Source organism: Phyllostomus discolor, chromosome 2, assembly GCF_004126475.2.
Source record: "Phyllostomus discolor isolate MPI-MPIP mPhyDis1 chromosome 2, mPhyDis1.pri.v3, whole genome shotgun sequence".
Taxonomy (NCBI): domain Eukaryota; kingdom Metazoa; phylum Chordata; class Mammalia; order Chiroptera; family Phyllostomidae; genus Phyllostomus; species Phyllostomus discolor.
Window position 1 is genome coordinate 111,121,404 of NC_040904.2, and position 144,179 is coordinate 111,265,582.

Here is a 144,179-nt window from a genome sequence, read left to right on the forward strand (position 1 = left end):
CCTAAGAAAACTGAAATAGGGACTCAGATACTTGTACAGCAACGTGCATAACAGCATTACAATAGCCAAAAGATGGCTACAACCCAAATGTCCATGAAAAGATGGATAAACAAAATGTGGCATATACATACAATGGAATATTATTGTCTTAAAAAGGAAATTCTGACACATGCTACAACACAAATACACCTTGAAAACATGCTCAGTAAAATAAGCCAGACGCAAAAGGACAAATATTGTATGATTCCATTTATATGCGGTACCTAGAGCAGTCAAGTTCATAAAGATAGAAAGTAGGAAAGAGGTAAGTGGAAGTTGGGGAGGTGGTGTGAAGAGTTACTATTTAATGGGTTCAGTTTCTGTTTGGGAAGACCAAAATTCTGGAAATGGATAGTGGTGATATTTGCACATTGTGAATGTACTTAGTGTCAATTATACACTTAAAATGGTTAGAATGGTAAATTTTATGCTATGTGCTTTTTCCTCAATAAATAAAGTCTTTTGATAATGACAGCTGTGGTTAGGACCTTGGCAATGAGGTCACACCTATATGAAACCTGACCTACTTTCCAGTTGAGTGACTTTGGAGAAATTGCCTGTAACCTCTGAAGAGCTTTAGTTTCCCCTTTTGTAAAATGAGGATATCACTACCTCAGAGAGATTGTTGTCAAGATTAACATTAAAAAAGAGTAAAATGCCACAGATGAGGCCTATCACAGTATTAACTCCACAGTGGCGAGTTGTTACTTTAGCAACTCTAGAGATTAAAATTAATGTAGTAGGCCCTGGCAGGTGTGGCTCGGTGGATTGAGTGCTGGCCTGTGAACCAAAGGGTCACCAGTTCGATTCCTAGTCAGGGCACATGCCTGGGTTGTGGGTTGGGTCCCCAGTAGGGGGCATGCAAGAGGCAACCAACGGATGTTTCTCTCACACACGGATATTTCTTTCCCTTTTTCTCCCTCCTTCCCCTATCTCTAAAAATAAATAAAGTTTAAAAAAATAAGTAAAAATAAGGTAGTAGGCTATCATAAAAAACATAAATGAAGAGGTGGAAAGGCTTTAAAATACATGCATGGGCACTGGCAACAAGGGGATTTGTAAACAGGGAGAGGCGATCTTGGCTTTTCAACAGTTCGTGAAAATTCTCTTGAATATAGGTGATTTCGTTTACTCAAAGTTCAGTCTGAAGTGTGTGACACAGATGCTTAGAGAACAGAAAACGCAATCTAAGGTCCCCACTGGTGGTCTAGGTTCACCGAGTACTGTGTTCATTCTGAGGATATTTTTTCAGACCCACAGACACACAGACAAGAGTGCTTCCAGAAGAGGATTCCCAAGAACTGTGAAGGGCGGATCATGTATAATGGTGGCATAAACAACTATCCAAGTGTCTCAGCAGTGGAGCGGGCTCCAAGAGCTGAAGCACGGATCTTATAGGAGCAACTACCACACTGGAAGGGAAGAGGGGTGCGAGGGAAAGTGACTTCAAAGGTGTCTCCCCTCTAAGGTTCCATGATACTAGATTTAAATGTTTAAACTTGGGCTTTAGGGAAATACAATGCTATTCCAAAAAGAAAAATACAGTATGGAATGCTGTTCTGGAAAAATCTCTTTGAATAACAACAGTAGTAACTTTTGAGCAACAGCAGTAAGACAATTTCCGAAGTGTGTACTTTTAATCTGCAAATGCACTTCAGGCAAAAAGGAAAAAACACACTTAAAACCCACAAGCACAAATAAACCAACTTTAATAGATATTATTTTATATTTATATAGCGCCTTCTTCAAGAACTTTAGATGCTTTACAGACATTACATCTAATTAATCCCCACAACAACCCTGTGAGGTAGGTATTACTCCCACTTTACAAGATAGGGAGACTGAAGCACAGAGAGGTTAAGTGACTTGCCGAAGGTCACACAGTCAAATTCACTGAAGAGCCAGGACCTGAGCGCCTTAGCCTCCCAGCTCCCAGTTAAATACCTCATGAAAGAATCTTTAATGAAAAGTATCTTTAAAGAAGTATCAGGAGTAGTATGTTATGAAAATGAGGTCTTTCTACTGCCATCAAGGAGAGAAAAAACCCTATACTGATGGTTAGAGGCAACAAGACTCTATGTGACACTTTCCTTCCTGAAGTCACAAGGCTTCTGTCTTAAGTAATCTTCTAAAGGTGAAGCTGCCAAGACAGAAGCCATATGACTTTGAAGTGAGACTTAATTTAGAGTATTTATTTTTAGTTATGGTCATTTATAGAAATTTTTATTCCAATATACAAAATATGGGATGGGCATCCCAATAATCATGTACACAGACAGCAAGCGGCCATCCTTTGCAACTGAAGCCTGCCCCTCATTTCAGCCACGGTCAGCTGAGAGACCATCTCACCACGCTGTCTACATGGGCCCTTTTTCTCACTCTATCTTCATTCCCCCCAGTCTTAACCGTATATGTTTTTAAAGTATATTGAAGTTCTGATAAGCTTCCAAACATTTTACCTAGATGCAGCTGCACTAAGAATAAAAAGTAAATTGAGAGCCATCACCCCACAGGCCCTCCCCTGACAAATCATACTATTACATACGGTGTGGACGTGAACAGTGTGCGACTACCATGGAACTCAGTAAGAATGCTATCACTTGCTTTAATACGAAATTTAACCTTGGCTTTTACTGTGTTTTTACATGTACACTGTGAAAAACAAAACATAGTATCCCAACGCTGTACCTTTATGCAAATGACTTCATCTATCTTTCTTATACATGCTGTGGCCTGACTCCTGTGAAAACCAACTCAGCTTCACCTTCCTCTCCTTTTCTGTGCTGAAAGCTGCAGAAACAGAGCTTTACACTCCAAGACAGTTTGGTTAAGCCCTCAAAATAAGAAATGTACCCAGCTCCACCGCTATGACCTTCCCCACATCCTTGGTTGTGATTCTCTGTGCAATGTTGGTAAATCAGCCAGGCTATGTGATTTGTACAAAACAATTCCAGCCAGGATAAGGCTTCGGAAACTGTACCTTAAAAAGCAATCTGTCAAAATACATCATAATTTTCTTCTAGCACATCTGTTAAACAGCCCAATTAGCTAAGTGACCCTGTTAGAGATATGTTCATGGAACGAATAGGTGAAGTCATTTCCTGAGCTAAAAGATACAGGTAATAAATGTTAATAATAGCAGCAGACAAAAAGATTCTTTTTTTGTTGGTTTTTTTTTGTATTCAACAGTATTAGTAAAGTAAGTTTAGAAAATTACAGCAATTTAAAAAAATTACTGCCAAAAAAGACTTGGATAAAGACTATCCAAGGCCTGATTGCTATTATTTTGAATATATATTCAATTATTTTCTGCAAGTGACATTTGGCCACTGTCAGAGAACCTACTGTTACAAGGAAAATGTCAACTGAAATAATTTACACACATTTTAATTACATACATTACTTCTTAAAACTCCCAAAAGAAGGAAGTCTTAACAAAGTTAATTTCTAAACATTCTTCCAGGAAGATCTGTAAAGGTAGAGAAGGAAAAGGATTTGTTTGTGTATTCCTGGTCTACTTCATTAAAAATTAATTTTCAAAAGGTTTGTTAGTGAACTACCCAGGCTGCTGGGGTTATGATGAATGATCCCTCCTTTCCAAGTTAAGAATGACACTGGAAAATAACCTAACTGCTGACACAAATCCTCCAGACATGACCTCAACTTGAAACATTAGAGTATTTAAGAATTCTAAAGACTGGTATACAACCACTGCACCAGAATGTTTCTTATCATTCCAACAACTACAGGAAATTTTTGATAGTTTCTTATTTTATTGAAATTAAAGCTGAATAAAATAACTGACTTATAAACTATAACAAAAGATAAATATTTTTAGCCAGAGATATCAGTTCCTCCTAAAAAAGAATATTTACCTCTTCTCATTGCAATTTTTCTTAAGGTATCTTACTAATTTAAAATAGAGTTTAAAATTCACTTTAAAATAGAAACAAACAAAAGGACTAGTTAAACTGACAAAAGCTAGTAAAAATATGCTAAAATTTACTGACAGAATCACGGGCACTTCATACAATACTTAGACTCTACCAGTTTTTAAGTAAAATAAATAAGGAAAAAATTATAATTACAAAGCCAGTCTTTCCCCTTGGGGAAACAAAGAGCCACTTTTGACCAATTGTTCCCTACATATACATATACTGTATATTATTAAAAGCTTCTTCAGAGAAGCAAAACATATTTGTCTTCCTGACACTGGATTCTAATATCTGTTTAGTTTTTTTACATCAGGAAGGCAACTGCAAGTGTTGGGCCCAAAAGTATTTCTGGTTCACGCTTGAAAAGACCACCGAGTATTCTTTCTACATATACTCAACACAGGTACATTATGCAGTGTGTTCTCTATCATCTTAAATTATCAATACAACCTAGCTCAGATTCCTATTCTTTCTACTGCACCCCAAGGAGTTCAAATCATTACTGGTACAATTAATAAAGAGAACATGCGTGTCAATTACCGGAAGGCTGTTTTACAGGAGGAGCTGCTATCTCTGACGTCACTTCCTCGTTGAATGGAACTGCACAGATAGCATGATACCTGAGCAAATAAATCAACTACCATGATCGGAAGAGCTTGTTAATCCACAGTCTTTGCTTTATTGTGTGCAAAGTGTGCTACCGCCCCCTGAGCTTCCTGCATTTCTCTTTTCTCAAAAAATCAGTGCTTGATCCTTTCCGCAATAACCAGAGAAGAAACGAGGCAGAAATCTCTTCATCACGGTTCCCACTCAGTCCCGAGACTGATAGAAAAGGATGTAACCAGACTCAGAGTTCTTTGAGATATCTGATGTCAACCCGTAGAATTCTTCAATAGCTTGTGCATCTATTTTCTGTGAGGCAAAATGTAAACATTAGTACATAAACAAGCTCCATGAACTGCTTAAATCCAGTAAAACCTTCAACATTTCTTAGAAAACATGCCTTTCATTTTCTCATTTATAAAACACTGCACAAGCAGAATGGCTTAAATTAGTAAAACTGATAATACCAAGTGTTGGTGAGAATATGCAGCAACTATAACTCTCATACATAGCTGGGAGGAATGTATAATCATACAGATACACTGGGAAAATGTTTAGCATTCTCTTCTAAAGCTGAACATACAACTATCTTTGATCTAGCAATTCTATTCCTAGGTATCAGGTGAAATACATGAAACCACTAATAGTCGACAATTTGGGACCCAAGAAATGGCAACTTCATGTAGTCATACTTAATATATACACCTAAGAAAATAAGTGCGTATGTCCAGGAAATGACCTGTACAAGGATAATCAAGGTAGTTTTATTCATAATAGTCAATAAAGGACAAAAAGCCAAGTTTCTAACTTGGTATATTCATACAATGGAAAATTATGTAGCAATTAAGAACTACTATAACAAGCCACCAGAAGAAATCTCACATGTATAATGATGAGTGAAAAAAGCCAAACACAAAGGGAGTCGTATCTGACGAGTGCATTTACAGTCAAGGATAGGCAATATTAATGATAATGATAAAAGTAAGAATAATGGGTTTCAAGGAAAGTGTGTAGAGGGAAAAGAACTGTGGGCATTAATCAACAGGAGGAAAAAGAAAGCTTGCTGGGGCACTGAAAACATATCACACTTTGATCTGGATGTGTGTGTGGACATGCATGTATGCATGCCCAAGGGTGTGTGTGCATGCCCATTATGTGTGTGTGCACACCCATGCAAAAATCCATGAAGCTGCTGCTTCAGATTTGTGCACTTTCCTATAGCCATGTTATAGCTCAATACATTTCTTCCTTAATAATGAACGTTTTTAAAAAACTAACTCTGTTTTTAGAACCTACCCCCTGTTTTGTTCTGAACACTGTAAATAAAGGTCAGCTGACAATTCAAGCACTGGAACTGGATGTGGGGAGTACAAAGCAGAAATGAGATTACAATCTGAAGACCCAGACATCTGTCTAATGCTCATCGCCTGTCATGTATGAATGAGAAGTTGGGAGAAAAATGTGAAGAGTAAAACACACACACACAACTTCGAAAAAAAATAAGAAATGAAGAAACTACTTACTTCTACAATATCGTCATCAAACAACAACCAAAAGTCATGACTTTTAACTATTGCAATGTAATGGCCTCGATTAGGACCACTGAAACAAAGAGAAAAAGAAGTTAATTTAATAAAATGTTTGTTAGTATTACCTGTCTATGCCTAAATTTCATGTCCTATAAAGCAGAAAAACCAAAAGGGATAAAATACTCCTTACTTATTCATTCTTCCCCAAATCAAGCTACACTGATTTGAACTCACGTTCAATTTTAAAATCAAATAATTAGTACTCTGAGAAATATAACAAGTATCCTATTACTATAAAACTATGCTATTAAAATTCTTTATTGTCTTTGAAATAATGTTCACATTTATTTGATGAAAGATTTAAATAATATTTTCTAGTATTTTTGGTGGGAAAGAAGGGGTCACAGCCAGGACATGCTGAGGTAAACCACGACACAGTGCTGCAGAGTCATCTGTAAGTCTCACCCCTGCGGCAGCAGCTTTTCTCTCATGGAAAGACCCCATGTGATGCTTGAAAAGGCAGAAAAGAGGGTATCAAATTCATGGTTCTAAACTCAAATTCAAACTTCATAAACTTCTTTAAAGACAAATGACTTTTGCCCAATGACTAGTATTATTAGTGCTATCTTTAAGTTGTAATTATTATAATTGTCTCAGTAGCTCATTTTAAATAAATCTGGAATACAGAAATCTAGATATATGTAAAAATAAAGATTTCTTTTAAAACAACTTTCTTTGCTTTATGCAAGGCCATGCTAAAGATTTTAACTTCTCACAATTTAAGTATGAGTCACTATAAAAGTGTATGTATGCACGGGAAGGAGGTGGGTTTGGCTGGGGTGGGAGGAGTGGTGGGGGGGAAATGCAGAAAATTGTAATTGAATAACAATAAAATACTTTTTTTAAAAAGCTAAAATGTCAAAAAAAAAAGGTCCAAATATTGTCAGTTGTGCCACAGGGGGCAAAACTGTATCTCCTTGAGTAACATATGAATTAACAGAGATCTTTTGGGGGCCGCATAAGATTGTCTACAGATTTAAATATATACACATATGTACATACACTCACTCATGTGGACATCTTTATAATATAATTTTTATCATGATAAAAATGTATGTACAATTTTTTATTCAAGTGTGATTCTATAATTGATCTTATAAAATTTGAAGTAATTTTCAAGACAAATTATTCTTTATGGTGAATACTGTTTTGAAAGAAGCAACCTCAGATATTAGAATAAGCGACCTGCTATGTTCCTGCGTGTCAGATCCCTGGGTTTGTAGGTGAGACGGGATCTTAGCTGACAAAATGGCACAAAACAAGAAGACTTTTCACTGCAGAGGAAAACACCTCAAAACATTCTTTTTAAAAAAAGATTTTAATGCTATAATAGTCTAACTTGTCCATTTCTGTAGGATTCATCTTTAAAATCATGTATTTTATAGTAAGAGGTAAGAAATGAAAACAAATTTTTAATGGGGCTGCTGAAAAGGAAGAAAAATCACAGAAAGGGTGAACGACAGAGCCTGAGAGGAAGCTGGCTAAGAGTTAGTTTGAAGAAAAGTAGAAAAAGTTAATTACAGAAACTAATAATAAGATGAAGGACTGAGAGTAATAAATCTATACCCAAGGAAGCTGTTTGTTAGGGATTTGCATTCTAGACATAAAACATGTTAGCTCAACATGCACGGATGCCTGATGAGTACAAATGACTGTGCCCTTGCTGTAGGGTCAGAGAGACACCGACAGTGTCCTGCACGAACACACTGCCAGGTCAGTGGGTAAGCTTTCCCAAGAGTGTATACAGAAGAGGAGATAAAAGCGGAGTCACAGGGACTGTGAAACAAGACCTCATCCAGTGAGAGAGGAGGGAACAGGGCTGAGGAATCAAGAAAGGTTAGTCACACAAAGGAGTTGGGGTTTGAGATGGACTTAAAGCATAATATTTAATAATTCAGCAAACATTTGTTAGAAACCTACTATAGGACAGGCACTGGGAGTAGAGGCACTGGGAGTAGAGGGAGAGCAAACTGGACCAGCACAAACATGGTGGAAATGAGATCTCCCAGTAGTCAAAGGGTGCAGACAAGGTGAGCCCTGTATACTGATATGAAATGTGTCTACAGATAAATCTTATAAATAAAAATTAAAAAATTAAAATATTATTAGTGTTTTGTTTAATGGACAAATCATTTCCAGTTTTAAAAAGTGCCCATTCTCCTAAGGAAAAGAGACATATAAATGGATAAACATAATACACTACAGAGTAGCACCCAAGGGAAAATGAGGCTGTAGAGAAGAGCACCAAAGAAGACACGCAGTGGTTTAACAGGCAGAGCAGGGGTCAGGAAGAAGGCATGAGGGGTGCAGAGTGAGAGAAAAGGAGTAAGAGACTGGGGTGCGAGGGTGACAGGAACTAAGGCAGGAGAGAGCCCCAGTGCAGTCAGCCGGCCTGTGAGGAGTCAGTGAGCACCCACCCCTCAACTCCCACAGCACTCTGACAGCTAAGGTTGGAGACACGGGCAAGCAGCAAGAGATCAAGAGATAGTCACAATGCTTGTGACAGCTGACTGGTTGTGAGGCTGGGAGGAGAAGCACATGAGATCAAGGAAAGAGCTAAAAAGAAAGGTCAAGAGTTAAGAAGCTGTAAGGGAAAAAGGATGGATTAAATTTTAAAAGAAGACAGAGAGGGGAGGCGGCCCAGGGTTATGATCAGGATCTCCAAGTTCAAGATCTTGTGAGTAGAGCAATTCCAAAAGATGGAACAGAATTTAAATTGGGTAAAACTGTCACTGAATATGAAAGGGCTACAAAATGGTAAAGTTAGGGTTTGAAAAGCTAACATTATGATTATATTTTTATTAAAACAGTAGCAGGAGCTAAGTAATTTACATTTTCCTTAATCCTAACAATGAAGTAAGGTAGTTATTATTTTTTACCTTTTATAGCAGAGAACACTGACATTCAGGGAGCTCTGTATGAAGTCACACTGACCAGAAATGATGAAGTGAGAACTGAAACCCAGATTTCTCTACCTCTACAGCCTCTGGTCTGAATAACTACAGGTTCTTTGAGTTATCTCTTACCATCTTCGTGCATTCACATGTCATCACTCTTACTTTAAAAATCGAATGTTCCAAAAATGGAAAAGATGACAGCAAAGTATAAAACGCATGAAGAGAAGCTAATGCAGGCCATGCAGGTTCAAAACTGTTATGACAGAGGGTTGACTTCCAGGTGTCATATTATGAGCAGAGAGTAGGGAGGGACAGCTATAGCTGGGAGGCCAGGATTTTTTTAGGTGAATAAAACATCCTTTTAGTATGTTTTCCCAAATCTCGGGGGAAAGGATGAGTGCCTATTTTACAACTATTACAGAATTTCTCAACAGTCAACCAAGACTTATGTTTCAAATATAAATTCTGATTATTTGATGGTCTTGCAGTTTAAGAATTTTTGAGCTATTTTATAAATTGAGATACAAAGAGTAGAACATCACACTAAATTGGCTAACAGGAAATAAACACACTAAGGAAAAAAAACAACTTATGTTGGCAGATTATTTCCACAGCCACTTAAAATGGTTTCACAACCATTAACACAAGAACATATCCAACAAATCTCAGAAATAATTTATTTTGCAAAGCTATTTAGGCACCATCATTTTTACCGAAACCAAACAAAAACAATATTTAAAAAAACAGAAAAAGAAAATAGGCCTTAAAGTTCTTAAGAATAATATTTAAACAGTAAGAACAAAATTTAAATCCAGAGGAAAGGGGCATGGGGGAGCATAAGAGGGTAGAGGGGGTCACATTTATGGAGACAGACGGAGACAAGACTTTGGGTGGTGAGCATACAATGGAGCATACAGATAATTTACTCCAGAATTGTACACTTGAAACTTGTATGTTACTAATCATCGTGTTTCCCCAATAAACTTAAATAAAAATCAAATCCAGACAATAATATATTTTAGCAGATATGTAAGTTTTTTGTTTTTTTTTTTTAAAGATTTTTATTTATTTATTTTTAGAGAGGGAAAGGAGGGAGAAAGAGGGAGAGAGAGAAGCACCAATGTGCGGTTACTGGGGGCTGTGGCCTGCAACCCAGGCATGTGCCCTGACTGGGAATCGAACCTGCGATGCTTTGGTTCGCAGCCCATGCTCAATCCACTGAGCTACAGCAGCCAGGGCAGCAGATATGTAAGTTTTAAGGAGGAAATGATAAAATGGATCTGGATGAGAACCTCTGAAAGGTCTGCCCGGGAATCCCTCAGGAACACCCTGAGTATCACTGTTCCCCAACCCTCACTCTCGCTGCCAGGCCCCAAAGCTGCGATTACCTTCCACAGTGAACCACTACAGCAACAAGGTCGTACATTCTGTCAGGATTGGTTGCATCGCCTGAAGTGTTAAAGAGACGAAGTTCTAAAGGAAAAACTACCCGGTAAGAAAGTTTTGTGTATCGATGAAGTTGATCCATATATTTAAATCTCTTCAGGTGTAGAGCTAGAATCATGGGCAGTTTTTTAACTTTCATCCTATTAAAATAAACATAAAATAAAATTTCATAAAAGATGCCTCAAAGAATTATCAAATTTTATGATTCAATTAACAAATGGTTAATGGTCAGTCTTAATAGCCCAGTACTGCCCACTTTGCATATTTCTACCAATTATTTTTATATTAAGAAAGCAGTATTTTGAACATCTTAATACAACCCCCCCCCCGGCACCCATCATCACCAAACCACATGAAGTGAGCACTCACCAGAGCTAGGCAGCGTACCTTGAGTGCCCAGCTCAGGAGAGCGGGGAGGCTGTGCCACTGGACCCTAAGACACCTACCACTACACTGGGACACGCTACCAAGCCTAGAGTCATGGCAGCTCTACCTAGTATGTAGAAACAAAACACAGGGAGGCTGTCAAAATGAAGAGACAAAAAAACATGGCCTAAATGAAAGAGCAAAACAGAACTCCAGAAAATGAACTAAACAAAATGGAGACAAGCAATCTACTAGATCCAGAGTTGAAAATACTGGTTATAAGGATGTTCAGTGAACTTGGAGGAAGGATAGATGAACTCAGTGAAAACCTCAACAGCATTAAAAAAACATGAAAATCATAAAAAAGAGTCAGAAATTAAGAAAATCAGTAATACTTTATAGGGAATCAACACTATAGTAAATGATAATGAGAATCAAATCAGTGATTTGAAATATAAGGAGGCAAAAAACACCCAACCAGAATAGCAAAAAGAAAGAATCCAAAAAATGAGGGGAACTTAAGGAGTCAAGACAACTTCAAATGTACCAATATTCTCATCATAGGGTTACCTGAAGAAGAAACAGCAAGAAACTGAAAACCTATTTGACAAATAATGACAGAAAACTTCCCTAAGTCCATGAAGGAAACAGACAACATACCAGGAAATGCAGAGTCCAAGATGAATCCAAAGAGGTCCACACCAAGACACAACATAATTAAAGTGCAAAAGGTTAAAGACAAAGAATCTTAAAAGCAGCAAGAGAAGAGTAGTTAGTTACCTACAAGGGACCTGCCATGAGACTGTTAGCTAATTTCTTAACAGAAAATTTGCAGCCAGAAAGGGCAAGAAATATTCAAAGTGATGAAGAGCCAGGACCTATAACCAAGATTATTCTACCCAGCAAAGCTATCATTTAGAATGGAAGAACATATAAAGAGCTTCCCAGACACAAAAGAGTTAAAGGAGTTCATTACCGCCAAACCAGGATTATAGTTAAAGGGTCTCCTTAAAGGAAAAAAAAATAAAAAGATAAAATGATGAACAATAAAATGGCAATAAATGCGTATCTATCAACAACTGAATCTAAAAATAAATGAACAAACAGAAACAGCCTCATAGATAGAACATTTTGACAGTTGCCAGACCAGGGCAGGGGGCAGGGGGGTGGTGTGGGGGCTGGGTGAAAAGGTGAAGGGATTAAGAAGTAAACATTGGTCGATGCAGTATAGTCATGGGGATGTAAAGTACAGCATAGGGAATACAGTCAATAGTATTCTAATTAACTATGTATGTTACCAGATGGTAAGAGATTTATTGGGATGGTCACTTAGTAAGTTATGAAATGTGTAATCACTGGGTTGTACACCTAAAACTAAAATAATATTGTATGTCAATTGTAATTTAAAAATAAAAAAATGACTTTAAAAAAGGTAACAAAGTGAGGAGACAATGAGAAGGATTAAAGACCATTCCACTAAAGGTGTTTGCCAGAAAGTAATCACTGCATATTAACAATACAACTGCATGTATCCTAGAAAGAGAGTAAAATAATCAGGAAATTTTAGGAGTTAAGTTTTTAATTACCCTTCACATTCCAAATAATTGTTACAATGTGTTGCGTTACCTTTGAGCTCCTACTACTTCACCCGCAACAGTCCACTCTTTCAAAGGCCCAGCTCAAACGTTACACCCTCTGGCAAAAATGAGTGCTCTCTTCGATCTTCCCTCAGCACTTCAGAGTCACTTTATATATGTTTAGTTTGTGAGTTTATCATAGTTATCGAGTTTATCACTCTAAGTATTTACATGATTATGAGTCTTTCTCTTCTTCTAGGTCTGACTTGTTGGCAGGCCAAAACCATTCCTTTCACTTTATTTCTCCTCTATCTAGCAACGTGCCTGGTATGGGACAGACACTTGACAGATGCTGCAGAACTGAATTCTCTGTGTGTGCAGTGAGGCAGAACACTTCTCATCATTAAAAAAGGAAATTTACTAAGCCATTGTCTCTAATGAAGTGAAAATAATCATTTTATAGCATTATACTAAACCTGCATTCTACAGATCTTAAATGTGGTGGGCAGTTTATTATTCCAGAAATATTTACTATTCTGCTAACCTGGCCTTTGAAAAAATATTAGCAAAAACAAATGTAAACTCTTAATCATTCCCGGAAAACAATCTAACAATATGAATTAAGAGCTTTTTATGGTGTTTGTTTAATTTCTAGAAATTAAATTAAATATATCTCAAATAGAGGACTTCTGAGAAAAACTCTCCTAGAGTTATTTTAGTATCATCGAAAATTGGGGAAATCTTCATTATTCAACAACAGGAAATGCTGAAAATATATTACAATATAAACATAACAGAATATATCTTCAAACAAAAGTGATGGTGAAACTTTCTAAATGGCATGGGAAAATGTTTATGGAAAATATAAAAAAATCACGATATAAAATTATGTAACTGATAATCCAACTCATATACATCAGATCCATGTAGAGCTGCTAAAACAAATTCTTTCAAAACAACAAAAAACAGTATCCTTTAAAAATTTCCAGTAGAGTGTAGATCCAGAATTGTCTCAGCATGAAATGAACAACTTAGATGAAATGGACAAACACCTTAAAAAACACGGACACACAATTTACCAAAACTGAAACCAAGAAACAATAGGAAATCTAAACATTCCCATATCTACCTGTAATCAAAACCTCCCCGCTTCTCAAAAGAAACAACAGGACCAAACAGCACCTCAATGCACAGGGGAATTCTATCAAACACTTAAGAAAGAAACAAAACCTATCTTATATAAACTATTCAACAAAAGAGGAAAAGGGAATAATCCCCAACTCATTTTTGCAGCCAGCATAAACCCAATACCAAAATTTGACAAAGGTATTACAAGAAGATAAAATTATATATATTTATAGACCAGTATCTCCCATGAGACTCCATAACGTGAAAATCGTTAACAAAACATTAGTAAATTGGATCCAGCAACATACAAACCCCACTTGGTGATGATGCAATAGTTACACTAAATGAATGGATGTTTTGTGCCTCAGGTTCTTTCTAGAAATCAGTAACTATAAAAATAAAATGGAAAGATTCCTTTATATTCCTAAATTAACAAAGTAATATCAAAATGGAAGGGGCATTTAAAAATCTGTACAGAATATTTCTTCTTCTAAAAGGAAACACCCGCACTCCACCTTAAATTTTCCAGAAACTTAATGCTGATCAATAATGCGAATTTTCAAAACAAGCGTGTCACCTTCCAACCCAAAGTATTTTCCCATGAGACTGGGAATAAGTAGACCACAGGTCTTACTTTCTTTGTAAGAATTTACCGCCCACATTATACACGAGGTTACAAACTCAAATGACCGCAGCAGCCCCTATCATAGAAGGTGCTGAGACTGTGTGGTAAGGAGGAGCACAACCTCCCTATTTTGGGTCCTATTGGGAGATTTGTGCAGGCCATGCTACAGGGCAGACTGAGGGAAGCAGAGAAGGGGTCCACAGCATGCAAAACCCCACAGAGGGCAGCTCCCCAAGTCTTACAGGGAAATTCTGGACTGTGAATTTCTCTCAACCACAGCAAGGATTGATGGGCTTTCATTTTCTCTTTTCCTGTCAGTCAAAGGTGAAAAATTCCCCAAAATCTCCTTTGCAGCAGTGGAAGGGGAGTCCTCCAAAGAGCCAGAAGTGAAAGCAATCCACAGGAGGGGGGAGGGGCTGGAGACCTGACACGTTCTGCACCCAGTGCTAACTACAGGCTAGAATACCAACTACTGAGCTGCAGGCGATCAAGGGCACCAGGGAATGCAGGCCCAGCGCTGTCAGCTGTTTTGATTTTTTCTCCCCAAGAATAGCCAGCAACCATTTTTTTAAAGTAAAATATCCTACTTGTATAAACTGTGAGCCAAGCAAAGTCCATAGACAAAATTTGGTCCAAAGGGCACTCGTTTGCAAACTCTGACACAGAGATATTTAATATTCCAGTACAGGCACATAAAAATTCACTAAATACTGTTAGTAGAGAACCCCTGACCACAAAGAAAAGCTTAGTAATTGTACAGGCATAAAGTTCCACACTCTTATAAACTGTAGCACCAACAAGGACTAACTAGAGCCAATCAGGCTAAGGAATGAGAAGGAAGTACGATGCTGGGACTGCATGTGAGGAGCACACTAGCAGACTGAGACGTGAGCACTGAGAGGAGGCAGACAAGATAGAACCTGCCCTCCAGCCTGTGCTATAAACGAAGGACAGGCAGGTAGACGGGTGAGACCCACAGAGTGCCCTGGCCACAGAGTACTGAGCACTCTCTACAGATGCTGCCAGGCATGCAGGATCAACCTTTGACAGAAGGACCCAGAAAACCAGAAACACAGATTCAGATTCAGGAGGCTTATTCAAGGGGTGGGAGAAGTATGGTCTGAATGTCTGTGTCCCCCCCCAAATTCCCTATGTTGAAACCCAAATGCCCAATGTTTTAGTAAATAGGGCCTTTAGGAGGCGCTTAGTCATGAGGGTGTAGCCCTCATGAATGGGATCCGTGTGTAGTATGTGAGGCAAGAGGGCTTGCTGGCATCCTCCCCACCACGTGAGGACAAAGTGACAAAACACTAGCTATGAACCAGGAAGAGGGTCCTCACCAGAATATGACTATGCTGGTGCCTTGTCCTTGGACTTCCCAGCCTCCAGAATTGAGAAAGAAATTTCTGTTGTTCGTAAGCCACCCAGTCCATGGTATTTTGTTACAGCATCCTGAACAGATTAAGATGGGGCATGTGCAAGGGTAACTGGGGATGTCGACTCCACGGAGGCAAACTCCTACTGCTGAAAAGGTCCAGATGTGACACCTACTATATAGGACCTGGACACATGGAGTAAGATATGGATCCAGTTATGAAAATAGAGCAGAAGGGAAGGACTTGATAACAGGAATAAAAAGAATCTCAATTATGAGATCTAGGGCAGATAGAGACAGACATGTGGACATGACAACTTGACGCTGAGTCACCTGGACATTGAAGGAGTCTTCTTTGATGCCTCACGACAGGTTTGGTCCTAGAAGTGGGCTAAGCCAAGTATGGGATAAAGGGAGAACACAGCAAATAAAAAGAAAGGAAGCTTGTGTAGGCAGGGAGCCAGTCAGACTGGCTCAGCTCCCAGTCTATGGTCACTCATCATCAAAGTGAGAGAGAAGCAACAGAAATATTGCTCTTTAAAAATTGCAGCACCATTCCCTCCCCAAGGCCCAGTGGAGAGGGAAATACCACCTGAAACAAAGCCATCAAATCCTTTTTCATTCCAGTTCCCCAGGGACATCCTTCCATTTTCCTGTGTGCTCTATGGTCCTGCTGGATGAAAGTCTATGACTGTTACATCCCATTTACCAAGCTAATATTTTCCCTGGACTGTGCTATACACAGTTCAGTAAGTATGCTGCATAAAAGGAGTCTATGTGCAAATAAATTCTGTAAAAAGCTAGATAACAGTACATTTCTTCTATTCTGTGGGTCTTCTCAGGGTCTACAATATGAAGCGTAAACTACCAGGAAATGTTATTATGTAGCAAATTCATTGGATCACAGAATATTTACTGTGTTTTTCAACTATAAAACACACTTTTTCTTCCCCAAATTTGGGAGGAAAGGGGGGGGGGGGTTGCATCTTATAGTCCGAATGTAGCTTACCTGGGTAATAAATGTAGTTTAAATTGATTGGTGAAATATTATGTTATTTATGTTATTAAATACTTTACCACATTTTTTGCTTCAAATTTTTTTCCTATTTTCCTCCTCTAAAACCTAGGTGCATCTTATGGTCCTAAAAATATGGTACTTTATGGCATATTAGTAAGATTTCAGAAATCATTCTCTAGTGTTTCCAAATTGAAACTTTTTAAAGACAATGTCTTTATATTAATTCAAATATATATCATGAATGAAACTTCATGTGCAGTGTTTATTGAGGGTAAAAAACACATAACATAAACTTTACCATCTTAATCCTTTTTAAGGCTCAGTACAGTAATTTTAGATGCATGGACGTTGTTGTGCAATAGATCAAGATCTTCATCTCACTGACTGTGCCCACTATACAACCCCATTCCTTTTTCCCGACCCTAGCAACCACCATTTTACTTTCTAGAACCTGATTCCTTTAGAGTCTTCATAAAACTGGAACTATACAGAATTTGTCTTTTGTGGCTGGCCTATTTCACTTATGCACTCAAGCTTCATCTATGTTGTAGCATGTGAGACGATTTCCTTCTTTTTAAGGCTGAATAATATTCCACTGTATTCACATTTGCTGGAAAGGGAAGGAGAAGGAGAGGGATACACAGATATATCGATGTGCGAGAGACACATGGATTGGTTGCCTCTTGCGTGACCCCACCCAGGGACTTGGCTTGCAACCCAAGCATGTGCCCTGACTGGGAATCAAACCAGCAACCTTTTGGTTCGCAGGCCAGCACTCAATCCACTGAACCACACCAGCTAGGATTGTCAAAGGCTTTTTCTGCATCTGCTAAAATGATGATGTGGTTTTTGTCTATCCAGATTGAAACCTTTTTAAATCAAATTGATTTTCGTTTCTTTAATAAAAACTATGATCTGTACATACAACACAATCTTATTTTGAGACTAGAAACTACAGACTTTTAGAGATGATAGGGATCTTAGAAATCAGCTAATCCAAGTGAGATCCAAAAAGACTTGTCCAATATCACACTGCAAGTTATTAGAAGGGTTGATACTCCATCCTAGTGGAAAGTACATAATTTCTGTACTGGTGTCTTTCCATGGACTTCTACATAATTTGTCCTGTAGAAATACTCTAAAATCTGTCTAAACATATGTGGGTTGAGGTGTATGTATACATAAAAAAAGTATGTTCATCAAAGCACCAAACAGTGAAAAAATGGGAACAATCTAAATGGTTAGATTCAGAGGACTGGTAGATTTACACTGCTATGTTCATAAAAAAAATACACATGGCACTTCTTAAGACTGACATAAAATTTATTTTCACTGACATGGTTGTAATTTAGTAAGTGAAAAAAGTTACAAAACTCTAAAGTTTGATACCATTTCAAGAATTATATGAGTACATACATGTGCACTTAAAACATCTAGGATTCATATAAAAATGTTAAGTGTTTTCAGGAATAACTCAAGTAATTTATACTTTGCTATATTTTCTAATACCTGTACAAAGAACCTATATTCCTCATGTGATTTAATAAAAGGTTAATATAAATAATATATAAAATCTCATGTATATCTTCAAAACAAGCAGCTTGACTGTAGACAATCTTTAATCACTCATGTACAGTTAGTTACTTATGCTGTATGAAGACTGGCTGACCTATGCTCACAGGTGGGCCTTTCCCCATCTAGCCAATAAAATTTGAGTTACATTCCTTTGAGCTACCTTTAGTTCTTGACTCTGTCTTCCTTAACCAACAGTCTCAGGCACTTTTACAACATTTTCAGCATTAATCTAATATATCTGAAGGGAACACTGAATAATCTGTTTTGATTACCTACGTCCATTACCAAAACACTTCCCTTCCCAATAAAGTCTGTGTCCCAAACAAAAACAAAAACAGAATCATTTAAAAATGTAAATTCTGTCCTGGCTGGTGTAGCTCAGTGGATTGAGCATGGCCTATGAACCAAGGGTCACCACTTCAATTCCCAGTCAGGCCACATGCCTGGGTTGAGGGTCAGGTCCCCAGCAGGGGGTGCACAAGAAGCAACCACACATAGCTATTTCTCTCCCTCTGTCCTTCCCTTCCCCTCTCTCTAAAAACAAATGAGTAGAATCTTAAAAAAAAAGTCAGTTCTTTCCCTTCCCTTCATGAACACTTCAGTTCAAACATTAGTGGGGACATGGAAGACAGACATCTGTGTGGGTAGGGGAGAGTGACAGCCCAAGCAGAGTAAGCAACATATGTACATGAATATGAGAGGACGGTGCATCTATGTACATGAAGGGGATAAGATTGGTCACCTACAGGGGCAATGACTAAATAGCAAATAAGTAAATATATTAGGATTTTTCCTGTCAGAGAAAAGAATCATAAATATTAAACGGGGAAAAAACTAGAATGAACCCTCTGCTGTTGGCTGAAATTGGAAATAATCACCGTGAAATCATACTGTTTCAAAAGGACCTCTCAACAGATAAGTAAGAACAGGTATTTACATGTATGACTAGACATGCATGCATGTGTGTACACATCCACACATGTTCTCCACCTCTGTCCACTAAGGGGCTCAGGAGCTGGGACATCCCAATGGCCATAAGCCTGTACCCAAGGAACACCTGACCAAGGTCCTGGTTCCTAAACATCATTCTCTCCATAAAAGGAAACAGGGCTCCTTGGAGAAGTGGGGAGTGTCAAGGTGGGGGCGAGGAAAGTACAAGACGTGTCTGGAAAATCTTGTGCTAAAAAGGAAGGAAGTGCTCAAGAACTATGGGTCATGTCAAAAAGATGCAGGAGCCAACTTGAAGAAGCTCCTAACTAGCCAAATCAGAGATAATTTCAGCAAGAAAATACATTAAAAAATGGTAATGGATCATAACCCACTGAGTAAAATAGGAATCTCTGAGTTCACAAGATTTCAAAAAATGAAAAAAATTACAAGTTTGAAGCACAGATTATAGTGGAGAATTCTGAAAGACATCACCGTAATCAAGTATTCAGAGACAACAGCATCAGTAATGGAGTGTTAAGAGAACAGGTAACAGAGCAGCCCTCACACAGTCCTTGGATAGAAAGGTCTGCTTGCAAGGATGGTCTACCATTAACTGCCGGGAACTTGGATTCAGAGAGTGGTCCCACCAGGGTGGGGCTCAATGTGCCAAAACTGCTCAGACAAATGATATACTTCATGCAGAACATGGAGGAGTTAAATGCATCTTGTGTTACTCCACTGGGACAAAACTCTTGGGAGCCTGCCTGGTTTTCCTTGCTGACTGTACTCTGTCACCTCTCCCTGTATTAAATTTTAGCTGTGAACGTGACTGCACATGCTGAGTCCTTTCAGTCCTTCTAGTGACTACCAAATCCAGGAGTGTCACAGGAGAACCCCAACACGACACAAAGTAGAATCATGCACCACTCAACAGGATGCAGTGAGAACGGCATCAGTTCTGTAAACTTCCCATAACCCAAACCTAATTTGAGAAAACACAAGATGAACCTGAAGTGGGACATTCTACAAGACTACTAATCTGTAATTTTGAAAAGTGTCAAGATTATTAAAGTCAAGAAAAGACTAAGGAACAGTCCCAAATGTAAACAACTAAACAGACATAAATAGTAAATGCAATGTGTGGTTTTGGACTGGATCCTCTTTCCAATAAAGGCCATTATTGGGACATTAGTGACACGCAAGTCAGGTCTACTAAACAGTAACATGTCAGTGTTCCTTTCCTGACTTGGATGGACATGGTACATGGGAAAACTTCTCTACTGGTAGGAAATCGCTACTAAAGTGTCCAAAATCATGGGACATCACACCAGGACCTTACTTTCAAATGGTTTAGGGTAAAAAAAGCATTCTCGGCATTGGTCCTGCAACTTTCCTCTGAGTCGGAGATTGTTTCCAGGCACAAAGTAAAATAACAAGGGTGATGATGATGGCTTCCTTCCTTGGTACTGAATTCCCGTCTCTATAATGATATACTAAGAGAAGGTATAAAATCCAGTGTAAGAATTGCAGAGACTAGGATGGGGCTAAGAAAAGTCCCTTGCCCCTCACCAAGAAAAAAGTTTACATAATCAAGAAAGTTTTCAAATCAAATACTTTAACTGTAGTGGTTCATGATTATTAAACAATTGTTAAGTACAGAAAAATCACTAAGGTTACGGAGTTGAATATCAGTTATCTAGTAATTACTTAGTGAGTCCTGACTGTTGGTGAAAAAAAAAATATTTATTCAGAGTAAATTTTCATAGATCACTTTCAGCTAGAAAAGCCCATCTACAACACCCACTGTCAAAGAATCACTGAAAAATTCCAAAAATACTACATTACCGTTTGTGTGCTTCCTGTTTGCTGCGACATTCTTCACAGTAGTATTTGTACTCACTGCACAGAGTTTCTGTGTTGCTAAAACCCCTGTGTACAATTCAAAATAAATTTATTTCGTCTACAACAGAAGAATCATGTATTCATTTAGAAATACTCTAAACTGAAGATATTCATTAAATTTCACAATGAATAAATCTACACTTACCTTAAACAGTGAGTAATTGATGTATTTTGTTCCACGTCAACAGAAAGGTCTAAAAAATCTTCATCTTTGCTGCTTATCTGTGAAAATAGGGAATTACCTTTGATTTTTTTCAAGTATCAGTAAACTACTGTTTCAAACTGATAGAACAAATGACTTCTAATATTGGTAGTAAGTGTATGAAGAATTCTTTTTGCCCCAAGTTCAAAGGAAAACGACTTGATTTGGATTATTCAAAAGAACACTGAATAAATAACTTTCATTATCTGTACAGGTAAAACACCAAGGTACAACTGTGACTGATTCTCTTACTGGCAAAAGCTAGCATAATGTGAAACTTTCCAAAAATCTTGGTGTTATCATAAAGCATGAAACAAACTATTCCATATGCACCAATTCTTAAAAACATACCAAGAGTGAATGAGAATGCTTGGCAAAGGATGTGACACCTGTATTGTTTTATCATTTAAAAAATAACTTAGCCCAAAATGCCAAATGCCAATCTTTATTTATGACCTTTTATTTCTTTTTAAAAATCAAATACAAAATTCTGTTTGACTTACAGGCAAATCACCTTATAAAAATGGTTACTACTTATTCCTTTGGATTGGACCAGACCACAGCTTTAGACATCCATTTCCTTGCTACTTCCTCCTTCAGGGACTCTGCCCAAGGTGACCGACCATGCAATAGGGGAAAATTCTCAGTTCCCTGTGCCTCTAACCCACAGTGACTATACACCCAACTGAGTTAATGCCTTCCTGCTTCAATACTGCATTGCTGTTATAAACTTAGTATCATTAGTTTGTGACAGATTATGGGGCTACATAGGTATTAGATACCTGTGCAAATAGGAATAAACAGGAGTATGTATATATACTGCAAGATAACTTACCTGGGTCTCAAAAGATTCAGTAAGAAAGGAGGGGAAAAGACAAGTAAAAGTGAAAGGAAACATGATGTGTTTAAGGAAAAATAATTAGCTCAGTATTGAAGGAAAGTGGGTAAGGAGACAAGAGATAGTGTGGTTGAGGTAGGCTAAAGCCAGATCACTCAGGGCTTTGCATTGGATCAGCTTCATATCAGATAAGGCAGGGCTAAAGGGAAATAAAGGTGAAAAAGTCTGGTGGTTCTCAGGGAGGTTTATGGTTCTCAGACACTGCCTCGGGGGTCTTCATCTTAAATTTTCATTATTGTGGTAACATAAAAAATTTAACATTAAGGATCATCTGGATGTATCTGAGTTACTATGTTTGTATTCACAGCTGTGTTGGTGCCAGGAGATCACCAAATGGGGCAGCATTTCACTCTTACGTGTCTGTAAACATGTCTGGTTATTGCTGGGCTGCTATGTCCCAATGTGGGGTCACACCCAGTATCTGGGAGATATAGGTCTAACACTCAGTAAGCAAATCTGGCCAGGGAATCATCAGCACAGTGGTAATGAAAATGGAACATGACTCTCCCAATATAGAGTGAGGGCTGCCCAAAATGAAACTCTGGAGGAGATCTGCCTTTAAAGGATAAACAAAATAAAAGCCAGGCAATGAGATCAAAAAGGAACCAGTGGAAGGGGGTGTTGATACAGAAACCAGCTTCCCACAAACTGGAGAGTAACAAACATGTTATTAAAATCTGTCATGCAAGCTCTGTCTTCTCCTGGAAGCTCATCCTGAGCCTTCACAAATGCCTCTCCCTCCTACCTGGATTAGGTCTACTCTTTTCTGGCTCCACAGCAACTTGCGCTTCCCTAAACCATAATACACTGTCTTGGAATTGCCTGACTAGCTGCTGATTGGACATCACTACTCTATCAGCAAACTTGAGACCAGAAATTTTGTCTTACTCATCTTCCCCAACCTCTACCCATCTTCCACCTGGCACCACTGGTACTTCAGTATTTGTGCAAAACGAAATGAAGAAATGGTATCATTATTTTGGCACAAATGAGCATCTCCTGAATATGTAAAATGACAGCTTAGATTATAAAAAAGTATTCTCAATTCAAACCCTTCATTCTTGGGAGACTACCTGCAAATATATACTATAGGCCATAGGAGGACCTACTAGAAAAATGGGTGCACTATCTACCCATTACAAATCAAATTAATAAATATTTGAGAGCACTAGCAACAATGGCTAATACAACTTTTCCCCCATCCCACAAAATAAACTTCCAAGTCTTTAGCATAGTGCCCCAAAGACCTCCATACAAGGTCCCAAATCCACTTTGCCAGCTTTACCTACTGCTGCATTTCTCAACATGCTAATAAGCAAATTCAATTATTTTCTATTTCACTGAAGAAGGTTGAATTATACATAACTTCTAAAACAGACCAAATACCATTATATCATTAAGGACCTGGCCTGGTAGCTCAGTTGGTTAGAGCACTGCCCTGATATACCAAGGTTGCAGGTTCGATCCCTGATCAGGGCACTCACAAGCAGCAATCAATGAATGTGTAGATAAGTGGAACACTGAATTGATGTTTCTCTCTCTCCCCACCCCCCTTCCCCTCTTTCTCTCTTAAAAAAAAAAAAATCAAGCAATGGTCAAATTCTCTGATTTACACCTACTATTCCAACTGAAATACTGCTCCAATTAATTCAGCAATATGTTTCCTAAAGCTTAGAATTCAGCTATGTCAAAATTTTTCTTTGTAACATACATAAAAAAACCCAAGCTAGTGTTAAAGTAACTTGAGAGGGAACAGGTGGGGGAGGTAGAAAAGGGTAAAGGTGGATCAATGGTGATAGAGGGAGACTTGACTCAGGGTGGTGAACACGCAATGTAATACACGGACGATGTGTTACAGAATTGTACACCTGAAGCCTATATAATTTTATTAACCAATGTCGCTCCAATAAATTTAATTAAAAAATAAATGCAGTCGATAGGATTGAATAAAGATGAGTATTGAGCCCAATCCCCAACATCAAACACTGACCAGTCAAAGCCGCCACCTCAAGCAACTGACGGCTGCGGCCATGGACAAAGCCCACGCGTAAGACAACCCCTCTCTAAACCCCAAAACACCTTCGCAGGTTGTTGATGTATTTAAGCTCTGTCATACTCTTTCACTTGACCTGAAAGAGGCTCACCAATAAAAATCTATTTAGAAAAGGGAATTTTGTTTTACTGCTGTGTCCTTCATTAATTAAAATTGTAGTTTTGACAATGATTATTCTGCAAATGCCAAGTCATAGTTAAAAATATCAATCCATAAACACCCAACAGATCACTCATTGGTTTAAGTTATGATTTTTTCCAAACACGTTGTGTTGAAACAACACATGCAAAAAAAAAAAAAACCCTTAGACACTGACCTTACTTCTCTCACAAAAATTAACTCAAAATGAATTATAAAATGCAAATTATAAAACTCCTAAAAGATTAACATAGGAGAAAAATGTAGATGACCTTGGGTTTGGTGAAAATTTTTTAGATACAACACCAAAAGCACTTTGAGAACACCAACATCATTTCCATGAAGCAAAACATTAGACTTTACTAAAATTAAAATCTTAAAATTCAAACATTAAAGACTTCTGACCTGCCAAAAATACTGTTTAGAGAATGAGAAGACAGACAGAAGACTGGTAGAAAATATTTGCAAAAGACATCTAATAAGAGAGTGGTATCCAAAATATATAAAGAACTCTTAAAGCAACCCAATTTTAAAAATGGGAAAAAGACCCAGACAGACACCTCACCAAAGAAGATATATGGATGGCAAATAAGCCTATGAAAAGAGGTTCAACATCACCCACTGGGGGTCTTGGAATGTACTTCTGCAGATTAGGGAGGACATTGTACCTGGCAAGTGGGTATCTTACCCTCTTTGAATATACACAGTATGCTTTAGTTTTTATTACAACCATAAACAATAAACATAATTGTAGAAGATGAAAAACAAAATAATATACCTCCTGGGCCTATAAGTTTCTACAAGCTTAACTAAAACAATTTCCAGACAAGGTGCTATGGCCTCCTAAACAGAAACAAAATCAAACAGCTCAAACGGCAATCAGTATTTTTCTGTCACGGCAAGTGTTCACATAAGCAGCATCATGGAAATGTATAGAGATTTTTTTCAACTGACAAGTTCATCTTTACATTTACCACACATCTAAGAGGGACAACTTGACAACTTCCAAGTTCATCTCTTATACTTATCCTCAAAGAACTTTCACAATAGATAACGAAATACATTATTTTCTATAGAAAATGTTACAATATACTTACAGTTTCACAAGTAAGACATCTGGTTTCATTAGTTAATGTTCCCTGAAAAATCTCATGAACCCAAGTTGGGTCTGGTGTGCTGTTGTTGTTCTCACTGTCCACGCTGCCATTGGGCAGACGGCCATTCTGTTTTTCCTGCTTTCTCTCCTCTTGTAAAATATCGGCAATTGTATTTAGTAGGTAATTTAAGAACTCATGGGCATCCTGCTGCATGTAGTTGTCAAAAAGCTCTAAAAATAAAAATATATTAGAGAATTACTTCAGAATTAATAACTTTAATAAAAAGCCAAATTAAAAAAAGAATATCTAGTATTCCATCAGAACTAAGTAAAAATGTATGGTAGTGTTAGTAATTTATGGAATAAATATCTTTCACATCTAAGAATTATGACTGAATTTGGGGAAATAAAGTTAAGAGGAATGAGAATATTTTTAAAAAAGATAATGCTGATCCATGAGGAAAGGGCAAAACCTATATTCACACATTTACATAATGTACTAGGATGACTAGAAGCAATGGCCTTTTATTAGCTCATCTAGTTTATTATCCCACGAAGATTACAGTATTACAAGATGTTTACATCCTCTGCATATAAAGAGCCTATACAAAAGAAAATGCAAAGTGGGCAAAGGACGTGAAATCAACAGTTCATAGAAACAAAATTCAAAAGGGTAAGAAACATGAGAAAATATTCAACCCCCACAATAATCAAAAGTCTTGATTTTCCTATCTGTAAAATGGAATACCATCTTCCTTTGAAAGGTGACTATAAAAATAAAATGGGAACAAGCGAAAATACTTCTCAGGAGGTGTATGAATATAAAGCATGAGTTTAATCTTGGTGTCACAAAGACCAAGTAGCACATTTAAATAGCATCACATTTAAGGTGCAAGACTGTTTGGATCTACATTATGGGCCCATCTCTAATCATCACATGTCACAGGCAATTTACTTAACCCCTGTTGGACTGCAACTCAAATACAATAATAGTAAGAATGAAATTGGAGCCACGCTTAATTTCTCTGTTATATATTTGTCCTGAGGGATTTGATTAGCTTTAAACGAACTCCCTATGTTATTTTTAAATTAAATTTACTGGGGTGACATTGGTTAAATAGAATCATACAAGTTTCAAGTGTACACTCCTATAATACATGATCTATAATGTGTGCCTACCACCCAAAGTCAAATCATCAGTAAGGCGGTTCCTCAAACAACTAAAAATAGAGTTACCATATGACCCAGCAACCCCTCTTCCGGGTATCTACCTGGGAAACTCAAGAACATTTATTCACAAAGTCATATGCACCCATATGTTCATTGCAGCATCATGCGCAGTGGCCAAGAGATGGAGACAACCAAAGTAACCTCTGACAAAGGACTGGGTAAAGAAGATGTGGTGCACATATACAATGGAGTACTGCTCGACCATAAGAAAAGAGGAAATACTGCCATTTGCCACAACATGGATAGGCCTTGAGGATATTATGCTAAGTGAAATAAGTCTGTCAGAAAAAGCTAAGAACCACATGATTTCACTCCTATGTTATTTTTAAGAAAAATACAAGCCCTGAGCCCTAAAAGTTACTGCTTTAGCCTATGAAGAGTTAACAGCTAAGTGATCTTTAACTTGGTATGTCATGTGTCCACTGGTTTTTTCCCACTGCACAAGTCACTGCACTACCCCTGACACAGAGACAGCCTGCCCCTCTGTAAAACCTTCTGGTCACCCACACCATTTCTCTGAGACCAAGCCGAGTCATGCTTGGATCCCTCAGGTGTATCCACCACTGGATTAGTCTTCTATACCAAAGTTCAAATAACAGAAGTCAACTAGCTTTAACCTTGCCTCTCAATGCAATAATTCTTCATCCCTGAAATACTATGCCACCCCTCAACCCCAGTCTCCTACTACTCTCATTTGCTCTGTACCTTCTTTCTTTTCTCAGCCTAGAGGCTGTCTTCTTTCCTAGCCCTTTATGTTGCTCCTACTAGGAACTGATTTCTGTTAGAAACTCCTTATCTCTTCAACCTTTAGCACCTTCTAGCTCCCTGCTGCCACTTCTAAACTACCACACTCTCACCTGCAAATAAAAACTTGCCCTCAATCAAAAAAGTTAAAATTTGGCCATACTACCCTTCACCCTCCTATCCCTGCAGTCCCCTGCCAATCTCTCCTCACTCAGCCAATGATAGCCTGACTCAACAGTTTCTCCATCCAACCCTACTTCTACACCAGCTTTGCCGCTTTCAGTGTATAGGCAACTTCCTTATGTGCATGTGGACCCATTAAAAATCAAAAGCTTTCCTCTCTCTCACTCCCTACCCTAGGTCAGATCTAGAAGTACGCACCTCAGGAAGTCCATTAAGATAAAAACTGGAAGGAAATTGTGCTGGAGTTGATTAGGGGGCTTAAGGAAAAGTGGAAACAAATTGAGGAGCCAGGGAGAAATCTAAAAAAGATTATGAAGGAGGACCAGTAAGAAGATTTTATAAACACTGCCTCATTAAGACAAGAATGGAATAATGTGCTACATGGATTATCTGTCTATCTACAGATGGCTTAACGTCACAACCTAAAGTAGTTTCATTTTTCACTGTTAAAGTATTTTAGCATATATGTATGCTTTTCAAAATAATTATTTCTGTAAAGCAAAACTGTGCAAAAGCTTTTGTTTTTTAAAACCTGAAACATCTTTTTTTGGATAGTCTCTTAACAGAGAATGACTTCATATTTATACAGAAATACCTCAACTGGCTTGAAAACACCAGAAGTGAGATGCAAAGTAAACCAGAAAATACTCTTTAAGTGTTTTGTTGAAATATTTAAAATAATGTATAGTGTACTTTCTAAATATATACTAATATGCCAGAATCTTGCACTGTCTCAGAACAGCCACTATAGTTTTAAAAACCTCAACCAGGACTGCATAAACATCAAAACAACATCAACTAAATGACCTCAGGATAATCCCTGTAAACTAAGTCTTCATTTTCTTCTAGTGTGCTTTCTCCTCTGCTAAGTAATATGATGGGAAAAGTGGACTTCAAATTTGCTTTGGAAAATTAAACAATTCCTTCCTTCCTTCCTTCCTTCCTTCCTTCCTTCCTTCACTTCCTTCACTTCCTTCACTTCCTTCCCTTCCTTCCTTCCAGAAATATTTAGTAAGCACTTACTATGTGCCAGGACTGGATTATGTGCTGGGAATACAATGGTGAACAAAAACAAATGGGTTCCTTGCATCATAGAACTAACAATCTAGTAGGAGAGATAGATAATTTCATATTATACAAGTGTATAAACTATTATAGTCCTAATATAGCTGCAACATTAATTGGAAAATACAGAACAAAATCACTGCTTAAAAATAAGTTATTTTTTCTTTATAACTCAGAAACAGCAATAGCTTTCATTACACAAAATATCTTTCATGCTCTTGAACAAAGACTGAAATGAACGTGGGAAATAATTTTTTTGAATATATTTAATAAGTGTTATTTGTGAACAACTAAAATTTCCTCATTTGAGGAAGACCAACACCTGGAAAAAAATATATAAACACACATATGTATTTGTTTGTATCTCCCCACAGTACCTGAAACACTGCTATGTATACACAAGTTTCTTAAGATCAGGACCCTTCCTATTTCATTCACAGCTGTATCCCCAGCACTTAGGCCAATGCCTGCCACATAGTAGATGGACCTGACATTTTTTTTAATAAATAAACAAATTAATGAGGAACAACAGGGGTTCATACAGTTAAAAACAACATGGGAAAAGTAAACATGGCCCAAAACAACAATGTGAACTACGTACATTGCCAAGATTCAGTAAGTCGGGGCACAGCTGTAGACACCTCTGATTTGGTGCTCAGGGCCACCATAAATGATCCCACACTCTACAGCAGAGTCAGCTCTAGCTAACATAATTAGATCACCAACCTGTTTTAATGCTTCCAAAATAAGAGAAAGCCTAGAAGAAGTTACTGATTTTAAACAGATAGCTCCATTTCTTTCCTGGATCACTCAACAGTCTCCTGTCTAGTCTCCCTGCTGCTTCTCATCCTGCCCATCCCACCCCATTCCCACAGAGCAGACAGCCAGCAGCCAGAAAGCTTTCAACACTCCATGGTTTCCCATAGCTTTCTCTAACTTTATCTTCATCTTACTCCACTCTATTTCTCTTGAAGTATTTTATGCACTTCGGGCAACTGCGATCTCTGTTCTATCTGGTTAGAAAAATTTTGCCTCAGGTCTCCAAATGGCTTCTCATTTCAAATCTCTGGTCCAACACCAATAATCAACTTCCTCATTCTCCATCCCCTTTCCCTGGTTTGTTTTTCCTCAGTCACAACGTACTGCACTACATAAATGTTTACTGTTTGTCCTCCTCACTAGAATGTCAGCTCCCTGAAGGCAGAGGCTTTGTCTTATTTCTGTATCCCTAGTTCTGCACAGTGCCTGGCACACAGTAGGAACCAATATACAACAATGAACAATTCCAGCATTCAGCTAGTATTGCCTCATCAAAGAAGATGTATGGAGCACAGGAGATTACACTGTACTTCAAAGCACTGTACACAGTCCTATTACGCCAAGACTGGGTGATACAAACTAAAATTTTAAAAACAAAAATTCATTACTGAAATTAAAATAGATTCTTTCTGAAGAATATAAAAATTATTTTTTTTATTTAAGGCAATAGTAGTTTAAAAACATGGAGCTAATATCTATTGAGAATATAAAACATGAAGTTTTTACAGTAACATGGAAGGGAATTGATTTAAGAGCAGTGAAGTTAGTGGAAATATTAAAATGGGCAACATATTTCTTACAGAGGTGTAAAACAAACCGGCAAACAAAATCTCAGAAGGAAATTTACACAATGGATAACCTATGAAATCCCCTTTGATTTGTATGCTCTTCTCTATACAATTATCAAGGAAAAATTCAAAAGCAAACATATATTTCAAAACATACTTACAAATACCAGCAGCATCAAAATAATAAAAATGCCTTTGTATTAAATGTTGTTTTTGAAGTACAGAAACATGAAACAAAACATGTGCCTGGAATATTCCTTCTATAATCAGTCTCATTCGACAAAGTACTTAAGAATCACTGTGCATCAATTTACTTTGCTTAAACACAAAATTCAGAAACTATCAAACAATTAAAAAATAATAAACACTTTAAGAAGCAAACAAATAAAGCCATGGGTCTTTAACCACACAAAACTTTTAAAACACAGTAATCTGAACTCTGTGTTCAATGTGACAGTCAATCTAAAATTAAAAAAAAAATCATTATACACTTACAGATGTCATGGACTGCATGCATGTGTCCCTCCCCTAAATTCCTACACTGAAACCCTAATCCCCAATGTGATACTATTTGGAAATAGGGCCTTTGGGAGGTCATTTAGGTCTTGAGAGCTAAGATTAGTGCCCTTATAAGGAGACACATGAGAAAGCTTGCCCCCTCACCCTCCCACCACCACCCACCCTACAGCGTGACAACACAGCAAGAAAGTTGCCAACCGTCTGCAAACCAGAAAGAGGGTGCTCATCAGACACTTAATCTGCCAGCACCCTAATCTTGGACTCCCCAGCCTCTAGAAAGATGAGAAATAAATGTTTTATTGTTTAAGCCACCTAGTCTAGAGTATTTTTATTACAGCCTCCCAAACTAAGACAGTTCACATACAGTATATTAAACACTGAGGTCGAGAATAATGTAACACTAAATGAAAAGGAAAATAATGTGTGTTCTGTGTGATTTTCATGTTTCTGATGTTGTGTTTCTGAAATACTAACAAAAATCACAACGGCATGCTCAATTTTCATGTACATGAATTTTCCACCACAACAATTTTTTAAAATTTTTAAGCATATTTTATTGATTATGCCATTACAGTTGTCCCCTTTCTCCCCCTAAGCCCTGCACCACCCCTCCCTCCAGCATTCCTCCCCTCAGTTCATGTCCATGGGTTGTACATATAACTTCTTCATATTCTACATTTCCCATACTATTCTTAACCTCCTCTATTTTGTGCCTACCATTTATACTTCTTATTCCTTGTACCTTCTCCCTCATTCTCCCCCCTCTCCCTCCCCACTGATAACCCTCCATGTGATCTCCATTTCTGTGATTCTGTCACTGTTCTAGTTGTTTGCTTAGTTTGTTTTTGGTTTTGGTTTTTTCTTTTAGGTTCAGTTATTCATAGTTGTGAGTTTGTTATCCAAAACAAAATTCTTAAAGTGTTACAGCAATAGACTTGAATCACTAGTCCACATTCTAACAGTTAGATTTGGCTTTCTTAAAACTATAAGAATATGCTACAGACCTATAATCTAAGAAAGTAAACACTGTTTAGCTTTCATCAGAGAAACACACAAAAAAGATGAATTTTTGTGAGCAATTAATCAACTACTCTATTTTTAGGGGGGCATACAAAGAAAATGAACAAAATCTTTAACATATGTATCAGATGCAAGAATAATAGCCTACAGCCATATTATTCCAGCATTATCTTGTGTTTCAGAAAGTAAGATATGACCCAGGTACATCTTAATTTAAGTGATAATGAACAATGTCAACTGAGTTAAGGACAGGATTACCCATTGGTGTATTTAATAACTAACCTTAAAGACTTCTCAAATCATATTTCTGTGGAGTATCTCTCTCTTTGATAACAAAATTAAACTAAAAATATCATTCAATTTTATATCTACAAGATTGAAATACCCACCTTAAACAAAACCCAAATTCTACATGTCATTTAAATCTCATCAGAGTTGTTTGAGGTAGCATACCATATTAAATGAAACACTGGGCTTACATGTCAGGGAGAAGTTGTGGGACCAGTTACCTTAACTTCTCTGAGCCCCAATTATCTCATATAAAGTATAAAACAATGTCTAACTTGTGGGCTTGCTGTAAAAATTAAACTAAAAATATTCTGAGAAAAAGGAAGTGGGGTTTAATCAGTAACTATTTTTAAAGGGAAGGGGGAATGACTAAAGCTATCTATCTTAAGTCAGAAAGTGGATTCGTTCTGGTTCTTTCCTTCCCTAGAGTGTAGCTTTCAGCTTCTTTTTTCATGGTTAAAATGGGCAAAAACATGCTCTGTATATTGGACTACTCTAATGATCAAATAAGTTAAATACACAAAGCATTACAAAACAACAAATGAACAATAATGTGAAAAAATCTTCCTTCTTGACAGAAAAGACAAGCGAAAAAAAAAAAAGAAATTATTCTATGATTTCTCATTTCCTGGCATACAGAATCTGATCGTGATGTAACACACGTCAAACGTTAATCACAGCTTATTAATTACTGTTTGACTATCTCCTCACTAAACTAACCTTCCTTAATGATGGGAACATCACCTTAGAGTCTTCAGTGTCTAAACACATCACCTGGCACAAAGATGCTCAGGCAATGCTTGCTGAATTGCAGTATGCTATAGTTTACCTTCTTGTTAGGTAAGCAATACATTCAGAAGTAAAGGGATTACCATTTTCTTTCCGTAATCTTGTTATGAACTTCTTGGGAGGTATTACTCCAACCTTTTTCTTCTGGGTGGCTATGCTATGGAACAGATCTGCTAAGCACGTAAGAAGGTTCTCCTTCTTCCTAGGTTGACTCTTGTATGCTAGAACTTTTTCCCGAAATGGACGACAAAAATAAAGTGCTTGAAGAACTGAATTGCAGTAGCAGGTATTCCCAAACTAGAATAGAAAAAAAATTTTTTGGTTAAGTTAAGGACAACACATTTTCAAGAGAAAGAATTTCCATGTGTATAGATGAGAAAAGAGAAAAATAGGGAATTTATGATCCTCATAAATTAAACAGTATCTGAGAACAGAAATAATGATTGACTGCAAATTAGCCATTTTAACATTAAAAGATGCTCTAGGCATCCATTTCAGGTTAAAATTGAAGGAAAATATACACAATAAATCTGGTCTTTCTGAAAACTGATTTAAAGAACTATATTATTTGAATAGTAAGATTAAGGTTTCAGATTCCAGATAATTTTATTCTTTTTAAATTCCCATTGTATTAATAATATTGGTTGCATACTAAGCATTTTATATGTACATTTAAAAATATAACTCACAGATTCTTTAAAAGAACACAAAGTGAGGTATTTTTTAAAAAATTAGGTTCTTAAGGGCCATCCAAAAATAAACAAACAAAAAAAGATCCTCTGACATATTAGATTAAAAATAATCAATAGAACAACCCAACAACCACAGATATGCTGGGTCAGTTATTTTTGCTCTAACAGAAAGAAATGAATTTTAGCCCCACAGTTATAATCTGAACTAGCTAGCAAGCAATCTCTTATTGATCATGTGATCTAGAGTACGTCACTACACCTTATTGAGCTTCGATTTCTTCCTCTTTAAGGAAAATAATCCTACCTTACAGAAAAAATGATGCACAGTTTGATAAACATTTATTGCCTTCCTTTTCTCTTCCTACCAACAGACACTGGCTCCCAATATCAGCTGATAAAACACCCAAAAGTCACTGAATGAGGGTTCGGGGGGTACTCTGAATACTATAAAAAAGGAACAACGACAATTCTCAGAGCACGGCCATGGGGTGACATCACATATATACTAACTCTAAAAGGCTAGATAGAAAAGAGTGTTTAACAACTGACCATGTCAAATGTAGGCCCATAAACACGTACATGTTGGCTTATATTTAAAAATGAAGAGAAGATAAATTACTGTAAAAGCTAATGAAAATATTTATAAAGATGGACAAGAATATAGAAAAATGCAAGCGAGATTCCTGTGAATATACATTGTTATAAAAAGCTTACTTTTATCCATTTTTTAAAAACTCAGTGAAAAAAAGAGAAATTCCTGTAAACAAATAGAAATAAATAAAACATAATGTGTATCAAGTTGGTGGTAGAACTACAAACACAAAAGAATTACTTCAAACAACTTCAAAACAGAACTTTTACTACACATACCAGTGAATTACAGTGTAGGAATAAAAAAAAAAAAACAATAAAAAAATCTTAAATGGCACCCAGTAGTTATACTGTTAGAATTAATGTATCAGTATTATTATTTTAAAACTAGTATAGATATATTGTAGGACAAAGTAACCAAGGAGTTATGTTAATATCCTTAGGCACAAATTTTTTTATATAGAAAACAAAAAATATAGTAAGTGCCCTATAAACGTAAACTGGAATTAGAAATATAAGTATAAACTCTTGCCGATTGTGGGTGTATGTTAAAGGTCTGTCTTCTGAAAAGGCCTAGCAGCAATAAGCTTCCCCTGCACCCATATTGTAGCCTCCAAAAATCTTTTTCTCATGAAAAGGAACCAGGACACCTTGTAGAGAAGGTTATACAAGGTCTGGGACAGGAAATGAACAATGTACAAGATTAGCCTAGAAAATCTTTTAGTGGGAATACAAAAGCCAACTTGCATCAAGAAGATTTACCACAATGAATAAAAAGCACATCAACTACATAAACACCTATGAATTAATAATAACATGAAAGAAAACAACCTCCATTAGTCTCCAATGAAGGTTGTAACGTTAACATATAAAAGGAAAGCCAGTTTTATCTTGCCTTTCTTATAAGAACTTTATTTCAGGAGGCACCAAACAGTTGATAAAGGAAGTTCTTGTTTATAAAATAATTCTAGTTCATAAATTCAGAAGAAATGCTTCTAAATAATGGATCAGGCAGAAATCATCAGTAGATACTAAAAACATTAGGTTAAAGGTTGAAAGGGAACTTTAAAATGCAAGGCTGCTCCAGACCAGAACCCCCAATGCATTCCCGCATCATTAATAATGAACAACCAAACTTTTATGTCTTGTGATGTGAAACACCAAGAAATATACAGCACCTACTATGAAGTAGTATTGACTTACAAAACAAAACCACTAAACTTTTGTCAAGTGTCTGGATCTAATTGCCAATTTATAAGACATTCAGGATTAGAGGAACAAGTTAAACAATATCACAATACCAGGAATAGGGACAGGAGCCCTGTGAAGATATATGACTTCTCCAGTCAGAGTGCTAATAAGAGCCAACAAGAACTGGTTTCATAAAGGCAGATGCTCTGAAGGCTTTCTTTTAATGCTAAAAGAAGTGGATGATGATGGTGCATTAATATTACTGATTATAAATATAACTATGGATATACTTCAATAAAGTTTATCTAGAGGCTAAGGACACCTGTAGTAGAATAATTATAAAAATTAACTTACCAATTACTCAATATTGGTCTGAAAAACACTAGTATCTGTACCACAGCTTAATGACTCCGGTGACCAATAAGCTATGGCTGCTTGAAGAGAACATACACTCTCCATAGTTTGACATTTTAATTAAAGAATAAGCAACAGGCGACGCTAAAGACTTCCACAGAGGAGGCAGATAAAAACAAAAGACAGCATCTCACAGTATATTGGAAAATTTCACGATGAAACTTGATCTATATATTTTTGGGGCTATCCCAAAGCCCACCCCTCCCACCAATCTGGGAGGAATAATGGTTGTTAATGCTGCTGTTGAGTTCTGTTTACATTTACATTGATGAAATATGTTATTTATGTTATTAAATATTTTACCACATGTCTTGCTTCAAATTTTCCCCCGATTTTCCTGCTTTAAAACTGAGGCACATCTTACGGCCCAAAACATGGTGCTTATAAAAAGGCAAACAAGAAGCAAACAGGGTGGGCCGAGAAACTGGACTAGGGGGTCTGTATTTGTACACTGTGCTGGAGGTCAGCCCTTACTCACCTTCTGAATATCAAGAAGTTGTTAACATTATATTCAATTCTTTGAGATTATCTAATATGGTCTTCTTTTACTTTACCTTCATCAGTCCCACTAAAGAAACATTAAAGGCTGAAATATTTCTCTATAATGTTTCTCATATATTTCTCTATATGTTTTTTATCTTATTCATAACTTGAAACTTCTTCAATTTCCTTGATTTTTAGTAGTACCTTTCATTTAGTTCCTAAAATCTAAAATTGTATCTCTCAAGTAAATACTCAGGCAAAAGGGTGCCTGGGATGATTACCTCTATACTCTTGGTTTTTGAATGCTCAATTTCTGCAAAAGACATTCTTCAGGGTTGAAATCTACCCTGCGCTTTCATAGCTGGTTCTGACAATCAAAAATATGACTAGACTTAAAATCAGGAGAGACAACTGTTAAAGGCCATCACGTTCCGCCAGCCTGATCATTGATTTTTTTCAACTGCATACTGAACATGATGACCTACCCTTGCTTTCTCTAAAGTCTTTTTCTCTACATCTTAAAATAGGTCCCCCACAAATATTTATTATATCCCTATCAATAGGATCATTTAAGCACACATCCCTAATACATGAATTATGTATGTACTACATTGTGAACACTGAAAATATAACAAATGTGAATAAGATGAAGTGAACACTTTAAACTTAGGTTACAGTATTTTTTTTATTTCACTAAAGTTGAAATGAGTATACTTTTTATGGTAAGCTGTGGGTTATAGATTTTAATGCAGTGAGTTGACAGTCTGAGTTATTTGGATACGTGGTTTGAATGGCTATCAAAGTTGAAAAAGGTACCTTCACAAAGATACATACATAGATCCAAGTAGAAAAGAGTCTCCTTGGTGGCATTTACTTCCTAAATTATAGTACTAAACTGGCAATCCTTATGCACCAAATCTGTTGTGACTTAGTCAGTAACCATCTGCCTCATGAGCAGCACAGCACGGCAGCTAGGCACATCTGACGCACGAAGCCGAACTGTTCAGGTGCGAGTTCTGTTCTGCAGCCTGACCATGGGAAATGATTAAGCCACTCTGCGCTTCAGCTCTCCACCTGTACAATGGGGTTTATGACAGCACTTATCTCTTAGAATCTTCTAGAGAATTACCATATTTTTTGGACCATAAGACACACCCAGGTTTTAGAGGAGGAAAATAGAAAAAAAATTTTGAAGCAAAAATGTAGTAAAATATCTAATAACATAAATAACGTAATATTTCACCAATATAAATGTAAACAGAACTCAACAGCAGCATTAACAACCACTATTCCTCCCAAACAAGGGGGGGGGGGGGGGGGGGGTCTTAAAGTGTCTTACAGTCCAAAAAATACGGTAAATGAATAATCTGCACATAGCACTTAGAATAGTTTCTACCACTTCATCATTAGTTACTTTTGAAACAACCTTTTAAAGCCATCTGCCCATTTTGAAGAATTAGATTAACTGAAATTAGATCATATAATCTCTAAACTATATTTAAATTATAATACATTGCAATTCCCTAAATGAGTAAGAGAGGGTGAGATTGTTTCTTATCTCTTTGGCACTACTGACCTTGAAATAATATAAGACCATTTCACACAGGGATAGAGTGTGGATGCCAGTATCATTCATTTATTAAGAATTAATAAAACTTAGACTTCCAGCCAAGATGTAGGCATAGGTAGACACACTGTGCTTCCTCGTACAATCAAAATAAGGACAACAATTTAGAAACAAAATAACAACCAGAACTGACAGAAAATTGAACTGTATGGAAATCCAACAACGAAGGAGTTCAAATAGACACATTCATCCAGATCAGTAGGTGGGGCAGAGTCAGGCAGATGGGTGGAGCAAGTTCACGGCAAAAAGAAAAGCAGTGGCACTGGGCATGCAAGAAGGCAGTGGGCGAGCCCTGGGCAAACAGGCAGCCGCTGCAGACCCCGGGTGTGGGGTGGCAATGGGCAGACCCAGTGAGGCGGTGATGGTGAAGCAAGGCACTGCACACCAGGTGGCTGGCTGACCAGGTGGTCCCACGTCTGCAAGCTGATAAACCAGGCAAAACTGGGGAGTGACACAGAATGTGCAGCCCAGGGTTCCAGCGCCAGGAAATAAGGCCTTGAAACACCAATTGAAAACACCTGTGGGGGTTGAGGCACAGGGAGAAACTCCCAGACTCACAGGAGAGTTCGTTGGAGAGACCCACAGGGTCCTGGAACGTACACAGGCCCACCCACATGGGAATCAGTGCCAGAAGGGTCCAGTTTGCTGGGGGAAGTGGCAGAAGGGACTGAAATCCAACAGAGAGCAGAGCAAGAGCCATTGTTCCCTCTCGGACCCCGCTCCCACACACAGCATCACAACCCAGCCACTGGGTTGTCCCACCCTGCTGAACCCCTAAGGCTCCACCCCTCATACGTAACACACATGACCAGAAAAAAAAATGGCCCAAATGGAAGAACAGATCAAAGCTCCACAGAAAATTCAACTAAGCGACCAAGAGACAGCCAACCTATCAGATGCACAGTTCAAAGCACTGGTGATCAGGATGCTCACAGAATTGATTGAATTTGGTCACAAATTAGATGAAGAAATGAAGGCTATGCTAAGTGAAATGAAGGAAATGCACAGGGAACCAATAGTGATGGAAAGAAAACTGGGACTCAAATCAATGGAGTGGATCAGAAGAAAGAAAGAAACAACCAAACAGAAAAGAATGAAGAAACAAGAATTCAAAAGAATGAGGAGAGGCTTAGGAACCTCTGGGACATCTTTAAACATTCCAACATCCGAATTATAGGGTTACCAGAAGGGGAACAGAAGAGCAACAAGTGGAAAAGTTATTTGAACAAATAATAAAGGAGAACTTCCCCAATCTGGTAAAGGAAATAGACTTCCAGGAAGTCCAGGAAGCTTAGAGAGTCCCAAAGAAGTTAGACCCAAGGAGGAACACACCAAGGCACATCATAATTACATTAGCCAAAGTAAAAATGAAAGCGAGAATCCTAGAAGCAGCAAGAGATAGGGAGATAGTAACCTACAAAGGAGTTCCCATCAGACTGTTAGCTGATTTCTCAAAAGAGACCTTGTAGGCAAGAAGGGGCTGGAAAGAAGTATTCCAAGTCATGAAAGGCAAGGACCTACATCCAAGATTGCTCTATCCAGCAAAGCTCTCATTTAGAATGGAAGGGCAGATAAAGTGCTTCTCAGATAAGGTCAAGTTAAAGGAGTTCATCATTACCAACCCCTTATTTTATGAAATGTTAAAGGGACTTATCTAAGAAAAAGAAGATAAAAAACATGTATAATAAAAGGATAGCAAACTGACAATTATTAACAACCACACCCAAAACAAAAGTAAAAACAAACGAAGCAAACAACTAGAACAGGAGCAGAACCACAGAAATGGAGATCACATGGAGGGTTAGCAACAGGGGAGTGGGAGGAGGAGAGAGGGGGGAAAGGTACAGAGAATACGCAGCATAGATGGTAGGTAGAAAATAGACAGGGAGAGGGCAAGAATAGTACGGGAAATGTTGAAGCTAAAAAACTTATGACACATGGACATGAACTAGGGGGAATGTGGGTGGGAGAGGGTGTGCAGGGTAGAGGGGAATGAAGGGGGAGAAATGAGACAACTGTAATAGCATAGTCAATAAAATATATTTTAAAAAAAGAATTAATAAAACTTAATCTACCTTTCATTTTTAGATAAAATAAACATTAGGCCCTGGCCAGGTAGCTCAGTTGGTTAGAGCATCGTCCCGATACACCAAGGTTATGGATTGGAAACTTTGTCAGGATACACACAAGAATCAACCAATGAAGGCATAAATAAATAAGTGGAACAACAAATTGATGTTTCTTTCTCTCTTGCAAATCAATTTTTTAAATAAAAAAAAAAAACATTAGAAATTCCAGTATTTTCTTCCCATATCCCTAAGATCATCTTAGATATTACCTTTAGAGACTACTGCTTTTAATATTATGTCAACATATTGCTTTTAAACATGTTTTAAAATGTTTAAATGCTCCACTGTCCCCCCACATTGGAGACTGGTGTTGGTGCCTGTCCTGTGAACATCTCCCTCTCAATGTCCCCCTCCAAGAAAAGGCGTCTTCTCCAAGACCACCCATGTGGTCTGTTTAGGTGGCCCTGTCTGTAACACTATACCTCAAACTGCCCAACCCAAAACCCTCACTACAGCCAAGTGGACCTAATCCAAAAGTATCCTTCCACATGTTAGTGGACATCTATTGGCTAACTCCTGCACACTTACTCCACTCCCCAATGCTTCCTTCTAGGGACTGACTTGTCTAGGCAAATTCTGTAGCACTGTCAATCACAACTCCTTTTATTGGTTGGGCACTTGATCCAATGTAGCCATAGAACCTGGACTAGAATTATTTGTCATCTTTGAGATGTTTTTTGAGATCGCTGATAATGTAAACCTCAAGTAGCCTACTGCCATCAATTCATGCAAAAGAAAACACAACTAAGAGACATTTGCTTAAATCAACTTCATAACCCACAAATGGAAAGAAAAGTTTCACTTTTATTTCTCTCTCTCCTCCATAATGGCCCCTGTTCCCTGGATCCAGAATTCCAAGTAATGACTAATGACGACTACCTAAATTCAGGCTAAATTAACCTTTTATAAGATGGTCTAAGATCACAATCACAATTTCATAATAAAGATTTGGCAGAAGAGTTCAATGGTAGCCTCACAAAGAGATTCGCTGAGCTCAATCTCCTTATATGTTAGGGCTTATTGTATTAGAAAGTTAATAAAGAACCATACAATAGAACAATGGAAACAGGCTCTTAAAAATGTATTGAATGCACAAAAAGTACAAAATACTACTAGTGTGAATCACTCTACTATCAATTGTACTAAAGGAAGTACTCCTGAGCTACGTAGGGAAAAAGGCAGTTTGGTATATCAGAGTAAAGCAATGTATTTTCCAAGCATTCGGCTGACTGTATAAACAACTGGCATGCAAGGAGGATGTTTTACAGCAAGAGAGCTTCCAAGGGTTCTTCTTTCTTCTCAGGATTGTTTCTGACCCCTACACTACACTAGCATTTCCTCTGACTTACAATAACATCAAGGATATTAAAACATCCAAACAAGACAAAGCAATAACCCTACTCTATGTATCATGTAGGTAATAGGGACAGACATCAGGATTATCATTCTTCAAGTGTAAGCTGCCATAAAAGCTATCATTGATAAAAGTATTCCTCCAAAATAAAAATATCTTTAACTAAAAATAGTGGCAAATAGGTTGCCATGAACATTGTTACAATAACTACACTGTTAAATTTTCTGCTAGGTTAATTAAACTGTGGCTATTTTTCTTCTTTCCATTAAAAAAAAGAGTCTACTTTTCTAACTGCCCAAACATATGCACTATTTTCCAAAGGCAAGTGCTAGTGAGTGCTTCTGCCACTCACTGGGTGCAAAAAAAGGCTCCAATCAGGCATATCTAATAGGAATTCTTTTCAGCATATGCTTTTTGTAAAAGCAGTTAAAATTAACCTGAAAATACAAACTTAGCTGAGAAAAGACTGATGAAAAGAAAATATATGTGTGCTTCATTTTAATTTTTAAGTATATTTTATTGATTATACTATTACAGTTATCCCATTCTTTTTTCTCCTCTTTATACCCCTCTGCTGATATCCCCTTCCCTCCAGCATTCCCCTACTTAGTTCATGCCCATGGGTCACACATGTGAGTTCTTTGGCTTCTCCATTTCCTGTACTATTCTTAACCTCCCCCTAACTATTTTGTACCTACCAATAATGCTTCATTTTAACAAAATCCAATAGTTAGAAAAGAGTAACTGCAAAGTTTCTTAAAGCAGCAACATTCCAATGGAGTCCCCAACACTGACTACCCGGCAGACAGGAACAGGGAATAAAAGAAGCTTACATGCCGATCTCTGATTTAGCTAAGCCACACTCCCCTGTCCCCCAAAGCCCCCACCTTAATTTTTAAGAAACTCCCACAGTGTGATAACTCTACAATTAAAAGGAGGAAGGGGAACCAGAAACAGAAATGATAATTTAGAGCTGAAAAATAGGACTTAACAGAAAAAGATTAAAGGTACACAACTGCCACATAGCCTGAAGTATAAATCACAGAAAAGTTAATCACTATAATAGTTCTGTTGCATCCACTCTGACTACCAACTTATTTCTGAGTATAATTCAAGGTATTCATCAATCTTTCACAGCTAGAGCCCTGGTTACTTTAAGAGATCTCAATCCTTCATCATCATAAATAGGAAAAGAGTTCAGAAACTAACTTCTACTTATCAAGTGAATAAACGCTGAGCATCCTCGGGTGGTCTCTTACCACCTTCACTCCTTTCCGTTTCTCTTGATTTCACTGAATTTCAGTTTCTCAGCTTGAGGAAAAAGCACAAAAACTACCTTTTGAACTCAGATTGATCCATAAGGAGTAATAAAAGTGATACTTTCTTAGAAACTCTTTTTTTTTTTTCACACGATCAACACCGGAATTTTGATAGTTATCACCTTAAATTAAAGACATCAGAAAAAACAGAACTTTAGTACTCATTTATATAATTTTATCTAAGTTGTTGTTTTGCTTGTTCTGAGGCTATATGCAAAAAAGTTGGAACAAAGTGGAGGGGTTGAAATACAGGATTGGGCAAAAGCAGGTTTACAGTCGTGAGTACACAAAATACAGTTTATCCTCCTATTACTTAGTAACTATTGTATTATTTTCCATACAAACAACTGTAAACCTACTTTTGCCCTACCCTTTATTTGTACCAGTAAAGGTTAAAAGCAAACAACTTTCGATATATAAAATACTGTTGTTCTTTTAAAAGTGGGTTCTTCTTGGACACTATCAATGGGCACAACTTGACTACAATCCAGTACACATATTAGTGTTGGATCTGAATCAAATAAAGGTAAAGACAGCCACAGTAAAGTAGAAAGGAGAGTGAAGAAACCAGGGTTCTGCCATCCCTAGAATTTAAATGAAGCTTTTGATCACTAGACAACTCTGTATGTAAACATAAACATATCCAATACTAGAAGCAGAGATCAAATGTCTCAATAAATAAGGTAAATTAAATACACTCATTTAAACTCTACTCCACATGAAACCCTAATAAAATAACAGTAAAAGAACAGATCAGGGAAAACCTCAGAAGTTCCAAGACAATCACGGACTAGATATGTTAACAAACTTACTCACACCTGAAAACCTGGGGATTTGGAGTGTGTGTGTGTGGGGGGGGGGTGCCCTGCATCTAACATTGGAAGTCTGGTCGTAAGTGTCATTTCAACCCCCTGACACTTATAAACCTTTCTTTTTTTTTTTTAAGATTCCATTTATTTATTTTTAGAGAGGGAAGGGAAGGAGATAGAGAGAGAGAGAGAAACATCAATGTGCGGTTGCTGGGGCATAGTTATGGCCTGCAACCCAGGCATGTACCCTGGCTGGGAATCAAACCTGCGACATTTTGGTTTGCAGCCCGCTCTCAATCCACTGAGCTACGCCAGCCAGGGCTAAACCTTTCTTTCAATGGTAGAGTCAGCTCCACAGAAGTTGACCAGGAGGCTCTGGTCAAGAACGCTGAAGGACAGCAGTGAGGCAATTAACAGGAAACAGAGGGTTAAATAAAGGCCACACTAAGCCACCCCTCAACAGAGACTGGAGGAGTGCTCCCAGGAGGTAATGAACAGCCCCAGAGAACATGATGTAGCTCCTGAAGTTGGGTGTGTGCTGGGGGGAGATGGACAGGGAGCTATTTTCTTAAAACTCTGTTTGCCAGGGCCTCACTCTGCAGTGACACCCATGCTACACAAGTTCTGCCTACAGTAACCCAATCAGCCTTTTAGAATTTCACTTATATATGTGAACTGAATTTGAGGTATGTTTCTAATAGGAAAAAAAAACCCATAGTTTAAACCAGGGGCAAGGGGTGGTGGGGGCAGAATGAGCTTAGAGGTCTCAGAAACAGTCTGGTAAGTTATGAAAACCTCAGCAACAATAAAACTGTAAATACTAACCTGAGAAAAACAACAGAAATATTGCCTTAATGAAGCAAAATTAAAAAGGAAATGTAACAATCTAAGAAATAAAAAGTGTAATGAGCTAGACAAAAAAAAAAAAAAAAAAAAAGCCAAAGAAATAGCCTAAAATGCAAACTTAAAAAGGTGGATGAACAAATATGGGAGAAAAAACTAAGAAATACAGAGAATCGGTCTAAGTATTTCCATATTTAACTAACAGTATCAAAAAATACAGAATGAAGAAATCAGATAGAAAAGACATTATTCAAATAACAGTATCAGAAGTGTTCTAGAACTGAGGAAAATGAATTGCCAGTCCGGACAGGCACATAAACAATGCAGTAATGTGGGGGCGCGGGGGGACCAAGACACACGAAACCTCAGAACACTGTGTGCAGTAGATACAGAACATCCTAAAAGTACCCCCCAACTTTTTTTTAAATTTCCCCAAATTTTATGAGGGAAAAGCCATATACAGAAGAGATTAAGAATCAGTATGATATCAGCCCTCTCAGCAGCATCAACAGAAGCCAGAAAACAAGAGAGTATAGCCTTAAAATGTTAAATAAAAAAAGAATTCCTACAGAAGGTTATACACTAGGATCTATATGCAGCTATTACAATAACCAAAACAGTTTTAAACAAATACACAAGACTTCAAAGTCTATCTCCCACACGCACTTCGTAAAGAAGCTACTATCGAATGTGTTCCACAAAGCCACGGAGAAAACCAGGAAAGAAAACAGGATCTAGAGAAGGTGAGACGTGAAGGGCATGTCTTCGGGTATAGAAAGCAATGGCGGTTGAAGGCTGCACAGCAGGACAAAGGGCTCCAGAGGATGTTACCAGGAAAAGGAGAGTGTGCCTGATGGTCATGACTCAGTGGATACTGAGAAATTCTTTTTGTTATTTTTTTGTTCGTTTGTTCGTCTTGATAAAGACTTTGGGAACAATACATGGAAATTAAGGAAATGAAAAAATAAAGCAATGGTTAATTCCATGTTGAAACAGTGGGGAAAAGTAAAGTTGCCAGGGGATGGTGGTAGACGTAAGGAGCTAAATTTCTCATCTACCGTAACAGGAAGTCAATGGATTTTTTTTTTTTAAGCAGCAGGATTTTAAAAATAGAAATATAAGCACTTTATTTAGAATCTAAGGATAAATTCTAGAAAAATAATAGTTGCTGAGAAGCAGGAGGGGAAAGGCTGCTGATTCCTCACTGTAAGCTTTACACCTACACAGATGAACCCCAAAGCAGGGGGACACACACGTGGCTCTTTAAGTGCTTTCCCCAAATTGCACAAGAAATCTATCTCATACATCATAACTACACACTAGTATTCAGTGACACATCAATGTTGTTGAACTTAGCTTACTTTATTACCTGTATTAGCATACATGTATATATTTTTTCTTTAAACATTCACCATGGATCCACCTAACAGCATAGTGCAAGAGTATAAATTACTACAATTATATAACACAGATTTGTGGTGTTTTCTAGTGTTACAGAAGAGTTAAAAATTCTAAAGAAGTTCTTCCAAAGTTTTAATAATATATAATTACTAGAATTATCTCCACAATGATTGGGATGTATTTTTCCCCTATATTTTGTATTTTTCTATCTAGACTAGTAGAAAAACACCAGAAGTAATTTGACAAAGATACTACTGACACACAGAGGCATTTACAAAACTATTGGACCACTTACATGTAGACATTTAAATAATTCTCAAAGGATCAAGAGATCATCTGGACTAAGCCATATGAAATTTTGGTTATGAGAAATCTGACACAAATAGGGAAAATCAGGTTTACAAGTATTAACTCAAGTCATCGGACAATCTTGTTCCCACCCATTAAATATAACTTCAAAATTCCCAATCAAGTATCTTGGCATTATGTCTACTGATACAAATAAACAAGTTTCCTTTAATAAATTGTGAAATACATTCACCATTTAAAAAAATACTTCCAACCATAACTTTGAAGACTAAGTAAGCATCAATGAATACTTACATTGACTAATCCAAAATAGTGTTCATTGACTGGAAACTGTTCTGGACCAATCTCTTTCTCTAATGCCGAGGCATTGGCGCCCTACAAGACAACAAACAAAAAGCGTAGTATTTAGAGTATCTTCATAACATTATCACAATTACTTAGGCATTATGGAGGCATCGTTGAAAAAACTATGTTCTCTATAACTGCCCAACATTATTCGAAGAAAATTAAAAAGGACAGTGAATAAAACCTTTTAATATTACTGAAAACTAGTTTGCAAAAACTTTCTCAGTAACCACAGAAGGACCAAGGAATTATATTCCTAACTTGTTTCTTTTATCTAAGTAATAAATTAAAGACCCTGCTGTATCATGTACTCTAACAGAAGTCTGTAAGCTGATAGCAGCTATCTCAGAGATTTGAAACTTTGTGCAATTAAAATGCATATATTCAGTGGCCTAACAATTCTTCGCAGGTATGTATACCTGAGAAGTTCTCACACAGAACCAAAGGTGACAAGAATGTTTACTGAAGTAGCACTGGTGATTCCACAGCTGACGGTAAAATCTAGATGGTCATTAAAACATGAAACTATTATATAGCAGAGTCTGAACAAACTAGAGTTACATAAAAAATGGATACTTCTCAAAAACAATGTTAAATAAAAAAAGGAAAGCAGATCAACACAAACCACATCATATTTACAACAGAACCTACACACTCTACCTCCTTAAGGACATGGCATATGGTTTACACCACCTTCAGTGGGCAGAAGCCCATCCCTGCCATCTACTGAGTCTGAGAAGCCAAGACCTTTGTTAGACAACACATCCTCAACTTCTGGATGGCTCAGGCCTGAAAATAAGTACATACCAATTAAAGGGACCCCTTGGGTTGGTGGCCAAGTTCTGTCAAAACAAGGTGTTCCCTCTAGTATCTTCTAGCCATCTAGCACTCTGTATGTGTGTGCTATTTTTATATAACATCCTGACACAATCACTATTTACAAATACCATTTATTTCTAAATCAGGTTACCAATAACTGTTTTATAACAACATCAGATTCAATTATTACAGCAACGTCAAGATCCACTGACCAAAACGGTCGTCATGGGATGCACAAGCCCCACTCTCCATTCCTGCCAGCGCAAGTATCTTGTCACAACACTTCCTCATCTATGTTCAAAACTATCATTAGCCCAGATGTTTACTACCTACTGAAATTGGTTTCTATTTTCAAATTAGTATAAAGTCTTTCCTACCAGAGAAAAAACTAAAAAAGGAGAAAGGAAAGGTTAGATATTATCCAAAATACAACCTCATATATATCTATCTCTGTGGAATGATGTCAGTTATACACAGTTTAGAAAAACATTTCCGGCCTTAGGATGGACTAAGGACAGAACATGTGGATACTACCAGTGTAATTCCGATCTCATGCCACACACTGTGTAGATCCAACCACCCACGATGTTCCACTTGTCCACATATGTACCACATACTTTCATGCACTGCCTAGAAAGCCCTTCCCATTCTCTTGTCCTCAAGTTTTGACTATGAGCCAAGTTATTAGCCTCTCTGTGCCTCAGTTTCCTAACTGTAAAATGAAAATATAACCAATTACTTTACAGGGTAGGTATGAGGCAGGACAGTAAGAAGCTAGGAAAATTTCTTGGCAAGTGGAACAGGGAAACTGAGAGAGCTGACTAGCTGGCCACCTCTTTTCTGGTACAACCACTCCCTTAGGCATTAAACCCTCAGGCCAATGTGGTTCTTATCAGAATAAAATACTCTTAGGAACAAGGACTCAGGGTCTATTGACCACAGAGACTGAGCTTTGGTCAAACTAGACATAACATTCCAGGCATCAGGTGTGTTTCAGCACCAGGCCCAGAAAAGCAGCAAAAACCAGATGCAGCTATACCATGGCAATGACTGATGAACCCCTACCCTAGCGCCAACCAATCAGTAGAGACCACAACCCTGACCCTATATGCTTATTTTGATGAGCCAGCATATTAAAGGACATACCTGGAAAGCTGATGAATGTTCTATTCAGATCCTCCCCTGAGAACTCCCCTAAAATTCCTACCTTTAGAAAACAGATGAAAAACCCTTAAGGCAGCCTGGGCTGGTGTGGCTCAGTGGATTGAGTGTGGGCCTGCGAACCAAAGGGTCTCCAGTTCAATTCCCAGTCAGGGCACATGCCTGGGCTGCAGGTCAGGTTCCCAGTAGGGGAAGCATGAGAGGTAACCACACACTGATGTTTCTCTCCTTCTCTTTCTTCCTCCCTCACCTTCTCAATAAAAGTAAATAAATAAAATCTTAAAAATAAAAACCCCTTAAGGCAAAGGACCCAGTGCATGCTCTCTCTCCAGAATATGTCCATGCCCTCCTCTGTCAGGAATGAATCTTTGCTTTCTTTCTCCTCAATTCTACGGGCCCTTTTTTTGCCATTGTAACTTGATCCTGAGTCCAGAGGGCCCGGGCAGCCCACTTCTGCCTCTCACTATCTCCCAAAAGGCCAAGGAAGCTCTTCAAGCAGCCCACTCAAATCTTCTCTGTGAGTGTACTTTCCTTTTGCATGCTAAACAAACTTCACTCTGGAGTTTATTCACTCTGGAGTTCTAGCACTGGAGTTCCTCACTCTGAATTCTTTCTTTGTCAAACTCAAAAACAAAGGTCCATCCATCAACAATAACAGCCAGAAACTATCAAAATTTAAACTTACGAAAAAACATGGCAGTGCAAATGCCCCCTAAAGGTTGGTTTTCTTCCCCCCTCCCTCCAATCCCGAGGGGAAAAAAAGCTACTCTTGTGAGTTAGTAATATTAACAAATATCATCTGCCTCATGCAAAACCTAAGAAGTATGTGACACTGTCCTCGACTTCCAAGGGCAAACTCTCAAATGTTCAAGGAAGTAGAGACCTCTGGCTAAGATGGAAGCATAAGCAAACTTGCCTTGCCTCCTCTCACAGCCACAAGGACAACAACCAATCTAAAAACAAAAACCAACCAAACTGCCAGAAAATCGAACTGTATCGAAGTCCAACGACCAAGGATTTAAAGAAGAAACATTTGCCCAGACAAGTAGCAGGGGTGGAGAGGACATGATGTGGCACAGCGAGGTAGCAGCGAGGCCGAAGCCGTGGCAACCGGCAGAGCGGGTGGTCCCACATTAACATGCAGTGGAAAAAAACCAGGAGGGACAACTAGGGTGCCAGCGATCCCAGCACCAGGCCAGACCACACAGCTCAGGGTTCCAACACTAGGAAAAAAGCTTCATCACCTTTGACTGTAAAAACCAGTAGGGGTTGGGGTGGAGGAAGAAATCATTGGTCTCTCAGGACCATTCATTTAAGGGGTCCACAGGGTCGTAGAATGTAGGCAAACCCACCCATTCCTGGTGCCCTGGAATCAGCACCAGGGCAGCAGCTAGAAAGAAGGGTGACAGATGCTTACAGGAAGTGTGGAAGTAACTGGAAATGGGGCAAGAGTAGAACAAGCAGCACTGTTCTCTCTCTGACCTCTCCTCCACATGTAGTGTCACAAAGCAGCAAAGTGGGTTGTAGCACACTGGCAAACACCTAAGGCTCCACCCCTTACAATGTAACAGGTGCACAGACAGGGGGAGTCAAAGCAACTCTACCTAATACACAGAAACACAGGAAGGCTGCCAAATTTAGGAGACAAAGAAGTATGGACCAAACAAAAGAACAGACCAAAATGGCAGAAAAAGAACTTAAGTGACATGGAGATAGCCAGCCTATTGGATGCAGTGTCCAAAACACTGGTGACCAGGTTGCTCAGAGAAATGATTGAGTACAGCCACAAAACAAAGAAGTGAAGGCTATATACAAAGTGAAATAATGAAAAATATAATACAGGGAACCAACAGTAAAGCTGGGGTTAAAAATCAATGATTTGGAACAAAAGGAAGAAGTGATCAACTGGAATGGAAAGAAGAAACAAGAACTAAAAAACAACCAACCAAAAAAATGAGGAGAAACTTAGGAACCTCTGGGACAACTTTAAATTTACCAAAATCCAAATCATAGGGGTACCAGGAGGAGAAGAGGAAGAGCAAGAAATTGAAAATTTATTTGAAAAACTAATGAAAGAAAACACCCCCAATTTGGCAAAGGAAATAGACATACAAGTCCAGGAAGCTCAGAGTTCCAAACAAGTTGGACCCAAAGAGGGCCACACCAAGACACATCATAATTACAATGCCAAAGGTTAAAGATGAAGAGAGAATCTTAAAAGCAACAAGAGAAAAGGAGACAGTTACCCACAAAGGGATTCCCATAAGACTATCAGCTGATTTCTTAAAAGAAACCTTGCAGGCAAGAACTGGCAAGAACTACTCAAAGAGATGAAAAGAAAGGACCTACATCCAAGATTGCTCTATCCAGCAAAGCTATCATTTAGAATGGAAGGGCAGATAAAGCGCTTCCACGACAAGGCAAAATCAAAGAAGTTTATCATCACCAAGCTCTTATTACAGTATTTTGCCATGCATAATGCACACTTTCTTGCCCAAATTTTTGAGGGAAAAATAAGGATGTGTATTATACATGGGTAGTACTATTTCCATATCTATATAAATGTTTCAAATTCTTTTATTTATCCTTATGTGTTAAAGGTGCAATTCTAGAAAGCAGTAACGGTATCTGTATGCAAAATAATACCCTGGAATATGATAATCCACTGAGCTACGCCAGCCAGGGCAGTTCCACCCTTTTGATTCCACCAGAAAGCCCTCTAAGAAAGTTAGGTCAGTGGCTAGACAAAGACTGACAGCAGGCAGAGGCAGGTGGAAGTGGATCCTGCAGTGCCTTTGGTCATTTGCTGACCCACCTCTGGGCCTTGTGCTGATAAATGCCAGCCTGGCAGCACAGCGATGCCTATCCCAAGCACAGTCAAGCCTGGAGGAGATAGCTACAAACTATGGACTGCTTGCAGCTTCGAACAGGCTGCAGAGGGTTAGACATGGACAGTATCTGACAATGGCTTACACCACCTTTGAACAACATCAGAGTCCTATTCAAAGGGAGAACCCAGCAGGAAAGCACTAAACTCTACTGAGACAAATTCCACTTTTCTTTTCCATTATTTTCTCTTTTGTACAGCCTTTTTATTATAATTTCTTTCATTTTCTTCAAATTCTTCCCACTAATTTTTCTTTTATATTTATTTTACTACTCCTCCTTCTTACTCCATTTTTCCTTTACTTTTTTAAATTTCTTTTTTTAGGGTTTTTTTTTTAAAGATTTCCTCTTTCCATTTCTTTCTCTTATTGTTTCTCTTCTTCCCACCTCCTATAATCATTTTTCTTTCCTTTGGTCTTCTCATATTCCTTTTTTTCTTTTACTATTCTGTTTCTCATTCTGCTTTATTCTTTTCCCTTTTGTCATTCATTTTGCTAATGTTGTTGAGGACTTTTTTTTTCTTGTTTTGGTTGTTTTTTGTGTGTGTTGTTTTGCCCTGTCCATGCCTGTGTAACACCATACAAGATGCGGTGGGGGTTGAGCCTTGCAGTCAGCTAGCCAGAGGGGAGATCTGACCAACGAATGGGCCAACAACAATCAAGACCCAAATACAACAGAAGAGTCCATATTACCCATACAAAGGGCATTCCTAGAACATCCAGCTCAGGAGATCAAGGAGACTGCACACCACTGAGTCCCACAGGACTCCTACCACATAAGGTCACCCAAAGCAGACAGGGAGTCAAAACAGATCATAATACATAAACGCAAACAGAAAGAGTGAGTGAAAATGGGAAGACAAAGAAACAACCCCAAATGAAATGGAGGAATCCCCAGAAAAAGAGCTAAATGAAACTGAGGCAAGCAATTTATCAGACACAGGGTTCAAAGTAACAGTTATAAGGATGCTCAAGGAACTTAGTGAGAATTACCAAAAACTTAGTGGAAATTACACCAGCATGAAAAAGGTCATAGAAACTATAAATAAGAACTAGTTGGAAATGAAGAATACAATATCTGAAATAAAGAATACACTAGAAGGTATTAAAAGCAGGCTAGAAGAAGCAGAGGATCGAATCAGCAATTTGGAAGACAAGGTACAAAAAAAACACCACCACCACCCAATCAGAGCAACAAAAAGAAAAAAAAGACTTAAAAGAAAACAAGGATAGTTTAAAGGAACTTTAGGACAACATGAAACGTAATAATATCCTCATCATAGGGATACTGGGAGAAGAAAGTGAACAAGGGACAGAAAACCTGTTTGAGGAAATAATTGCAGAAAACTTTCCTAACCTGGTGAAGGAAAAAGTCACACAAGTTCAGGAAACACAGAGAATCCCAATGAGGATGAACTCGAAAACAGTGACACCAAGATACATCATAATCAAAATGGCAAAGTTTAAAGACAAAGAGAGACTCTTAAAGGCAGCAAGGGAGAAATGGTCAGTTACCTACAAGGGCATTCCAATAACACTGTCAGCTGATTTCTCAACAGAAACACTTCAGGTTAGAGGGATTGGCATGAAGTATTCAAAGTGATGAAAACTAAGAATCTATAACTAAGACTACTCTATTTAGCAAGGTTATCATTTAAAATTGAAGGTGAAATAAAGAGCTTCCTAGACACCCCCTCCCCAAAAAAAGGCTAAAGGAGTTCATTAACACCAAACCAGCACTGCAAGCGATGTTAAAGAGGCTGCTTTAAGAAAATGAAATGGGGAGAAGGGGACAACACAGGTACAAAGGAATAAAGCGACAATGAGTAAGTACCTATCAATAATCACCTTAAATGTAAAATGATTAAATGATCCAATCAAATAACATAGCTGAACGGATAAGGAAACATGACCCATATACTATATTTTGTCACGTACAATGTACACTTTTTTGCCCAAATATTTGAGGGAAAAGTAAGGATGCATACTATGCATGGGTAGTATCTGAAATATAGTGTATCTGTTCTTGTGTTTTGTAATTATTTGTTACATAAAATTTCTTGTATCATAATGTGTTCAAAAATAAATACTAAAATTCCTTTATAATATAAAAAACAAGTATCTAAATATAAATAAGTAATTGAATTAAAAATTAAATGAAAAGATTTTTTTCCTGAAAATTTGGGCCAAAAATGTGGGTGTGCATTAATTATATACAGCAAAATACAGTATGTGCTGTCTACAAGAGACCCAACTCCAAACAAAAGATTTACACAGCCTGAAAGTGAAGAAATGGGAAAAAAATATTTCATGCAAGCAGAGACCAGAAAAAAGCTGGAATAGCAATACTTATATCTGACAAAATAGACTTCAAAACAAAGGCCATAACAAAAGACAAAAAAGGTCACATATAATACTAAAAGGAACAATACAATAAGAGGATACAAATTTTGTGAACATATATGCACCCAATATAGGAGCACCTAAATATATAAAGAAAAGCATGGTGGACTTTAAGGAAGAGATTGACAGCAATACAGTCATTGAAGGGAATTTTAACATCCTACTGTTAACAATGGATAAATCATCCAGACCAAAAAAAAAAAAAAATCAACAAGGAAACACTGTCCTTAAATAACACAGGAGATCAAATGGATTTACGTAATTGATATTTACAGACCAGCAAAATACACATTATTCTCAAGTGCACATGGATCAGTCTCAAAGATACATCACATGTTAGGGCACAAAATAACTTTGAACAAACTCAGGAAAATTAAAATCATAACAAGCATTTTCCCAGATCACAATGGCATGAAACTACAAAGTAACCTCAATTAAAAAAAAAACCTCAAAAGCATTCAAATATATGGAGGCTAAACAGCATGTTATTAAATAATGAATGGGTCATCAATAGGATCAAGGAAGAAATCAAAAAGTACCTGAAAACAACACACACAAGAACCAAAAATCTGTGGGACACAATGAAAGCAGTCCTGAGAGGGAAGTTCATAGCATTACAGGACTACCTCAAGAAGATAGAAAAATCTCAAATGAACGATCTAACCCTACAACTAAAGGAACTACAAAAACAACAACAAAGCTCAGAGTGAACAGAAGGAAGGGACTAATCAAGATCAGAGAGGAAATATATGATATAAAGACTAAAAAACCCACCCAAAAGATCTATAAATACGGGAGCTGGTTCTTTGAAAACATAAACAAAATTGATGAACTTTTAACCAGACTCATCAAAAAAAAAAAAAAAAACCAGAAGAGGATCCAAATTAATAAAATCAGAAATGAAAGAGGAGAAATAATAACTGATACCACAGAAATACAAAGGACTTTAAGAAAATACTATGAACAACTATATGCCAAGAAATTTGATAACCTGGGTAAAACAGATAAATTTCTAGAAACATACAATCTTTCAAAACTGAATCAGAAAGAAGCAGAAAATCTGAATAGACAGAATACAATTAATGAAATTGTAGCAGTAATTAAAAAACTCCCAACAAACAAAAGTCCAGAACCAAATAGCTTCATAGGCGAATTTTAACAATCATTCAAAGAAGAATTAACCCTTATTCTTCTCAAACTATTTCAAAAAAATCAAGAAGAGGGAAGACTTCCAAGCTTTTTTACGAGGCCAGTAGTATCCTAATTCCAAAACAAGGGAAAGGCACAACAAAGACAGAAAGCTACAGGACAATATCCATGATGAACATAGATGCGAAGATCCTCAACAAAATATTAGCAAACCAGATCCCACAATACATTAAAGAGATCAAAAGATCATACACCACTATCAAGTGGGATTTATTCTTGCAATAGGTTGGTACAATATCCGCAAATCAATTAATGTGATATGTCACATATACAAAATGAAAGATAAAAATCACAGAATCATATCAATAGATGCAAAAAAAGAGTTTGATAAAATCCAGCACCCATTTATGATAAAAACTGTCAGCAAAGTGGGAATAGAGGGATCATATCTCAACATAATAAAGCCCATATAGGAAAAACTTCCACCCAACATCATACTCAATGGGTAAAAACTAAAAGTATTTTCCTTAAGATCAGGAACAAAACAGGAATGTCCACTTTCACGAGTCTTATTCAACACAGTACTAGAAGTACTGGGCACAGCGATCAGATAATAAGAAATAAGTGGCATTCGAATTGGGAAGGAGGAAGTAAAACTCATTATTTACAGATGACATCATACTGTATAGGTAGAAAACTCTACAGGCTCCACCAAAAAAATACTAGAATAAATGAATTCAGCAAAGCAGTGGAATACAAAATCAATACTCAGAAATCAATGGCATTTTTACAGACCAATAATGAACTATGAGAAAGGGAAACAAAGAAAAATCCCATTTAAAAATAGTAAACTATTGCAACAACAAGAAAAAAGGTACTTAGGGGTAAATTTAACCAAAGAGGTAAAAGACTTGTACTCAGAAAACTACAGGACACTGAAGAAAGAAATTGAGGAAGATACAAATAAGTAGAAGCCTATACTGTATTAACATTATTAAAATGTCCTTACTACTCAAAACTGCCTATAGATTCAATGCAATTCCTATTACAATACCAATGGCATGTCACAAATCTATAACAAATATCCCACTAGTTTATATAAAACCAAAAAAGTCCCCCAATCTTGAGAAAGGAATCTTGAGAAAGAAGAACTAAGTTGGTGGGATCACAATACCTGATATCAAACTAAGGCTGCTATAACCAAAACCGTCTGGTACTGGCATAAGAACAGACACACAAATCAATGGAACAGAATAGGGAGCTCAGAAATAAACCCACACCTTTATGGTAAATTAATATTTGGCAAAGAAGGCAAGAATATACAATGCAGTAAAGACAGTCTATTCAATAAATGGTGTTGGGAAAACTAGACTAGTACTTACAAAAAAAAAGAAACTGAACTACCAACTTATACCATACACCAGAATAAACTCAAAATGGATGAATGACTCAAGTATGTCACCATACCATAAAAATCCCAAAGGAAAACATATGTAGTCAAAGTTCAGATTATCACACATAGCAATATTTTTGCCGATATATCAATTCCTAGAGCAAGGGATACAAAGGAAAAAAATAAACAAATGGGACTACATCAAATTAAAAGGCTTCTGTACAGCTAAAGATACCATCAACAAAATTAAAAGGGAACCCACTGTATGAGAGAACATATTTGCCAATAATATATTAGACAAGGATTTAATCTCCAAAATATATAAAGAACTCATATGACTCAACACCAGGAAGACAAATAATTCAATTAAAAAGTGGGCAAAGGACCTGAACAGACTCTTCTCCAAGGAGCACATATAGATGGCATGTAGACACATGAAAAAATGTTCAACATCATAAGCCATCAGAGACATGCAAATTAAAACCACAATGAGGTATAACCTCACACCTTAGAAAACTGCTATCATTAATAAATCCATAAAACAAGTGCTGGCAAGGGTATGGAGAAAAAGGAACCTTAGTACACTGTTGGTGGGGATGCAGACAGGCACAACCACTGTGGAGAACAATATGGAATTTCCTCAAAAAATGAAAAACAGAACTGCCTTTTGGCCCATCAATTCCACCATTGAGATTATACCCTAAGAATCCTTAAACACCAATTTAAAAGAATCTATGCACCCCAATGTTCATAGCAGTGTTGTTTACAATAGCCAAGTGTTGGAAGTAACCTAAGCCCATCAGTAAATGAGTGGATCAAAAAACTGTGGTACATTTACACAATGGAATACTATATAGCAGAAAAAGGAAGGAAGGAAGGAAGGAAGGGAGGGAGGGAAGGAAGGAGGGGAAAGAAAGGAAGGAAGAAAGGGAGGGAGGGAGGGAGGGAAGGAAAGGAAGGAAAGGAAGGAAAGGAAGGAAAGGAAGGAAAGAAAGAAAAGAAAGAACTCCTATCCTTCGCAACAGCATGGATGGAACCAGAGCATATTATGCTAAGTGAAATAAGCCAGGATGTGATAGAAAAATACCATATAATCTCACCTATAAGTGGAACCTAATCAACAAAACAAGCAAGCAAGTAAAACAGAACCAGAGACATGGAAATACAGAACTGATAGTGATCAGAATGGGGGGAGGGGGATAACAGGGGATAGAAGTAGAAAGGTCAAGCTAAGGAACGTGTATGAAGGACCCATGGACAAAGACAACAGGGTGGGGGGGACTGAATGCAGGAGGGGAGTGAGTAGGGCAGGGGAGAATAATGGGGGGGAAATGGGGACACCCATAATTGAACAATTAAAAAAAATTTTTAAAGGTAAAAAACCCCTGAATACTTCTTTTATACTAGTTAAGGCAAACTGTTAGTTCCCAGACAACTTTCTTTTTGTTTAATACAACATAAGAAAACACAACACATTTTTCCCACTTTTGTGTTTCAAATCCTATCTTAGAATCCAATATGTATCACTCTAAGATTAATACTGAAAAGGGTCATGTCAGGTCAGTACCTAAAGGAGATCTACCAAAACAGGCAGAAAACGCTTCCCAAAGATGAGAGAAGCAAGTGACCTATCTTAGTATACTAAGGAAGGTTCTGGAGGCACAGAGATAGCTGATGTGAGAAACAAGTTTATATCTTTTATGCAAGAAAACAAAGAAACTTCAGGCTAAAAACCCATACTTGATCTTCTGGAAGACACCGTGTGCCTAAAACTATATTAAACACAACAAAAATTTTTATGAAAAAACAAAACAAAAACAAAAAAACCCCAGACCATTTCCATATCCTAAGTTTCAGACATCATAAAAAGTCTTAAAGCAGTTGTCCTTCAAGTAAAGGTGAATTCCAAACAGAATCAGAATATCTAGCCCTATACAAGAAGTTATAGAACGTGATTTCCGAACTGCAGCACCCGACTATCATTTTCTTTTTCAGTAAAACAGAATACATCACAGCACATCTCCCTCCTGAGAGTAAATTCTTGAAACTTTTGTTCCAATGTGTAGGTATGCACAATTATGTCTAACTGTAAAGAAATAAGTCTATTTCTCACTGTGGGTTGAAATCAATCAAGTTGTGATATGCAAGCTGCAAAGGATAAAGATGCTAAGAAAACAAATTGCAAAGTCATAATCTAACTAGGGAGTACACAGCGGATAAAAATTAGCTTTTCGTGACAAAACACAGGTAAAAAGTATTAAGTGAATACAGAGTTATAGAGGAGGGAGCGGGTGCCTCCCTCCTCTGCTCCAACACAGCATGTACTACAGCACGTCAGGCGGGAATGACACGGAGAGCCTGAGGATCTCGGAAAAGCTTCATACACAGATGGAACTGCAAGAGCCACGCCTTGAATTTTTCTTCAGAGGCACAGTCTTTCTTCTCAGTACAGGCTTTCATGTTGGAAACTGAGAGCCTGAAGAACACGAATGGGGACTTGAACACTGCAGCTGCAGGCTGGGCAGCAGGCTGAGCAAAGGCCTGAAGGGCAGGAGGCCCGCACTACACCCTGCTGAACACAAGGTCACCTTCCACAAAACACCTTGCTTTTCTTACCAGCAAGATGCCCGGTTTATGGTATCTATTGTAAATCAAAAATAATACAATTCTAAAATAGCAGTAATGAAGAATCACAATCACAGTGTGATTTTTAGGACAAGAATTTTACCCCTTTGAGCTCCAATTTCCTAATGTGCAAAACAGGGTAAACAACACCTTCATCATGACCTGTTTCTGAAAACCATGTAGAAGATGTTTAGAAACATGCACGGACCAGTAAGCATTAAACAAACAAACGAGTTCATTTGCCTCTTCTTACTCCCACCTTCAGATGAACCTCTCAAAAGGCTGGGGGTTCCACCCGGACGTGCAGTCATTCTAAGAATCTTGACCTAGGCCCTCCACAGTTGCCTCCTCTGGTCCTAGCTCTACCACGAAAATTAAAATGTGCTCCACAGACAGTACAAAGGATTCTTAGACTGACACAGACTTATCACTGGCACTGTACCATCACAGCCTATCTCAGAGGGCTGCAAACACCATCTGAGAATCAGAGTTCAGCACAAAGCAAAGCCAGCCCTGATAAGATACAAACAGAACTGGGAGGTACGGTATCCAACACTAATGGATAAGTCCAAATGTTTTGCTCTCACATTCCTGTAAAGAAAATCACTACACAGATACAAGCAGTGTTAAGTTAAAGTGAAATCAAAACCATGTGAGTTACTGACTGACTTAAGGTAATTAATTACTCTCTAACTACTATAAACAGAATTCAAACTCCAGATTCCAGAGGCTAACTGTACTCCAGCTCACCCTAATAAAAGGTAAAACTACCATCAAGCTTAAATAGTTCTGTCAAATACAGAAAGGAACTGGCTGCAGCTGGCACCATGAGCAGTTGTGTCCAAACACAAATGAAATGATGTCGCAGCAAATGGCAGAGCGGGAAGCTCCAGGAGCCAGTCCCTCCACCCAAACCTTTAAGCTGAAAAGTCCAGCAGAATCAACCATCTCAGAACACTTACAAGGAAGTGGCTAGAGAAAGGCTGCTGAATCTGGGTGACAGAGCAGGGTGTGCCAACCAGCTACCATTCCTTGTCACTCAGCCCCACAGCAGGGGTGGGCAATGGAAACCTTGCCCTCCACACTCTGGAGAACAGGCTGCTTTGGTTTTGACCCTTAGACTATAGCAACGTCCCTTTTTCATTGGGTGGGGGAGGGGGGTTCTAGACATTTAAGTAAACTTCTCAAGTCACAAACTGAACAGATAACAGAAACTTTAGTGGCCACACCCAACAAAGAATACAGACTTTGCAAAATCAGTTTGGAAAACTCACTATACAGATGACTGCAACACTCAAAAGGAGGGAAGAGAGTGATTCCCCGAGTTTCATAATATTCAAACAGTTCAGCTCTCAAAAGCAACAACAAAAAATTCCAAAGAAGCAGGAAAATAAAGCACTTTTGTAGGAAAAGAACAACTTGACAACAGAACTGTCCCTGAGGAATTGCAGACACTGAAATCAATAGACAGTTTTAAATCAATTGCCTTATATATGCTCAAAGAACTGAGAAAAACAACAAAGAACTAAAGAAAATCAGGAGAATGCTGTATGAATAAATATGGAATGTCGATAGAGATTATAATAATTCTAGATTTTCGATTTACTTTTTTTTGAAGTACAACAGCTGAAATAAGAAATTCACTAGAGGAGTTCAATGTAGATTTGAGCAGGCAGAAGAAAGAATCTTAAGAGTAAGTGACCTTGAGAGTAAGGCAGTTGAAATTATCCAGTCTGAAGAAGACATAGAAGAAATAATTTACCCTGTATTTTTCAGACTATAAGACATACCTTCCAAATTTGGGAGGAAATGGGGGTGCGTCTTATAGTCCGAATGTAGCTTTACATTTATATTGGTGAAATATTATGTTATGTTGTTAAATATTTTACTTTTTTTCTGCTTCAATTTTTTCCCCCTATTTTCCTCTAAAACCTAGGTGCATCTTATGGTCTGAAAATCCGGTAGATAAATGAATAGGCACTGAGGGACCATCAAACATGCCAACGTATGTGCCATGGGAATCCCAGAGAAGGGAAGGAGCAAGCAGGAAAAGAAATAATGGCCCAAACTCCCCAAATTTGATGAAAGACCTGAATTTACACATCCAAGAAATTCAACAAATTTGAAACAGGAACACCTCAACAAGATACACACATTATAGTAAAATTGTCAAAGACAAAGAGACTGTCCAAGCCTTTAAAGAGGCAACTCTTGCAAATACAAGGGGCTCTGCAGAAGGATTAAGAGCTGATTTTTCATCAGAAACCACAGATGCCAGAAGGCAGAGGATGACATTCAAAGTGTTGGGAGAAAAATTGTCAACCAATTCTATAAATGGCAAAACTATCCTTCAGGAGTAAAAGAGGAAATAAGATATTCCAAGATAAACCTAAGGGGATCATTATTAGTAGACCTGCCCCTACAAGAAATTCTAAAGAGAGTCCTTCCAGCTAAAATGAAAAGACACTGGGTAATAATGCAAAGCTACGTGAAGAAATAAAGAAATGGGTAACGATAACAACCAGTATTATTATACTTTTGGGGGATTTCCAGTTTTATTGAGCACAATTGACATACATCACTGTGTAAGTATGCAGCATGATGGACTGATTTACATATAATGTGAAATGATTTCCACAGTTGGTTCAGCTAACATCCATCTTCTCATACAGATACAGGAAAAAGGAAAAATTTTTCCTTGTGGTAAGAACTATTCGGATTTACTCTCACAACTTTCTTATATATCACGCAGCAGTGTCAGCTATCATCATCATGTTGTATATTACAGCCCTAGTGCTTATTTATCTTGTAATTGTATTATTGTTTTTTAACTACCCTTTTTCATTTATGACAAAAAAGGAAAACACATTAAACAATTATAAACCTGTGGTAATGGGTGCGCAATGTACACATGTAATCTGTGACAATATAAAAAAGATGGAAAGACAGATGTGTATAGGAGCAAAGTATTTGTATACTATCAGAACTGAGTTGGTATTATTAAAAATAGATTGTTAGAAATTTAAGATGTAACTGTAATACCCAAGAAAACCATTAAGAAAACAACTAAAAAATATACAAGGAAAGAAGGAAATCAAAATGGCACACTACAAAAAAATCAAGTAAATATTAAAAGGCACTAAGAGAAGAATTAAAAAACATAAGACACAGAAAACAAATAGGTAGATGCAGAAGTAAGTCCTTCCTTAGTAATTACTTTAAACATAAATAGATTCAGCTCTTCAATTAAAAGGTAGAGACTGGCAGAACAGATTTAAAAAAAACTAACCACATAATATCTACAATAGACTCATTTTTGATAGAGACATGAAAAGAGGTTGAAAGTAAAAGAATGTAAAAAGATAGTTCAAGAAAATAGTCTCAACAGACTCAGAGAGCTGGAGGGAAAAGAGTTATATTATTGTCAGACAAGATGCATTTTTAGTAAAAAGAAATTTATGACAATACTGTATTACATACTTGAAAGTTGTTAAAAGAGAAGACCTTAAATGTTACTACCAAACACAAACACACACACACGCACAATGTAATTATGTGAGGGATGGAGATGTTAACTCACCCTACTGTAGTAAACAGTGTGCAATAGATACATGTATCAAATAATCACCCTGTGCACCCTGTAAGTTAACCTTTAACTTACATATGTTCTTTGTCAACAATATTTCATTAAAGCTTGGGGAGAGAAGTTATGAGTCAAGAAAAACACCACATATTAATGAAAGGTTTAATCTATCAAAATGACATAACATTATAAACATACATGCACCAACAGAACCTCAAAATATATGAATCAAAAACTGACAAAATTGAAGGGAGAAAGGGACAGTTCTACAAAAGTTAGATGCTGTAATACACACTTCCAATAATGGATCAAACAACCAGACAAAAGCTCAATAAGGAAATAGAGGGTGTGAACAACACACATAAGAGACATAAACAGAACAAGAACACTCTTCCCAACAACAGAATAAATTCCTCTCGGGTGCATGTGGAACATTCTTCAGGACAGATCACATGTGGTGTCACATCAATATATGTCAAAGACTAAAGCCATATAAAGCATCTTTTCTGACCACACTGATATGAAACCATAAACTGATTTAAGAAACACTGGAGAATTTACGTAAATGTGGAAATTAAACACCAAATATTTAAAGAAGAATTAACACAGATCTTTCTCAAACTCTTCCAAAAATGGAGGAAACATTTCCCATCCCATTTTATGAGGCCAGCGTTACCCTGACACTGAATCCAGACTATGACATCTCTGTAAGAAAACTTTAGGCCAATGTTCTGTATGAAGATCATGGAAAAATTCTCAACAAAATACTAGCAAACCAAATTCAAAAATATATTAAGAGGATTATTGACAAACTGGGATTAATATCCACAATGCACAAAAAACTCCTACAACTCAAGGACAAAAAGACAATCCAACTAAAAAATGGGAAAATGACTTAATTGACATTACTCCAAAGAAGGTATATAAATAGCAAATGATTACATAAAAAGAGACTCAATATCCTACTCATCAGGGAAAAAAGCAGATCAAAACTGTGAGGTACACTTCACACCCACTGGGATGATGAGGATCAAAAAGGGGTGGAGGGCAATAACACATGTTGGGGCAAGGATGTGCAGACATTTGGTAGTCCCTCAAAAAACTAAATATGGAGTTACCATACAGCTCAACAATTTCACTCCTATGAATGTATCGAAAAGATCTGATGATGGGAAGTCAGACACCTCATGTGCCAATGTTCATAGCAGCATTATTTATAACAAAAAGTGGAAACAAGTCAATTCCTATCAAGAGATGAGTCAATAAACAAAATGTGGAGTAATATAAAATACCATTCAGACACAAAAAAATGAAGTACTTTTTCATGGAAGAAACTTGAAAACATTATGAAAGTAAAATACGCCAGACACAAAACAACAAATATTGTACAATTCACTTATATATTTATAATAGGCAAACTCCTATTAGAAAGTAGATCAGAGGCAGCAAGGTATGTACAGAGGGAGGAATGGAGAGTTTCTACTAAATAGCTTTTATCTGGGATGATGAAAAAGTTCTGAATCACATTCCGTAACAGTGATAGCTGCACAATGTGGTGAATGTAATTAATGACACTGAAATGTACTCTTAAAATTAGTTAAAATGGCAAATTTTACATTATATATATTTTACCACAATTAAAAAAAACATGTGATCAAGGGCCAAAGGTTCTTATATTGGGCTCCCAAGACAAGAGCTAATACACTTACTGCTTACTTCCCCAGGGCTGTTTTCTTGGAGAGCAAGCAATTCACTTTCTGAAATTCAAAATTCCCTAGGTGAAAAACATTACCTGCAGAGTTCAGATAAGGCTAGGTGTTGCATATGCAGTATTGCAACCCAAAAGTTAATTCTTGAAGTAAATATTTAAATCCTACAGCTTTGAATCATCAAGTCACAAAAGGACAAAACAAGGAGATCAGAAAAAACTTTGGAAGGCATCTGGGAAAGAATCAGTCCCTCGGGGTGAGGAGTAAGTGTTGTCTAGCTGCAGAAATCACAAGAGGCATAATGATACCCAATGTTTCTATTTGGCACGTCTTAAAAATTGCAGTGAAATTTATCTTTTAAAATAAACCACAGATTTTCATATTTAAAACACAATTAGAATACAAGTGTCAGAACACTGTAAGAAATCATGGTCGGAACTTATGTTTAGGTTATATAATAAAGTAGGTAGATGTGAACTGATTAAGAGGGAGACATTTCAAATGTCACAGGACAAGAGAAGGCTGAGCAGGACTATTACAGAAGTAGTGGGATGAGCAGTGAGCTGAAATCAGAGGAACAAAGTCTGAGACCTAGCTGTCACCACTTTATAAGCCATATGACATTGGGCAAGTCACTCTGTCAGTCTTAGTTGTTTTCCTCACCTTATATGATACAGGAAACCCTATATTCTGCCCACTTCACAGGGTTATTGTAAAAATCAAATAATACGAAACTTCTCTAGAGCAGTAAGGCACTGTGTAAAGGTATTATTAGTCATTTAAATTTTTCTAAGTAATCATTTTACCAAATGGAGTAACACATGGAAAATTCCAGTAGAAGATAGTATTTTCTTTAAGTGCACTTTGTTCTGACAGCTACTGTGTAGGTAGAAGGAACATACACCAATCTTTAATCTATTCAAAAGTCTGAAATTACCTCCTGGTGGACAGTTGTTCTGAATACAAGAACAAGCATCAAATCCCTTTTGTACACCTCTGTATAAAACTTTATCTAATAAATATCACATGCTCACAATCTAAAAATAATGCAAACAGTAAAGAGGGTATAAAATAAAAACATAAAGTATTATTTACCATTCCCTCCCTTCAGGTGCCTTTCTTCAGAAACACTGTCAACAGTTTGGTTTTGTGGTGATTATTATCACAACTTTAAATAATATATGCCTCAGTCAACAGCTTTTAATGTGGGCTATGCAGGATGAAAAACTGGCACACAGAATTACCTCCCAACCCTCTTTCCCCAGGTCACGTCCTCATCAGTATTATGTATTATTGGATATAATACTGTTTTAGGGCTTCTAGTCAATCTATATTCAAGTCTCTATCTAGATTTACCAATTTCATACAGTATTTCAGAAATGTCTGCTATGAAACACAAGGAAATTAGCATTTTCCTCTCCTTTGACCTCTCATTTCCTCTACCTCCCAAATTCTTCACTTTATATTCAGATACTATAATACTTACTTTTGCTTCTACAATTATAACAAATCTGCTTCATTCAAACAACAGGAACTGGAAAGAGGCTGCTCACCAGTAGCTAGCATCTGCAGAGAGGCTGGGCTTACCCAATAGAAGGGAGGACAGAGATGTGGTAGCTTCAGAAGGAAGAAAACGTTAGTTATGTATGCCAGAAAGTTTCTAGGTAACTAGTAAAAAAAAAAAAAAATCTAAAACCACTCCAACAAAAAGCAGTACAGGAAAGCAAAAAAGAAAAGAGAAAAAAGTGAAGGGAAATGTGGGCCTTAGTCATTAAACTACTACTACTCAAAGGAGAAACTTCCAAGTTTCTGGTCTCATTTAAGTAAGCTCTTGGTGTTCCTCACATCACTGCAAATCCCAGGTTAGGTGTTCAGATTTGTGAATTAAAGGTCATCCCATGGGCTTCCTCCTCTCCACCTGTCCTGAAAACACAGGTTCCATGTTCCACAGAATGCACATGGTGTGAGAAACAGGCAAGTCAAGAAAGGGAGCGGTACTCTTTGATTGTGGAACTTCAACCTGTCCCCAAGTCCGTAGCAAAACCAAACCACCACAACCTCTGCTCTCTCCACTCTGAAGCCCTACCAGGGGTGTCCAACTTTTTGGTGTCTCTGGGTCACAACGGAAAAAGGGTTGTCCTGGGCATTAAATACATTGTAACACATAATCACAAAAAAAAATCTCATAATGTTTTAAGTAAATTCATGATTTTGTGTTGGACAGAATTCATACCCATCCTGGGCTTGCATGTGGCCAGAAATCCCTGAAAGCTCCCCAGTGTTAGCAAAGACTAGGTCCCTGGCTTCATCCTAAAGGTAAAACCAGGCAGGCCCATTATTCTGTTAAAACAGGAAAACAGAGAAGACTCCCCTTCTCTGATTACCATAGTGACCGCGTCACAGCCACACTCCAACAACCAACAGCAGAATGCAAACTCAGGCTTCCATGCCAGGTTGTTCTGTTAAGTGGTTGTTCTACTTCCTGCTGTAGCTTTTCCTACTCACTGCTGCCTCTTTAATCCTAATTTCTACTTTTCTAGGAATTCCTCAAAACCATCTGATCTGTTGGTAAGCATCAGTTATTCTCTAGTTCTATTATAGTTTTCTTTCTAATGTTTATTTATTTTTAGAGAGAGGGGAAAGGAGAAAGAGGAGAGAAACATCAATGTGCGAGAGAAACATTTAGTTCGTTGCTTCTTCTACTTGACCGAGCCGCAACCCAAGCATGTGCCCTGACCAGGAATCAAGCCAGTGACCTTTCGCTTTGTGTGACAACACCCAACCAACAGCACCACCCCAGTCAGGGCTCTATTACAGTTTAATCAATCGGACATTTACCACTCCCAGAGACACATTTTTGTTATTTCCACAGAAACTTTAGAAGTGGATATGCATGTGTTCAGACTGGTCTGAGGTTCCTTACAAAATATTTCTTACAAAGTAAGACTTTTTATTTTAACAAATATATTCAAAGTAGTCTACTCAATCCAGAGTGTAAGTACTGTCTAAATCATATAGAAAGTTTTGCTAATAAACATCTACAATATTGGAAGGACTATCTCTGATACTACATCAATCTCATCATAAACTCAGCCCAAACCAAAGCCAGCATCATTCAGACCACTATTCTAAGTAATAACCTCCAGTAATGTTCTCTTAAGTATTACATGTAGAAATGGGAACAAAATTTACAAATCAATGATCTATTTTAGAAAATTTTAAAGTTGTATTGTAATTTCCAAAAAATAACTACTAATCATGTATTAACACTGAAATGTGTCACCACACTAAAAATGAAAAAGACTGAAAAAGCTCTCTTCACAGGGTTACAAAAGACCCACAGGATAGAACTTGGGGAGACACAACATACAGAAGTGTTCTGATCAAAAGCAGTATGATTTCTAAAATTTATCACCTTTGGCTTACCATCTATGCTCATCCTCTATTACATTCTGAAGGCTAACTCAGAAAAAGGGAAAGAATAGGCCCTCTTTATTCAATCAGACAGTGGGAAAAGAGTTCAATGAGTTCAAGGTCAGAATATGTATATCTACATTCACAAACAGGGTGAACTTTCATCCAAATTTCTCAGAAAAGAAGTTACTTTCCATTCAAGTCCCCTAAAGTTTCTCAGGTTACAAAAAATAATCTCACAATTACCTCATTTTGAACAACAAAGGGTTATCAGAGAAGTCCATGCACCTGAAATATCTCATTATTGTCCATGATGGATGTGATAATAAATGAAACCTTTAAAATCACTTTTATAAGCTCTGGCCAGGCAGCTCAGTTGGTTAGAGCACTATCCGAATAGGCCAAGGTTGCATGTTTGATTCCCAGTCAGGGCACATACAAGAAATCAACCAATGAATGCATAAATAAGTGGAAGAACAAATCAATGTTTCTCCACCCCCCCTCTAAAATCCATAAATTTTAAAAATCACTTTTATAAAGGAAAGAATAGGTCAGCAATTGGTGGTATATTATGTTGGGATATCAGCAAGTAAGTGAGCAAAAACTGTCAGTAGTGTAGAAACAGAACTGCTCCCCCAAGCCACAGCATCCCTGCTGCATCAAGAATGCATGTTCGGAGGGGAGGGTTGGGTGGGTGGGTTGGGATGGGAGTAAAAGACAGAAAATCGTACTGCAACAATTAAAATGAAAAATACTTTAAAAAATGCACGTTCAAGGGCTGCACACAGGGAGACACTGAAATGAAATACTGATGACATGCTCTGACAAACTGTACTGATGTCACAAAATAACTAGAGAGGAAAAACACTGATATGAAAGATATCTATGAACAATTAGATTAATAAAATAGCATTATAAATGAAAACATTTATGATTTTTAATCTCAAATCTCTATGTGTAACAAAATTTACAAATTAAATACAAATAACCCTTTACTACAGCATGTGAATCTCCAAACATTCATAATTCAAACACTTAAATATTAAGGTCTATGAAATATATAAATCACTAGATATCTGTTATTTACACACACACACACACACACACACACACAGAGGAAAACATGCTTTTCTTCACTTCCAAGTTGGGTAAGACTATATCTCATCCCAAAACATAGGAACTCTGCTTTCATAGGGCTCGTGCTGCCTTAGAACCGAGGCAGCAACAAGTCCCTTTCACCCCCAACTCTCCTGGCTGGAGGCCTGAGTTATTACTGAATTGTTGTCTAAGGACCTTTTCCCCAACACAGGCCAACTGTGAGAAAGCAATCAGAAGAGTGGTCAAGTTCTCCACCGCTGGAGGATGCTGAAATGATTCCTGCTGAAAGAACACTGTTTTATGCAGAGCCCTAATTTTCTGCCCCCACTGCTGAGGGTGTGAGAGTTAGGGGGACTGTAATAAAGCAAATTGTTTTCCATGTTCTACTTGTCCTATTGCCTTCATTTCAAAAGACTATGACTTGTTTCAGAAGCACAAAAACATGTAAGGCTCCTGAGCCCAAGTCATATGCAAAACTAAAACAAAACAGACCTTAAAAAAGACCCTTTGGGTAGTTTAATAAGGTAAAATTTTTCTTCAATGGAGAGAATAAAGTAGATAAATAGCTTATCCTAAGGTTAGTTTATAGTGTCAATTCAAACTAGAGAACATAGAACTAATTTCTATGTGTATACATACGGGTAGTTTTCCAAATACGTACTGACTACCCACTAAGCACCACGAGAACAAAATATATGTACTACACAATATAAAAGATGTGGACCTAGATCAAACACATATAGTCAAATAACACAATACTTATATAATAAAATAGTGCCTAGAATTTTCCTCAAAATAATACAGAAAGGTTTAAAGTAGGTAAGAGTGAAAAAGACACAAGATTTGGTCCACAGATGCTTTTTTGCTGTAGCTAGTACATAAAATACTATGCTTTCCATTTCAATACATTTACATTTTTCTATAATAAAAAAGATCAGGCTTGGTTAAAAAAATAAAATATGTGATTAACTGCCAAATAAGTGATCTGGATAATAATTGCATTAGTTCCAAAAGAGATGTCCCGTCAAATAAAATAATTACAAGTAAGATACTACACAAGACAAACACTAAACCTCAGTCTCACTAAGAAGTCACCATAAATGCATCACTGTGGTGGACAGAAATTACAAGTGTTCTCCTTGCATGTGGGCAGGACCCATGACCTGCTTCTAACCAACAGACTATGATAAAGATGATGGGATGTCACTTCTGTGATTGTGGTATATTACAGAAGACTCTATATTACTCTGTCTGACTCTGGCTTTGAAGAAGCAAGATGCCATACTGTGTGAGGACCACATGGCCAATCCCTTGGAGCTGAGGGCAGGCAGCTTTTACCCCTCACTCAGTCTTACAACAAATTCTGCAACAGCCTTAGTGAGCCTGGCAAAAGATCCATTGCCAACTAAGACTCCACATGAGAACCGAGCTCTGACCAACACATGGGCTGCAGCCTTGCAGAGCACATGACTTACCCACAGAAGCTATTATGTCATAAATGTGTCAACTTATGTTGTGACATCTGTGACAATTTGTTTCTTAGCCTAGGAAATTAATACAACTTTCCCTCATATCTTCAATTAGAAAGCTCCTGATTTACCATGTTGTGTGTACTATTTATTGCTGTAGTTGTGCACTTGTATGTTATTACTTCTTTTGAGCTTAAAGAAATACTAATTCTAGAACTCCAGAATATGGCAGAGAATCCATATTCACCTGTCAGGAGATCAAATGATCCAGTCTGTCTAGAGTGTGGCCAGTTATCATGACACTTTTCACTCCCAAAGGGTTCCAGTTCAGACAATGGAGACAATGGAGGATCATTTCACCCTACATTCACCTTCTATATTTCAATCATTATCTTTCCAGGCAAGATTATCTTAATTCTTTTCAGTCTGCTCCGACTGCATATACTTCCTATGTCACTCTAATCATTACAGTTAACATTCTGCTCAACTCTTCCCAAATTGATTATTTCTGTGACAAAGAAGTTCAGTATACAGATTGAATACAATATTGAAGCTGCAAACACTTAACAGAGCTTGCTTACCCTCCCCATCTGAATGGCAGGTTATTACTTCCTATAATGTTGACATACCCTACATTCCTGCAACTATGAGAAGTTTCCTACAGCTTATGCTACACACTTGTACAAAAACTGTTTTGAAAATAGTCACTCATATAAACTGGTAACACTTGAAGTTTCTTTAGAAAGACAGAACTCTCCTATAGCAACTTCATACATGCAAGTACCACCTTAAATTATTCTACAGGTAGGATACAAACAAATGCAGGTGAAGTCATATATGGAAGTACTTCCTTATATTGATTCACGCATTTACAGGGTGGGGTAAAAGTAGGTTTATGATTGTTCGTATGGAAAATAATACAGCAATTAATAAATAATAATACAAGAACAAACCATTTCATGTACTCACAACTGTAAACCTACTTTCCCCCACCTGGTATTTTTTTTTTTAAGATTCTATTTATTTATATTTTGAGAGAGAGAAGGGAAGGAGAGAGGGAGAGAAACATCAATGTGTGGTTGCCTCTCATGCGTCCCCCATTGGGGACCTGGCCTGCAACCCAGGCATGTGCCCTGACTGGGAATCGAACCAGCGATCCTTTGGTTCGCAGCCTGCGCTCAATCTACTGGGCTACACCAGCCAGGCCGCACCCTGTATTTTAAAAACATTTTCTTCTGTGGTTTATGTGTACTAGGTGCTCTGCTAAGGATATGGAATACAAACTCAGCTCATCCCTACGGAAAAGGAAATCGAGATTCTGCCTTTGTTGTTCTCACACTACTTACTGATTACCCTGTGATAATGTCAAATACAAATTACTTCCTATTTGCAAATATATTGTTAGTGTACATGCATTAAAAATCACAATATGCAATGAAAAAAGCTATTTACAAAGCCCATTTAAAGTTTCTCAACTAATACAATTCTAATCTCAAAAACAGAGTAGTTCTTTTATGTTTTGCATGGGGCAGAGAAGTAGAAAAATTCACATACTGTCCCTTAAAAGTGAAGACAGTGGGCAGTGACTGGAAGGGAACATGAGGGAGGCTTCAGAAGTGCTGATGATATTGTTTCTTAATTTGAAGCTGGTTACATAGGTGTAGTCAGCCTGAAAATTCATTTAAGTTTTCACTTATATGTTAAGTAAGTCAATATAATTATGAAAGCACAGGAAGTCAAGTTTAGAATATGAAAGCCTAGATCTACATCAACAAGCACTATTAACCAAATAATTTTTAATGCTTATTACGTCTGTATAGACAAAATAGAGCACAATAACAATATAATAAGTACCATTTATTACATATCTATGAAGGGCCAAAGACTATACCAGGTACTTTACATAATGATCTATTTTAATTTCAAAACAACCCTTTCAGATTGTATCTTAATTTTACAGACAACAAAATTAGCACTTTGAATCCTTAAAAGACTGGAAATTTGATTAATGCTAATCTTCATATACAAATAAATTAATATCTAGATATAAAAAGTCATTTTAAAAGATTTTAATTTGAAATGTAAAAATTTTTAATTGCAAATTGTTCATTTGCTCTCACAAGAAATCAACAGATTTCACAATTATTTTCAAGTCAGATAACAATGACTTTGCAACCAAAACAACCTCCTAATACTAGATTACTACTGAACTTCAAAAAATACCACAAAAGAATTTCTCTAAGGCCTTCTGTAGCTATTTGAATTAAAATGGAAGACGTTCAGGTTCAAAGAAGAAAATAAAAATTCTAATATTAAATGTGATTGGAAATTATCAATGTGAATTATTTTTTAAACAATTTCCTTGCTATGTCCACTAAAAGAACCTCAAACCATGACACCCCAGTAGCACTGAGCATACCTAGAGTTTATACCTTGGTTTCTAAATACCATTCTCCACTAAAAGGAACCATGACACTTTAGAGAAATGGCTGGCTGCAGGGTTGTGTAGAAGAAAATACAAGATGAATCTAGAATACCTTATTTTAGAACGTAATGGTGAAGACGTGACAAAGGGAAAGAGGAGCAAGCCTGAAGTCTACTGGCCAAGGCAAGGACTTGAGCATGAAAATTAATAGTGATAACAATGGAGCATTATCTATTGAACAAAATAAAGGTCTGCACTGCTATAAATAAATACATGGACAAATAAAGGAGGGAAACTTCTTTGTTGCAGTAGAATGCCAACAAATACAAATAGAAGGAATGACAGTCCTAAAACTAGTGCAATTTGGTGACGAGCAGTGTATTTACTTAGTATCAAAAATACTACTCCCCAAATTAATTACAAAGTAAAGCACAGTAACTTGACAGTGCAGAAACTTGGTGAAAAGCCATTACCAAATGATAAAAGTTAACACCACCAATAGTAGAACAACAAGTAAGGACCATCACATTCCTCCTGAATAGAGCACATCACTGCTGTGGTACTCCTGCTAAAAAGAATGCATAACCTAAGTCTAATCTTAAAGAAGTATCAGCCAAACACAAATTGAGACACAGTATACAAAATAATTGGCTAGTACCACATCAATAAAGACAAGGAAATGCTGAAGTACTATTATTAAAAGCACACTAAAAAATGACAACTACATCGCATAATAACTTTTCATTTTATTTTGGACATTATAGGGATAACTGACTAAATCTTAAACATGGAAAATGGTCTAGGTAACAGTATTAATTTTTTTCTTTTTACTACATTTATAAAAGAGAATATCCTTGTTCTTGGGAAATGTACATTGAAGAATTTAAGAGTAAAGTGACCCAATTCTCCAACTTATCCTCAAATGGCTCAAATAAAATCACTGAACATTTGCCAAGCAATTTCAGCAACATGTAAACAACTGATGAATTTGAGTAAAGAATATTTAGAAGTTACCTGTACCATCCTTATAACTTCTCTGAAAATTTAAAATTATTAAAAAAGTCACAGCAACCAGTAAGGGGCTCTCAGTGGCAAAAATCTAGGATAATTTGAACACTGAAAAGAATGACTGTAATTATCAAACCAACTGTAACTGATTATAAAACAATAAATAAAAATATTGTGATGCTCAAAAGAGGAAAAGAGAGTAAAGGCTCATTCACAGCATTGTGTCAAGTGTCAGACTGAATCCTGTTTCTGAAAACTGATCATTAAAGACTCATTTACTCTGCCTCTTTAGAAGGAACTGTATTTCAACTCTAGCTAAGAAGAGAATTTCTTTATGGAGGAATGCCTACTAGTAAACATGGAAGGAATAACAGAATTCAAAAAATATTGTCTTTTTTTGAAAAACCCAAAGAAATCATTCCAAATTGCCCTCATCATCAATGGTGATACAGAACACGGGGAACAGGAGGACATGGGCAAAGCTCCAAACTCCTCAGATATCTTGGTAACTAGAAAGTAAAACATTTCACTTAAAATGAAGAGATCTGGTGGTTTCCACTTTAACTGAGCTACAACTCAGCATCACTAGCAGTGACACACCGGTCACCATGTTCCACATGACATGCTACAACATGAAGTCTGCAGCATCACTTATGAGGACTCTTGTCAGAAAGTGTTGAACCTCTCAAATCAAACTTTAAGGCTTAATTTCTACTCTATAGTAAACACAAGGTATAGAGGAGCAATTAAGAGATACCACAAAGAAATGGCCAGACAAATCCAGAAAGATTCATTATATTGAGAAACCTGTCTTGTCTGTTCAAAATGTCAATGTTGGGGGTGAGGGTGGAGCAGGGAGGGAGGAAACCTGAAAGATTTAAAAAGACTACACAGATATAACACCAATTAACTATACAGCATGAACTTTGGACTGTTGTTCAAAAAAAAAAAACAAACAAAAAAACCAGCCCTGACTGGTGTGGCTCAGTGGCTGAGTGCCTGCCTGTGAGTCAAAAGGTTGCCAGTTCGATTCCCAGTCAGGGTACATGCCTGGGTTGTGAGCCAGGTCCCCTGTGGGAGGTGGTGTGAAAGAGGCAACCACACATTGATATTACTGCCTCTTTCTCCCTCCTTTCCCCTCTCTAAAAAATAAATAAAATCTCTAAAAAAAAACTAAAGACTATAAAAGACCCTTTTAATTGGGAACCTGGAATACTGCCTAAATATCCGATGATACTTAAAAATTACCAATATTTTTCTTGGGTGAGAAGAGGGAGTTCTTAGGTAGAAGTATGTCCTTATTTTCAGATGATCCATCAGGGTCTGCCTACTCACTCATTCCTTAAAATTCAATTCCTTCATCAAATGTCTACCACTTTTAACCTAAAGGTTAAATTTGTTCATTGGAAGCTAAATGAAGAGATAAGTGTAAGTCAAGACAACAAAGAGAAGGCTCTTAATCCCCAGAGAGGAGATGTGCACATGTCAGGGGTTTCCGGTCCCTGACACTCCATCTTTGAATGGAACCATCTAGTGCTGGTCAGACGGTTCCCAGTGTGCTTCACTCCCCTTTCCATTCACACTAAAACTGTCTTAAATTTTGACTGGGGATTTTCACGCGCAGTAAGAAGAGAATATGCAGACAAATCAAGAGAGGTACTATGTTACTGAAACTTATTTCACTGATTTAAGGAATTCATACTGTGATTAGCAGACACTTAAAGAGTTGAAGAAGGGACTTAACATTTACTGAACTGGACACCTGACATGCACTCTCTTATTTACTCCTCCTAGCAACCCATTAACGCAGTATTTTTAGACAAGCAGCTGAGTATGAAAGTTATAAACCAACACACTGGATCCAAATTTCAGGGACCTGAATCCCCATTCTGCCAGCTTCATTACTATATGATGTGGGGAAAATTCCTTCAGTTATTTGTGCCTCTGTTTTCTTATCCATAAAAGATAACAACAGTTCCAACTTCCCAGAGTTGTTGTGGAAACTAAGTGAGTTAGTATGTGTAAGAGATCAGAATAATGCCAGGCATATAGTGCCAGCTCATTGTCACAAATACCATTTTTGGCCCATATTATAGACAGAATGAACTCAAGGGCTGAAGGCAATTTGCCCACAACTGTAACTAATAAATGGCAGTGAGGAAACCTCAACACAGATCTCTGTCAAGTGCAGAGCTCCCACTCTTCACTACACCCCTCTCTATTCCTCCCCAAATACTGGGGTCTCCTCAAATAGCTATAAAAGCATAAGATATTTCCCAGTGAGTTTCCTTCTTGAAAAATAATAGGTGTCAAAAAACCATAAAACTCTGAGCCACATTTTTCTCCATACAGTGACAGTAGTCCCTATGGATGAACTATTTAACATAATGGTACTGAACTACTATAACCACCAGTGTTGAAATATATCTTGTCCTTTTGGCTAAGGAACTGAATTTATGGGAAAATGAATGAGCTCCAAACAACTAACCTACACAGGTTCCCCATAACTTCAATCTAATTACTATGTTGAAGCAATTCACTTAGAATCTGTTTTTCACTGTGAAATATCATGATGTCATTAAGTTCACCCACAGTACTTATCACTATAAAGGGCCCGTTGTCCTAAGATCCCTTTTAAATCCAAAACTCTATAAACAATCTATGACACCAAACTTTTGCTGTCAATAGAGAAAATGAGAAACAATGAAAATAAGTTGGTCTCTAAGAGGTTACAAAATTGAAGGAGATAGGAGAGAAAAAATCTTATTTGAAAGTACCAGCATTAACAATTCAATTACCTATAGAACAGTTCAAAGGATATTTAATAATCCACATTTTGTTTTAAAAATCATGTTTGCTATGTATTCTAAAGACCAAGATAACAATACACAAATATGTTAGTCATTACTAGTAATTAACACATTACAGTTGACTTCTAGTATTTTTTTACACGTTTCTGTCCATCACAAACATGTATTCCTTTTATAATCAGTAAATAAATAAAATTTCTTATTATGTATTCATGTAAGTAAAAAAAATTTACATAGTTGTAAAAGGCTGGGGGGTGGAAGGTAAAAGGACTAAGCAGTTACAAAGGGCAGGGGAAGCAGTGGAGGGATCAAGCATTTAGTTGTAAACTACATCCAATTCCAGAAAACATCAGCCATTAATAATTAATACAAAATTAAGTGTTAAGTTCCATCACTGTGGAGCTCCAATACTGACTTACAGTGAGGTTAGAGGTTATTTGATCTAGTTAAAAAGATACTTAAACTAACCAATTGCTATCCCCCTTAAAAAAGTACAGTACCTTAAGTCCCTACCTTGTTTCTGAAAGGACTTAAGATGGCAATATTCCTTTAACCCAACTGGTATGGGTTAAGCTGTGTCCCCTTCTGCCCCCAAAAAGGTTTACTGAAGTCTTAACTCAGTAGCTCAGAATGGGACCTTATTTAGAAATAGGGTCTTCACAGAAGTAATCGAGTTAAAATGTGGACATTAAGATGAACCTAATGCAATGAATGGTGTCCTTATAAAAGGAATAATTTAGACACAGAGGAAATACATTATAAAAAGAGACAAGGAAAGACAGCCATCTACAAGCCAATGCACACCTGAGGCTATCAGAAGCTGGGAGAGGCCTAGAACAGATCTTTCTCTAGAACAGACCTTCTGAGAGAGCATAACCCTGCCAACACCTTGAATTTGGGCTTCTGAACTCCAGGACTGTACGACAATAAACTTCCCTTGTTCTGAGCCACCTAGTTTGTAGTACTTGTTCCAGAAGCCTTAAGAAACTAGTACACCATCCTAAAATCTCCACGCAGCTGAACAACCTCATAGCGACTACCTTTTTAAAGAGCTAGCAGTGAACAATTTTGTTTGTAGAAAAAATATACGGTTGACCCTTGAACAATGTGGGGATTTAGAAGTGCTGAATCCCCCTCACACAGATAAAACCCATATGCAACTTTTGACTCCCAAAACCGTGAGTGCAGTCATCCCTCAGTATCCACAGGAAATTGGTTTCAGGACCCAGGCTGGATACCAAAATCCATGCATGCTCTCGCCACCTACATGAAGTGGCACAGAACAATGCACAGTCGGCTCTCCACCCCACAGATTCCCAACCACAGACTGAAAATACTGTTTTTAATCCACAACTGGTAGAACTCTCAGATGCAAAAGCTGGGAATAGGGAGAAATGCCTGTGTTTTTATTGAAAAAAAATTGTGTATAAGTGGAACAGCACAATTCAAACCTGTGTTGTCCAAGGTAGAACTGTACAGTGAAACTAATCTATAGGCACAACAATATACAACTCATGAAAGGAACTTATACTATTTAGTTTGAATTCCTTTTAGTTTGCTTCCAATTTTTGTATGACTGTCTTCTATGAAAATGTTTGTAATATATTCTCAGTTGAGACATAACAAATCTGCATATAATCATTCCAACTTACAAAATTAATATAGTACACTATAACTAAAATGTCAAAACAAAAATACTTCCAACTGAAAGGTATAGGTATTTAACATAAGTCAGAATTTAATACATGTGATAAGAACAAAAAGACCCACAGACACATGATAATAAAAATGCTGAACATCAGAAACAAACAGTAAGCCTTTAAAACAAGAGAAAAAGGGTGATTCATTTATAGGAGACCACAAATAAGACGACTGACTTCCTAGCAGAAACAATGGCAGCAAAAAGTGGGGTAAAATATTCAAAGTACTCAGAGAAAAAAACTGTCAACCAAGAATACTAAACCTACCAAAGCTTTCAAGTTAAATGGGAAATAAAGACATCCCAAGACTGAAAGAAAAAAAAACCAAGCACCTGACAATTTTTTGCTAGCAGGTACATCTTACAAGAAATTCTAAAGGAGGTTGTGCAGGCTGAAATCAAGTGACCTCAGGCAGTAATTCAAGTCCACATGAACACCAACAAAAAGACCTGTAATGATAATTACTTCCCTACAAGGAACGCTATTCATACTTTTTTAAAAGAAATTGTATAACATAAGATATAGGTATATAAAGTATTGATGGACTTACATATAAATGTAGCATGTTTACATGTATGTAATATGTTTAACAATAACAGAAGAGGTTCATGGGAGCAAAGCTATAATGGGCTAGGAAAGAGATGGTAAATTAGTAACTACAATAATGCATTACTGGGTTTATAACACTAACAGCTGTAATATTTATAAAAATGCCACGAAGTGGAGGAAGCTTATAGTATTCAAACCTCAAATTCACTTTTATAGTCTTTAATGTAAGTGTACAGTTTAGGTAAAATGGATACCAGGTCTGTCTGGAAAAAGTCTAGCCATTGTTACTGTAACAAGAACGGTTTGTGCAACATCAATGTAACCTGATGGCCAAAGCGAACAGACTAGAATGTGCCTGCGTGAACAATGATGGCATCACTGTACTAGTCAGTGGGGGAAATAGATGCCAGTGAGTGAGCATGTGTACCGTGGGGTCATTACATCCAAAATGACTGAGTAGAGCAATAAATCTGCATCAAATTTTGTGATAAGCTTGAACATTCCTCCACAAAAACTATCTGAATGATTCAGAAGGCTGCAGTTATGGGCAACTCGTGATTGGCAGCTTCATCACAACATGCCCACTCATGCATCACATTTCATGCATCTTTTTGGTGAAACAACAAATCACCCAGGTGATTCAGCCCTCCTTCAGCCCAGATTTGCTGCCCCGCAACTTCTGGCTTTCCCCAAAAGTAAAATCACCTTTCAAAGGGAAGACATTTCAGACTGTCAATGAGATTCAGGAAAATACGCCAGGGTAGCTGATGGCAATTGGGAGAACTGTGTGAGGTCCCAAGGTGCCTACTTTGAAGGGGACTTGAGGCATCATTGTCCTGTGTACAATGTTTTTTGTATCTTCTTCAATAAATGTCTCATATGCATATATACATATAAAGGTATATAACATAGTAATTTCCTAGTCTCAAAATAACTTCTATAAAATCTAGTAACAATACACTACTCCAAAAATGGAAGTGACAGGAAAGAGTTCATTTCTATAGCAGCAAGAAGTTGTGCTACAATCCACTGGTACATCTGCATTACAAATCTTGTTAAAATTAGAGGATTCAAACCACCTTTCCCCTTCTACAGACTAGCAAAGCTCATATACCTGCTTTTCTAATTGTCATTTTCTTTGAATGCCATGAATTTGAGCCTTGTCTCCCCAATAAGACTGTATCTTCCTTAAGAAACTGTTCTTGCGCCCACCAGTTCACCTGGCAAGCAATGGACAGATTACTGGTTCTTCTCTTTTCTCTTCTTTAACTTTCCTACTCTCTTGAGTTCCCTCTTCTCATGAGCAAAAAGTGAAAAATAAAATCCCTAAATGTCCAGGCTTTTTGTTTCAACATATTTCTCTTAAGTTTACTAAGATAGCAAGTCTAATTATGATAGTTATTTAATAATTGCAAGTCAAAAATCATTTGATAGTTGGCAATCCTCAGGTTAGAGTTTCTTCTAATAATTATCTTTACGCATGAAAAAAAATTTATCTCACATCCTGTAAGAATCTCCCCATCTTTCCACTTATCCCAAGTACCCTTTCCCATCCTTTCTTCCTGAGGAGGCACATAGCCTGTTACAATGTCTTCTCTCTAAAATTATCCAAAGATGATATTTGAATGAAACCCAACCATCATTTGAATTCTTATAGGTATAAAAGGTTTTGATCTATTCTTCAAGTCTTTAAATATGGTCTACATATTTTCTGTTAAGCAATAAGGCCATACAGTGTAGGTGTTATCCATTTTCATGACCTCTCATGCAACAAAGTCTATATTTACTAACGTATCAAAAGTTGTAAAAGTATTGGCAGCTAATTTTTCCTTAATGCCCTGTTGTATCTTTACATTTCTCCTGCTGAGACAGGTGGCATGATAATAGTTCTTAAAGTAAAAAAAACTCACATTTTACTACTCCTACACTTACAACAAGTAATAACCACCTCTTAACATCCACTTAATGCAAAAGGCATAGGTGTGCTAATCTGCTCAAACTTTTTTTCCTATACTCCACCACAGCCCAAAATTCATTATAAGCATATCAGGAACCAATTTTAAACATTTACTAGAATGTTGGCTGTGTTTTTAAAGTTAAAAATGCATACGCACTGTTAACAGAGTGGAATGCTTGGCCTCACTCACACGTCTTGCTCGAGCCTGCTGTGTTCTTGCACACAAACATGCTATCATCAGAGGAGCTTTGTTTTCAGCGTGAGTTTTTACAGAAACAGCACTGCCCCCAGAGGATGCCACTCCAGAAGATGAGGGAAAATGCATGACTTAAAATAATGACTTAATCGAAGATTTGCAGGAGCCTTATGACCGGACTCAAATCAACTAGAGTCAACAGACTGGAAACAGGTTTCAAGGTCTTCCTCAGACCCCCCACTGGCAACCAGATGTCTATGGTCCTCAGTCACCCCCCATTTCTCCTTCCCTTCACAGGAAGAAGCCTGAACTCTGTATTTTAGGAATATGGATTTAAGGTACCACTAGGCCTCCCATCTTCCCAGATGCTGCTTTCTAGATCAATAAACCTTTCCTTATACCAAACTCTGACTGAGTTTTGGCCTTTCAAAGCATCAGGAGGACAAGCTTTAGATCGGTACCACCACTGTGGTAGCAGAAAACTAACAGACCTCCCCCCACAAACGTCAGCATCCTAATCCTCAGAACCTGAGAATATGTTAGAAAACTAACACATGTGTAAATTGTTGATTCATTTTAAACATCACAAAGACATAAATGAACTTTAACAGCCCTAAAATTTGAAACTTCACATAACTATGGTAAGTTCATCTAGTTTTCTGAATCTTATGCTTAAGAATTTGAAGTTGCTTTAAAAACAAGAGTATTAAGTATATGAGTTCAAAATGGAAAATAAAAGAAAACATACTTTGGCCAGCATTAATGTACTATCAGTCAAGTCTTATTAATTACAATTCAAATGCAAGAATTTTCATTAGAATCCCATATATTTATTCATTTGTCACATCACAAAATTATGTTTAGGTATGAAAAAGTTAAACTTTATGCAAAACTTAGCCTGACAAAATTTATTATCTTCAGAGTACAATTATAAAAATATTCTGTATATTACAACCATATAGCTTTAAATATGTATAGAGAATAGATCTAGATTCTCTCTAAACTTTTTTAGAGCATTTCTTTAAAATAAGGAATTTATGAAAGCAGTTAGAACTCTATTCTAAACCTCTAACGCAATGCTGGATCTAGACAATGACTGTCGACAGCTGCTAAAAACCACCAGGTGAGGGGCTGCAGCGGAACTGCACTGTAAGGACCCTGCCTGTGGACAACCCTTCAACCTACCAGGCCACGTTACCACCACCGAACGAGAGAACGAATGTGCCTCCTAAATCCACATCACCACCACCCCACCTACTCACCCATTCCACCCCTGCCAAAAAAAAAAAAAAAACAAACATAACAAGGAATGTGGATCAAGCCTCTGCATCTACCAGCTTACAGGAAATACACAAGAGGAATATATGTTAAACAGCATTAGAGGATGTCATCAGCAAAATGCAGAAAATGGCTAAGGACCAAACTGACTTCTTCAACAAGATAAACTGAAATTTTAAAAAAGGGGTAGGAGACCCATACTTGAGAAATATAACAATCAAATTTAATGTATGAACCTAACCATGTAAAACCATTTGAGACAACTGGGCTATTTCAACAATAATTAGACTGAGGGTACTAAGAAACTGAGGGTGAGGGGGGCAGCATGCAGGGAGTAATGATACCGTGCTTGTACGGGGGAGGGGGGCACTCTATACTCACATTAGCAGCAGTGTAGCCTGCTGACACGAGCAGTAAATGGCAGGCAGAGAGCCCTCCGGCCAGAATCCTAATCTCAAGTCACAGACTACATAACTGCAGTCTGAAGTAATCTATTTCTCTGTTGGACCATTTCCCAATCTGTGAAACACACTACTACCGCCCCTTTCACAGATTTTACAGTTGCTGTTCAGAAAAAAAATGAATAATAAAATAGTCTGAAGTGCAAATGATATTGATGAGATTTCTTTACAGCAGGTATTGCCACGAAGATATATTCTGCATAAGTTATTTTTACTATTGACTGACCCACAGTAACCATGTTTTGTAGGCTTTTAAAAATAAATTTTCTATCAAACCACTTCCTCTGATCCTTTTTCATTAAATGATTTACATATAACAAAAAAAAAAAAAAAAACCGCCCTGGCTGGTGTAGCTCTGTGGATTGAACGCGGGCTGGGAACCAAAGTGTCCCAGGTTCGATTCCCAGCCAGGGTACATTCCTGGGTTGCAGGCCAGAACCCCCAGCAACCGCACATTGATGTCTGTCTGTCTGTCTGTCTGTCTCTCTCTCCCCCTTCCCTCTCTAAAAATAAATAAATAAAATCTTTAAAAAAAAAAAAAAAAAAACCATTAAGAGCACCACAGTTGAAATGTAAAACCTTAGGATTTTACAGATTTTTCTCTCCCTGTCACTGCAATGGAAAGTCAATAGTGAGTGTTGTTCTGTTTAACAGAACAACTCCACTTTCCTTTGCCCACTGGATCAAAAGTACTCCTGATTAACTCATTTCAGCAAAAATGAGTTCTACAAGCTGTATCATAACATGACCATGAACGACACCCACCTTTTTTTAACTACCAGAAAACCTTCATAGATTTTTGCCTAAACCAATACAAATCCAATCAATTTAACAAGTTTGAGGACAAAACTACTGAAACATTAAACTGCGTAAGCAATTTTAATCACTGAATATTCTTATTTGTTATAGTTGTTTCATTCACATTCTCACCTTCTCTCCAAAGCTCTTTCCCTTCTTCATCTTCCTTAAATTGCTTTTCGAATCCCAACAAGCTCCCTCTCCGCCACTCTCAAAAGCCTTCTCTTCTCCAGCTGGACTAAGCTTCACTCCAAATGCCAACCTGTCTTCCATTTAAGCATCATTAACACTTAGCTATCAGGTTGGCATCACTCACTGTTCACCTGGTTATGCACAACCTGGTCTTTCCAAATAGACAACAAGTCCTATGAGGACAAAAACTGAAACAACTTGCATCTCTAGTTTCTAGTGCATAATGCTATTTACTGAACAGTCATTGATACTGATTGTGAAAATGGACCTGACTGCCCCATTGGTGTGATGGGATAAACTGTGCCCTCCAACAAAGATATCTGAAGTCCTAACCCCCAGAACTTCACCGTTATTTTATTTGGAAACAGAGGCTTTGCAAAGGTAATCAAGTTAAAAGGTCAGCATGGGCCCAAGGGTCCTTAGTTGTCTTTGCCACTTCTACTTCGAGGATGAGTACCATTCTCAGCAATCAGACTGGAGACATCCAAAACAATGTGGACATCACTCTGAAGGGACGCACGGTTATTAAGAAGGGGCACCCTGTGGAGGGACTTCAATCACATCAGTGTGGACTCAGTCTCCTTGGAACACAAAACAAGAGCCTCTGGGTTGACAAATGGTGGGACAACTGAAAAGCACTGGCCGCCATTCGCACTACCTGCAGTCACATACAGAACACAATCAAGCATGTTACCCTAGGCTTCAGCGACAGGATGAGGTCTGTGCACACTCACTTCCCCATCAGTGCCATTATCAGAATGGCTCTCCTGTTAAAATCAGAAATCTCTTGGGCAAAAAATACATCCACCAGGTTGGGATGAGGTCAGGCATCCCTTTTTCAGTATCTCAAGCCCAGAAAGATGAGTTGATTCTTGAAGAGAACGACAATGAATTTGCATCAAATTCAGCTGCTTTGATTCAGCACGACACAACAGTTAAAAACAAGGATATCAAAAAGTTTTAGATGGTATCTATTTCCTGAAAAAGGAACAGTTCAGCAGGCTGATGAATAAGATTTATGCTGTCCAGCTATAGAAAGAGCAGATGCTGACTGATTCCCCAGACTTATTTGTGATATTTCAGATACAATAAAAGCCATGTACTGATTGGGGGACAGAAAGGGTCCCCCAAAAAGGCAAAATGTGGGCATGGACACAGGCAAGCACAGAGAGAAAACAATGCACAGACTGACACAGACACAACAAAGGCAGAAAATGGAGTGATATACCTAAATGCTTAAGACTGCTAGCAGATCACCAGGAGCTGGGCTAAAGGCACAGAACAGACTCTCCTCAGAGGTCCTCCAAAGGAACCAACTCTGCCAACTCCTTGATTTTGGACTTCTGGCCTCCAGAAATATGAGAGACAAAAATTTAAACCTCACAGATTTTGTTACTTTGTTTTGGCAGCCTTAAGAAACTAATACAATTGATGTTAAGAAAATAAAAATGTATAATACAAACAATATTGCATAACCAAACCTTTCTAACATGATAACAGACCAAAGATAATGGAGAATGAAAAGGAGCACAGTCTGACCTAGAATGAAGCAGCATAAAAACAAAGGAAAATGTTCTTTACCTATTAAGTGAAAGAGTAAGTTGCAAATAAATCTCGCAATTTTATTTAGGGGTATGGGGAATAACAAACCCACAATACCATGTTTTCATTATGCACAAGAAATGTCTAACCACACAAACGCACATACACACACTCTTACAAGTAATTCATTCTTGAAAATTTTTTGTAGATTTTTCTTCACATAATTTTGTATTTTTAAAAACTAAATGTTTTATTTTTTTAAACTTTTTAAAAATGTGGAATCAAAAGAAACTGTTTCCAAAAGATAGCCAGATATCGTATTATTCTTTAACAATACACACAGTTAAACCTGAGTGGTTTAATTCACTTTTAAATTCCTCAATTTGATAGTTCAAAACAATTCATTAATTACTGAACTACGTACGAAGGCACATCTACCCCTGTACTCCTAACAGTGACCATGTCATTACATTTCAGAGACAGTGCCCAAAAATGAGAGAAGGAAAAGAATGCAACCACATCATGTCTGTAAGACACAATTCTGGAGGTTTTACAAATGTCCCATCACTGAATTTCATCTCTCCACTGGGCCACACCTATTCAGTCCAGCCTTCTCTTTGTTCCAGTACCACGAAACACAGAGGGCCTTGTTAACTTCAAAGTCAACCAAATATCTGAATTTTCTTTAATAATCCACTCTATGTTTATCATCTTACCTAACTCCAAACCCTTCTATGCCTTCATTTTTGAGATTTCAATTTGTGAAGTACCTAGCAACAGCACAAAGTAGGCATTCAATAAATGTTGTTAGCTCTCCTTGTCAGTTTCTTAGGGAAGCTGAAAATGACAGAAGTCACATTCAACTGTACACACTCTGCTAAGATGGCCCAAGCCATCCTAACAGAGAAAAGCAAAAACATCACAACAAAGCCAGGCTCTCAGTATTAAAACGGTGTGATAACTACAACTTGGTTATAGGAGTGAAAAAAGACAGAGGGGAATTAAAACAACTAATGTCTGGGGTGAAAAAGTGCAACAAGCCGAAAGAAGCTTTAAGGATGCAAGGAAGGAAAAATTACCCAAAGGTCAGGACCAAAGAAAGCTAGGAAGGAGCAGTGACCTGAGCAAAGGCAACCACAGTGTCTTTAGAGAGTAGAAGTAGTAAAACTACAAACTGACAAAAAAACGGTGACAGGTAGCATTTGTATTATTTTAATGTCTTTAAATCAGAAAATGATGCAAACACCCACATATGGTTATCAGTATGGTTATCAAGGTAGGCTTGATTTTTATAAGAAACAATCAGACATTGAAAGTTGCTTCCTTTCAGTTTTGCATTTGCAAAGATGTTTGTCAAAGTCACAGCAACTGCTTCAATCAGGTAGGGGAACACAGCACGTCTTCATTAAGCTGGGCTCCCAGTGAGGCAGGTGTAAACCTCCTCAATTAAAAAAAAAATGCAGTTCAGACAAATGAAACTATTTATTACTTGCCAAAGAAACTGCTAAAAAATAAAAAAAGTGAACTCTTTTTAAGAAACACATGCAAACAATAACAACAAAAATCATAAATTTGCCTAGCAGGATCAAAGCACAGTATAATTTTGGTTTTGTTTTTGATCAATTATATCTACTTTTGAGGCTTTAACAAATTTCAGAATTTTCCCAATTTTTGTTCAACTTGAAATAAATAACTCTGAGTACCATCAGTCTGAGGAAATCATTAATGTTATACCCTTAGGTCCATCAAATAATAAACAGTGAAAACACTATTTCTATTCCTCACCTGTTCCTGGATGAACCAAAGCTCCTTCATTTAATTAAGGCTATGAGAGTGACATCTTCTAAACATTGTATCCTGTTTTACAGAAAGAACACCCTTCCTATACTACATCAAGATACATCTTCTTCAGCAAACTTCAGTGTACCAATTGCTACCCCCAACATACCACCTTAACTGTCTGGCATGTATCTTCATAAAGCAAATTAAACCCCATGGAATCTTTCTAACATCAGGGGAAAAAACAAAGTGAAACAAAATTCTAGGAGGAAAAAAAAGATAACAATTTCTTCAAAGATATAATGGCTAGATTTTTTTTTAGACTGAGACATGCACATACAAAGCAGAACAAATGTTTTTGTCTACAGGATCTCACATTATAAACACATTTTGCATTCCAAAGAACAAAAATCTTTTTATTTTTTCCTTGCCCCTAGAACTGACTACACTGCTTACTTCATGCCCAGATAATTCTCATTTGAAAGAATTACAAACGTTCTCCAGGTAGACCAATACCACAGAAGTTAACACCATTTACTCACTATAATTTTAGACCTTTAAAAAAAGTTACTAAAAGGGAATCACAGGAAGTTTGCTGACATCAGTGCTCCCTCACAGCACAATTTAACCAAGAATTTTATGTCGATAAGAGAACCAAACCCTCAGATATCTTATTAGAAAAAAAAAAAGTTCCATGAACCATAAATTCCCAAAATATTAGATTTTTTTTTAAGAGTAACCTAAAACTTTCTTTCATTGATTAGCTGGGCATCCTAAGACCAGGATCACTAAAATACTCATTTGTAAACCTTGAAATGTCCACACTTTGTCACAGGTAACTTGTGAGTCCTGTCGTAACGCCCAAATGTACCTTTTATCGTTTCCTAATGAGTCCTGCCAAATAATAATTGGTAAGAATGGCTTTAATTTATATATACAGTCCACATGCCTTTCACGTGTATCCTCTCATTTCATCTAATGGAGAAATTACTACTTCATTTCACATTAGAAATCAGGTACCTGGTTTATCCAAAAACAAATATCCCTGGCTGGTGTAGCTCGGTGGATTGAGCGCTGACCTGTGAACCAAAGGGTCACCGGTGCAATTCCCAGTTGGGGCACATGCCTGGGTTGCAGGCCAAGTTCCCCAGTGTGGGGTGTGCAGTGTGCGAGTCAACCAAACATTGATGTTTCTCTCCCTCTCTTTCTACCTCCCTTCCCCTATGTCTAAAAATAAATAAATAAAATATTAAAAAAAACAAACCCAAATAATTGTAAGTGAAGTGGAACTCAAAGCCATACAGAAAGCTTAAAAGTTAGAAACCAAAAAAAAAAAGTCCAAATTCTTGTTTAAAATGGAAGGAAAACCATTTCGTCTAAAAATAAAAGCTATAATACATTGGCTTGTAGATGTCATCATGAATTTGGGAGTAAAGAAATCTGTACCTCGTCCCTGGTGGATGTGAGGGATGGCATGAAGCTTTTTTCCCCCCAAATCTGTGAAAGTGGGGCTAATATTACCTGAGCTCTTCCAGTTCTCAATGGATCAAAGAGGTGACAGACATGAGAAAAAGAGTATGACACTAACGAAAAAAGGACTAAATGACTTTGAAGTATCTCAAATAGCAACCTAGATAGTATTTTCAGTTTTCTTAGGTGCGATACTAGTATTGTGTTATTGTTATATAGCGTGCCCTTTCATTTTAGGCAGGTTACTTGTTAAGCAATATTTTGTTTTTTTTATACAATCTGATAGTTTCACTAATATGGATAAATTTGATCCATTCAGATTGATTGTAATTAATGAAATACAGCTTATTTATTCCACTTTATTTTGGTTTTCTATTTTATCCTTTCCTTTTTCATCTTGCTTTTCCAGTTTTCCTGCCCTCAAAGTCTGAATGATTAAGTTTCTGCTGGTTTGGAAGCAAAAATATTCATTTCTTGTGCAGGTATAAATTTACCCTTAATTTTTAACATGTATATATAACTTCAAACTTTCTGATATTAGGGTTTTGGGGAGACAAGGCCTTTAACAGGTTCTAACTACCCAATGAATACCCCTTCTACCCCACCGCATCTTGTTATTGTCATCACTTTATCTTTTTTTTCAAAAACACAAGCAACTTTTTAACCATCCATGTAATGAAATTTACCAACATATATTTAGCAATTCCATTATTTCTTTATCCCCACAGCCTTCCTCTGAACTTACATTTTTCCTATAGCTAAATACCCATTTTATTGATATGTTAATCAGAGTCAATGGTTTGTAAACTTTTCCTGGGACTTCACATCTGGCCCCATCCTCTTCTGCAGTCTATTTCTCCCAAGATGCCTTCCATGATAAACCAGCCATAGAACCTAAAATAACACATGATCCCACAATTTTACATCTTTGCTCATATTTGGAATTCAATCCCTTCCTGTCTATACGATAGATGACTTCATTTCACAAGTTTAAATCTCTTCCATGTAGTTTTTTTTCCTGGAAACCCTTTTCATTCTCCTAAAGAAATAGCCACTTTCTCTTTCACCTACATTTACTACTTACACCAGCAGGAAGAAAGCCATCTCATCACACTCATTTGTTTTATGTCTATTCTCCTTCCCAACCTTTTTCTCAGCATGTAGAGCTCACAAGAATATACAGGTAAGACTCTTCACACCTGGATGTGACTGGTCAGGGGTCTCTGGTCAACCCAGACACATCCTGGCTGCCTGGGGGCCAAGAGGATTGGATTACATTCTCAGCACAACTATATCCCATATGGGTCCTGCAAAACAGGGAGCTCTGTAACACCAGAGCTTATCATAGTCATCTCTATATTCTCACAACCCACATACACCGTGTAGGGCTCCATTAATACTTCCAGAAAGTACTTACTGAAGAAAAGACACTCTTCACAAGAAAAAAAGTCACTTAGCTTAAAAAAAAAATTCATACCTGTCATCTCATGAAAAAAAGTTCTTCACTATCATGCACAAGGCTCATTAGGGCACAAAAATAAAACCCAAGGCAACAATACTCAGACACCACTAAAAATACTATGACTGAGGACGCTATTCACAAGTAGGAAATGTCCAGGTCCAGGAAATGGTTCAATAAGAATACTGAACCAGAAGTATGCCAGTTATCACTGAAATAAACATCACTTCTTACTTTAAGCTGCAAATTCACTTTTATCAGCTTGCAGCTTTAGACATGTGGATTACTACACAGATCCTAAGCAAGCTTACACATCACCCTGTAGACACCACACAGTTTTTAGAAAGAGCTAGTGGTCTTTCTTATAGTGAAGCAACAGGAAAACACAGCCAGTGACCACACAGAAGTATGAAGAGCTACAGAGCCTCACTCAATCATGTTCTCTATTAAATATTTTGTACTTTATACTATCACAAAATTCTTGACTGGGTACTTCTGTGAAAACAGTCAAAGATTTAATAGTTTTTCTTCCAAAATAAATTATGCATATAAACTCTCTGATCTCCTTATAATACAAATTTTCTGCACAAGATTTTAAATGATCAAGTCTCATACACAGGTATTTTCAACAATACTGGGTCTGACTGAGTTTTCAATTCAGCAGGCCAAAACTCTTCATAATATCAGCATTTACCCTTTTCTTCCAATACCTTAAAGTACATTGCAGATACTTAAAGAATCCTCTTCCAGTCCATGAGATGGGGAGAGAACAGGTTTTAGACAAAATGTCTAAAAAAAGGTGGGTAACAGCACCGTAGGCCATCAAGAGTAAAGGACAGAGGCAAAAGGGAATTAAGTGCAATAGTATGGCCCCCCGTAAACAATACGAAATTCTGAAAGGAAATACGGCCTGAAGCTGACTTTTAACACACATATACCTTGTTCTAACACAGTAAGTCACTGTGCTTTACTAAAACAAACACAGTAAGATTTTATTTTAAAAGCAGCATTCCCAACTTAATCTAAACCTGTAAAACATGTTTAAGAATATCACAAATCAGACCACTTTTACTCCCAGACACAAGGAATAAAATGTCTTCCTACAAACTATTCAAAACAGAGAAAATACAATCTACATTCATAATTTATATTGTACTCTAATTCATTTAACTTCAAAGTATATTTGTGTTTTCTCAGAGGTATATACTACTAATAAACTAGTTTCTTATAATGAAAATGAACTGAAATAACTGCATTTCATAATACACAAATTCCAATTTTGGCTACAAGTATATATTGAGCTAACGATAATTAGTAGTGCCAATAAGTCCTTCTTACCACAGTGAGGGAAGCGAATTACTTTCGAACAATAATAATATTAATAACAACCACCACCACCACCACCACCACGACCAACCACTGCTACAGAGTGATTACCAGGGACTACTCCGCAACCCTCTGCACCAGATACTATTTAATCCCCATTTTATAGACAAGAAACCATGACACAGAGAAGTAACTTGTCCAAGATCACACATACAGCTAGGGAGATGTGGAATCTAAAAAGGGCACCAATTCAAATATTTTTTTAATGTTATCAGAAAAGAAAGTGTCAAAAATGAGTAAACAGCTCTGTGACTTTAGCCTGTTAATGAATAAAATGATCATATCGTTAACCTCCACTGAATGCTTTTAAAGGAGGAATAATATATTTACTTCCAACTGTAACTTTCCATAAATTCAGGAACACTAAAAAGAAAACTGGGAAGTAGGCATAATTCATATTTTACTATGCCTAACTCCATGCTCCTCATGGTACCTAAAACATGATCAGAGCTCCCAAAATCATGATGGTATCAACAACCATCAGTAAACTCTCAGCAAACTCACAAAGGATCATAGAATATTGTTTTAGATCCAAAAGGAAACAAACATACGAAGAATATTGACTCAAGTATCTTGTTCAACCCTTTCATCTTACAAATTTAAAAAATCAGCTCAAAGTTTTATGAGACTTTCCCATACAGATCTAAAAGTCAAAACCTGGACTAGAATTTATCTTCTGGTCCAACTGCTCTTTTTAACAAACCAAGGTGTAGGATACATGAAATACTACATAATGTTTTTGAAATTGAGCTACTAAAAGAGAAATAAAAACCAAATTAAATTATTTAAATCTGAAAAATGAAGATCTCTGGAGAGGAATTAATGCTAAGTAAACAAATGCTTCAATAATCTCCTGAGACAGTAAAAGTGTCAGGAGAGCTAGAATAAATATGACTGTAAGGAAGAAAGAGCTTGTAAGTGACTAAAAGGAGGTGGGCTCAATCTCTGGGGACTTGGTCAAAAGCCTAGAATTAAACAAAACAACAACACATGTTATGATAAAGTCTGACTGAAACTGGCCCCATGGTTCAAGGTAGAGTACATGATTAACTTACTTTGAAATCTATTATAAAAAGATTAGCCAGGGTGGAAGGAGAAAATACCAGCAGGTAAGCAAAGCCATATAATATAAAATAATACCAGAGTATTTTTACACATTGCACACAGCTAAACATGGTATTTAAACCTGAACTTTTTAAGCATATTAAAGGTTTCAAATCCCAATGGTCTTACCTTTATTTGCAATAACGAATAAGTTTAGATTAGAATAATCCCCCATCTCATAAAATTCCATTTTTACTGCCTATATAACTTTATCCTCTAGTAATCATGAATTAACTTGGCAGCAGCAAGTTAACGCAGCAGCCTATCATTGTACCTTACTGGGCCAACAATCTTGCTGTAACATCATTTTATAACATTCAACTCTCCATGCTAATTCTGAACTTGTACAAATTTTAAAACTAACAAGACAATCATTTCTGGGGCAAGCTAAACAGCAAAATTTTATCTAGGGTATAAGCACAATAAAGTTCCTTCTGAAAAGACAAAATATGCTCTGAAAAATAAAATATTTTCTTCTTGCTTCCTTAAGAACTTCCAAACTCTTTAATAGATTTCCCAAATTTTCTATAAGAATGTATTATTTTTAATGTCCAAAATGTATTTAACCAAATTCAAAAGATCACAAGCTTAAATAAAACTTTAATAATACTTACACTAAATGTTCTCGCCAAGCCTCCTCTAATACATGCTCAAACATTCCTTATCAGTATTTAACCAACATTTACATATGATAGAAGACTCCTTATTTTTGAGTCTTAACATTTACAGTAAAAACAGCAAAAATTGGTGAAACAAATGACAACTCTGTTCCTATCACTGAAGCACTATTTTACTAATAAAATATTAATAAAATTAAATATTTTACTAACAAAAATTCACCTATCCTATTTCTCAAGACAGCACAAGGAATTTTACTATCTAACATAATACTGACTACTGAAAAGTAAACTATCAAACCGTCCCCCTAAACAAAAGGTTTTTCCTCCGTTTACTTTCTTTCTGGAGCACTTTAACCCCACACACACCGTGTTCTTACTGAGTGAGAATGGAAAGAGGACAATAGCCAGCTTCACCTGTGGCTTTCCTCCCATAAGCAGTTCAAAGTTTACCACAGGCAGGGTGCTGTGCTCGATACAGGTGTGTTCGAGGTAAACCTGTCAGACCCACTTGGCAGCTAACTTGTGTTGGCCTCGCTGACACTGAGTTCTAACAGATCTATGTCACCCCTACGACGGAAGGTGGGCAAGCTGCTAGGCCAGTGCCACCCCATGATCCACCTACCATCCCAGGCAAACAGCTTCTCCCTTATCCAGTCCCCTCCCCAACAATCCCTTCCCAACCAGGACTCCTACAACCCGCACAGGAAGAAACCACAAATGATCACAGTGGGGGCTGGCGGACACTTGCGAAGCCCAGACAACAGCAGTGCCTGCCTCCATGCAACAGCCAAGACCCACACTACCTCTCTCCAGTCCAAGGACCCCCAAGATGGCTTTATAACTTACACCTCAATTTCAAAACACAGGCTTCTCTTCATGTTTCTGGCCACTTTTTCCACTATTTCATCATTATGAAGTATAATATTAAGCACCAGGCAGCTACTCTGTGCCAGGCCCTGAACTCTGAAGCTACTTCAGAGGCAAAAACAAACGCTGTATGATATTGAAAATGTATTTTTTCATGTAAAAATAAGAAGTGGCACTTCTAGAGATATCTTTGCAATTTTTTTCTGTGAAATTTAAACATAATCTCTCATTTGGGTCAGACTAACTTAAACATACTTTACTAATTTTCACATGTAAGCAAAACAATAGTGATCTACAATATATATCAGAAAGATGTGCTTTTAACACAGTTATTTACCCCAATTAAGGTACTGTCGATCTGCCCAGGTACCTTATGTTGACAAATGAAAAAAATTACATAAATTTCATTATTTATAAAATAAAATCCAGCTCATAAATGTTTCCACAGCTGCTAATTCTGAGAACCATCATGCTCTTTAGATCCAGCCCCTCTTCTCCCCAGGACACCACACACACCTCCAATCTCACCCACATTTAACCAAACTGTTTTACTATAACGTAGACATTAGTGCTCCACCAAAATGCAGAAATAAATGATAGTCCCTCACCTTGTACCTTCGCAATCTAAAAAGTAGATGAGGAGAAAAGGCAGTACACAGTACACATGGGAAGTGCTATTGAGATTACAAAAATGCAGTGAAATTATGAGGTGGACAGACGATGGGGATGGACAGGGATAGGATTATTCAAGTAAGGCTACATGCTTGACAGACAGGCATGAACTTGCTAGACAAGGTGGGAGGAGGGGCGTCCAAAGCCTAGAAACATAGCATCTACAAAGGCACAGAGGAAAATATCTTTGCTTTTCTTGATTGTTAATTTTGTAATTCTCAGAAGGTAGGTTTTCTTTAAAGGATAAAATTTCAGGTTACTTTGAGATATTCGGCATTACATTGGAAGCACATCAGAATTTATTGAAATATAAAATAGACACATTTTAACACTATTTTTAGAACAATCTTATTTGACCAACCACTGGTATTTCTGTATTTGCCAACAATATACTCACACACATCCCACATGCAATTAATGCCCCAGAGTGGAAGACCTAGGCAAGAGCTTTGGGGTCTAACGTTCTTGAGATCAGAATCCCTCTTACTCATGTTTGACTTGGCAAATCTCTGTGCCTCATGTTCCTAATCCGATTATAGCATATTTTACATTACCGTGTTCATTTGAATAGTTTGTCTCCTTCAACTACAATGTAAACACCATGACAGCAGGGATTGTCTTGATCACTGCTGTATCCTCAGCACTCAGCGCAGTCTCTAGCCTTTAATAGGTGCCGAATGTATACCTGATATACCTGAGTGAATGACTAGTTAGTAGAGTAACACATCACTTCTGAAGCACTACACTTTGACAACGAACTATGACCCAACAATCTGTGTAGCTCAGCAATCTCTTAAGATTACCTATCAATTTCAAAGACTTATTAGATTCCTTTTGAAATAGAATAACTAGAATATCAAAAAATAATCCAAATGGTCCTCAGAAATAATTTTAATATAGTTTCCTTAATATCAGCGCTTCCTAAAATGTAAATTGTGAGAGGGAAAAACATCTATTTGGGGAAATAAATTCCCCAATGATTCATTATTCAGTATGATTTCTTTAATCCTGTAGATCGGCGATTTTCAATTGGTGTGCCACGGCACACCACTGTGCCACAAGAATATTTAAAGGAACATCTAACTATTTAGTCAGGGGCAGTGACCTCTTTTCCCTTAGACTGTCAAATTTACAAAACGAAAGCAGCCAACACAACAATAGCCTTCTGGTGTGAATGAATCAAAATTATACCTATTTTTGGTCATGTCGGCAAAAAATACATTTTTTGGTATGCCATGGAATTTTAGTAGTTTATGTGTGCCATGAGATGAAAAAGGTTAAAAATCGCTGCTGTAGATTTTAATCCCACTTGATTTCAGCCATTTTTTAGTACTGTTCATCAACATGCAGTTGCATCTTGAGGATCTAATTTACTATTCCTTTAAAAAAAAGTATATAAAATGTACCACCCTTAAATCGCAGATTGCTTAAAGAAAGGCTAGTAAGACAAAACAGAAGAAAAGATTTTCAAAGTCTTTAAAAACATAAATCACTAGGCCCACAGTGCAAAGCATAACTTTTTTCTCTGATGGCCCATAATTATTATCCTCATATGTAAGCTCATAATGAGCTAATGAAAAGAATCTACCACATCGTGTGGAAAACCGTGGTCCTCCTGGCTAAGCACAAATCACCAAGACTTACACGCACCCACATTTTGCTCCATTCAGTACTTTTCAACAGGTATTAGCACTTTGCCCTTAAAGTCTATTTAGAAATGCCAGTAAAACACAGACCATAACCCCTGCAGTCAGTCAGTTGCTGCACAGAAATACTTCAAGCCACACACAGATGTGCCTAGTATACTCAAGTAAACAAGTGACAGGGAAGCTTAAGCTGTTTGCAACATTAACGTGGATTCCCAAAGACTAGACTGCCACCTGGACACGTGGTTGGAAAAGAAGAGCTCGTTTTTCTCAGAAAGAGTAGAAATGAGAAAAATTTCCACCTCACTTATTTAAAGTTTCCACCTTCACACACACCCCTTTCCCCGAAGCAGCGGGTGGGGAACTCGGCCTCGCCAAAGGGGCAGAGAAGGAATCTGCACTAGACTTCCGTTCTCTCCAGAGCAGGAATGATACCCAGCCTTCCTGCCGTCGGACCCCCACCGCCGCCCAGAGCCACCTCCCGGCTCCGCGCACCGCCAGACGGAAACGCAGCGCACCACCCCGTGTCCTTCCACCTCCTAGTCGGGCCGGAGCTATGCTCCAGCCCGCGCACCCACAATCTGGACGCGCCCGCAGCTCAGCCCCGCACCGCGGTAAGACTTCAGCAGTAGAGCCCGGGGCGCCGAACACCGGGGCCCACCCCCAGCCAAAACCCGCACAGTAGCCCTCTCTTTGGTCACCCTGGCGCCCTCACTGATAGCCAGCCGCCTCCCCGTCCCCGGGGGCCGCTAATCACCGTGCTCTCAGCCCGCAGCCGTCCAACCGCCCCCGCCCAGGCCCCACAGACTACCAGAGTGAGGGGCGGGGACCGCTACCGGTCAGCCGGCCTCCTGCCCCAGGGGTTCCGGGCCGCCCCGGCCGTCCTCCCGCCGCACCTACCATGGTACAGATGGAGGCGAATTTGGAGACTGTCATTAGGATTTCCATCCGCCCAGCGCCATCTTCCACCCAATCACAGCGGCAGCGGCGGCGGGCGGAGTAGAAAGGGAGCCGGGCGCCCGCTCACACCGCAGCCTGCGGGCGGAACCCGAGTCGCCAAGGACCCACGCACCGAGGCGGTTCTGCCGCCGCTGCCGTCTTCGCCGCTGGCGCTCCGACACTCCCTACCTTGGGTCCCAGCCCCCGCCCGCTGGCCGCCCGCCCGCCTCCGGCTCCTCCCCGGCGCAGGGCGCAGCCGCTGCCTCCGGGCCCGCGCCTGCCCGCGCAGCGGTCCTCCACACACCCCGCCCAGCGCGCTGGGGAGCGGGCTTCGCCGAGGCCCTAATGCCCGGCCTGCCCAGCAGCTTCACGGCCCAGCGGCGCTCCCCGCCCACTGCCGCGCGCCCGGACCGCCCCGCGCGCAGCCACGCCCCCCCCCCCCCCCCCCCCGAACTTGCGCACGACTCTCCCTCCTGGTGCGTGCCTGCCCCGGAACTCCGGAGCTGGCCGTGCTAGAGGCTCGGCCAGGCACCGCCTCCTGCCGGCGTTCCTCAGGGTCCTAGAGAGTGCGCTCCAGTCCGATCTTGAGCTTCGAGGGGCTCCTGGGGAGGTGCGGTTCGCTGAGATGGCTACGGGGGCGACACAGCAAATCCCGGAAGGGACTGACCGGCAATCCCCGAGAGCTCAAGGACAGCTATTTCTCACTGCTGATACAGGAAATGGGGAGGTGATCTGGATGATTCTGAGTGGGATGGTAGCAAACCTGCCTCCGTACAGTTAAAATAACCCAGGTAATCCAACGTCCCAAGCACGTAAAATGTAAAATGATTTGTTTCTTTTTACATATATTGGGTAAGTCCCCTGCGTCAAAACTCCCTAACTTAACGAAAGGCTAATTGCATAAAATGAAAAAGACGAAGTAGAAACTATGTTTAGCTCTTCGAATTAAGAAGGGTAATATTGGTGACGGGGTCGAAGGTAGGGGGGTTAAACTTCCTTCGTCACTGCCTGTTGGCCATAAATTTAGAATATGTGTATAAATATAGTTTCTAAATATATTCCTTCTGAAAGTTGAGTTGCAAAATAGGGAAGACAGCAACCCAACAATGGTGATGATGTTACCAAGACAAGAAGTCTCTCAAGTGAGAAAAATGTCCCGTGAGAAATATTTAAGCCGTGTTAGCTGATAATACAGTTCCTCTTTTCTGCTTTGGTAAAATTCATTGTACCCTGTTCATGTCAAGCAGCTCAGCTTTATTTCGTCCTATTTGAGAAAGTGGGCCAAGTGAGTATAATAACTTCATAAGTCATTGTATTGGAAAGCTTGTGATATTTTTTCTATTGGTGAAATGTAGTGATGGGGTGATTTTCCGGGTTCCCCTATTTCAGTGGGGCTGAGGAAATCAATTCAGACAAACCTTTAAAATCAGATATGCCTTACCTTACAAGTTCAAAATATTCAAAGCATTCAAAGAAAACTTTAGGTGGAAAGTAGATTTCTCCTACATGAATTCTGTTTCGTGAATTATAAGCGTTCTTGGAGAAAAAAAAATTGCAAATAGACCATAGCTGAGCCTCATAGTAGCTGGTTTGGTTCTTCAGGCACCTTGCCTCCATGTAAGTTCGGGCCCAGCCTCTCTGCCTGATACCCAAGCCAGTGGCCATGATCTTCCTCGTCATTACACATTCAGGTATATGGGTGCTTCCTCCTGTTTCCCTCCCTAGACTTGGAAGTGTCACCTGCCTGAATTTTACTTGCTGTATTTCATATCTCTTAGACCTCCAGGGCCTGCCTGGGCCTCCTACCACTGTCACCATGCTCCTAGGTCTTGTCTTGCCTATTTGGATGAATGTCTATTGTCATCCCGTCCTCCCCACTTGCTATTCTGTTCGAGCACACAGGTCTGATGTGCCAGAATTTAAGCTCTGCCTCTATCTACGCTGAAGGCCAACAGTTCTATACATAAGTTTATGTAAAAACAAGGCCTTTTTAAAGTGAATTTCTGATAGAATTATCTGGAGTTGTGCTTAGTGTTACAGCCATCTAAATTAGCAGGTGATATCATAGAACCTAATTGTACAACCTTACAATGCCTTGGCTCTTCAGCCTAAGGTTAATCAGGGAGGCACAATAAAAAGATTCTTCTGTGTGCTGGGTGCTACCCTGGGTTTTTCTTATAAATCATATATCATGCAGTTGAAGATAAGATTTGGTTATAAAGCCACACATCTGCTCTTAGAACACAGTTTTGACCTGTGGCTATATTTTACAAAAAGCTTGATTGCGCCTAGAGAAAGATGAGTTTGTGCTCCTACGAATTCTACTGGGCCTTCACGAGAGTGTAAGCTACAAAATAGACCCAGATAATCTCAGGAACCAAGCGAGTAAGCAAACTAAAGCCAGCCTTAATTCATTGGTCAGCACATTTTAAAAAATTGTTTGATTTGAATACTTTTAGACAATCATATATTGTCCAGTTCCTTGCAAGCCATCCATGTTTTCTGTTACTTATCCTGTCTCCCTTGAACCACATGTCCCTTTATATATTTCTTTTATAATATATTTTATTGATTATGCTATTACACTTGTCCCACTTTACCCCTTCATTCCCCTCCACCCTGTATACCCTCTCCCACCCACATTCCCCCCTTTAGTTCGTGTCCATGTGTCATAAGTTCTTTAGCTTCTACGTTCCCCATACTATTCTTGCCCTCCCCCTGTCTATTTTCTACCTACCGCTTATGCTACGTATTCTCTGTACCTTTTCCCTCTCTCTCCCCCTCCCACTTCCCTGTTGATAACCCTCCAAGTGATCTCCATTTCTGTGGTTCTGTTTCTGTTCTAGTTGTTTGCTTAGTTTTTGTTTTTGTTTTAGGTGTGGTTGTTAATAATTGTGAGTTTGCTGTCCTTTTACTATACATGTTTTTTATCTTCTTTTTCTTAGATAAGTCCCTTTAACATTTCATAAAATAAGGGCTTGGTGATGATGAACTCCTTTAACTTGACCTTATCTAGGAAGCACTTTATCTGCCCTTCCATTCTAAATGAAAGCTTTGCTGGATAGAGCAATCTTGGATGTAGGTCCTTGCCTTTCATGACTTGGAATACTTCTTTCCAGCCCCTTCTTGCCTACAAGGTCTCTTTTGAGAAATCAGCTAACAGTCTGATGGGAACTCCTTTGTAGGTGACTGTTCCTTTATCTCTTGCTGCTTCTAGGATTCTCGCTTTCATTTTTATCTTGGCTAATGTAATGATGATGTGCTTTGGTGTGTTCCTCCTTGGGTCTAACTTCTTTGGGACTCTCTAAGCTTCCTGGACTTCCTGGAAGTCTATTTCCTTTACCAGATTGGGGAAGTTCTCCTTTATTATTTGTTCAAATAACTTTTCCACTTGTTGCTCTTCCTCTTCCCCTTCTGGGCCCCTATAATTCGGATGTTGGAATGTTTAAAGATGTCCCAGAGGTTCCTAAGCCTCTCCTCATTCTTTTGAATTCTTGTTTCTTCATTCTTTTCTGTTTGGTTGTTTCTTTCTTTCTTCTGATCCACTCCATTGATTTGAGTCCCAGTTTTCTTCCCATCACTATTGGTTCCCTGTGCATTTCCTTCATTTCACTTAGCATAGCCTTCATTTCTTCATCTAATTTGTGACCAAATTCAATCAATTCTGTGAGCATCCTGATCACCAGTGCTTTGAACTGTGCATCTGATAGGTTGACTATCTCTTGGTCGCTTAGTTGAATTTTCTGTGGAGCTTTGATCTGTTCTTCTATTTGGGCCATTTTTTTTTTCTGGTCATGTGTGTTACATATGAGGGGTGGAGCCTTAGGTGTTCAGCAGAGTGGGACAACCCAGTCACTGGGTTGTGACGCTGCACGTGGGAGTGGGGTCAAAGAGGGAACAATGGCGCTTGCTCCACTCTCTTTCGGATCCCAGTTCTCTCTTCCACTTCCCCCAAGCAAACTGGACCCTTCTGACACTGATTCCCATGTGGGTGGCCCTATGTACATTCCAGGACCCCATGGGTCTCTCCAATGAACTCTCCTGTGAGTCTGGGAATTTCTCCCTGTGCCTCAACCCCCACAGGTGTTTTCAATTGGTGTTTCAAGGCCTTATTTCCTGGCGCTGGAACCCTGGGCCGCATGGTCTTTATCACTCTCCAGTTTCGCCTGGTTTATCCAATCGCAAATGTGGGACCACCTGGTCAGCCAGCCACCTGGTATGCAGTGCCTTGCTTCACCATCACCGCCTCACTGGGTCTGCCCATTGCCACCCCACGCCTGGGGTCTGCCAGCTGCTGCCTGTTTGCCCAGGGTTCACCCACTGCCTTCTTGTGGGCCCAGTGCCACCGCTTTTTCTGTTGTGAACTCTCTCCACCCATCCACCCGACTCTGCCCCGCCTACTGGTCTGGATGAATGTGTCTATTTTAACTCTTTGGTTGTCAGACTTCCGTACAGTTCAATTTTCTGTCATTTCTGGTTGTTATTTTGCTTCTAAATTGTTGTTGTCCTTATTTTGGTTGTGCGAAGTGGCACACTGTGTGTACCTACGCCTCCATCTTGGCCGGAAGTCCTAAATTATATTTTAATTATGCTCTTACAGTTGTCCCAATTTTTTCTGCTTTGCCACCTTCCACTCAGCACCCCCCATTACCTCAGGCAATCCCCATTCCTTTGTTCATGTCCATGGGTCATGTGTATTAGTTCTTTGGCAACTCCATTTCCTGTACTTCACATCCCCACATTTATTCTGTAACTACCAATTGTACTTCTTAATCCCCTCACCTCTTTACCCATTACCCCAACTCCCTCCCATCTGGCAAATATCAAAACGCTCTTCATATCCACGATTCAGTTACTGTTCTTGTTTGCTTAGTTTATTTTTTAGATTCAGTTGCTGACAGGTATGTGTTTATTGCCCTTTATTGTTCATAGTTTTGTTCTTTTCCTAAATCCATTTAACATTTCATATAATAATGGTTTGGTGATGATGAACTTCTTCAGCTTTTTCTTGTCTGGGAAGCTCTTTATCTGACTTTCTATTCTAAATGATAGCTTTGCTGGGTAGAGCAATCTTGGCTATAGGTCCTTGCTTTTCATCACTTTGAATATTCCTTGCCAATCCCTTCTAGCCTGAAAAGTTTCCTTTGAGAAATCTGATGACCATCTTATGGGAATCCCACTGTAGGTAACTATCTTTTTCTCCTGCTGCTTTTAAGATTCTGTCTTTATCTTTAACCTTTGGCTTTTTTTAATGATGTGTCTTGGAATGGGCTTCTTTGCATCATCTGATTTGGGACTCACTCTGCTTCCTGGACTTGCATGTGTATTTCCTTTGCCAAATTAGGGAATTTTTCTTTCATTGTTTTTTTCAAATAGGTTTCCAGTTTCTTGCTCTTCCTCTTCTCCTCTGGCACCCCCTTTGATGCAAATGTTGGATTGCTTGACGTTGTCTGAAAGGCTGCTTACACTATCCTCATTTTTTTTTATTCCTGTTGTTGTGATTGGTTGTTTTTTGTTTCCTTGTTTTCCATATCATGATTTTGATCCTCAGCTTCATTCACTCTACACTGAGTCCCTGTAAATTCTTCTTCATTTCCATTAGTATATTGTACCTTTCTGCCTGCGTTTTTTTTTTATCCTGTTGAGGTCCTCACTAAGTTCCTTGAGCATCCTTATAACCAGTGTTTTGAATTCTGCATCTGATAGATTGTTCTTCTCCATTTCATTTAGTTCTTTTTCTGGAGTTTTGTTCTGTTTATTCATTTTGGCCATTCTTCTTTGTTCATTCTGACAGCTTCCCTGTGTTTGTTTCTATGTATTACGTAGAGCTTCTATGACTCCCTGTCTTGGTAGCATGGCCTAATGTAAGAGGTGCTCTTTGGGGTTCAGTGGTGCAGCCTCTACTATCACTCAAGCTAGCTACTCAAGGTGTACCCTCCATGTGGGCTGAGCACACCCTCCTCTTGTAGTTAAGCTTGACTGCTGTTGGCATGTCAATGACAGGGATTTAGCCAGGCCATTCAGCTTCAAGGACTGGCTGTGACCACTGGCCACCAATCTCCACCCTCCATGGAGGGCCAGCTGTGCAGGGTGGTGGAGTTCCGACATGGTCTGTAGCTGTCCACTGGGTGCATAGGCTCTGGGGTTTAGCAGATGGTGCAGGCCAGGGTCAGCAACCACCTATGTTCTGCCTGGGCCACCCAGAATGTGCAACAAGGCAATCTACAGGTGGCTGCTACTTTTTCTGGGCTTGGAGGTTCCCAGGTGAAGCCAAACTGTGATCCAAACCTGGCTACTGCTAGTGCCAGGCCTGGGGCCACTTTGCCAGAGGTACAAGGCCTAGGGGTCACTGAGGCTGGCTGTTGCTTGTTTGAAAGGATTTAGGAAGATGTGAAGCCTGAGTCAAGACCTGCCTTTATGTGGAAAAGCCGCTGTTAACAGCTTGGTCAGGCTGTAAGTTCGGTGGGGTGGATTCACCAGGGCAGAGCAAACCATGTGAACATGGCTGATGGAGTCTCAGATGTGGCACCTCCCAGCTGGCACTGTGGTCTCTGGGGCTATGGCTCAGAAGGAACAGTGGCCTTTTTCCACCTTTCTGTCTGGGAGAAAGCTGGCCCCTAGCTCTCCCCCTGATGCCAGACACTTCCGTTCCTCCCCATATGCCACTGGTGCCTTTCAAGTTGCTACTCTGGTACTGCAGCTCAGAAGGCATGAGACTGTGTAAGTCTATGTGTGGGCCTTTTAAGAGGAACTGCTTGGGATTCCAGTAGTTCCTTTCACCAACTCAAACCCTTTGGTTTATGGGGGCTTATCTTCCTGGCACTGGAACTCCTTTCTGGGGGTCTTGCTTTGGGCTGGGACTCCTCACTCCCAAGATATTCCTCCTGAATTTTTATCCATGTTTCCTTATCTTCTACTAGTCTGGATGGATGCAGTTTCTTTAGTTTTGTAGTTATCAGACTTCCATTCAACTCGATATCTGATGGTGCTGAGTGATGGCTGTTCAGTAATTTAATTGTAATTTTGATGTGCTTTTGTGAGGGTGTGAGCTGTGTTTACCTATACCTCCATCTTGACTGAAAGTCACACACTCTGCTTTTTAAAGACTGTTCCCAGAATCCCTTGTGCAACCTGCCTGCGTTGTCCTGGTTGCTAGGGCAATGTGTGCTGGTTCAGCAGCCCCACTGTGGCTGCTATTCATGCACCATCCTTGGTGCTTCCCAACCCCTCCTCCATTGCTGGGGGTGTCCCACTGTTACAGTAACAGATGCCCTGCTGCTTCTTGGACCTTTTTCAGGTTGGAGTTCCCCATTTGCACCTCAGCACTTGCTCAGCTCTCAGAAAGTTCACCAGGAAAAAAAGAAAAATAATATCCTCTGGTCTCCAAAAGGTTTTCAGTGCCTATGTCTAACTTCCCCAATCATAACTCTGATTATCTTTATTGTGTTTTGAGGGTTTTTTCCTGCAGAGACAGCTTCTTCCTTTTGTCATTACCTACTTCTCAAATGTTTCATGGTAATCTTTCTACATGCTTTACAAGAGTTTAACCATAAGTTTGGAGTTTGTAATGTAGGAATTTGGCTCTAGCGATGTTACTGTCAAATTTATATATTAGCAAAGACCCACAAGACTTCCTTGCCACTTGATTTAATTCACCTACCTAGGGCACCTAGTGAGAGGCAGTGGACCACCTGGGGATTTTGTGAAACATTCAACCTTCATCATCAGTTAAGGGAAACAGGTATGGCTTCCAGTACTTTTAAAAAAAATACTCTATTAAAATAGTCAGGCATTGCAGTGTTAAACAAAAATAAGAACTCCAAAATATATTAAGCATAAGCTCCTGTCAGATATACAAGAAACTGTTAATGGTAATTTCTGGGATTGAGGAAGTAGGATGAGGGAATTGGGGACAAGAGGAAAGAGGGAATTTTTACTACAGACCTTTTAATACTTTTTGAGCCATGCAAGTGTTTAATTAACTATTTCAAAAATTAAATTGAACATTTTAAAATTTCAATAAAAGACATTTATGTGACAATATTTTAAAATTACAAGGTAAATTCTAAAGTTTTTTTTCTCTTTGGGCCCTGACTGGTGTGGCTCAGTGGGTTGGGCATCATCCCACAAATCAAAGAGTTACCAGTTTGATTCCTGGTCAGGGCACATGCCTGGGTTGCACGCGTGGACTCTTGTTGGGATGGCATATGAAAGGCAATAGGTTGATGTTCTCTTACACACTGATGTTTCTCTCCCTCTCATTCTCCCTCCCTTACTCTATCTCTAAAAATAAATAAAATCCTTTAAAAAATGAAGTGTTTTCTTTTTAAAAGTGACTTCTCAGTGTGAGCCTAGTTTAATTCTGAGTAGAACATGCAGTTGAACTCTGACACGTCCTTCCCTAGGACTCTCTTAGAGCTCTTATCTTCTGCCTTCATTGGCTCAGACTCTCCTAGTAAAGAAAGCCATAGTCTCTTTACACTTATATCAGGGCAAGCTTTTATTTGCCTGCTTCAAGCAGCTGTCCTTGGGTTGTTTTTCTTGTTGTGTCAGAAGGCAGAAGTTGTGGGGTGAGAGATGAGAAGGGAAATGAACCCAGAAACTCCTCTATGTTCTCATGTTCCTGGCACTCCATCCCCAATCCCCAAACAGGAAAGCAAGTAATGTCCACAATCCATCACATGAGCACATGATCACGTGATCAGATGCCCAACACCTGTTCACAGGGTAGTCCTATAACTGGCTTTTCCCCAGCATAAGAAGCACCCTCATCTTTCTAGGCACTTTTGCATCTTAACTTTTTCAGTTTTCTTGGTAGAGTTTGTGTTTTTGTTTTTTGTTTTTGGGAGGTCTTAATGTTTTTTGCTTTAGGCTTTCCCAATTTCCTTGGGTCAATTTTATCAGGCATGGTATATGCTGAAATTTACTTTCTTTTTTTTAACAGCATTTATGCATAGGAGCAGATATACATGCTTCCTGGCACAAAACTCGAGGATGTACAAACAACAGATTATACCAGAATTTCTTTTAAGATGTCTTCCAGGTAGCCCTGGCTGGGTATCTCAGTTGGAGTGTTGTCCCATATATCAAAAGGTTGTGGGTTTGATCCCCAGTCAGGGCACATACCTAGGATGTAGGTTCAATCCAGACAAGAGGCAACAGATCAATGTTTCTCTCTTTTTCCCTTCCACTCTATCTAAAATCAAAATGTGTCCTTGAGTGAGGATTAAAAAAGAAAAAACGGGAACTCACAGTGTTTAGTAAATAAAGAATAAATAAATAGTCTTCCAGGTTACAGGGAAAGCACACCAGTGTCTCGGTAGCTCATGCCCAGGGCTGCTGCTCTTGAGACGCTGGCAAACAGTGTCTCCAGAGCCACCTCTACTTCTGTTTTGCCGCCTGTAAGCAGCAACTTTTTTAGTTTAAGAATTCTGTTGTTAATTATTGCACAGGAAATAGGAAATAGACAACAAAAATAATAAGGGGAAGTCAAATTTTATAAAGCTCAAAAATAGTACTATAATTGACCCATGAAATATTAGAGTGTCTCAAGTTAAAAATTAGGGTATAAGAAGGCTTTCCCCTTCTTTCTCCCCTTTCCTCACCTCCCCCAGGATGTTCAGTTGTGGTCCTGAAAGCTCTTAACCCTCTGAGTTTCAGTTTCCTCCCTGTACGAAGTGAAGCACCCCTACTGTTGTTGGGAGGATTAAAGGAGGAGCTGTGTATCAGTACACAGAACCTCAGGGGGGGCCCCAGGATGATGAGATAAGAGGAAAGCATAGTTGTTTTCCTAGAATCTTTTCTCTCCCCTCCTCAACAACATAATTCAGTCAGAATAGTGTGTGATTGCTTGATCCAAAAAGTAATGAATGCACAATAGCAATATGAAAACAACCCACCCAAGTGTCCATCAACAGATAAATGAATGAACAAAATATAATGAATACCTGTAAGAGAATATTATTCAGCATGAAAAAGGATGGAAATTCTGACACGTGTCACAGCATGGATGAACCTTGAAGACATTATGCTAACTGAAGTAAGTCGGTGACAGAGGGGCAAATACTGTTATGTTTTCACTCATATGAGGTACCTAGAACAGTGAAATTCACAGAGACAAAGTAGAAGGTGGTTTTTAGGGGCGGGGGGCAGAAGAGAGGAGGAGGAGTTGTTTAATGGGGAAAGAGTTTCTGTTGAGGATGAAAGAGTTGGTTGAGGATGAGGTGGTTGAGGATGAGGAAAGAGTTTCTGTTGAGGATGAAGGTGGTTTTTAGGGATGGGGGGGCAGAAGAGAGGAGGAGGAGTTGTTTAATGGGGAAAGAGTTTCTGTTGAAAAAGTTTTAGATATAAATGGTGATGACGGTTGTACAGCAATGTGAATTTACTTAATGCCATTGAACTATATACTTAAAAATGGTTAAACTGGTAAATATTGTTATGTATATTTTACCACAGTAAAAATAATTTATTGTTATTTTTAAATATTATGTCAAGTGAAAGAAAGCAGACATCAAGGACCACATCTTGTTTTTTTTAAAGGTTCTATTTATTTATTTTTAGAGAGAGGGGAAAGGAAGGAGAAAGAGAGGGAGAGAAGCAGCGATGTGCCAGAGGAACAGCAATTGGTATCTCTTGCACGCCCTCAGCTAGGGATCTGGCCTACAACCCAGTCATGTGCCCTGACCGGGAATCAAACTGGTAACCTTTTGTTTTGCAGGCTGATGCTCAGTCCACCGAGCTACACCAGCCAGGGCTAAAAAATAATTATTTAAAAAACTTACCAGGGATTTTTAGACAAGCAGAATGCCAGTTTGCTCATTGATACCGAGTTCCTTCCTCCTGTGGGCACCCAGAGCACCAGTCATTTCCATACAAAGGCTTGCCTACAGATACACCTCTTTTGCCATCTAGTCTACTCCATTCCTAGGGGACATGTCCTACCTGTGCTTCCATGGCTCTGCCTGGAAGTCCCTGCTGCATCTGGAATCACAACTAGGAGGTGCAGAGGATACAAATGCATGGGTCGTGCCTGTGACTCAACATGTAAGCAGGCCTTGGGTACCTGCTTTCCTGCCCATCTGCTTCAATACTTTTCCTTCATGTGTGTCCCTGGTTCCTGCAAGACACTCTGACTCCTTTTCCATCTGCCCTGACCCCTTCGGATTTAGTGACTCAGCTCAGCACTTGACCCCTGCAAGAGTCAGCTTCCTTGTCTGCTCTCTGTCAATACTCAGAGTCTGCCAAGCCGCTGAGGTCATTCTGTGCTTGTCACCACCCTATGGGAAAGAAGAGCAGAAGCCACAATCATCTATTTTCTGGAAACTTTAGCATCATTCATTTCTCTTTTCACACATCTCCTGCCCTTCCCTGCGGCCCAGTCAGTTCCACCTTAGAGGTACCTGTGTATGTACACGTATTTCCCTCTGAACCCACCCTTTCATATTGCTTAGGATTAGAAGCCCATTGTCCCCTAATGAGCCACTGTACCAGCCTCCTGTCTGGTGTCTCTCTAGTCTGTGCCCCTCCAGTCCTTTCTCCACATGCCTGCCAGAGCTGTTGTCCAGCCTTGGTGCTCTCCTGCTAAGAAAGCCACACAAGTGCCATGCTGGAGGACGAAGCTGATGTTTTTTGCTTGCCAGAGTAGGTCCCTCTCACTCTGACCCCCATCCCTACTCCTCCCAGCCCCTCCTTCAGCTGCACTGCACTCCTTACTCCAACACACAGGAAGTTCTGTCTTTTCTCCAGGTGCTTCCACCACCCTCTGTTCTCCACAGAGCTCCTTCTCTGAAGGGTGACAATATGGCCTGGTTTGCCCAGAGCAGTCTCTGTTTATACCTGTTGTTCAGTATAATTATTAATACCCTCTTTAATAGGACTCTCCACAGTGTCCTGGTTTGGGCAACAAGTTGTGTGGTCACACTACATATGACCTAATTCTTTACCTTTGAAATCTCTGCTCATCTTTCATGACCTGTTCACTGTCAGTGCAGGGGAACCTAGCCCCAGTCCTGAAGGAGAAAAATTGGTGGCTCCTTCAGTGCTAGCTCTGCCTCTCTGTATAAGTCATGACAGGTTTACCTGTACTGTTAGAAAATTGTTTACATGTCTGTCTTTCCACCTAGACTTCTTGATTCTAACATATCTCTGCATCCCTGTCACACAGATGAGTCCCAGACATATATTAGCTGTTCAATTTAAGTTTACTGAAGAAAAATGAAAAAGTGAATTCATTAAATAGTTATTAAGAATTATGTGACAGGAACTGTTCTAGGCTTTTTCGGCAAAACAGGTGAACATCCAGTTGATACATTCTGATGGCATTTATGTTTAAGTGAAGAAAACAGACATTAGTGAATTTCTGAACAAATCACTGCTAAGGGTATAGGTGCGGGATTTTCCTGGATGAAGCAGGCTCACTCCTGGAGCTGGGGCTGGGGGTCAGCTCCCATTAAGGCAGGAGGCTGTCTGAGGGATGAGTGCCACCCTGGCCAACAAGCACTCTGTCAGAAGGGAAGAAGCAAATGTGGTGATGAAAGTGAGGTTAGACAGATGTTACGGTGCTGGCTTTGAAGATGGAGGAAGGGACTACTGCAAAGCATTGTGGGTGGTCTCTCAAAGCTGGAAAAGACAAGAAAATGAATCTTCCTAGAGTTTCCAGAAAGAAATACAGCCCTGTCAATACCTTAATTTTAGCCGAGCTAAATACTACAGAGCCAGTAGTGAACAAGATAAATGTAATTCCTGCCCTCAAAGAGACAATGGCTTCCTCCCCTCTCTGCCTGTTGGAATCACATGTACTTCCATGTAAAGTCCAAATGTCATGTCCTCTCTTTAGTCAGCCCTAACATCGTCAGGCAGAAGTATTTTCTCACTTCTTGACACTACTGCTTTGCTTCATTTGCACTGCTCCCAGAGTATATACCACATGATGTGAACATAAGCCATGGGGAGGTAATTACTTCATCTTTGTAATACCTTCAACATCTAATGGGAACACAGTGAATGAGTGAATGAATGAATGAACAAATGAATATGCTAAGAGCCCTTGTCAAGAGAAAAACTCACCCATCAACTGCCAAACCTGAACCAGCTGTTTAAGAAAACACATTATTTGAGACATTCTCAACTCAGTGTAAGTGACTGCAGTGCCTTATTGGTTTGGTGGAGGGGGAGGCAGTTCATTTATAAAGTAATTGGGAATTGGCGTAGAGATTAAGAAGATAGATTTTGAAGTCTTCCATCTTTTAGTTGTCTTCTTCCATTCTATGTTTCTCAACCTGGCTCATGGAATTAAAGTGCTCATTTTCTATCGACATCTGTTCAAGATGGTGACATAGGTAAACACAGCTCACCTCCTCATACAACCACATCAAAATTACAACTAAATTATAGAACAACCACCAATCAGAATGGCAGAAATCAAGTTGAATGGAAGTCGGATAACTACCTAGTTAAAGAAACCACATCCAGACTTGTAGGAAGGGTGGAGATGGGATGGGCTGGTCCCACATATACATGTGTTGGATAAACATTTAGGAGGGATACCTCAGGAGTGAGGAGTCCCAGCCCCACACCAGGCCCCCCTACCCAGGGTCCCAGTGCCAGGAAGATACATCTCCATAACTTCTGGCTGTAAAAACCAGCAGGGATTGAGTTGGTAGAGGAAACTTCTGGTGTCACAAGCAGTTCCTCTTAAGAACTTCACATGGACATACTCAGACTCACTCCCTCTAAGCTCCAGCACTGGGGAGAGGGGAGGTGGCTTGAAAGGCACCAGTGGCATACCAGTAGGAATTGAACTGTCTGGCATCAAGATGAGAGCAGAGGAATAGCTTCCTCCCAAACAGAAAGGTGGACAGAGGCCAATGTCCCTTTTCTGAACCCTCCCCCCAGAGAGCCAGAGAACCTGCAGGCTGGTGCCATATGTGAGATTCCATCAACCTATATAACACTGTTTGCCCAACCATGGAGATCCCCAGAGACTCCATCCCACCCAACTTACAGGTCCAACAAAACTGCCTTCCCATATGAATGGTTGGTATTGGCTCATGCTTCACAATTTCTTAAATCTCAAACAAGCAGGAGCTGACCTCAGCGAGCTCCCAGGTCTTGTACCTCTTGTTAAATGGCCCCAAGCCTGGCACTACAAGCAGCAGCCAGCCTAGATTCACATCTTGGCTTCATCTGGGAATCCTCAAGCCCAGCACAAGTAGAAGCCATCTCAGATTGCTTTACAGCTCAGGCAGGGTGGCCCAGAGCAAAACACATGGGGGTTGACCTTGACCTGTACCGCCCAGGAAACCCAATAACCTGTGCATCCTGTAGACAGCTACAGACCACCACCCTGCCCCTACACAGCTGATCCTCTTTAGAAGGGTGGAGGTTGGTGGTCAGTGGTCACAGCCAGTCCTTGACTGACCTGGGTAGATCCCTCTCATTAATGTGCCAACACAATCAGAGCTCAACTACAAGAGAAGGGTGTACTCAGTCCACATGAAGGGTGCCCCTTGAGTACCCAGCTTGTGTGATAGGGGAGGCTGGCCTCTAGACCCTACTGGACACCTACTACTCTAGGCCACATCACCAAGGCAGGGAGTCATAGCAGCTCTACCTAATACATAAAACTAACACAGGGAGGTTGCCAAACTAAAGGAACAAACGTGCCCCATGACATGAATGAAAGAACAGATCAAAACTCCAGGAACAGAACTTAACAAAATGAGGACAAGGAACCTACCCAATGAAGAGTTCAAAACACTGCTTGTAAGGATGCTCCAGAAACTTAGTGAGGACCTCAACAGCATAAAAAAGACCCAGTTAAAATTGAAGGATATAATAATTGAAATAAAAAACACTTTACAGGGAAACAACAGTAGAGTGGATGAAGCCAAGAATCAAATCAATGATTTGGAAGATAAGCAAGAAACAACCAATCAGAGCAAAAGAAGAAAAAGGAATCCAAAAAAATGAGGACACTGTAAGCAGCCTCTCAGACAACTTCAAGCAATCCAACAGTAACATCATAACGGTGCCAAAGAAAGAGTAAAAAATTGAACATCTTTAAAAGAATAATGAAAGGAAACTTCCCTAATTTGGTGAAGGAAATAGACATGCAAGTCCAGGAAGCATGGAGAGTCCTAAACCAGGTAGATGCAAAGAGGCACATTCCAAGAGACATCATAATTAAAATGCCAAAGATTAAAGATAAAGAGAGAATCTTAAAAAGCAGCAAGAGGTAAGAAGTTTGTTCCCACCTGGGAGTCCCCATAAGACTGGTAGCTGATTTCTCGAAAGAAACTTTTCAGACTAAAAGGGATTGGCAAAAAATATTCAAAGTGATGAAAAGGAAGGACCCATAGCCAAGATTGCTCGTATCCAACAAAGCTATCATATAGAATAGAAGGTCAGAGCAGCAAAAAGAAAGAAGGAGCTCTTACCCTTTGCAACAGCATGAGTGGAACTGGAGAGCATTATTCTAAGTGAAATAAGCCAGGTGATGAGGGACAAATACTATATGATCTCACCTTTAACTGGAACATAATCAACAAAACAAACAAGCAAGCAAAATATAACCACACAAATTGAAATTAAGAACAAATGGACAGTAATCAGAGGGGAAATGGGACAGGATAATGGGGGGGAAAGGGTGAAGGATTTTCAGGAACCACTATAAAGGACACATGGACAAAACAAAGTGGGGGTGGAATCAGGGGAGGGAAGGGGAACAGGCAGATAACTGTACTGGAACAAAAAAGAAAACAGAAAAGAAAGAGCTTCCTAGACAAGAAAAAGTTAAAGGAGTTCATCATCACCAAACCATTAGTATATGAAATATTTCACGGACTTACTTAACAAAAGAAGATCAAAACTATGAACAATAAAATGGCAATAAATACATACCTGTCAACAACTGAATCTAAAAACAAACTTAACAAACAACAAACAAGAAGAACAGAGACAGAATCATGGATACAAAGAGCGTTTTTATGGTTGCCAAATGGGAGGGATTGTAGGGGAATGGGTGAAGAGGTGAGGGGATTAAGAAGTACAAGTAGGTAGTTACAGACATGGGGCTATAAAGTACAGTATAGGAGATGGAGTAGCCAAAAAACTAATATGCAGGACCAATGGATGTGAACAATGGTGTAGGGATTGCCTGAGGAAGTGGAGATTGATGGTCGGAGGTGTGCAAAGATGGAAAAATTGTGACAACTGGAACAATATAATAAAGTACTATGAAAAAAAGAAAAAAAAGTGCTGATTTTCTATAGTCAGAAATCCTTAAAAATACTCATTGTAAAAATTGAAAAACATGCAAAGGCATAAAAGAGGAAATTAGATTCAACCATAATCCACCACTCAGACCAAATCACTGTTACCATTTTGGTGTATTTCTTTCCAGTGTTTTTTTTTTTTTTCTCTCTGCAAATAGAAAGCATCTGCTCTGGAGTTGTGGGTTTCAAATTGGTACTGAGATGGGTGGATTTACATAAGAAGAACATTTTGTTTTCCATATTAAAGTTGTACACTCTTCATCTCCTCTCTATTATGTCTGTGCTCACTGATGACTCTCCTTTCTTTTTTCTCATATTGTATTCTAGCCCTTCTCTCACTAAACTCAGAGTTCTGGAGTTGTCACCCTAATTTGAGTCTTTATTCCAGTCTCTGGTCCCCACAGCATGTCCCTGATCACGATCTCAGAGCCCTATCATTTTAAATCCATTCACCTCACTTTCATGAGTTTGTAGCCAAGTTTCTGGGCCAGATCTGATCTTTACTGGACTTTTTTTTTAAAGTAAGCATTTTCCCATGATATTAAAAAGGTTTTGTAAATGGAAATTGAATGGTTGCATATTATTATCTCTTATATTTGACCATAATTATCATAACCATTCTCCTAATATTGACCTTACATTAGTTCTAATTCAACACTATTATGAATAACATCCTGGTAAATCTTTGTAAATCTTTAACCATACATCACATTAATTTCTTAAGTCAGATACTTAGAAATAAACATTGACCTAAAATATGGCAAAAAAGACATTTGATAAATACTGCAAACTTGATTTCTAGAGAGTGTACAAACTTACACTATAGTGTATCTGTCTCGCATTGTTGCCAACATTGTGCATTATTGTTAAAATAAAGACAAAAGGAATTTAGGAGTAGAAAGAAGTTTCTTCAATATGAACAGGAGCATCTATATAAAGTGTGCAACTAACATCATACCTAGCGATGACAGGCAGAGCACTTTCCCCCTCAGATCAGGAACAAAACAAAGGTCCATTCCCAGTGCTTCCATTCAATGGTACATTATTTTAAAAATATTTAATATGAGATATTTTAAACCCCTCTCCATTTTAATTTGCATATCTTTGTTTTCTTATGCTTATTAGCAATTTACATTTCCTCTTTTGTGAATTATATATCTATTCTTTGCCCATACTTCTGTTGGTATCCTAGGGTTTTCAAAGTTATTTCTATGAGATTTCTATATTTATTTTTGTCTTAAATATTTTTAACTAATTTGTAGTCTGTTGTTTCTTTTTTGAATGCCATATTTTGCCATAGGGAAGTTTATTTTATTTTTCCTGACAAAAACTATTGAGTTTGTCTCTTTATGCTTAACCAATTATTTTTATAGTACAACATGGCACTAGAGAAACTATATTGCTTCTATATTAAAGAACTGCTTGAATAGTTCATTACCCTATTATTTTGATAACCAATTTTTCTAGGAAAAGCAGTTCTTCAATCTGCAACTGCTGTTATTTGTGTCATTATAGGACATCAATAGGAAAATAAATTGTTCAGTGAATTAATTTTCAGTAATGGCTCAGAGTTATAATACATAGAATTTATACTTGGTTTTATCTATACAACTCAATGAAAAGGATGGTGAGGTTGGTAGTTAAGAATTATATAGGAGTATAAAAATTCATGATAGAATTTCACAAAAAAGGGTAGTTTAATTTGGACTGAAAGTTTACCTTACTAATTATTTGAATGGGAATGGAGAAGTGTCTTCTTTGTTCAAGAGCTACAGTAAAGCATAAGGAGAACAAATGAGAAGAACAGTTATTTTCATGGGCCATTTAATCAATATTGAGTATATTGAGTATTGAAATTTCCAAAGGTTGTTAGTATAAAAGGAGATGATTTTTAATGTTAGTCTGTTAGTTTATAAAAGTGACACAAAAATATTTTATTTGACTCTATTTGTAGCTTAACTCATGTCTAATATCTCCAGGAAACTTACTGATAAATTACTCTATTTTTATTATACCTCATTTTTTTGCCACATAATGACTAATGACTTTGGACGCAAGTCAGTAAGACAAGATGTACCTCAGAATAACTATTTTCCAGAATTATTACAAGCATATGATGAATAAGATTTTTATGATACTCAAATTGTCAACATAAAACAAAGAGAAAGTCCAGATGAAGCAAAAACAGAAGTACAAAAAAAGAGTCCTGGATTATTGAACTTCAAAAAGAACTCATCCATCAGTCACAATTTCAGAACACATCAGTGGAAAGAGAAGAAAATTACACTAAACAGCACCACTAAAGGGTGCTCTGAACACATGAAGGCCACAGCACAATCCCAGCCCCCAGTTACTTGACTTACTCTGCTTTTCTTATGCCCAGTTCAGTCCAGCCTTTCTAGAATTTGCTTTCTGTACCAGCACAGAATCTTCACTTAGCAGGGACTCAGTAAATGGCAGCTACTATGAATACCTTTTTGGTAGATTCTTGGGGAACAGAATCAACTTTCAAAAACAGTACCAAGAGGGTAGGGTCTGGGACCAAGTATCCAGCTGCAAGTCCTGATCCACTATTAACCACCATGTGACCTTGAACATGGTTACTTAACCTCTGAGTGTCCGTTCTCATTTAAAATGAAAATCATAGAAGCATCATAGATTTATGTCAGGATTAAATGAGGCAAGGTATAAAAATAGGTGGTATATGTCAATGGTAAGCATTAGGTATACTTGAGCTATTAATGCACAAAGGAGAGAAAAACATATCTAGCTAGATATTACTCTCTATATCATCTTATGCAAGTAAAACAAAATGAAACAAATTCTCTCTCTCTCTTTCTCTCTCTCTCTCTCTCTCTCTCTGGGCCAGAGTATACACTCAGCTCTGAATGCAGAGATATTTGAATATGCTCCTCCAGAAGGCAGGGAGTAGAGGATTGGAGGGGCAGTGATTGGCTTGGGCATCTACAGTTTCCTTTCCGGTGCCTCTGTTTCCCTCATGGAATAAGTTTTGGAGTTCATAAAAAGGATGCCATGTCGATATGAAAGATAAATTCTGGTTTTGTGTGTGTATGAAAAATAATAACTACACAATATCAGTATATTGCAGACTAGATCCTACAAGGAAAGATAAATGCATTTTGTTTTAATATTCCAGTTTCTAAATTATAAAAGTAGTACAATGCCTTTCTAGTCAAGACGGTACAGGAAGATGCATTCATCTGCTGCTAACATTAAGCAGTGCAAAACAAAATATGCAAAGAGAAAATAAAAACGATACAGTGTGGCCCAGAAACGAGATAATTACTTGCGAGGACCAAAAATAGTAAGAGCAGAAGGAGGTGGAATCTGTGACTTGTGGCCATGGGTCTCAAACAGGCAGTGGCTAGCTTCCGTACAGTGCTCTACCTGAGGCTAAAGACCAAAGCCACATATGCACTGCTGAAGCCACAGGCAGGGGCAGCAAATCTCCTTCCTCCTCTTTTTCCCTTTTCCGTCTTCAAATCTCACTCACCAGGCCTATCCTTTTGAGCTATCCTGGTGGCCACTCTGTCAGGTAAGGACATTAGGACATCTACAGGTCTCTGCTTATCTTCTCCTTTCCCTATTTCTCTTCACATCTTCCATTGTTCTTATATTTTCATTCTGTTCTAGAACTATAAATCTTTTGTGCTTTGTATATGTAAGTCTGTTGCAAAAACAAGCAATGTGACTGAGCCCATAGAAAAAGCATCATATCATTAAGCCTGTGTCGTGATTACATGGAATAGTTTTCTAAATTCAATGTGTAGCTGAGAGTCATGTCCTGACTCTCATACCACATACTATACCATAACTACAAATCTGTGCTGCTTTAAAACAAAAAGATTTTACTTATTTATTTTTAGAGAGGGGAAGGGAGAGAGAAAGACAGGAAGAAAAACATCAATGTGTGGTTGCCCCTCACACAACCCCCTCTGGGGACCTGGCCTGCAACCCAGGCATGTGCCCCAGACTGGGAATCAACTGGTACCCCTTTGGTTCACCAGCACTCAATCCACTGAGCCACACCAGCTAGGGCACAATATGTGCTCCTTAATCCCTTCACCTTTTCACCTATTCCCCCAATCGCCCCTCTCATCTCGTTGCCAACAAACTGTTCTTTGTATCTGTGATTCTATTTCTGATCTTCTTGTTTGCTTTGTTTGTTTATTTTTAGCTTCAATTTTTGATACATATGTATTTATTACCATTTTATTGTTCATAATCTTGATCTTATTTTTATTAAATAAGTCCCTTTAATATTTAATATAATAATGGTTTGGTAATGATGAACTTCTTCATCAGCAATGATGAATTTTCTGAGTGCTCTTTTTTTCATGGCCACATGTTCTATTTTTTTCCCCAATAGATAAATAGTATAAATTTTGAAGCTTAGATTAGGAAGTTGTGTTTTAAGTTCTATTTCTTGCATTATCTGTCTCCCACTCTCTGAAGCAATGTGTTCTATTTGTTCAAATTGGTCTTTCACAGCATTACTTTCTTTTAAATGTGTTATGATTTTAATTGGCATGGCTTATGAATGATGGGATATATTGATTTTTACAAAATTATCTGAGCTTCACTTGCAAATGGGTAGGCTTATTTACCCAGAAGATCTCTCCCTCACCCTGCTGTCACCTCCCAAAATAGGAGGTGAGAAGTCTCTGTGTAAATGGATATGTCCTCCCACAGGCAGAATTCTCAGAATTGCCAGAATAAATAAAAATCTCCTCTGAAAGTGGAGTATTTTGCCTGTGGCTTCTTGTGGGGAACCTGAGTCTCTCAGTGCCTGCCCTGCCTCCATACCTTCACTGAGGTGTCTCCCCAGACATAGCTTTGACTTTGTTGGAGGAGGGGTTTGTGGGATTGCAGCTAGGGCCAATGGTGCTGCTCTAAATACACAATGGAGGGGGAGGAACTAGGTAACAGAGCCATTCTGTAGATGGTCCTTTCATTTATCACTCCTTTTCTCCAAACGTGGTGACCCCAGGGCTTGGAATTTCTCCACAGCTCTGACAGGAAAAACAACTACTATGTCTGTGGTGGCCTGTAGATACCATTTTGTCCTGCAGTGATTCCATCTACTTTCTATCAGTCTTTCACAGTGTCTTGTCCATGGATGGTGCTTTCTTATTTTCAAGGCCTCCCATCTATAGCCTTTCCCTTTTCATTGGGATCTGCTTGGGTTGGCTTACAAATGGGAAGAAGACAGATATGGTCCCCGCTTATGTGGTTTTATGTTCTTGAGCAGTAAATAAGCACCTAAAGTTTAACAGACAATTCTGCCATCAACACAGTAAGTGTTCAGGAGGAAGTCCCTCAGTAGATTTATGGGTAAGAAAAGGCCTACAAAGGAAGGTTTTCTAAACTGAAATCCAAAGACCGAATAGGGATTATGTTGGAGCAAGAGGAAGTATATACTCAGAATGGAAAGAAGAAAGAGAAAAGCCTTCCACCCTAAAAGAACAGCATGTGAAATGTGTGATCCACACAGGTGAGAGTGTCCAGCTGCATAAAGGGTTGAAAACATCCTTATGCCTCCCGGGACAGGAAAGGCTCAAACAAACTGAATCTGATAGCTGGCACCCTGCTCACTTAGAAGTTCCTTGTCCCATGTTTTTGTTTGAAAGGAGAAAGGCAATCAGCCTCTATAAAGGGCTTCTGCTGGAAATTTTATGCGTATTTTCTCTCTAACTCAGTTATCTAGTGAGATAGCCATTGCCCATGCTAATTTAGCAGTAAGGAGAGAGAGGCTCCAAGTGGTTAAGTAAGTTGCCCAAGGCCACATAACCAGTTAAGTTCTGATGCTGGAATTTTAATCAGCTGGGTCATCTCTAAAGTCCACGTGCTTTTCAAATTTAGGTCTCAGTATCTTGTGTGTGTGTGTGTGTGTGTGTGTGTGTGATCAAATACACATAACAAAACTTATCATATTAACCATTTTGAGTGTTACAGTTCCATGACATTAAGTACATTCATATACTTGTGCAACTATTACTGCTACCCATCTCCAGAACTCTTTTCATCTTGGAAAACTGAAACTCTATACCTGTTATAGAGCAACTCCCATTTCCTCACCCTCCAACATGTGGCAACCATCCTTCTCCTCTCTGTCTCTTTGAGTTTGACTACTCCAGGGCCCTCATATCATCAGAATGATGCTATTTGTCTTATTGTGACTGACTTATTTCACTTAGCATGTCCTCAAGCTTTGTCCTTAGGTGCTAATATCTTTTTAATACCCTGTACTTCCTGATAGTCTCAAAAGGAAGCGGCTGCAGCCTGAGCTGAAAATGGGAGGAATTAGGTTGTGATAAAACTCCACGTTAAGGAGACTATCAGACCATGATGAGTTAGTAGAGGGCACTAGAATTTTCAAAATCTCAAATCCTGCACTCACTAGCATACATGATCACTGTCTCCACTGTACATTAAATAGTCAGAAAGTGCATAATGTACTGGCAGTAAAACTTTAATCAATTTGGTCCAGAGAGCTGCTTGCAGAGTGACATGACTCCTAACTAAATTCTATGTCTAAGAAAGGAAGCTTCCCTTAACATAGGGGCAGGAGCCATTTATTCATTCATTCATCAAACGCTATGTCATGTACAAGGGTGGCAGATAGCTTCTGTTTGCTTCTCTAGATCCTGTCTCCACATTCTCCCTTCTGCTTTGTGTCCCACAGGCTGACTTGTAGGATTGTCTTTCAGCTGGACTTGGCTAGCTGGAGGCACCCACAAGAGATGGGAGTGTAAGAGTGCAGTTGGCCTATTTATTACCCTGGCTTTCTCTCAGCAGGGTTGCTGTGAGTTGGCTGCTCTTAAGGCAATACTTTCTGGCACCTAGAATGCAGCTAATGACCTAGAAAATGCCCTCACTACGCCCTCCTCCATTAGCAAAAATAACCAAATGTAGTTTGCCTTCATGTGTCAAGGACAGTATTATATCTTAACTGTCCTTCCTCAGAGCTAAATTAAATCCCACTGTCATAATATCTAGAGGGACCTCATTTGTCTTGATATTCTACAGGGTATCACCCTGTGCCATTACACTGATGGCATTATGCTAACTAGATGAGAGTGTACAGGTGGCAGGCACTTTAGGTGCATTGGTCACACACATGCATATCGAGGAGTTGGGAGATAATCCCTCAGATGTTTAGGGGCTGCTATGTCAGTAAGGTTTCTGGGGTCCAGTGGTTCTGGACATGTTGGGATATCTTCTTGTACAAATAAGACACAGTTGTTGCATCTTGCCCCTCATACCACATAGGAAAGGCAACACTTTGTGAGTTTCTTTGGATTTGAGAAGTAACTTAAACCATACTCTGGTGTACTGCTCAAACTTAATTACTGGGTGATTTACAAGGCTACCAGTGGTGAGTGGGCACAGAACATGAAGAAGGTCTGAAACAAATCCAGGCTGCATTACAGGCAGTCCAACCAGCAGACTGAATAAAGTAGAAGAATCTATGACAGACAGATGCCATAGGGGGCCCTGGCAAGATCCAGTGAGGCCCAAATAAGGTCAACAGCTGACATTTTGAAAAGCAGCTGCTGGACTGTTTGATAGCCCCAACAGAGACCAAACATCTGACCTTGAATCACAAATGATTATGTGAGTTAGGTTACCTGTCATGACCTAGGTGCACTCAGCAGCACTCATTGGAAAGTGTAATTAATATGTCTGAGAGCAAGCTCCGCAGATCTGGAAACCACGAATGAACTTCAGAGTCAGGTGGTATAGACTCCTATGGTACCTCTTCCTACTGCTTCATAACCCTCTCTCAACACACGCCAATGGCCTGTTGAGGAGTTCCCTGTAGCTACTTGTAGAGAAGGAAAAAGTGGATGTACACGGTATGATGAAACCAGACAGAAGTGATGAGCTACTCAGCTAGAGCCCCATTCAGGGATGGCCTATTGGAGAGGAGTGAAAGACAGCCCTCCCAGCGTGTGGAGCTTCAGGTATGATGGCTAGTTCACGTCATACCAAGGGAAGATGGTCTGAGGCAGGACCACCTAATTCATAGGCACTAGTTAAGAGGTTCGCCAAGTTGTTTAGGGACTTAGAAAACAAAGTATATGTTTGGTGACAAGGAAGGCTGGGAGAAAGGTATGTGGACAGGCTTTTGGGGCATGTATACAATGTGAAGATATTTATATCCCATGTAAATGCCCACCAGGGCATCCACTGTGAAGGAGGCTCTCAATAATCATATTAGTCAGCCTGGGCTGCCAAAATAAAATTCCACAAACTGGGTGACTTAAACAATAGACATTTATTTTCTCACAGTTGTAGAGGCTTAAAGTCCAAGATCACATTGCCATTGGGATGGGTTCTGGCGGGACCTCTCTTCGGCCTGACTTGTAGAAGGCTGCCTCTCTGTGTCCTCACATGGCCTTTCCTATGTGTGTGCATGGACAGAGCTCTCTGGTGTCTTTTCCTCTTTTGTCTTTTCTTATCATTCCTCACTCTTTAAAACATTATTTTTTAAAATGACTTTATTTATTTATTTTTAGAGAGAGGGGAAGGGAGGGAGAGAGGGAGGGAGAGAAACATCAATGTATTGTTGCATATCATGTGCCCCCTACTGGGCACTGGACCCACAACCCAAGCATGTGCCCTGATTGGGAATGTAACTAGCAACCCTTTGGTCTGCAGGCCCACGCTCAATCCACTGAGCTCTACCAGCCAAGGCATTCCTCATTTTTATTTATTTATTTATTTATTTAAAAAATTTCCCCCAGTTTTATTGAGATAATATTGCTACATAATCTCTCTTCTTATAAGGACAATCCGTTGGATCAGGGCTCCTACCTTATGGCCTCATTTACACTTAATTGCTTCCTTAAGGCCCTATCTGTAAATACAGAAATATTAGGGTAGAGGGTTTCAACATATGAATTTTGGGGGACACAGTTCAGCCCATAACAGTAATCAGGTGGTCAAGATGATCCATCCTGTGCAAATTTATCTGTCTCTTTCCCTTGCCACCATGGGCCTATATACACAGATGCAAGAGGCAGGGATGAAAGCTATGCACAGGCTTAGTAACATACTTTGCCTCTCACCAAGGCTGATCTGGCTCCTGCCAGAGCTGAATGTCCAATGTGCTGGCAGCTGATCAACACTGAGACCCTGAAATGTCACCATTCTCCAAGGGAAGCAGCCAGAGACCTGGTTGCAGATGATGACATTGAATGCTTTCTATCAGGGAAGGCTCAAAATTAATCTGATTGGATTCTGAGATTAGATTCAGATTGGATCCAACCATGGATTTGCCTCCCTTGCCTGCAGCACTTTTGCCAGCACCAACATTCACAGATTTATAGAATGTTGTATCTGTCACTATGCTGTTACAACTCAACATCTCTTCCCAAAAGGAGACACACTTTTCAGAGATGGTAACATGACAGTGGGCTCTTGACCAGAGGAGTCACTGGTTTGATCACATGCTCCATTCCCTAGAAAGAGATGACTGAATAGGATTATGGAATGGCCTGCGAAGGACACAGATACAGTGGCAGCTAGGAAGCATATTACCTGGCAAGGTGAATTCCTCAAACCAGCAGCCAGCATCTCCCCTATAATCAGCCTGCATCAGTCTGGGAACCACGGGGTGGAAAGTTAAGAATATCTCCTTTTTACACCCTCACAAATTAGGAGGCTCTTTGATTCTCCCAGGTGCCAAAAATACTTCCAGCATGATGTGACTGAAGGACAGGAAATCCAGAGACACTCTAAGGGAGGAAGGGAATATTGGGAATAGAGACTGTAAGGAGGTAAGGCCAAGAGCAGCTTCCATTCCATTCTGAAAGTTTTCTTCTGCACTATCTTGCCCCACAACTTTTATCTCCACCTCCATCGTTTATTCTAGTTCAAGCCAGAACTGGGGAACTGAAACAGACTAAACTCTTCTTGAAAGAAGCACCACTCTAATTGGTTTACAAAAAGGTGTAATCCAATGGACTGTTATTAACATTTAATAAGTTTATTGATCTTTATCAATCTAACAAGCTACAGGAAACAGAGATACCAAAGAACAGTTCAATAACAAAATCGAAACTGCAGAACACTCTATAGGCCAAACCATTTTATTCCACAAAGTGGGGAACAAAGGATTTTGAAGAAATCTGTGCATTAAAAGAAATCTCCTGGCTGGCATAGCTCAGTGGATTGAGCTCAGGCTGCAAACCAAAGTGCTGCAGGTTCGATTCCCAGTCAGGGCACATGTCTGGGTTGCAGGCCACAGCCCCCAGCAACCGCACATTGATGTTTCTCTCTCTCTCTCTCTTTCTCCCTCCCTTCCCTCTCTAAAAATAAATAAATAAAATCTTAAAAAAAAAAGAAGTCGAAAAGATATATCTAAACTATTATTGAATCTTGATTCAAGCTATTTTATTTTTTAAATGATTTTATATATTTATTTTTAGACAGAAGGGAAAGGAAGAAGGAAGAGAGAGAGAGAGAGACATCAATGTGTGGCTGCCTCTTGTATGCCCCCAGCTGAGGACCTGGCCTCCAACCCAGGCATGTGCCCTGACTGGGAATTGAACCAGTGACCCTTGGGTTTACAGGCTGGCACTCAGTCCACTGAGCCACACTAGCCAGGGCTCGATTCAAACTATTTAAAAATTATAAGACAAAAATATTTTAAGACAACTGGGAAAATGTAATGCAATGATATTAAGGGATTGTTAATTTTTAAATTGTCATAATGGTACTTGGGTTATGTCTTTTAGAGATGCATATTGAAATATTTAGAGATGAAATGCACTGATGACTTGGATTTGTTTCAGAATAATTTAGAAGAAGAGGAAGTGGATGTTGGCATGGATAAAACAAGTTTAGCCACGAGTTGATAATTACTGATACTGGGTCATTAGTGCGTGATGGTTCATTATACTAATTTTTTTCATGTTTGAAGTTTTCTAAAATAAAAAAAAATGTTTCAAAATCTTTAGCAGGCATGTAAAAGTATGGAGCATCAGAGCTTGAAGCGGGGTTGAAAGGGGTCTTCTCAGGATGGAGGTAAGGTTGTCAGAACAGAGGGTCAGGATGGTTGCTACTTCACGCTTTTGATCAGGGAGTCATCAGGAAGGTAATGACTTTTTCCATTGGGTGGGGGAATGTTGATTCTTTCTTTTTTAAATTGAGATAGTGACATATAACATATTAGTAATGGATGTGCAACATAACAATTTGATGTGTGTGTGTGTGTGTGTGTGTGTTGCAAAATGGTCACCACAATAAGTCTAGTTAACACCATACTGCACAGTCATACACTTTTTCTTGCAATGAGAATTTTTAAAAGTTGCTCTCTTAGCAATTTTAGGTCTACAACACAGTATTACTACTAGGGTCAGCATGATGTACATTACATTCCCATGCTTTGTTTTCTAACTAGAAGTTTATACCTTTCGACCCCCTTCAGCTGTTTCTCCCACCCCCATCCCTCACTTCTGGCAACCATCAATCTGTTCTCTGTGTCTGTGAGCTTTTTAAAAAAAAAGAAATTCCACATATAAGAACAATTATATGGTATTTGTCTCTCTTATTTAATTTAACATAATGACCTAAAAATCTACCCATATTGTCACAAATGGCAGAATTTCCTTTTTTTAATGGATGAATAATACTTCATTTTATATATACACCACATTTTCTTTATCCATTCATTAGTGAATGGACACTTAGGTTGTTTCCATGTCTTGGCTGTTATGAATAATGTTGCAATGAACATGAGGTATAGATAACTTTTTGCGTTTCTGTTTCCTTCGGATGAATACCCAGAAGTGGAAGTGTGGGATTACATAGTAGTTCTATTTAATTTTTTGAGTAACCGTAAATACTGTTTTCCACAGTGGCTGCACCAAATTTACATTCCCACCAAAAGTGCACAAGAGTTCTCTTTTCTCCATGTCTTCACCAACTTGATATTTTTAAAAAATAGCTATTCTAACAGGTATGAGGTGATAACTCACTTTAGTTTTAACTTGCATTTCCCAGATGATTAGTAATGTTCAACACCTTTTCATGTACCTGTGTATTTTTTTTAAATTATTTTATTGTTCAAGTACAGTTGTCTGCATTTACCCCCACCAATACCCGCCATCCCAGCCATCCCCACCTCCCTCCCCTGATTCCACCCTATCTTGGTTTTGTCTATATGTCCTTTATAGTTGTTCCTGAAAACCCTTCCCTGCTTTCCCCCATTATCTCCTTCCCCCTCCCCTCTGGTTACTGTCACATTGTTCTTAATTTCACTGTATGTGGTTATATTTTGCTTGCTTGTTTGTTTTGTTGATTAGGTTCCAGTTAAAGGTGAGATCATATGGTATTTGTCTTTCACCACCTGGCTTATTTCACTTAGCATAAGGTTGTCCAGTTCCATCCATGTTGTCGCAAAGGGTAGGAGCTCCTTTTTTCTCTCTGTTGCATATTTCATTGTATAAATGTACCAGTGTTTTTTTTTTTTTGTTTGTTTTAAAGATTTTATTTATTTTATTTTTAGGGAGGGAGATAGAGAGAGAGAGAGAGAGAGAAACATCAATGTGCGGTTGCTGGGGGTTATGGCCTGCAACCCAGGAATGTACCCTGGCTGGGAATTGAACCTGGGACACTTTGGTTCCCAGCCCACGCTCAATCCACTGAGCTACGCCAGCCAGGGCTTAAATGTACCAGTTTTTTGATTCACTCATTTACCGATGGGCGCTTAGGTTGCTTCCAGTACTTGGATATTGGTAAATTGTGCTGCTATGAACATTGGGGTGCATAGGTTCTTATGGATTGGTGTTTCTTTATGATTGGATTTACCAAAGTGGTGATTGAGCTGCTTCCAGGTTAAAGTGGGAATAAGAATCTTAAAAAGAAAGACCCATCCAAACCTCCTAATCCAAGATATAGCAAAATGCCATGCAGGATGGAAAATAATTCCGATTGCCCAAAGCTTCTCAAATTTCAATTGTTTTACATATCACTTGGGGTCTTTGTCAAATTTCTCACTCTGATTCAGTAGGTCTGGTTGGGGGTTAAGATTCTGAATTCGAGCAGCCTCCCAGGTGATGTTCATGGACCCCAATTTGAGTACAAAGCATAGCTCTGTGGTTCACAGACCTGTTACAGTTTAGAATCACCCGGGGTGTTTAAAGAAATACTAATGGCTAAGTCCATCTTCTAGACATTTGGGTTTAATATAACTGGGGCTTGGGCATCATTTTTTAGCGCTTAAAACAATGAATATTTATTATCTCACAATTTCTGTAGTTCAGGAATTTAAGAGTGGCTTAATAGGACAACTCTGGTTCAAGGTTCTCTATTACACTGTAGTCAAGATGCAGCTGGGACTGCAGTCATCTGAAGGCTTCACCGAGGCTGAGGATGGGTATCATTTTTAAAGTTCTTGGCATAGAATGTCAAGGATTCTTTAGAGGAATATTTTTAGGACAAAATGACATAATCAATTATTTCTAATTCATTAATGATGCATTTTGAATCAACTATTCATTCAACCATTTGTTTTTTAAATTCCATCTCTAATGATTGAGGGTTCTATTTTAGAGAAACTACGTCTATGAATTCTTCATTTTCAAAGAGTTGTTAGTATCTTTTAGAAATATCTACATTCTTTCTGTTGGATTTTCACTGGGTTTTTATTAATATGTAATGCAATTAAACTCTGAATAGCATCCTTCCCACAAATTTCACACCAAGCTTCTTCTTTTGGAATGAGACAATAGCAAAGGAGAACACAATTAAGTAGTCTAAATAAGGAAGAAAAAATTCATTTTCAGTTTATATTTTATTAGCAGTGATTTGCCAGTCGGATGATATGTTACAATTATCCAAGATAAACAGAGAAAGAATAAGTAGTTTTATGAAAATCTTCATTTGTTTTAAGCACTTCCCTGAGGAATTATGTGCAAAACTAAAATTCTAGCTGACTTCAGGAATAGACCAGAGATGTAGACCTTTGAGAAAGAAAATAACTACCCAGAAGCTTCTTGTTGTTTATGGAAGGTTCTGGAAGCTTGGGAGGAGCTGAGCTGCACCAAAGACCTGCTGATCAGACTTTAGAAGTGATACTTTTAGAAGCTGGGTTGATCCAAAGACAGAAAGATGGCTGAAAATGCTGAAAAGAAAAAATAAAATGGACAACTATCATAGTTCATCTCTTAAGGGGTGTGAAGTTGCAACTACCCTAGAAAATTGAAGACATGGTTTTTGTATTAGGATTCAGTAGAAAATGGATCAGTTATGTTTTCTCTTATTGGAGTTAAATTTTTACTGAAACATGCTAAAGAATGTGTATGTCAACCAAAGAAATACTTCTAGTCAAAATTGAGACATTTATTAACATTCGCCAAAATAGTTTTTTAGTTGTGTCTGCTGCCCTCCATGGGCCTGAGAAATGGAAACTTGATGTTTAAGATTCAACAGAGATTCTGGGGTAGTAGCTTATAGGTACTTCTAGTACATAACATGGTAAATGCTATTAACTTAATAGCTAAGATCACTTTCAAACCACACACATATATATAGCATCTACTCTAAAATGATAACAACTAAAGCTGATATCATTGAGCAAAGTCCTGTTTGGAAAACATTTCAAAAGATAAAACCAAGTGATTCATTTCACCTAAATTAGAGTATTAATTATAAATGTTCTTTTGGAAGAATGTTAAAATAATTAGGCCAGTTGAATTATACTGTTCCAATATATATTTACCTTAGATATTTTTAAAATTTAACATTATAAAATGTATACAATGTTAAAAATAAATTAATTAAAACAGAGCCTAACAGCCATTTCTAATCAGGGACCTCTCACTCAAGCCCCACTTCAGGGAGAAGCCTGTACTGAACTGCCTGCCTGCACCACGTTCCTGCCGTCCGAGCCAACCATTATAAAGGAGCTTTTGGAAGCTCCTTTAATTTCAACCAATAGGGCTTGAGCTTTACCAATCCAATTGGAGCTAACTTCATTAGCATGTTCACTGAGCAAACAGAATGGCCCCATTCCAACCAATCAGGACAGTGTTTTTTGGACCAAACTAGGGATTTAGATTCCTCATTGCAAATTCCCACCAACCAGGGAATAGGAGTGGGGACTTCTCTCTCTATAAGTCAGCTCTCCTCTACCTCAGAAAGTGCACTTTCTCTTTCCACAGAACAGTGAAGGTTCATTTCCACAGCTGGATATGAAACACCAAAGATATTGCATCTGACCAGAACAGAGAGGACTAAATCAGAGCAGGCAGGTGGAATAGACCAGAGTGGAGCCTTGCCTGAGGGCCACCTCACCCCAGGGCCACCTCACAGCCATGCTGGTCTACCATACACTGTCTCATAATTGAGATGTAATCTACTAAGCTGTTCCACAACCATCATGTACCACAGCTGTGCAGTATCACAGTTGAGCTGTTGGCATTGAATTGGCACCAACAACCATCAGTTGACAAATCTATCCAAAGTTTTCAGAAAAGATGGTAGGTATATGAAGTTATAATCTTGCTATGAATTTCCTTATGGATGTCTCCTTATGCACATGTGCAAAAGTTGTTGCAAGGTTACCTTATAGTGGAATTGCTGGGTTATAAGGTATGTGAATGGTCAACTATTAAGATATAAGCAAATTGAGTCCAGAGTGGCTATGATATATTTATTGCCTCACCAGCAGTGAGTTTCCATTGTTCTTTGAGACTTGAGATCATAAAACTTAATTCCAGCTAATTTAGTGGGGTTTATGTGGTGTTTCATTATAGTCTTAACTTGTATTCTCTTAATTACTAATGAGGTTGAGCAATATTTCATGTTTATTCACCATTGATGTTTCTTCTACCTGTGAAATATGTTTTTATGTGTTGGGGAAGTTTTCCCATTGGCTGTTTGTCCTTTTCTGCTTTTTTAATAGGCATAATCTGAACACTATTTTCTTTGTTAGCTGTATGTGTTACAAATATCTTCTCTTGGTTTACAGATTGCTTTTGCATTTTCTTGTTAGTGTCTCTGGATAAACAGAAGTTCTTAATTTTAACCTAGTAAGATGTATCAATCTTTCTGATTAGAGCTTTTGTGTCTGGTTTAAGTCCTTCTTCCTTATGCAGAGATCTAAAAAAAGATAGACTCTAAGGAGAAAGAAGATGAAAACATAGGTGAACATGGCTAGCCTCCTCACACTACCACAGCAAAAATTACAACTAAACTGCAAAACAATTATCACCCAGAATCATGAGAAAATCAAGCTGTATGAAAGTCCAACAACCAAGGAATTAAAGAAATCACTCCCATCCAGAGAAGTAAGAGGGGCAGAGATACAGAGATGCAGAATGGGTGGCAGATAAAAATCTGGAGGGATACTGTAGGAGCCAGGGGCCAGCCCCACACTAGAGCACTCAGCCCAGGGTTCCAGTGCCTGAAAGATAAGTCTCCATAACTTCTGGCTGTAAAAACCAATGGGGGCTGGGGTGGTGGAAGAAACTTTGGAATTCTCAGGCATCTCCTCTCAAAGGACCTGCAACAGACTTCAGACTTCCGCAGATTCACTCCCTCTGGGCCCTAATACCAGAGAAGCAACTAGAAGGATGACAGTGCATGTGAGAAGAAACTAAGGTGTCTGGCATCAGGGTAAGTGCTGGTGGGAAGCAGGGGGACAGCTTCCTTCTGGACAAAATTCCAGAGGTGAGGCAGTGGCCATTGTCCTTTTTCTGAGCCCTCTGCCACACGGAGCTTCAGAGTGGCAACACCATATATAACACCATATATGAGACTCTACCCACCTGGTTCAAATGGGTTGTCCCACCCTGGTAATTACCTAAAGCTCCATCCCATCCAACTTATGGATGTGCTTTTCTACATTAGGCCACGCTACTAAAACAGGGAGTCAAACAGCTCCCTTAACACATAAAAACAAACACAGGGAGGTTGCTAAAATGAGGAGACAAAGAAATATGGTCCAAATGAAAGAACAGAACAAATCTCCAGGAAAAGAACTAAACAAAATGGAGATAAGCAATCTATCAGGTACAGAGTTCAAAATACTGGTTATTAGGATGCTCAAGGAACTCACTGGGTACTTCAACAGCATAAAAAAAAAGACCCAGGCAGAAATTAAGGTTATATTAGATGAATAAACGGAAAAGTTACAGGGAGTTAATAGGAGTGGATGGAGCTAAAAATCAAATCAATGATTTGGAACATAAAGAAGAAAAAATAATATTCAATGAACAGTAAGAAGAAAAAAAGAATCCAAAAAAAGCAAGATAGGGTAAGGAGCCTCTGGGACAATTTCAAATATACCAACATTTGGATCATAGGTGTATGAGAAGGAGAAGAGAAAGAGCACGAAATTGGAAATCTATTCGAAAAAATAATGAAAGAATTCTCTAATTTGGTGAGGGAAATAAACATAAAAGTCCAAGAAGCACAAAGAGTCCCAAATAAGGTGTACACAAAGAGGACCACTCTAAGACACATCATAATTAAAATGCCAAAGGTAAAAGATAAAAAGAGAATCTTAAAAGCAGCTAGAAAAAAAGCAGGTAGTTACCTACAAAGGAGCTCCCATAAGACTGTCAGCTAATTTCTCAAAAGACACTTCACAGGCTAGAAGGGCCTGGCAAGAAGTATTCAAAGTGATGACAAGCAATGACCAACATCCAAGATGACTCTATCCAGCAAAGCTATCATTTAGAATTGAAGGACAGATAAAGTGCTTCCCAGACAAGGTAAAGCTAAAGGAGTTCATCATCACCAAGCCATTATTACATGAAATTTAAAGGGACTTATTTATGAAAAAGAAGATCAAAACTATAAACAGTAAAATGGCAATAAATTCACAACTATCAAAATTGAAGCTAAAAAACAAACTAAGCAAACAAGCAGAACAGGAACAGAATCATAGATATGGAGATCATTTGGAGGGTTATCAGTTGGGAGGGAAAAGGGGGAAAATAAGGAAAATGTTCAGGGATTAAGAAATATGAATTGTACAGAACAGACAGGGGGATGTTAAGAACAATGTAGGGAATGGAGTAACCAAAGAACTTATATGTATGACCCATGGACTTGAGCTAAGGGGCAAGGGGGAATGCTGGTGGGAAGGGGGGGGTGTACAGGGTTGAAGGGGGCAAAGAGGGAAAACTTGGGACAACTGTAATAGTATAATTAGTAAAATATATTAAAAATAAAAAAGATAGTCTCCTATTATAAATGCTTAAAGGTCTTCCTCTTATACATGTAAGTGTTTAATCCTTCTGCAATTAAGTATCATAAGCCCACTTGTAAGGACTGATTTACATGTGGAAATGACATCCACATATTCCTTCCAGGAAAACCTGCCTCATGTATTTTCTATGGCTTATGAAACCCTCCTCTTACACATATTTTGAGTTTGTCACTTCCTTGTAGGCCAAGGACAGTATAAACATAGGAACCCTTACAGTCATAGTTACTTCAGCCCAAAGAGCTAGAGTAAATTAGTTTCTCAATCTCAATTCCAAAGGTCTGATAAGGGCAGTAAAATACTTCTGAACATAAAAGGAATATATATATCCCTAAGGGTTGAGTAAAATCTCCCCAAAACTGTACTTTTGGGCATCCATATTATGTGAGTGCATTTTTCATAACCATTAAAAAGACTTTCTATGAAAACAATTCTAGCTACTCTTATTAAATCAAATAATACAAAACATCATTTAGTGATACTGAATTGTAAAGCAACAACAACAGCTACAAACCAGCTCTGTGGTCAAATCCACATCTTAATGGCAGGAACTTGACCAAAGGAAGCCACGCAGGAAGCTAACACTGAAATACTGCTCTATTTCCAAAATGACTGAGTGCTTCACAGAAGCAGTTGGGAAAAAAGTAAAAGTAATTTGCTTTCTGAAATAACCAAAAATAGCAGGGTCAGCCTGTTTTAGGTCTCTAAGATATTAAAATATCAAATATCCTATAAATCTGGAATTCTGGACAAAAACAATTTTACTCCTGATTTTGCTTTGCTGATGCCTGAGAATATGTCTTGGTCTTTATGACCATAATCATGTAAGGAAGTTGTCTACTGCCACCATTATACACCAATATGAACTTAGAAATCTAGTTAACTTTATGGTTAATTTGATTAAATACTATACTAGTTCTCTATTTGAGTAATTGAGTCCTTCTGAAGTCTGACTTTCTTGTTCTGTTTTCTACTACTTTCACTTTCAAAATCTGTCTCTAAGTCCTCTTTTACCCAAAGAAGTAAATACCAGTAAAAGTAACTACATAGGTAAATACAAAAGCCAGCCTTATTGTAATTTTGGTTTGGAACTCCTTGGTTTTTTTTTTTCTATATGATTTAAAAGACAAATGTATAAACAAAACTATGTACTTGTGTTAATCAGCACACAATGTAGAAAGATGTAATTTGTGACAAAAACAACACAAAAGGGAAGACATAACAACATAAATGGAGTTATGCAGGAACAAAGTTTTGTATACTATTAAAACAGTATAAATTTAAACTAGATTGTTAAAAAAAAACATTGATTGTAATCCCTAGGATAATTACTAAGAAAATAACTAAAACATAAGTTGAAAGAAATGAGAAAATAGTACAAAGGAAAAAAGTTAAACACAAAGAAGGCATAAATGAGGCATTAAGAAACAAAAATGATATAAGACATATACAAAGAAAATAGCAAAATGGACATATCATGTCCTTCCTTATGAATAATTTCATTAGGTGAAAATGCATTAAACTCTTCAAAGAGGAAGTAGAGATTGCCATAACAGATTTAAAAACATGATCCAACTTTATGCTGACTATAAGAGTTACATTTTAGAGCCAAACACACAAATAGGTTGAAAGTAAAAAGACAAAAAACATTCTATTGTAAATAATAAAGAAAAGAAATCTGGGTAGCTCTGACTGGTGTGGATCAATGGGTTGGGCATCATTCCAAAGGCTGGAAGGTTGCAGGTTCAATTCCTAGTCAGGACGCATGCCTGGATTGTGGGTCAGGTCCATGACTGGGTGCATGTGAGAAGACACATTGATGTTTCTTTCCCTCTGTTTCTCCCTGCTTTCCCATCTCTCTAAAAATAAATAAATGAATGAATGGATAAATAAAAAAATAAATAAAACCTGGTGGCTATACTAATATTAGATAAAATAACCTTTAAGAAAAATATTGTTACAAGAAACAAAGAAAGACATTATATACTTTATTTAACAAAGGATCAAACCATCAGGAAGCTATAACTATTATACCTAATAAAAGAGCTACAAATAAAAGAACTTCAAAATATACAAGGAGCTCTGAATATAAAATCTAATAAAAGACCTAATAAAATAACTCCAAAATATATAAAGCACCTAATAAAACATCTAATATAAAGAGTTCCAAAGTATACAAAGCAAAAACAAACAAAATTAAATGTAGAAATAAACAATGCTACAATTATAGTTGAAGATTTCAATACACTATTTTCAATAATGGATAGACCAACTAAACAAAAGATCACCATGGAAAAAGAGGACTTGAACAACACTATCAACCAACTAAAACAACTGACGTATGCAGAACACTCCAGAATAGACTATATATTAAATCACTAAACAAGTCTTAATTTAAAAAGATTGAAATCAAACCAAATACTTTCTTATCTAGTCATAATGGAATGAAACTAGAAATCAATAACAGAAGAAAATATGGAGAATTAAAAAATATGTGGAAACTAAATAACATATTTTTAAACAATGACTGGATCAGTAAAGAAATTACAAGATAAGAGAGTCCCGGCCAAGATGGAGGCATAGATAGAAACCCTTCACTTCCTCGCACAACCAAAAGGAGGATAACAACCAATCTAAAATCAATAAACAACCAAAAGTGCCAGAAAATCAAACTGCATGGAATTCTGACAACCAAGAAATTAAAGAAAAAATCAACTAAAACAACCAGACGGGTAATGCAGCGGATCATGGACTGTGAGGGCTGACTCAGAAAAACCAGGGGAGGCAGTGGACCGGGCAGGCGGGGCCAGCTTCTGCAAGGCAGCAGGCTGCACAGGAGGCACTGGCTAAAGGCAAAACTGAGATTCAGAGCTGACTGTGGACTACGGCGGTTGCCACAGTGAGAGAAACTCCCAGTCTCACTCAAGAATCCACTGGAAAGTGCACTACAGATGAGCAGGTGAGCTGCATTGTTCCCTCTCTGGCTCCTCTCGCACAAGCAGTGCCCCAGTGCAGCAAAGAGGGTTGCCCTGCCCTGGTGAATACCTAAGGCCCCACCCCCTTACAACTTACCAGGTGCACCAAGCCAAAAAAATATGGCCCAAATGAAAGAAGAGAGCAAAACCTCAGAAAGAGAGCTAAGCAATGAGGAGATAGCCAACATATCTGATGGAGAATTTAAAGCCCTGATAATCAAAATACTTACAGAACTGATTGAGCTTTGTTGAAAAATGAAAGAAGAAATGAAAGATACCCAAAGTAAAATTAAAACAAAATATTCAGGGAACCAACAGTGACAGGAAGAAAACCAGGAGTCAAAGCAACAATTTGGAACAAAAGGAAAAAATAAACACCCAACTGGAACAAATGAAGAAACAAGAATTCAAAAAAGTAAAGAGACTCTTACAAACTTCTGGGACAACCTGAAACATTCCAATATCCAAATTATAGGGGTACCAAGAAGAAGAAGAACAGCAAGAAGTTGAAAACTTATTTGAATAAATAATGAAGGAAAACTTCCCCAATCTGGCAAAGGAAATAGACTTCCAGGAAGTCCAGGAAGCCCAGAGTCCCAAAGAAGTTGGACCCAAGGAGGAACACACCAAGGCACATCATCATTAAGTTACTCAAGATTAAATATAAAGAGAGAATCCTAAAACAAGCAAGAGGAAAGGAGAGAGTTACCTACAAAGGAGTGCCCATAAGACTATCAGCTGATTTCTCAAAAGAAACCTTGCAGGCAAGAAGGGGCTGGAAAGAAGTATTCCAAGTCATGAAAGGCAAGGACCTACATCCAAGATTACTCTATCCAGCAAAGCTTTCATTTAGAATGTAAGGGCAGATAAAGGGCTTCCTAGACAAGGTCAAGTTAAAGAAGTTCATCATCACCAAGCCATTATTATATGAAATGTTAAAGGGACTTATCTAAGAAAAAGAAGATAAAAAATATGAACAGTAAAATGACAACAAACTCCCAACTATCAACAAATGAACCTAAAAGAAAAGAAAAACAATGAAAACAAAAACTAAGTGAACAACCAGAACAGGAACAGAATGAAAGAAATGGAAATCACATGCAGGGGTTTCAGTGGGGAAGGGGAAGGGAGGAATAGGGAGAAAAAGGTACAGGGAAGAGGGAGCATAATTAGTAGACATAAAATAGACAGGGAGAGAGATGAAAATGGTATAGGAAACAGAACTCAAAGAACTTGTATGTACAACCCATGGACATGAACTAAGTGGGGGGAATGCTGGAGGTTTGGGAGGCAGGGTGGAGGGGGAATAAATGGGGAAAATTAGGAAAACTGTAATAGTGTAATCAATAAAAAATACTTTTAAAAACTTGCAGGATAAATTAGAAAACATTTTGAGATGAATGAAAATGAAAGCACAGCATACCAAAATCTACGGGGTGCAGCTAACCAGTGATCACAGGGACGTTTATAACTGTAAATGAGACATTAAAAAAGAAAAAAACCTGAAATCAATAACTGTACACCTTAAGAAACCAGATATATAAGAGCAAACTAAATCCAACGCTAGAAGAAGGAAGGAAATAATGATTAGAGTGGAGATAAACAAAATAGAGAACAGAAAACAATAAAAACAAGAAAACTAAATGTTGGTTCTTTAAAAAGGTCAAAAAAATTAATAAACCTTTAGCTAGAAGAAAGAAAGAATGAGAGAGAGAGAGAGAGAGAAAGAGAGAGAAGGTAGGTTCAACTTACTAAAATCAGAAATGAAAGTGGGGACATTACTACTGACATAACAAAAATGAAAAGTACTGTTTTTTGTTTTTTTTAATATATTTTATTGATTATGCTATTACAGTTGTCCCATTTCCCCCCTTCTCTCTCCTCCACCCTGTACCCTCCTCCCACCCACATTTCCCCCTTTAGTTCATGTCCATGTGTCATACTTATGAGTTCTTTAGTTTCTACATTTCCCGTACTATTCTTGCCCTCCCCCTATCTATTTTCAACCTACATTCTATGCTACTTATTCTCTATACCTTTTCCCCCTCTCTCCTCCTCCCACCCCCCTGCTGCTAGCCCTCCATGTGCCCTCCATTTCTGTGGTTCTGTTCCTGTTCTAATTGTTTACTTAGTTTCTTTTGGTTTTGCTTTAGGTGTGGTTGTTAATATTTGTGAGTTTGCTGTCCTTTCACTATACATGTCTTTTCTTTATCTTCTTTTCTTAGATAAGTCCCTTTAGCATTTCATAAAATAAGGGCTTGGTGATGATGAACTCCTTTAACTTGACCTTATCTGAGAAGCACTTTATCTGCCCTTCCATTCTAAATGAGAGCTTTGCTGGATAGAGCAATCTGGGATGTAGGTCCTTGTCTTTCATGACTTGGAATATTTCTTTCCAGCCCCTTCTTGCCTGTAAGGTCTCTTTGGAGAAATCAGCTGACAGTCTGATGGGAACACCTTTGTAGGTGACTGTCCCCTTACCTCTTGCTGCTTCTAGGATTCTCTCCTTCGTTTTTACCTTGGCTAATGTAATTATGATGTGCCTTGGTGTGTTTCTTCTTGGGTCCAACTTCTTTGGGGCTCTCTGAGCTTCTTGGATTTCTTGGAAGACTGTTCCCTTTGCCAGCTTGGGGAAGTTCTCCTTTATTATTTGTTCAAATACGTGCTCAATCTGTTGCTTTTCCCCTTCCAATTCTGGTACCCCTATAATTCGGATATTGGAACGTTTAAAGGTGTCTTGGATGCTCTTAATCTTTTCCTCAATTTTTTGAATTCTTATTTCATCATGCTTTCCTGCTTGGTTGGTTCTATCTTCCTTCTGGTCCACTGTATTGTTTTGAGACTCATATTCCTTCCTTTCACTATTGGCTCTCCTCCGCGTGTCTTCCTGCATCTGTTTTATGGTAATCTGCATTCTTTCATCTAAATTTCGACCAAAATCAACCAGTTCCGTGAGCTTTCTGATCACCAGTGTTTTGAACTGCGCATCTGATAGATTGGCTAATTCTTGGTCGCTCAAAAGGATGAGTCCTGGGGGACTGATCTGCTCTGTTGAAAACATGGTTTTTTTTCCCCCTTGTCTCTCCTTTTTTTTTCCGGTCTGGTTGCTGTAGTTACGGTGTGGGGCGGAGCCTTAGGTGCTCACCGGGGCTGGGCACCCCAGTCGCTAGATTGTGACGTTATATGTGGGGGCGGGGCGGGGCGGGAGAAAACAATGGCGGTAGTTCCGTTCCCCTGGGCTCAGACCCTTGTCTGGGCTTCTGGGCCGCGAGCTCTGCCCTGGTCCACAATCGCTACCCCTCTGGGTCTGCCAGCCGCAGCTTGCGTACTCAGGGATCACCGCTGCCTTCTTGCGCGCCGGATGGCTTTTGCGCCGATTTCGCGCCAAACCTTCCCCCGACCTCCGCGCGCCGCCAACCCGAGCCAGCCCCGCGCCTGCCAGGCTCGTCTTTTCCTACCAGTCGGGATGAACGCGTCTTCTTCAACTTCTTGGCTGCCCGACTTCCATTCAGATAAATCCTCTGCCGGATCTGGGTGTTATTCTGATAGTAAATTATTGTTGTAAATTATTGGTTTTCTAATCTTGGTTGTGCGAGGAGGTACGGTGCATCCACCTATTCCTCCATCTTGCCGGAAGTCCCGAAAAGTACTGTTTTAAAAAATACTATGAATAATTAAAATCCAATAAAGTATAGAACCTAGATGAAATCCACAAATTTCTAGAAATTCCCAAAGTATCGAAACTGATTCAAGGAGAAATAGAAAATAATAAATTTATAACAAGTGATGGTTTCACTGGTGAATTGCACCAGATATTTAAAGAAAAATTGACACCAATCTTTCTCAAAGTCTTCAAAAAAATGGGACAGAAGGGAATACTTCCTAAACCCTTCAATGAGGACATTACTGTAATACCAAAGCCAGACAAAGTCATCACAAGGAAATAAAACTACAGACTAGTACATTTTATGAATACAGACACAAAATCCTCAATAAAATACTAGCAAACAGAATCCAAGCAGAACCCTGAATTTCACCCAGGATTGCAAGAGCAGTTCAACATTTGAAGATCAATCAGTAAAATACAGCACAATAATATAATGAAAGCGGGGGGAAACACAAGGTTATTTCAGTTGATGAAGAAAAACCATTGACCACAATTCAACACCTGTCATGATAAAAGTACTCAAAAAACTAAAGACAACTTCCTCAATGTATTAAAGGGCATGTTCGGAAACCTACAGCTAACATACTTAATGGTTAAAGTCTGAAAGCTTTCCCTGTATGATCAGGAGCAAGACAAAAATGTCCACTTTCACTACCTTCTTGTCAACATTGTACTGGAGGTCCTAGACAGAGCAATAAGGCAAGGGGAAAAAAAGGCATCCAAATAGGAAAAGAGCAAGTAAAGCTACTCATAGATGATATGATCTTTTTATTGTGTCTTTAAAGAATCCACAAAAAAATGTTTAGAGCTAATAAATGACTACTTCAGAAAAGATACAGGATACAATGTCAACATGCAAAAATTAAATGTATTTAGTGTCCCAGGTTCGATTCCCAGCCAGGGTACATTCCTGGGTTGCAGGCCATAACCCCCAGCAACCACACATTGATGTTTCTCTCTCTCTCTCTCTCTCTCTCTCTCTCCCTCCCTTCCCTCCCTAAAAATAAATAAATAAAATCTTAAAAAAAAAATTAAATGTATTTTTATACACTAACAATGAACAATCCTAAAAGAAAGGAAATAATTTCATTTATAAAACCATCAAAAAGAATAAGATACTTAGGAATAAAGTTAATCAAAGGAGTTCAAGACTTGTACACTACAAAGCTACAAAGCATTGTTGAAAGAAATAAAAGTAGACCTAAATAAATGAAGATATGTGCCCATAGATTGGAAGACTAAATATTATTAATATGGCAGTAATTTCCCAAGTGATAAACAGATACAGTGCAATCCTTATCAAATTTCAACTGAAATAGACAAGCTAATCGTAAAATTTATGCATAATTTCAAGTGACTCTAAATAGCCAAGGAAATCTTGAAAAAAATCAAGGCCAAAGTTGGGGAACCCACATCTTCCTATTTTAAAGAACTGATGGCCCCACAATAAACCCATATTACCTATAGTCAACTAAATGCACAAAGGGGTGCCAAGATCTTTTAGTAAGAAAGAATCATCTTTTCAACAAATGGTGGATGGAAAATTGGATATCCATATGTAAAACAATGAAGTTGGATTCTTACCTCATACCATACACAAAAATTATCCCTGATGTGAGAAACATCAGTCACTTGCTTCCTGTATGCACCCCGACCAGGCAATGAACGCATGTTCTAGGCATATACTCTGACTGGGAATCAAACCCACAAACTTTTGGTGTATGGGACAATGTTCCAACCAACTGAGTCACCCAGTCAGGCGCCCATTTTTAATTTTTGAAGAACCTACATACTGTTTTCCACAGTGACCCCACCAGTCTGCATTCCCACCAACAGTGCATGAGAGTTCCCTTTTTTCCACATCCCTGCCAATACTCTTTGTTGATTTATTGATATAGCCATTCTAACAAGTGTGAAGTGATATCTCATTGTGGTTTTAATTTGCATTTCTCTGATGTTAGTGATGTTGAACATCTTTTCAAATGTCTGTTCAATGTTTGTATGTTCTCTTTGGAGATGTGTTTATTCCGGTCCTTTGTCCATTTTTAATTGGATTGTTTTTTGGTGTTGATTTGTAACAGTTCTTCATACATTTTGGATGTTAACTCTTTGTCATGTGCATCATTGGTGAATGTGTTCTCCCATTCAGTGGGTTGTCTTTCATTTTGTTGATAGTTTGCTTTGCTGTGCAAAGCTGTGGTCCCATTTTTAGTATTTTCTTTTGTTTCCTTGCTTGAGGAGATATATCAGAAAAAAATATTACTAAGAGAAATGTCTGAGATTTTACTCCCTATATTTTTTTCTAGGAGTTTTATAGTTTCAGGTCTTACATTTAAGCATTTTGAGTTTATTCTTATTGATGGTGTAAAAAGGTGGTCTAGTTTCATTTCTTTGGCATTTATCTGTTCAATTTCCCCAACACCATATCATGAATAGACTATTTTTACTCCATTGAATGTTTTTGCATCTTTTGTAAAATATTAATTGACTATATAGGTGTGGGTTTGTTTCTGGGTTCTCTGTTATGTTCCATTGATCTATCAATATATGTCTGTTTTTATACCGGTGTCATGAGGTTTTGATCACTATAGCCTTGTAGTATACTTTGATATCAGGTAGTGTGATACTACCAACTTAGTTCTTGTTCCTCCATATTGCTGTAGCTATTCAGGGGCTTTGTGGTTCCATATAAAATTTAGGATTATTTGTTCTGATCCTACAAAATACACCATTGGTATATTGATAGAATTTGTGTTGAATCTATCGATTGCTTTGGGTAGTATGGATGTTTTAATGATATTAAGTCTTCCTATCCATGAGCACAGTATAACATTACATTTATTTGTATCTTCTTTAATTTCTTCCTTCTGTGTCTTACAGTCTTCTGAGAACAGGTCTTTCACTTGGTTAAATTTCTTCCAAGATATGTTTTATTTGATGCAATTATAAATGGGATTGTTTTCTTAGTTCTGGTTTCTAATAGTTCATTATTGGTATATAAAAATGCAACTTTTTTCTGGATATTTGTTTTGTATCTTGCTATTGTACTTTACTGAATTTATCAGTTCTGGTAGTTTTTTGGTGGAATCCTTAGGTTTTGCTAGATACAGTATCATGTCAACTCAAATAATGGAAGTTTTACTTTTTCCTTTCCAATTAAGATGCCTTTTATTTTTTGCCATTTATTTCTTCTCCTTGTCTGATTGCTGTGGCTAGGTCTTCTAGCATTATGTTAAATATGACTGGTGAAAGTGGACATTACTGTCTTGTTCCTGATCTTAAAGGAAGCACTTTTAGTTTTTCCCCATAGAGTATGATGTAGCCATGGATTTGCCATTTATGGCTTTTGTTATGTTGAAGTATGTTCCTTCTATTCTGACTTTACTGAGAGTTTTTGTCATAAATGAATGTTAACTTTTGTCAAAAGATTTTCTGTATCTATTAATATGATTATGTGATTTTTATCTTTCATTTTATTTATGTGGTATATTGGATTAATTGATTCACAAATATTATACAAATCTTGCATCCTGGGAATAAATCCCACTTAATCATGGTGTATGATCTTTTTGATGGAATGCTGGATTTGGTTCGCTAATATTTTTTGATGACTTTTGCATCTATGTTCATCAGGAATGTTAGCCTATAATTTTCTTTTTCTGTAGTGTCTTTATCTGGCTTTGGAATTAGGAAAATGCTGGCCTCATAAAATAGCTTAGGAGTCTTCTTCCCTTTTGAATTTTTTAAGAATAGTTTAAGAAAAATAGTTGTTAGTTCCTCTTTGAATGTTTGGTAAAATTCACCTGTGAAGCCATCTTATCCAGGACTTTTGTGTGTTGGAAGATTTTATTTTATTACTGCTTTGATTCCATTAGCTGTAATCAGTCTGTTCAGTTTTCTGTTTCTTCTTAATTCAGTTTTGGGAGATTGTATATTTCTAGGAATTTATTTATTTCTTCCACATTATCCAATTTGTTGGCTTGTAATTTTTTGTAATTATTTTTTTGCAACATTTTGTATTTTTGGTGTCAGTTTTTACTTCTCTTCTTTCATTTCTGATTTTATTTATTTGGGTCCTTTCTTTTTTTTCTTGATGAGTCTTATTTGAGGTTTATCAACCTCATTTATCTTTTCAAAGAACCAGTTCTTGGTTTTGTTAATCTTTATATTTTTTTAGACTCTATTTCATTTATTTCCACTCTGATCTGTACAATTTCCTTCCGTCTACTCACTCCAGGCTTTGCTGTTTCTTCTTAGTTCTTTTAGGCTTAAGTTTAGATTGTTTATTTGATATTTTTCTTTTTTCTTGAGGTAGGTTTGTAATATTATGAATTTTTCTCAGGATTGTTTTTGCTGTGTCCCATAGATTTGAGGTTATATTCCATTTTTCATTCGTCTCACAGTAACTTTTGATTTCTTTCTTTTTTTACTCACTTTTTCACAACTAAAGTTGACATACAGTATTATATTAGTTTCAAGTGTACATCCTAGTGATTAGACATTATATAACTTACTAAGTGTTCATCCTGATACACCTCATGTCCATTAACACTATGTATAGTTATTAACCTACATTGACTATATTTTTATACTGTACTTTAGATCCCTGTGACTATTCTGTAACTTCCAATTTGTACTTCTTAATGTCTTTACCATTTTCACCAAACCCTTCAAACCCTCTCTCACTTAGCAACTGTTAAATGTTCTCTGTATATGAGTCTCTCCCTGTTATGCTTGTTTGCTTAGTTTGTTTTTAGATTCAGTTGTTGACAGATATGTATTTTTACCACTTTATTGTTCATATTTTTTATCTTCTTTTTCCCCATATTCTTCTTACAGAAGACCCTTTAATGTTACATGTAATACTGGCTTGATGGTGACGAACTCCTTTAACTTTTTCTTGTCCGGTAAGTTCTTTATATGTCCTTTCATTCTAAATGATAGCTTTGCTGGGTAGAGTAATATTGGTTGTAGGTCCTTGCTTTTCATCACTTGGAGTATTTCTTGCCAATCCCTGTGGCCTGCAATGTTTCTGCTGAGAGAAATTAGCTAACAGTCGTATGGGAGCTCCCTTGTATGTAACTAACTGCTTATCTCTTACCACTTTTAAGATCCCCCCTTTGCCTTTGACCTTTGCATTTTAATTATGATGCGTCTTGGTGTGGGCATCTTTGGGTTTATTTTGTTTGAGACTCTCTATGCTTCTTGGACTTGTTTGTCTATTTCCTCCACCAGGATAGGGAAGTATTCTGCCATTATATTTTCAAAAGGATTTTCAATTCCTTGCTCTCTCTCTTCCCCTTCCAGTACCCTCATGTTGTGTATGTTGGTACAATTGAAGTTGTCCCAAAGGCTCTTTACACTATTCTCAATTTTTTTTCTTTTCATTTCAGCTGTTCTGATTGAATGTTTTTTGCCTTCTTATATTTCAAATTGCTGATTTAATTCTCAGCTTCATCAACTCTACTGTTAATTCCCTATAAATTATTCTCCATTTCAGTTACTGTAGCCTTCATTTCTGACTCATTCTTTTGTATGGTTTTCATGTCCTTTTTTATCCTATTGAAGTTATCACTAAGTTCATTGAGTATTCTTTTTTTTGAATTTTAATTGTTGTTCAAGTACACTTTTCTGCCTTTTACCCCACATTGAATATTCTTATAACTAGTGTTTTGAATTCTGCTTCTAGTAGATTACTTGTCTCCATTTTGTTTCATTCTTTGCTTGGAATTTTGTTCTGTGTTGTTGTTGTTGTTGTTTTTATTTGTGAATGTTTTTTTGTCTCCTCATTTTGGGAGCCTCCCAGTGTTTGTTTCTATATTAGGTAGAGCTGCTATGTCTTCTGGGTTGGTATAGTCTCCTAATGTATTAGGTATGCTATGGGGTCCAGTGGCACAGCCTCCCCATTCACCCAAGCTGGACACTCCTGGTGCACACACCCATGTGTACTATGTACACCCTCCTGTTGTAATTGAGCATTGATTGTTATTGACATATCAGTGGAAAGGATTACCCCAGGCCAATCAGATGCAAGGACTGGTGGTAACCGTTGACCTCCATGGAGGATCGCCTATGCAATAGCCAACCTCATGGAGCAGAACTTATA

The 144,179-nt window shown here is 38.3% G+C and overlaps 1 protein-coding gene and 2 pseudogenes across 4 annotated transcripts; 2 read left to right on the plus strand and 1 right to left on the minus strand.

The window, feature by feature from the left end:
• Positions 1-1,731: 1,731 nt before the first annotated feature.
• USP12 (ubiquitin specific peptidase 12) lies at positions 1,732-97,157 on the minus strand. 4 transcript variants are annotated; one of them, XM_028503896.2, is made up of 9 exons: positions 96,872-97,157; positions 46,294-46,374; positions 32,921-33,134; positions 25,394-25,623; positions 21,151-21,227; positions 20,949-21,032; positions 10,452-10,649; positions 6,101-6,179; positions 1,732-4,886 (listed from the first exon to the last, which is right to left on the minus strand). In XM_028503896.2, exons 1-9 carry the CDS (start codon positions 96,917-96,919, stop codon positions 4,785-4,787), a joined length of 1,113 nt encoding a protein of 370 aa, XP_028359697.1. In that variant the 5' UTR covers positions 96,920-97,157; the 3' UTR covers positions 1,732-4,784. The 4 variants fall into 4 exon arrangements, with proteins under 4 accessions (XP_028359697.1, XP_035874237.1, XP_035874238.1 ...); XM_036018344.1 differs by lacking the exon at positions 96,872-97,157 and adding an exon at positions 90,387-90,413; XM_036018345.1 differs by lacking the exon at positions 10,452-10,649 and having other exon boundaries at positions 96,872-97,093.
• Positions 82,984-85,918, plus strand: LOC118498930 (annotated as a pseudogene).
• A 29,431-nt stretch (positions 97,158-126,588) lies between the features above and the next one.
• On the plus strand, positions 126,589-127,855 carry LOC114488962 (annotated as a pseudogene).
• The last annotated feature ends 16,324 nt before the right edge of the window (positions 127,856-144,179 follow it).

Bases quoted from the DNA above. Each gene is read 5' to 3' on its own strand.
- USP12 (XM_028503896.2), bottom strand. From the start codon at position 96,919: ATGGAAATCCTAATGACAGTCTCCAAATTCGCCTCCATCTGTACCATG. The intron at 33,135-46,293 runs GTAAGTATTCAT...TTTCTATTCTAG, and splicing joins ACTATTTTGGATTAGTCAAT to TTTGGGAATACCTGCTACTG. The intron at 4,887-6,100 runs GTAAGTAGTTTC...TTTGCCTCACAG, and splicing joins TTGATGACGATATTGTAGAA to AAAATAGATGCACAAGCTAT.